A 121913-nucleotide genomic window follows, 5' to 3' on the forward strand; every position below is an offset into this window, starting at 1 on the left:
AAAATCCAAGGGTACAGAGCTGGAGACTGAGACAAGTCATGAGGAAACTTTCTGGGATTGTATTAGTCCGTTTTTTCACTGCTGATAAAGACATACCTGATACTGGGTACTTTATTCAAAAAAGGTTTAAGGGACTCACAGTTGCACCTGGCTGGGGAGGCCTCATCATCACGGCAGAAAGTCAAAGCGACATCTTACATGGTGGCAGACAAGAGAGAAATGAGAAACAAGCAAAAGGGCTTTCCTCTTATAGAAGCTTCAGCTATTGTGAGACTTTTCACTATCACAAGAACAGTATGGGGGAAACTGTCACCATGATTAAATTCTCACCCACCAGGTCCCTCCCACAACACGTGGGAATTCTGGGAGCTACAATTCAAGAAGAGATTTGGGTGAGGACACAGCCAAACCATATCAGGGATTATAGTAATGTTCTTTATTTGATAGAGTTTTGGGTTACACATATGTATACTTTTGTCAAAATTCGGTAAATACATACTTAAAATTTTTGCATTTCATCATTTGTAAACTTTACACCAAAAGGAAAAAAAAAGGTACCAAATTCTAGTTAATGCACGTTGAGTTACTGATGTCTGCAATTTACTTTAAAATGCCTAAAAACTATAATGGATTACTGGATGGATAGAAAGATGGATCTATGGATGAACATGAGATAAAACAAGACTCCAAGTTGCTGAAGATATAGTTAAAGTGTTCACTGTAAAGTTTTTTCAACTTTGCTATACTTTCATAAATGTTCATGATAAAATATCAACGAAAACAATTTTCATTTCTCCTCCTCTGTGACAGCCTCAGCCTGAGAAACCCACAGTGGGAAGGGAAAGGAGGGCAGTGTGTTTGCTTATGACCATCCACCCTCACTTCTTAGCAGTGCTTTCTGGCTCTTCTAGGGTTGGATAGGGGCAGGGAGAAAGGAGAGACAGAGGAACAGATAGGGCCTTATTGAATAGTTCAGCTGTATTATGGTGTCACATTTTAGCAGCAGGCATGCAGTTTTGGGCCCTTTCTCATGCGTTCCTGAGAAATTCTCCTTGTAGGGATCTCTGACAGCAGTTCACTACCTCAGGTAATACAGTTTCTAGGAAGCCACTAAGAGCCCTCCTACCACCTGCCTCTGGGGGTCCTGGGCAGCCTCTTCCTTACCCCTGGCAGGAAGCTTTTCAGGGCAGCGTCCTCCTTAAAATCAATGGTTTTCTCAATTATGGAATTCCTATTTGGCCCATATAAAACATGCAAATACCTTTGTTTGGCTTAACTTGAAGTACGGGCCACTCCCAGCTCCAGTCTTTATAGCTTCTATCTGCCCCATTATTTCAACTTGGCCACAGCCTTTTGCCTTTGGATTGTATTCAGATGGGATAGCAGTTCCCGTGTTCTCCAGCCTTCAGGGACGTGAGCTAATCGGTTTGAATGGTTAATTAAAAGTTCCTGTTCAGGCAGCTCATTAGCTTTAAAATGAAGCAGCAGCATTTTCCCATCCATGAGAATTGGGTGAGGAGGGAGTTCATACAACACACAACCCTTTCAAAAGCCTTCAGTGTAATTAAAAAAAAAAATGCCCAGCGTGGTGGCTCACATCTCTAATCCCAGTACTTTGGGCAGCTCAGGTAGGCAGATCATAATGTCAGGCTTTGGAGACTACCCTGGCAAACATGGGGAGACCCTGTCTCTACTAAAAATTCAAAAATTAGCTGAGTGTAGTGGTGGGCCCCTGTAATTCCAGCTACGCAGGAGGCTTAGGCAGGAAAATCACTTCAACCTGAGAGGCAGAAGTTGTAGTGAGCCGAGATCATGCCACTGCACTCCAGCCTCGGGAACAGAGCAAGACTCTGTCTTAAAAAAGAGAATTTTTAGTCCTGTCCTATAAAGATAAGAGGTAGATAATAACCTATTCTGGCAAAACGGGTTCTTGCCCACACCATTTGAAAAGTCTAGAACCTGATTGTAAATGAAAGGATTCTTGACAACTACTGTTTGGCGCTTGATCTTTGACTCCAATGCCAAACGTGGAGAAGACAGCATGTTTCCACTGTTCTGAAAACAGTAGCTAATCTGTGCTTCCCTTTGCTGTCTCGAGTATAGTAAAACATTTATGAGGTACAGAGGCTTGCAGAAAAGTATTTTAGAAGTGGAGTCAGAACTCCACTGTGGAAAGGGGGCTGAGAGAATCATGAATCCGATTCCTTCTCTTGCCAGAGGAGACTCAGAATTGTGATGTGGTTTCTCTGGGTAAACATGAGTCAGTAACAGAAGAGATCAGTAAAACTCTGGTCCACTGCTTAGAAATTAGTGTTTTATGACCTCCCCTCTGCCAGGGAAATAAGCATGAAGACAGCGCTTTTCCTCCCACTATTTTTAAAACTCAGATGAGCAGGTGTTCTATTGCTCCACGTGGTGCGCTTTTGAACTGAGAGGGACTGAGCGCGGAGAAGCCAGAGTAGCACTGCCCCCACCCCGGACCACCTGAAACTCATCATGTTGCTTTCTTTGGAGCGGCTACCAATTTAAAAGAAGACTTAAGGGGTTTCATTTGGCTCTGTGATTCTGCTGGAAGGAGGCCTGAGTAAGGTTGAGCTGAGGTTGCAGAGGAAAGGAGCCGTTTGTCCCACAACCTGAACAAAACAGAACTATGATGAAGCAGCATTGTCCATCTGAGGTAATAACCAAGGTACATTGCCTCATGTCAAGAAAATCAAGGACGTGAATACACATGGAGTGAGGTTAAGAATGGACGTTTTACAGGCAAAAGAAGAAAAGAGAACATCTCTCTCTTCTGCAGAGAGAGAGAGGGGCTTCTGAGTGTGTTTTCTGGTGAACTGCACAAGGTTTTATAGACTTGTTGAGGAGGTGGTGTTTGATTTACATAGGGTCCAAATATGGGTTGGACCAGGTGAGAGCTTTACATAGCTCGTGAAGAAGCTGGCTATCCACCCGAATCTTCTTATGCATATAGGTTTTCTATTTGGCCAGTGCATGTTTTCTGTCCCTTACTGCACTTGTGGTTGATAAAGAAAAAGGAAGATAAAGCCGTCAGGTTGAGCATGCCTGGCACCCAAGTAGCCTCCTATTGTTACAGCTGCTGGCATTCACCTGTGCAAGCTTCCAGCTCGCTTGTCTATATCTGCAGCTCGATTTTACAGGCCGCTCTTTGTTAGAAATGGTTTTGGGGCTGCTTTTTATTCAAAGGGAAACCTTACCAAAGACTTCCTTACTTTCAATCTCTGACTAAATAATTCCTTTAGAACTCCTGTATCAATGGGACTTCTGGATTACAGTTGAAGTAGTTTTGGCTGATCATCAACTCTGCCTCCACTTAATAGTGAATGCTTTTATTTTCTATGTTTCAAGGAGGGTCTCTTTGCTTCTTGCCCTTCTTCAGAATAACAGTGTGGAAATTGCATTTAAGAACACCTGTTGGGAACAGTGGCTCACACCTGTAATCCTAGAAATTTAGGAGGCTAATATGGGAAAATTGCTTCAGGCCAGGAATTTGAGAGCAGTCTGGGCAACATAGCGGTACCCCATCTCTCAAAAAAAAATTACTGGGTGTGGGGATGCATACCTGCTGCTCTGTTGGCCCAGCTTCTGTCAGGAGGCCATGGCAGAAAGGTCACTTGAGCTCAGGAGTTTGGGGCTGCAGTGAGCTATGGTCATGCCACTGTACTCCAGCCTGGGTGACTCCATCTCTTGAAAAACACAACAAAAACCAACAAAAGCCCACTTTCTATCTGGAATGGGAACTGGTAGAGCCTTATGACAGTGAGTGACTCAGAGGCAGAGCAAACGTTTGGCCACAGTTTTAATGGTGCTATTTGAACGTTGTGTGTTTGTCCTACTGACCAAGACTGTGGCTGTCTTAGGGTCCTCCATATGGTCTGGCCTTGGAGGAGAAGAAACTGTTCTTGTCCAACACTTTCTCTTTGTGGAGCCCAAGATAAGAACTTTATGTTTGTTTCACAGATGAGAGGGTGCTAAATAGCTTGCTTAGAATCACACAAGTCAGAGGTAGGAGGGCCACGTTCTTTAACCATTTTGTGAGTAGACGTCTTCCCAAGAACGTACAGCTGATGGCATAATGCTGACCTTAAGCCTAGGTTAATCCAATTGATGTTTAATGAAAAGCAATAGATTTCCTCCTGTAGCCCAAGAAAGAGCCACTTGACTACAGCTAATCGGTGAGAGAAATACCTCTATCAAAGGAATAGGTGATCAGAATTCATGGGCAGCAATGGGACATAGGAATGTGGAAATGAGAGGTGTGGGCTCCAGGGATGCTGGAGAAAACTCCTCCTCCAGTATTCCCTAACTCTCGACTGCTGCTGTCTTTTGAATACAAATACAAACCCACTCTGTTGTTTTGCACTGCCCCGTGCCCTGAATCTCTTGTTTGTGGACTGTATCCTCCAGTAACTTATTCAAGCAAGGATACACTGAAGCAAATTGTTCTGGAAATATGACTTTATTTCTTCTTACACTTACATGACTTGTGGGGCATAGAACTTTTGATTGAAAATAATTTCCTATTCAAGTTTTAAAGATACCACTCCGTTATTTCCCAGCTTCTGGTAGTGCTGTTGAGAAGCCTGAAATCATTCTGATTTTTGATTCTTTGTAAATACTGTTTTTTAAAAAACTTTTCTGAAAACTTAGGAGAGCTGTTTTCCTTTGTCATATATTGCAGATTTTCAAGACAATGTTCCTTGGTGTGAGTTTGTGTTCATGTGTTTAAACCTAGGAGGTTATGTTATTCAACTTGAGAAGTTGCCTTTTTTTTTAACTTTTATTTAAGTTCAAAGGTTCAAGCACAGGGTTGTTATTTAGGTAAAGTCTGTCATGAGGTTTGTTGTACAGATCATTTCATTACTCCGGTATTAAGCCTAGTCCCATTTAGTTGTTTTTCCTGATCTTCTTCCTTCTCTCATTCTCCACTCTCTGAAAGGCTCTAGTGTGTGTTGTTCTTCCGCCTGTTGTATGTTCCTGTGTTCTCATCATTTAGCTCCCACTTGCAAGTGAAAATATCTGGTATTTGGATTTTGTGTTCCTGCATTAGTTTGCTAAGAATAATAGTCTCCAGCTTCATCTATGTCCCTGAAGAGAACACGATCGCATTCTTTTGTGGCTGCCTAGTGTTTTTTGTTGTATATGTACCACATTTTCTTTATCCAGTCTACCATTGATGGGCATTTAGCTTGATTCCATATTTTTGCTATTGTGAACAGTGCTGCCATGGACATATGTGTGCACATGTCTCTATAACAGAAGGATTTATATTCCCTTGGGTACATACCTAGTAACCCATTACTAGGTTTGCTGAATCAAATGGTATTTCACTCTTTAGGTCTTTGAGGAATCATGACACTTTTTCACAATGGCAGAACTAATTTGCATTCCCGAATACAGTGTGTAACTGTTGTTTTTCTCTCTAACCTTGCCAGTATGTGGTTTTTTTTTTTTGCTTTAATAATTGCCATTATGACTGGTGTGAGATGGTATCTTATTATAATTTTCATTTGCATTTCTCTAATAATCAGTGACGTTGAGCTTTTTTAATATGATTGCTTGTTGCATATATGTCTTGTTTTAAAAGTGTCTGTTTATGTTCTTTGCCCACCTTTTTATGGGTTGTTTTCCTCTTGTAAATTTAATTTCCCTACCGATGTTTGATATTAGATTTTTGTGGAATGCATAGTTTACAAACATTTTCTCACATTCTGTAGGTTGTCAGTTTTCTCTGTTGATAGTTTATTTTGCTGTGTGAAAGTTTCTCATTTTAATTTGACACCAGTTTTCAATTTTGCTTTTGTTACCTTTTCTTTTGGCATGTTCATGATGAAATCTTTGCCTGTGCTTATGTTTTGAATGGCATTGTCTCGTGTCTTGCAGAGCTTTTATAGTTTTTGGTTTTACATATCAGTGTTTAATCTATCTTGAGCAAATTTTTGTATGTAATGTAAAGAAGGGGTCTAGTTTCAGTCTTTTGCATATGGCTATCCAGTTATCCTGGCATCGTTTATTGAATAGGGAGAATCTTTTCCCCCTTGCTTGTTTTTGTTAAGTTTGCCAAAGATCAGATAGTTGTAGAAGCTTGGTTTTGTTTCTGGATTCTCTATTCTGTTCCATTAGTCTATGTGTTTGTTTTTGTACTAGTACTATGCCGTTGTTTCCTGTAGTTCTGTAATGCAGTTTGAAGTCTGGTAGCATGTCGCTTCCAGCTTTGCTCTTCTTGCTTAGGATTGCCTTGGCTGTTTTTGGTTCCACATAAATTTTTCAAAAGCTGGTTTTCTGAAAAAAAATAATAAAACTCAACCTACTTCTTAACATTTTTCAAGAACCCAAATGAAATCATGACTGCTCTTGGAGATGGCACTCTGTATGTTTCAATTTACTACCCAGTAACTGGTCTATTAAAATCATACTGGTTAAAAAATAATAAACTTGAAGCTAGACCAATGAAGTAGAAAGGGAAGAGATTCAAATAACCACCATCAAAAACAATAAGGGCAATATTACCACTGACCCCACAGAAATACAAACCACCCTCAGAGTATATGATGTACAACTGTAGGCACTTTTTTTCTTTAATTTTGAGATGAAGTTTTGTGCTTGTTGCTCCGGCTGGAGGACAATGGTGAGATCTCGGCTTAGTGAAACCTCTGTCTCCTGAGTTCAAGCTATTCTCCTGCCTCAGCTTCCTGAGTAGCTAGGATTACATGCATGTGCCACCATGTCTGGTTAATTTTGTATTTTTAGTAGACATGGGGTTTCTCCATGTTGATCCAGCTGGTCTTGAACTCCCAATCTCAGGTGATCAACCCACCTTGACCTCCCAAAGTTCTGGGATTGCAGATGTGAGCCACTGAACCTGAAAAAATTGAGAAATCTAGAAGAAACTGATAAATTCCTGGTCACAACCACCCTCCCTGAGATGCAGGTTTGGTTTAACATATGCAAATTGATAAATGTCATCGTCACATAAACAGAACTAAAGAAAAAAATTACCCACGTGATTATCTCAATGGATGCAAAAACAGCTTTTGATAAAATTCAACTTTCATGTGTGTTAAAAACTCTCAATAAACCAGGTATTGAAGGAACATACCTCAAAATAATAAGAGCCACATGTGACAAAACCACAGCCAGCATCATACTGAATGGACAAAAGCTTAAAGCATTCCCCTTAAAAATTGGCAGAAGATAAAGATGCCCTCTCTCCCCACTCCCATTCAGCATAGCTTTGAGGGTGTTCTTTGCTCTTGGATTTCTAATTCTTTTAATTGTGATGTTGGGTAGTTAACTTGAGATCTCAATTTTGTTTTTGAGATGGAGTGTTGTTCTCTCAACCAGGCTGGAGTGCAGTGGTGTGATATGGGCTCACTGCAACATTTATCTCCTGGGTTCAAGCAGTTCTCCTGCCTCAGCCTCCTGAGTACCTGGGATTACAGGTATGTGCCACAACACCAGCTAATTTTTGTATTTTGAGTAGAATGGGGTTTCACCATGTTGGTCAGGCTGGTCTCAAACTCCTGACCTTGTAATCTGCCCACCTTGGCCTCCAAAAGTGCTGAGATTACAAGAGTGAGTCACCGCAGCTGTCCCGAGTTCTCACTTCTTGATGTGAGCATTTAGTACTATAAATTTCTCTCAACACTACATGACTACCTGCATCCCAGAAACTCTGGTAAGTTGTACCTTTGTTCTCATTACTTTCAAAGAACTTCTTAAACTTCTTGATTTCTGCCTTAATGTCATTATTTACCCAGGAGTCATTCAGGAGCAAGTTACTCAGTTTCCATGTAAGTGTATGGTTTTGAATGAATTTCTTAATCCTGATTTCAAATGTGATTGCATTTGCTTTGTGACCTAAGGTATCTTCTATACTTATGAATGATCTATGTGTTGAGTTGAAAAAATGTGTATTCTGCAGTCATTGGATGAAATGTTCCTTGAATATCAGTTCCATTTGGTCTGTAGTAAAGATTAAATTTCATGTTGATTGGTTGGTTTTCTGTCTGGAAGATCTGTCCAGTGCTGAAAGTTGGGTGTTGTAGTCTCCAGCAATTACTGTGTTAGGGTTTATCTCTCTCTTTCTTATTTGCTGCGTGTGTCTGTTCTTTTTTCTCTCTCTGTCTGTCTGTCTCTATTTCTATCTTTGGAATTCTGATCATTTTAGTGTTGAACCTGTTCAAATTTTCTTCCGGATTTCAACTTTTTTCTTATCGCTATTTCTGGAAGACATAAGGTTTATCTACTCAACTTTGTTTTCTTACTATTCTAACAAGAATTTTTCACAAGTTCTGCTGTCATATTTTTAATTTCTAAGCGTTTACTTTTTCTTTAAATTTGGTTCTTGTTTCATGAAAATGGTAACACTTTTATCTCTTCGAGAACATTCATATGGGTTTCAGAAGGTCTTATCTCCCAGCACAGTCCTCATTCAGGCTGCGTTTATGTGTCTTGTTGCTCTGGTCTCGGCCATTCATGTTAGAAGCTTTGCTCAGATGCCTGGTGACCCTTAGCTGTCTGTGTCTGTTAGAAAAAAATGGAGCACTGAAAAGCTAAAAGCTGATGGAAGTTCTGTGATTGTAACATTTTGTGGGCGGTGGTCTTGCTGGGTCAGACCTTTTCTTCTTGAGCAAGAGAGATTCTCTCTAGAGAAAAATCATCTTAACTTCTGACCAAGTGTATCTGCCACCCTCATTGGAACTCAGTGGTAGGAAAACCTGGAGGATCTCAGTGTTCAGTGTGTACATTTAAGCACTTGTGTCTAGAGAGCTCCTGCCTAGAGACACCAAATTTTACCCTATAGAGAGGAAACTTCCACCCTGCCACCACCATGGGATGCAGTCACCGATTCTAGGGAGAGGATCTGGGATCTACTTACTACTGAAACATAAATTCCCTAGGTAAATTTAGCTGCCAACTCTTGAACCCTTGGGGATCCTGGTTGCCTTCCTGCCACTGGCTTGGGATTTAGCATCTCTGGGTCTACTGTCAGGTGTCACTGACAGCTTCTGCTTGCCAGTTTTCTATATGCTGAAGGGATTGTGTTTATTTTCTTTTTATCTTTGTTGGTTTATTTATTTTTAATCATCTTATGTTAATGTGGTTTAATGATGGAGTGAAGGCATATGCAGGTATTCAACCAGACATCTTAGCTGAAGTCTGTGTATTTCTCTTGTAGTAAAATCTTGATCATTCTATGTTTCAGTTAATCAAATTTTTATATATGCATTCTGATTTGGGGATGATGTGAGGGAAGGGAGAGAGAAAGAGAGACTCAGACGGACAGAGACAGGGTGAGAGAGAGAGGCTACTGTGACAAATCTGTGGGTCTGTGTATTTGGAAGTCAATAGGAATTTAGCCCTGTTTTCTGTCTAAAAAGCAGGAGTGTCCAGACAATGGGTCTTGAACTAGGCTAAGAATCTTTGAGGCAATGGCGCAGATCCAGTTGTGTTCAATTTTTAGTCCTTAGGCTGAAAGGGAAAATAACGTAAAACACATTTTTAAAAATTTCTGGCTGGGCACGGTGGCTCAAGCCTGTAATCCCAGCACTTTGGGAGGCCGAGGTAGGTGGATCACAAGATCAAGAGATCGAGACCGTCCTGGTCAACATTGTGAAACCCTGTCTCTGCTAAAAATACAAAAAATTAGCTGGGCATGGTGGTGCGTGCCTGTAATCCCAGCTACTCGGGAGGCTGAGGAAGGAGAATTGCCTGAACCCAAAAGGCGGAGGCTTCGGTGAGCCGAGATTGTGCCATTGCACTCCAGCTTGGGCAACAAGAGCGAAACTTCATTTCTAAAAAAAAAAAAAAATTTCTGAAAGTGGTGTTTTCTGATTTGCCCTCAGATAATTAGATATAGAAGGTAGCCATACATTTTTGACTAACTCAGCATTCGTTGCTCCATTCAGCGAATTCATCTTTATATTTATGTTCTTTATCTCCAGCTTAATATCCAAAATTTAAAAGTGAGGAATGCAGAATAGTTGAACTAAAAGAAACAGATCAACCACAACCTGGTTCTTCTTCCTCTCACACAAAGAAAACCATTGTTAACATTTTGCTATATTCTCTTTATGTACTTTTCTCAGGTACTTTTATTCGAATATATTTTGGATCATAAAATTGTCTTAGACAATAAGTTGTCAGAGAAGAACACCCACTCTTTTTACACTCCAGGCTTCCAGCTTGAAGGTGACTGACTTGGGAATCCTGTATTTTAACAAGATATGATGTTGATATGGAATCTTTTATTGGACTGTTCTGAGGTGTTCTCTTTTTAGCATACTCTCCTTCATCCCCTTCTTCCCTGCTATACACACACATACACATTCACACATACACGCATTCTTTCTTTCTCTCTCACATGCACATTCTCATATGCAAATACAAGCATGCTCATACACATGTGCACACACACAGGCACGTGCATGCACACACTCACACTCATGTGAACCAACATGCACACACACACTCTCCTTCATCTCTTTCCTCCCTGCTACACACACATACTCTGACACTCATATGCACATGTGCACACACACATATGTACAACATGCAATGTGTCAGAAGGCCATGTAGAAAATGATTGTTACTCTCCAAAAGGAAGGACACCCACACTTTTGCAATGGAAAAAAACAGCTCTGTTTTTGTAAAAAAAAAAAAATAATAAAAGAATTTTCTATTAGGCCTAGAAAGAAACTTAAAAAGTGTTTCTTCTTTTATCTAATCGGAACTTGTGTATGTGCACACACCCGTGTGACAGAAAGAGCCAGGGAGAGAGGGAGGGAGAGGAGGTGAAGGCAAGAAGAGAGAGAGCAATTAAAAAGCAAGTGCACTGTGGCAAGCTCGTCTGGACTAAGTGAGAAGCAGTCGGTTGTGGTGATGAGATAGGAGCTTGGAATGCTTCCTGGTACCAAGACTGTCATAAGTGAAATTGGGGTCTGAAAAAGTGACAGCAAAATTCAGCGTTCCTTTGACAACCACTCAGAAAATAGAATGTGAGGAAGCAGGAGGAAGGGAAGGTGTGGGACCAGCCATGAGAATGCACCCCGCTGCTCCATGGATGCCTAGAAATGCTGGTCACTTATAGGGCACAGGTGAGGGGAAGTCTGGACTGGTGGCAGTAGTGCTGCCAAGCCATGTAGCCTGCTCTCTTAAGGGTGAATGTTCTTGCATAAGTAGTGGGGAAGATTATTCCCTAGTTTATATAGGCCCCATTTGTCCTAGACACAGATTTTAATGTTCTCAGGTGATCGCTTGCTTGATTGTCTGTGTAAAAGATCAGCAATCCTTTTTTTTTTTTCTGGAAAGGTCTAGGCAGTAAATATTTTAGGCTTGGCAGCCCATATGGTCTCTGTCACAGCTACTAATCTCTGTGGTTGTGGCATGAAAGCAGCCATAGAAATGGGTAATAAAGGAGTGGGGCTGAGTTCCAAAGTACTTTTATGAGAACTGAAAATTGCATTTTATATAATTGTTGACATGTCCCAAAATATTGTTACTTTTTTGAATTCTTTCAAATTCGTGGCTCATGAGCTGTCTGACAAGAGACGACAGGCAGGAATTGGTGGATGGGCCATGGTTGCCCAAACCCTGTGTCCAAATCATGGCATTGTACAAACAGGAGGGATCTCTGACCCTCTCTTTTTTTCCTCTTTCCTTCTTTTCAGTTTCTCATTGTGCTGATTTGGAAACCAGAAATCGAAAGCTCTGGGAAGTGAACTCTTTCTGACTTAACCTGTTAGTGGCAGTGTTAGGATAAAATTTCAGGTCTCAAGGAGCACTTCTTAGAGCCCAGATCAGACTGAATGCTGCTTTTGTGATTGCAGAAGGCATACCATCCTCTGGTACACTAGCTCCTTAGCGTCACCCTGAATCTGAAACTTAGTTCTTCATAAAGTCTTTTGTTCTATGATTCCTCAGTGCATCATTTGCTAATTTGCGCCAGTTATTCTGTTTAACACAACTGAGATATAGACATAAGCAAAGTTCCTACCCTTTAGGAACTCACTTCTTCAGGGCCTGGTTTTGATAATCCAGACAAAGCTACTTAAATGTAGTTTTATCCTTAAAAGCAAAATCGGCTGCACTTATGTAAGTTACAATAATAATTAGAATTTAGGAAAAATCCATTCTTAAAACAAGAAGGCAAAGAGAATAAAAAATAAACATCCAAGTCACCCTCTGACTGTGCGTTGGTTTTAAAACAAGACTATTATTTGAAGTGAACACAAGGAAAATTTTGCTACCAAGCGAGTACAATTTCTAAAAGGTGATACATCGACTCCTCTGATTCCAGACATTTCCGAAAGTGCCCTTACTACCTACATTACTTCCTTCTGTAAAGCTCTACTGATTAAGACTTTATCTTTTGTGGTTGGATATTTGCTTTTGGAATTACAACCTGCTTTTCAAGTCACATTTTGTAAATTAGTTGAGGTATCTTGCTGAGTGATAAAGTCTGAGTCAAAAACTTCCTGAAAAGTGCCTCGTGAACTCGTGAGGCATCATGGCAAAGATCCCAATTGTTGGACTGAGGCAGAGAGGTAGAAAGAAGAACACAGACTTTAAGGTCTGACAGATGTAAGTATAGGTCCCACCTCCACCACGTATTAGATGTGTAATGTTAAATGAGCTACTATACCTCTTTGAGCCTCAGCTTTCCTCTCTGTAAAAAGAAGATGTTAAACCTTCCCTTGCACTATTGTTGTAGGGATTAGAGATGATGTCAATAAAAATGTTTCCAGCATGCTCGGTATTCAACGTACCTTGGATAGACTTATTTGGCCAGTTCACTGCAAAGGGTAATATACACGAGTAAGATTTTTTTTTTCTTCAAAATAGACTTTTTGGGATTAAACTCTAAAAAAGTGTTAAATAAATTAATCAAGATATTTTTCATTTCTGTTGTTGAAGTATCTGCCTTCTTACGTTTGGTAATGTTAGGATTTTCCACAGAAGAAGTTGACACTTTCCTTCTTAATCATACTGGCAATACCATGTTTCAACACTAGTGACTATTTTCTTTTCGAAAAGTGTCATTTGTCTAGCTTCCCTTGAAAGATCAGCTAAATGTCACATTATCCCTGCTTCTGCTAATCTTTCAAAATGCTCACCACCATAGTCATAACATTTTCTTCATGCTCAAGTTGATTTAAAAAATGTTCTAAACACAGTGTTGCTGAATTTTTATTTGTTTAATAAAAATTAGGCTTTTAAATACAAAAATATAGATTTATTATAAAGCCTCTAGAAAGCAAAGAAAAATAGATTTGAAAAATACCTTGTTTAATCACATAAAGCTAGGCAGAGTTAAATCACTGTTTCCATTTTGGTACATTTTATTTTAATCTTTTCACTATTTTAATGTCCTTTTTTATATCCATAATGGTGATAACATGATGTATATATGAACATGTATATATTATATAAATATATAAAATACATAAATATATCTTTTAAAAATGGTATCTGTAGGCCGGGTGCGGTGGCTCAAGCCTGTAATCCCAGCACTTTGGGAGGCCAAGGCGGGTGGATCACGAGGTCAAGAGATGGAGACCATTCTGGTCAACATGGTGAAACCCCGTCTCTACTAAAAATACAAAAAATTAGCTGGGCTTGGTGGCGCGTGCCTGTAATCCCAGCTACTCAGGAGGCTGAGGCAGGAGAATTGCCTGAACCCAGGAGGTGGAGGTTGCGGTGAGCCAAGATCGCGCCATTGCGCTCCATCCTGGGAAACAAGAGCGAAACTCCGTCTCAAAAAATAAATAAATAAATAAATAATAAAAATGGTATTTGTTTATTTATTATATATAAATATATATCTAATGACTATATATCTACATATCTACTTCTATATTTATATATCTCCATGATAGAAGTTGGAAAATACTGAAAACTGTAGAGGAGTTCGGAGAAACAACCTATAATCTCATTATACAGAAATAATTTTCTTCCCTTTTGCTTCTCCACATTTTGGCTTAGATCAAATTTAGAAATGATTTTCTTAACGTTTTTGGTATTGTGTTTTTAGTGTATCAAGATGTTGCTGCATATTCTGATTTTTATGTATAGTTGTGACAGGAACACCCACAAAAATAATTGTTCTAGAAAAGAATTTGTTAACAAATATTTTCTTCCAGGAAGTGGTGTATTAGCGTTTTAAAAGAAACATTTCTGGACGTCAAAGTAGACATTGGGCTTATATCAACAGCTCAATCTTTTTTCAAATACGCTTTATTTTTAGAGCAGTGTAAAGTTAACAGTGAGGCATACTGGAAAGTACAGAGAGTTCCTACATTCCCACCTCCCCAAATGCACAGCCTCCTCCACTATCAGCCTTCCTCACTAGAGAGGTACATTTGTTACAATGGATGAACCAACATTGACTTATCACTGTCACCCATAGTTTATAATTGACATTAGGGACCATTCTTGCCGTCGTATATTCAGTGAGTTTTGACAAGGGTGTAATGGCATGTGTCTACCATTATAGTAACACACAGAGTAGTTTCATTGCCCTAAACATCCACTATGCTCTGCCCATTTATCCTTCCTTACTTTTCAACCCCCAGCAATCACTGAACGTTTTGATGTCTCTATAGTTTTGCCTTTTCCAGAATGTCATATAGTTGGATTCATATAGTCAGTGGTCATTTGAGATTGGTTTCTTTCACTTAGTAGTATGTATTTGAGTTTCCTCTATGTCTTTTAATGGCTTCATAGCTCACGTGCTTTTTTTCTGCAACAAAAGCCACATTCAAAGATTATTGCTTTCATTGCTGAATAATATTCCACTGTGTTGATGTAGAGGTTTGTTTATCCAGGCACTTACGAGTCTATAGTATCCAGTGTGGAGCCTGGGGAAGCCATAAATGGCATGGTTGTGGCGAAGGCCTGGAGCCTATGTCGATAGGAGCCATGGAGGTTGGAGGCATTAGATCTTAGAGCCATAGGGGAAGGCCTGGAGCTTGGGTTGACAGGGTCTGTCCCATAGCCTGTGGCTATAGAAACCTGCCTGGTGTTGAGTTCACTGAATTGTGCCTGGCATTGGAGTTGATGTTGAAGTCAGGTGTTACATTTACTCTCCTCTCTGCACATACATGGTATCTCTTTCCATGCTGCACTACCCAGGTTTAGGGGCAAGGTAATGCAGATAATAGAAAACTCTCTTTTATACTCTATTTTATGCAGTTTTTCTTACTTTTCTCTCCACAAACGTGCTATAACCTCTCACCTGGATTCCTTGTCTCTTTTGAAGACACTTTGATGCACGGATGGCTGTTCAAATTGATGTTTCTGTGAAGAAATAAGTGCTGAAAAGTTCTGTTTTGCCATTTTGTCCATGGCATTCTTCTCTGTTAACTGAAAAAATATTTTTACTGAATAACATATTGTTAACAATTGTCAGACCCTTGGTTTAGCTCTGGAAGTTTCTCCTTTAGAGCAAGTTCCTTTCATAGTTCTCTATAGAAAGACTATAGTTGTAAAATATTGGTAGAGATGATATTTTGTGTGTAGAATTAAGGACCGATTACACATAAATGTTTAGCGGACAGTAAATATTTGTGAGTAATCTGTTCTTACACACGAAAAGAAGGTCTATAGCTTTAGGAAAGGGAAAATTATCAAGGTTATTCAGACAATATAAAATGAGTTGAGAAAATTGAAGGGAATGTTTATACTTGAATGAGACCTCATGGAGAAAGACAAAATAAGGAAGCCATGGGAGAATATTTGCATTCTCGGAACCACAAAAGTGAGGAAAGCCAAGAGCACAGCTGGAGTTGCACCAGATCAAGTAGACATTCCATCAGAGCCTGAACTGAGAATGCACCATTCCTAGTCACCTTGATAACAGCCCCATTTTCTGTTAATAATACTCTATGAGAAAAATCTTGCAAAAATAGTCAGAAAAGGCAGAGTCACATGCGGTTCAGTGTGTTCCACCTTGGCAGACGGTCTTAGGAGGAGTTTTGGAAGGATTGTGCTGCAGGCAATGGATGAGATAATGGTGAGAAATTTTCCAGCTCTGTATAAAAAGGCAAGCGAAATATATGCTTGTGAATTTTTGGCTGCTTTTTATGCTGTATGTTTAGATCAATTTTATCCCAGTTAATGTGAATATAAACTCTGATTGTTATGGTTATCTCTCGCGGGGTGTCTATTATTTTGTCAGAAATTGTATCAGGAACTTTATATCAATCACTAAATTACACATTTCCAAGCTGCATATGAATTAGGTATTACTATGATCATTTTACAGATGAAGAAGATGAGACTCAGAGCAATACATAAGTTGCCCAAGGTCAGAGAGCAAGTAAGTACCAGAAAGAAAAGCCAGATAAATCTCATTCCCATATCCTTGCTCTTTCAATGATGTTTCAGAGTTCATTACAAAAAGAATTGTTCTGTGTGCTCAGGATAAATTACTACCTACTAAATTTAACCATAGGGCAGTCTTATAAACAGGGTAGAGTATGCAGTTAAGATAAAATTTGAGAGGAAAAAGTTAAATTAAAATAGTACATAACCAATGATCAGAATATTCTCAGTATTTTAGAAATTTATGTAAGAATAAACTAGATACTGATAAAAAAGGTCACATTCTTTATGCACAAATCTTGTAAGTAGCTACTGTTAAAGAGAGGATATTATTTACCTAGAAGAAAGTGGGGTTGTCAACCACTATATAACCATTCGTGGGGTGAATGTCTTTTTTATTATAGGCCTCTGGCTGATGGATCCAAGAGGTAGATACGTGATGTCAAAATATTCTCTTTTATAGGTAATTACAATTTACAATGGAAGATACAGAGGCCACAAGGTAGTAGAGTTTAGTTATATTAACAGAAAACCTTGTTAGAGAAAAGAACCACCTCTCACTATCATGTTCAATGGCAAAGATTAATAGAAGGTACAGCAAAATGGACACACATGCGAGTATACCCACATTGATATTGGAAGTAACTTTTTTCTTATATACTATAAATCATATCCCAGAATATACTCATAATGTGTACACTTATTGGGATATTACAATCCACGTACAAAATATGTACCATATGTACATTGACTGTGATGTACATATGTGTACACAATACAGATGTACAAAAAATGTACATAATCTGTACAATATGTACATTTACATGTACATAATGTGTACACAGTAGGTATGTACATAATGTGTACAATATGTAAATATATTGTAATATTACAATGATTTCATATAATCACAGCATATATAATCACAATACACATATAATACATAATATCAATATAAATGTACATATTGCACACATATACATTTATATTTATTGTGATATTACGATATGTACACATGTACATCATGCACACGCGCAGATTTGCGGTATATACACATGTACATAAGTGTGCACAGTATGTACATATGTACACTACACATGTTCATATAATGTAGATATGTACCTTCTTTACAGGAGTACACAGTATGTACAATATGTACACGTATATACTAGGCACAGATATAGGTGTATACCCACTTTGGTAACCGGAGAGTTTTCTATCTAATATACTAAATATAAAATCCCAGAATGTAGTCATAGTGTGTACATTTATTGTCGTATTGTGATAAATGTATTAAATAGGCACAATCTGTACATGTACTCTGCTGTACATAGGTGTACACAATGCACATGTACAAAAAATGTACATAATCTGTAAAATATGTACCTATATATTTCTATAATGTGTACACAATGCATAGGTACATAATGTGTACACTATGCACATTCCTTAAAATATCAGTTATAAAATATATATAGTCACAGTAAGATATATAATCACACTAATACATATATGTCGTGTAATATCACCAAAAAGTACGTATTGTACACATTAGGTATGTATTAGGTACATATGTATAGTGCACATATTATGAAAATATATGTATCATGATAACACCATATGTACACGTATACAAATATGTGCCTATTATTTAAACAATATACACATGCAGAAATAGGTGCAAACTACATACCTATGCACAGCAGGCTATTACTAAAGTTCTGCTCGTAGCAGCCTCAATGCCCACCCTGGCTGCTTAAAGACCCCCGGCTAGGGGGCTGTACCCACAGCCCCCACCAGAGAGCCCATAACAGCTACCAGGCCCACGCTGGCTGCTTAGGGACCCCCTGCCTAGGGCGCTGTGCCCACAGCTGCTGGGGCCCGGCTATTTTGAAAATGTGGTGTAATATGATACTGGCAACCTATCACACAGAAATGATAATGTTATTGTGGTTCTTTACCTATTAGGCAATAGTTCTAGTTTCACATTTGGCATATTGACAAAAATGTCATCCTCACCACAATGACATTAGAATTGAAAGCATAGGAGGGTTTCACCCCTTGCAATGTTTAATTCAATATAATTGTTTTCTTGTTTACATTAGTGACCATATCAGAGCATGGTGTACATCTCTTGCAGTATTCAGAATATTTCTCTATGGGCAACAACATTTTTCTCTCCTTATCTGGATATTAGGAAGAATATCACAGGACCGGCTTACAGCGCCAGTCCCATCGTGAGCAATGTCATCTGTAATCCCCTAGTTATTAAGAACAATGTAACGGGGGTCTTGTGTGCTTTTGGAGATATTTGGAGTAATATCCTTGCAGTTTATAGATATTAGAAACAATACTACAGTGGTGGTGTACACTTCCTGTGATATTAAGAGTATACTCATCCTCTGTCCCTGGGATAGTAGGAACTACATCACAGAAGCATTGCACTTTGCCTATAATATTGGAACAATCACAGAGTGTACACCTTCTTTCATTGTGAGAGAAATATCTACTTAGGATATGATGGATAATATCACAAAATGGACACACATGGGTATATACCCACTGTGATATTGGAAGTCATTTTTATCTAATATACTAAAAGTCATAACCCAGAAAAAACTCATAATGTGTAGACTTATTGCGATATTACACTCAATGTACAGAATATGTAACATATGTACATTGACTGTGATGTACATAAATGTACACAATACAGATGTACAATAAATGTACATAAACTATCATTTGTACGAATATATGTACAAAATGTGCACACAATAGGTATGCACATAATGTGTACAATATGTACATTTATTGTAATATCACAATGTTATATAATCACAACTGCATATAAAATCACAATACACATGTAATATGTAATATCAATATAAATGTACATATTGCAAACATGATGTACATTTACATTTATTGTGATATGATATGTAAACATGTACATCATGTACCCATTATGTACAGATGCACAATATATGGAAGTGTACATGTGTGGGTACATTATGTACATATGTACACTACACATGTGTACATATAATGTAGATATGTACCTTCTGTACCTGAGTACATTCTATGCACAATATGTACGCATATAAACTATGTACACACCTGGGTGTACAACCACTTTGGTAACAGGAGAAATTTCTATCTAATATACAAAATATAATAATTCAGAATGTAGTAATAGTGTGTACATTTATTGGCATATTGCAATAAATGTATAAAATAGGTACAATCTGTACATTTACCCTGCTGTACATATGTGTACACAATGCACATGTACAAAAAATGTACATACTCTGTAAAATATGTACCTACATATTTCTATAATGTGTAAACAATGTATAGGTACATAATGTGTACACTATGCACATTCCTTAAAATATCAGTGATAAAATATATATAGTCAAAATAATGCATATAATCACAGTAATATATATATATCATGTAATATCACAAAAAAGTACATATTGTACACAGTAGGTACGCATAAGGTCTATATGTATTGTGCACATATGTACATATATATTTATCATAACACCATGTGTACACTTATACAAATATGTGTTCATTATTAAAACTATGTACCTGTGCAGAACAGGCTATTACCACAGCCCCCCTCGTAGCAGCCCCAAGGCCCACCCTGGCTGCTTAAAGACGCCTGGCTAGGGAGCTGTAACCACATTCCCCGCCAGAGGGCCTGTAACAGCTCCCAGGCTGACGCTGGCTGCTTAGGGACCCCCCGGCTAGGGCGCTGTGCCCGGCTATTTTGAAAATGTGGTGTAATATGATGCTGGCGACCATATCATATGGAAATGATGTTATTCTGGTTTTTGATATACTAGGCAATAGTTCTAGTTACACCTCTGCCATATTGACAAAAATGTCATCCTCACACCCCTGGACATTAGAATTGAAATCATAAGCGGGTTTCACCCTTTGCAATGTTAAATTCAATATAATTGTTTTCTTGTTTACATTAGTGACCATATCAGAGCACAGTGTACTCCTCTTGCCGTATTCAGAGGATTTGCCTATGGGCAGCAACATTATTCTCTCGTTCTCTGGATATTAGGAACAATATCACAGGACCGGCGGACAGCCCCAGTCATATCGTGAGTAATGTCATCTGTAATCCCTTAGTTATTAGAAAAATTATCACGGGGGTCTTGTGTGCTTTATCAGATACTTAGAGTAATATCTTTACCGTTGTTGGATATTAGACACGATACTACAGTAGTGGTGTACACTTCCTGCGATATTCAGGGTATAATAATCTTTTGTCCCCAGGATATTAGGTAGTACATTAAAGAAGCCTTGTACTTTGCCTGTGATATTGGAACAATCACAGAGTGAACACTTGCTTTCAAAATGAGAGTAATACCTACTTAAAATATGATGGATAATATCAAAAAATGGACACACATGGGTGTATACCCACTTTGATATAGAAAGAAATTTTTATCTAATATACTAAAAATCATATATCACAATATACTCATAATGTGTACACTTATTGAGATGTTACAATCAATGTGCAGAATACATACCATATGTACATAGAGTGTTATGTACATATGTGTACACAATACAGATGTACCAAAAATGTACATAATCTGTACAATATGTGCAATTACAGGTACATAATGTGTACACAATAGGTATGTACGAAATGTGTGCAATATCTATTTATTGTAATATTACAATGATATCATATAATCACAACAGCATATAAAATCACAACACACAAGTAACACATAATATAAATGTACATGTTACACACATCGTGTACATTTACATTTATTGCGGTATCACGGTGTGTACACATGCACATCACGTACCCATTATGTACACATGTACAAAATATACACATGTACATATGTGTGCACAGTATGTACATTTGTACACTATGTACACATAAATACATATAATGTTGACATGTACATTTTGTACATGAGTACCTAATATGCACAATATGTACACGTATAAACTATGTACACACCTGGGTGTACACCCACTTTGGTCAATGGAGTAATTTCTAATATGGTAAAAATTATATTTTAGAATGTACTCATAATGTGTACATTTATTGGCATATCACAAGAAGTGTATAAAATAGGTACAGTCTGTACATTTACTCTGCTGTGCATAGGTGTACACAATACACATGTAGAAAAAGTGTACATAATCTGTAAAATATGTACCTATATATTTCTATATTGTGTACACAATACATAGGTATATAATGTGTACACTATGCACATTCCTTAAAATATTAGTGATAAAATATATTTAGTCACAATAAGATATATAATCACAGTAATATATATTGTCTAATATTACAAAAAAGTACATATTGTACACATTAGGTATGCATTAGGTACATATGTATTTTGCACATATTATGTAAATATAAATTTATCGTGATAACACCATATGTACGCATGTACATATATATGCCCGATATTAAAACTATTTACACATGTAGTAATAGGTGCAAACTATGTACCGATGCACAGCACGCTATTACCAAAGCCCCCCTTGTAGCAGCCCCCAGGCCCAGCCTGGCTGCTTAAAGACCCCGTGGCAATTGGGCTGTGCCCACAAACACTGCTCGAACGCCTGTAGCAACCTCCATGCCCACCCTGGCTTCTTAGGGACCCCCTGACTAGGTGTCTGTGCCCACAGCCCATGCCAGAGTGCCTGTAGCAGCCCCCAGGCCAACCATGGCTGCTCGGGGACCCCTGACTGGGTCGGTGCGCTCACAGACCCCACCAAAAAGCCCAGAGCAGCCCCCAGGCCCACCCTGGCTGCTTAGGGGTCCCCTCGCTTGTGGGCTCTGCCCACAGCTGCTGAGGCCCAGCTATTTTACAAATCAGGTGTAATATGATACTGGCAACCATATTATATAAAAATGATAATCTTATTCTGTTTTTTTGTATATTAGGTAATAGCTCCAGTGACACCTCTGCCATATTGACAAAAATGTCATCCTCACCCCCATTGACATTAGAATTAAAATCATAGGGGAGATTAATTCCTTGCAATGCTTGATTCAATATAATTGTTTTCTTGCTTACATTAGTGACCATATCAAAGCATGGTGTACACCTCTTGCCGTATTAAGAGTATTTCCCTATGGGCAGCAACATTTTCCTCTCCTTCTCTGGATATTAGGAACAATATTCCAGGAGCGGAGTACAGCCCCAGTCACGTCGTGGGTAATGTCATCTGTAATTCTCTAGTTATTAGAAACAATATCACGGGGGGCTTGTGTGCTTTCTGAGATATTTGGAGTAATATCCTTTCCGTTTTTGAACATTAGAAACAATACTACAGTGGTGGTGTACACTTCTTGCGATATTCAGGATATGGTCATCCTTTGTCCTCAGGATATTATTAACTACATCACAGACGAATTTTAGTTTGCCTTGATATCCGAGAGTGTAAACCTGCTTTCACAATGAGAGAAATACCTACTCAGGATATGATGGATAGTATCACAAAATGGACACACATAAGTGTATACCCACTTTGATATTGAAAGTAATTTTTATCTAATATACTAAAAATAATATCCCAGAATATACTTATAATGTGTACTCTTACTGAAATATTACAAACAATGCACAGAATATGTACCATATGTACGTTGACTGTGATGTACATATGTGTACACCATACAGATGTACAATAAGTATACATAATCTGTACAATATGTACATTTATGTGTACATAATATGTACACAATAGGTATGTCCATAATGTGTACAATATGTACATTTGTAATATCACAATGATATCAGAACAGCATATACAATCACAATACACATGTAATACATAATATAAATGTACATATTTCACACATTATGTACATTTACATTTATTGTGGTATGACGACATGTTTACATGTACAGCATAGACCCATTATGTACGGATGTACAATAAATGCACGTGTAGATATATGTACATAGTATGTACATATGTACGCTATGTACACATACGTACATATAATGTAGATATTTACCTTCTGTACACAAGTACATAATGTGCACAGTATGTACATGTACAAAGTATGTGCACACATAAATTTACACCCACTTTGGTAACCAGAGTAATTTCTATCTTATATTCTAAATGTAATATCACAGAATGTATTCATAATGTGTACATTTATTGGCATATCACAATAAATGTATAAAGTAGGTACAATCTGTACATTTACTCTGCTGTACATATGTGTACAAAATACACATGTAGAAAAAATGTACATAATCTGTAAAATATGTACCTATTTATTTCTATAATGTGTACACAATGCATAGATACATAAAGTGTACTCTATGCACATTTCTTAAAATTTCAGTGGTAACATACATATTAACACAATAAGATATATAATCAATAATATGTAGATATCACATAATATCACCAAAAAGTACATATTGTTTATATTAGGTACATATAAAGTACATATTTAGCACATATTATGTACATATATGTTTATTGTGATAATATGTACATGTGTACAAATATGTGCCCATTATGTAAACGATCTACACATGTAGAAATAGGTGCAAACTGTGTACCTGTGACGAGCAGGGTATCCCCACACCTCCCGCCAAAGGGCCTATAGCAGCTTCCAGCCCCACCCTGGCTATGTAGGGACCCCCTGGTTAGGTGGCTGTGCCCATAGCCCCTGCCAGAGTGTCAGTAGCAGCCGCCAGGCCCTCCCTGGATGCTGAGGGACCCTCTGGCTATGTGGCTGTTACCACAGCCACCACCAGAGGGCCCATAGCAGCCCCCAGACAAACCACAAAGGGCCCCTAGCAGCCCCAATACCCAACCTGGTTGCATAGGGACACCCTCGCTTGGCTGCTATGCCCACAGCTGCTGGGGCCCAGCTATTTTGAAAATGTGGTGTAATATGATACTGGCAACCATATCATATGTAAATAATAAATTTATTCTTTTTTATTATATAGTAGGCAATAGCTGTAGTTACACCTCCTCAATTTTGACAAAAATGTCCTTCTGAACCCCCTTCAAATTAGAATGAAAATCATAGGGGGGGTTAACACCTTGCAATATTTAATTCAATATAATTGTTTTCTTGTTTACATTAGTGACCATATCAGAGCACGGTGTACTCCTCTTGCCGTATTCAGAGGATTTGCCTATGGGCAGAAACATTCTCCTCTCCTTCTCTGGATATTAGAAACAATATCACAGGACCGGCAAACAACCGCAGTCATATCGTAAGTAGTGTCATCTGTAATACCCTAGTTATTAAAAACAACATCACGAGGGTCTTGGCGCTTTATGAGATACTTAGAGTAATATTAGAATTTCGGTATTTTACATGAGAGCATATTGAGTTGGTGTATATACTCCAAAACAGAGTAGAAAAGGGCATTGTATATTTTTTCTGACAGGTTATATTTAGAGAAAATTTGCTTTTAACAATTAGGGTACCTAATAATATTTAGATTTTTTTCTATTAGCGTAAAATTAGAATCTCGGTTTTTTTACATGAGAGAGCATATTCAGTTGGTGTATATACCCCAAAACAGAGTAGAAAAAAGCATTGTATATTTTTTCTGACAGATTATATTCAGAGCAACTTTGCTTATAACATTGGGGTACCTAGATAATATTTAGATTTTTTTTCTATTCGCGTAAAATTAGAATTTTGGTATTTTACATGAGAGAGCATATTGAGTTGGTGTATATACTCCAAAACAGAGTAGAAAAAGGCATTGTATATTTTTTATGACAGATTACATTCAGAGCAATTTTGCTTTTAACATTGGGGTACCTAGATAATATTTAGATCTTTTTCTATTCGCATAAAATTAGAATTTCGGTGTTTTACATGAGAGAGCATATTGAGTTGGTTTATATACTCCAAAACAGAGTAGAAAAAGGCATTGCATATTTTTTCTGACAGGTTATATTTAGAGCAATTTTGCTTTTAATATTAGGGTACCTAAATAATATTTAGATTTTTTTCTATTGGCGTCAAATTAAAATTTCGGTATTTTACATAAGAGAGCATATTGAGTTTTTCTATATACTCCAAAACAGAGTAGAAAAGGGCATTGTATATTTTTCATGACAGATTATATTCAGAGCAATTTTGCTTATATCATTGGGGTACCTAGATAATATTTAGATTTTTTTCTATTCGCGTAAAATTAGGATTTCGGTATTTTTCATGAGAGAACATATTGAGTTGTTGTATATACTCCAAAACAGAGTAGAAAAGGTCATTGTATATATTTTCTGACAGATTATATTCAGAATAATGTTGCTTTTAACATTGGGGTACCTATATAATATTTATATTTTTTTCTATTTGCGTAATTTTAGATTTTCGGTATTTTACATGAGAGAGAATATTGAGACGGTGTATATACTTTAAAACATAGTAGGAAAGGGCATTGTATATTTATTTTTACAGAGGATCTTCAGAGTTATTTTTTTCTAACATTCAAGTACAACAAGAGTACTTATATTTCTTCTAATTGCGTAAAATTAGAATTTTGGTATTTTACAAGAAAGAGAATATTGAGGCAGTTTATATACTTTAAAACAGAGTACAAAATGGCATTGTATTTTTTTTAACAGAGTATTTTAAGAGTAATTTTGTTTTAACAATTTGAGTTAGTATAGAGTATTTCTATTTTCTCTAACCACATAAAAATAGAATTTCGGTATTTTACAAGAGAGAGAATATTGAGACCATTTATATACTTTAAAACAGAGTAGAAAAAAGCATTTTATATTTTTTCTCACAGAGTTTTTTCAGAGAAATTTTTTTTCTATCACTGGGAGACAGAAAGAATATTTATATTTATTTCTAACCACGTAAGAATAGAATCTTGCCATTTTAAATGAGAGAGGATATTGAGATGGTGTATATTCTCTAAGACAGTGTAGAAAAGGGCATTGTATATTTTTTCTAACAGCGTATCTTCAGAGTAATTTTGTTTTTATCATTGGGGTATAAAGAGAACATTTATATTTTCTCTAACCTCATAAAAATAGAATTTTGGTATTTTACAAGAGAGAGAATATTGAGACGGTGTACGTACTTTTAAACAGAGTAGAAAAATGCAATTTATATTTTTTCTAACACAGTACCTTCAGAGTAATTTTGTTTTAAGTATTTGGTTTAGAATAGAGTATTTATATTTTCTCTAACCACGTAAAAATAGAATTTTGGTATTTTACAAGAGAGCATATTGAGATGATGTATATACTTTAAAACAAATTAGAAAAGGGCATTGTATATTTTTTCTAACAGAGTATCTTCAGAGTAATTTTGTTTTTACAGTGGAGTACCAAGAGAATATTTATATTTTCTCTAACCTTGTAAAAATAGAATTTCTGTATTTTACAGGAGAGACAATATTGAGATGGTGTATATACTTTAAAACAGAGTAGAAAAGGGCATTGTATATTTTTTCTCACAGAGTACCATTAGAGTTATTTTGTTTTAAACATTTTGGGTTAGAATATTTATATTTTCCCTAATGGCGTAAAAATAGAATTTTGGTATTTTATGAGAGAGTATTGAGACGGCGTTTATACTTTAAAAGAAAGTAGAAAAGGGCATTGTATATTTTTTCTAACAGAGTACCTTTAGAGTAATTTTGTTTTAAGTATTTGGTTTAGAATAGAGTATTTATATTTTCTCTAACCGCGTAAAAATAGTATTTCTGTATTTTACAAAGGACAGAATATTGAGATGGTGTCTATACTTTAAAACAGAGTAGAAAAGTGCATTGTATATTTTTACCAACAGAGTGTCGTCAGAGTAATTTCTTTCCTATCATTGTGGTACAAAAGAATATTTATATTATTTTCTAACCACGTAGAAATAGAATTTCGGTATTTTACCTGAGAGAGAATATGGAGATGGTGTATATACTCTGAAACAGAGTAGAAAAGGGCATTGTAAATTTTTTCTAACAGAGTATCTTCAGAGTAAATTTGTTTAAATATTGGGGTACAAAGAGGATATTTATATTTTCTCTAACCACGTAAAATAGAATTTCGGTATTTTACAAGAGAGAGAATATTGAGATGGTGTATATACTTTTAAACAGAGTAGAAAAGGGCATTTTATTATTTTCTAACATAGTATCTTCAGAGTAATTTTGTTTTTAACATTGGGGTATAAAGCGAATTTTTATAATTTCTATAACTGCGTAAAAATAGAATTTCGGTATTTTACAAAAGAGGGAATATTAAGACAGTGTATATACTTTAAAACAGAGTAGAAAAGGGCATTGTATATTTTATTTAGCAGAGTATCTTCAGAGTAGTTTTCTATGTAACATTGGGGTACAAAAAGATTATTTATGTTTTTTATAACTGCGTATAAATAGCATTTCGGTATTTTACAAGAGAGAGAATATTGAGACGGTGTATATACTTTATAACAAAGTAGAAAACGGCATTGTATATTTTTTCTAACAGTATCTTCAGAGTAATTATGTTTTTAACGGTTGGGTAAAATAGAGTATTTATATTGTTTCTAACACTGTAAAAATAGAATTTTCGTATTTTACAAGAGAGAGAATATCTAGACTTTGTATATATTTTAAAACAGTGTAGAAAAGGATATTGTATATTTTTTCTAACAGAGTATTTTCAAAATAATTTTGTTTTTTACATTGGGGTACAAATACAGTATTTATATTTTTTGTAACCGTGTAAAAATATTATAAATTTAATCAAAACTGAAGAAATAATAAGCATCATTGATATTTGTGCAGAAATATGATAAATGTGTAACCATTGTGCTGATTACGTTAAAAGCTCATTTTGCTTCTTCTTTCAAAATATTGGCCTTATGTGTTTGACACTTGAAATATAAATAACCCCAGCACTTTTTGGGGGCTGAGTCAGGCTGATCACCTGAGGTCAGTCGTTCGAGACTAGCCTTACCTTCATGAGGTAATCCTGCCTCTACTAAAAATATATAATTAGCCAGGCATGGTGGCACATACCTAAAATCCCAGCTACTTGGGGGGCTAAGGCAGGAGAATCGCTTAAACCTGGGAGGCAGAGGTTTTGGGGAGCCAAGTTTGCGCCATTGCCCTCTATTCTGGGCAAAAAGAGTGAAACACCATCTCAAAAGAAAATTAAAGAAAAGAAAAATAAAGAACTAAGATCTTAGAGATAATACAATGAAATTAGCTGATTGAATTTTACCTGTTTTAAAAATGTCAGCATTGCTTTGTAAATACATTGCTTGACATTGCAGCATTTTCAACAGGTTAACTATACTCTTGCAGTCTTAAAATGTTTTAAATTTTCTTTCTGAGATTTTCCACAGTTTATTAGAAATTAACCATAAATGGAAAACAATAGAAATGTTTTGTTGTGGCCGGGCGCGGTGGCTCATGCCTATAATTCCAGCACTTTGGGAGGCTGAGGTGGGTGGATCACGATGTCAAAAGATCGAGACTATCCTGGTCAACAACGTAAAACCCCATCTCTACTAAAAATACAAAAATTAGCTAGGCATGGCGGCGTGCTCCTGTAGTCCCAGCTACACGGGAGGCTGAGGCAGGAGAATTGCTTAAACCCAGGAGGCAGAGCGATTTTTAAAACAATGTCTAGTGCATTAGACACTCTTTAAGACAAAGCTATCAGAGCTCTGCTTCCAAGGACAGGCTGGCAACATATTTCAGGAAGGATGTGATGATTCTAATGTAGCCTTTGAGCTATGAGAGCAATACAGCAGTTAAGACTCATGAACATTGTTCCCTTCCTGTCTCCCCCCTAAGCCCCAGAAATGTTAGGGGACAAGAATAAAAGAAAAGCCTCTGCTGCATGTTTTCCAGGCACTAAACAGCATAAAAGGGCAGTATGATACTACAGACTTTGGCTAATAAAACAAACTGAAACAATTAAATGACTATTGAAAATAAACATTGTGGTTTCAAAGATTTGTTGATGATTTAGGGTGAAGATTTTATATTATGTACTGTGGTAATGTGGGATGATTCCCTTTCTTTTTGTTTATTTAATAAGTATTTGTTAAGTTCCTGCATCCACTAGGCACTATTTTCAGTGCTGGTGCTTCAGTGGTAGACAGAGCCCCTGCACTTATACCATTCTCACTTTGTGGGTCAGGATGCAGACAGCAAATCAGTAAACAGACACAAATACACGACACAATTTCAAATGTCAAGTGTTTAAAGCATTCCACCTGAGTTTTCTGAAGGAACGGGCAAATAACTTTCTGCTGGCTTAGATGTGTGCTGACCAGGACACAGATCTTACAAACTATAATTTGTAAGAAACTATGGTTACTCAGAAATATACAGGAATATTTATATTTTTTATACATACAATCAATAAGGGCCCTGGGCATTTGATTTTTATTTTATTTCAATGATAAAATGGGTCTAGTAATGTTAGTTGTCATAGTTAGTAGTGCTGATTTAATGTTAGTGAATTAACTTCAGATTTAGTATAGGAAAAGTATGGATTTATTGTTTGTAAATTAGAAGCACAGAATAAAACCTAATTAAATTACTTGTCCTGGTATAAGAATCAGCATATGCGAATTATTTTTGCATTTGCCAAATTATAACGAAGTTTTTAACAAAATGAGAGGTATTAAAGGCCCATGGCAATGGTTCTTAAACTTCACCATGTACTTAGAAATTACCCATGAACACTGATAAAAGGCAGATTGTAGGGCTCAGACATAGCACATTCTGATTCTTTTATGTGTTGACTATTGCCCAAGAATCTGGGTTTTCAAAAAGCATCCCGAGTGATTCTAATAAAGATGGTCCTGGAACCCCACGGAGACCCACTCTCCTGTTGGATTGTATCAGATATACATGAGTTAATTTTTTTCTTTTATTTTTCAGTGACACTCAAGCAACTTCAGGGAACAATTTTAAGTACTCTCCAACATAAGTATCTAGGAACAAGTAGTGGAATATATTTTACACAAAAGTAATAGAGTAGTTTTATGCCATAAGTCCAAAGGTCCTGGCTGCTGTCCTAGAATAATGTAGTATTGTTTAATTGATTAACAGGTGGATGCTAACCAAAAAAAGATAAATATGTATAGAATTAGAGAAATACTGTACAGAATGATGTAGTCTAACGGTGCCTGGAATTTTCAAAATCATCAATCAGAGTAATAATTTTAAATGTGTCACAAAGTAATACCATAATGCAAATAAGTTATGCATTCATTTGCTTAACTTTCATCCATAAAATCTTTATATAATTACTGCTTGCTCTTTTGAAATCTTTTCCTACTGTGTAGTTTGTAAAAGCTCAAAATAGATCAAAACTAGTTATTACCCTATTTACTTCTGTAAACACAAAACTCTGTTAAGGCTTTTAGGTGAAGTAAGCTTAAATATAGGCTATGTTCTGTCATGTATGACTAAAATAAAAATTCAGCCTAAGGAAACTCCTTTTGTAGACATTATTGAAACTACAAAAAGTACAAAAGTTAGCTGGGCATTGTGGTGCACAGAGACTTTCTCTCCATGCTGCCTACTCTAGGTTGCAGTATGTTCCCAACACACATCTTTAATGGTTTAAAATGGGATTTCAATTTTTCCTTCAGTTTGTATGCTCTGCCAGCTGTATGCTTCCTCTGCATGTTTCCAAAGTGAAGAGAATGAAAAAATTGTTTTTTCTAATACTGTATTAATAGAGAAATCTATATTTTTGGATTAATATTCTTTAATAAGAACCTAACTCAATAGGTTGCTCTCTAATTGATTACAATTCCCACTGGAACACTTCCCCAGGTTGACTGAAGGTCCAGGTTTTTTTCTTATTCTTCCTTCCATCCTCCATTCAGTTTTAGTTGAGAATCCACCAAACTAAGATTACATCGACCACTCAATTTTAGGCTGAAAGGGACTGCATTGATTAGTTCAACTGCCTCATTTTCAAAGAAACTAAAGCCCACTGACCGATTTACCAAAGTGGGTGTATTCTTCTTATCTGTGCTGTCCTATTGTTCAGGATCCCAGACTAGTCATAAAGCAAATGGTAGCTGATGGGAACTTCTGGAATGGGTTTAGGTGTAAGGAAGACAAAGGTCTAGTGGCAAGGTCAGCTCTGGAGGTAGGTTACTTGGATTCCAATCTACTTCGTTGTGTCTTCTTGGGCAAATTACATAACTTTTCTGTACCTCAATTTATTTGAACGATGGTGTATAATAGTATCTATCTCACAGCGTAATTGTGAGGATTATTGAGCTATTCTACCAAAAGTATTAAAACATGTAGTTAAACTCCCAGTAAACACTATTTTTACCCAAATCACAAACTGCCAAACCCTTAAGTCTTGAGCTCCCAAGGGGAATTAGGAACCCTCCTGTGGCATTCCTCTTCTAAACGTCTGCTGAACAAAAGTTGATGTTGCATTTTCAAAGAGCCCAAATGGATTACTTTTATGAAGTTTGGGGCAAATGAATTACACATATATATAACCCTCCCTCAACACCCAGAAGGTATGCGGACATGCAGAATTCAAAAGTCTGAGGGTGACTGTGCTCAGGGGGTGAAGGGATGCTTAGAAACCACCTCTTTGAGGAGGAAGGCAGGACGTTCAATAAGAGCGGGTGGCTACCAAAGAACTAAATTTTAACGCAACAAAGGTGAGTCCATCTCCCCGCAACCACAGGCATCCAACCCAGGAACACCTGGCTCCGCCTGGATGGCTGAGGTGCAGCTGGAGGGGGACTGAAAGGGTCAGACCACGGGGTTGTTTTCCACTTTGGGCTTTTACACAGCAGTTTTGAAGACAAAAGGGCTTTTCAGCTAGGTTTGGTTCACCGTTCCCCTCCTCCCAGGCCCAAGCTTGGTCCCCAATGTCTCCAGCAATGCTTTGGACGTCCCTCACTTTGCTGTTTTTTGGGGGGGCCACTGCCCACCCCTAGGTTGCGTGCTGTCCCTCCTAGAGAGAGGTGGATGGCCATGACATTCCAGGGAGGAAAAAGGGAGGGGCGAAGGGGCAAGACAGCCTTCTAAAGTTTCACCCCAGAAAGGCATCCCACTCGGCCCAGGAGGCGCCCTCAGGCTACAACCTTCCTGTGAGCCTCCTCCCTTTGCCCCGCCCCTCAGCACGGGGGAGGGGCGCTGTGCAGCCGGCGCTCTCTGATTGCCTGCCGCGTCAGGGTTCCACGCCGGGATTGTGCTGTGGGCAGCTGTCGGCGCCTGCGTGCACAACGTGGAGAACCAGCGTTGGGAGTTGCTGGAAGTTGGAGGCGAGGGAGCGGTCACTCGCAATGAGCGCGGGCGGCACTGGGCGCAAGGTGGAGAGCAGTCCCTAGTCTAAGACTTTCCGTCGCCCTCTGGCACCGCCAGTACCACGGACTCCACCCTGCTGCGGCCCCTCGGCGATGCAGTGCAGCTGCCACTCGACCAAGTGGGTTCAGGTACCACGAGGCACCGAGGCGTCGGGCACGCACCCTCGCTGCCCTTTGTGGCCATGGTGCCACCAGACCGGGGGCCTGGGAGAGGGGTGGGGACTGGGGCCCGCCACTGCTGGAAGGGAGGGGAAGACAAGCCTGTCCCAGTGACCTCTAACTTCCGCTGGCCTCCTCTCTGCCTCCATGCCTCTGGGGCATGCGCCCCAGACCCCCATCCGTCGCCCAGGGCCGGGGTGATCCAGGGGTCGGTGCTGGCGACAGTCTCGGGGAGGGTCTTCATGTAGACTTGAGGGTGTGCGTGCTGGTCCCTGCCCTCTGCCGCAGTGGGGCTGGGACTCAGCTGTTGGGTCCCTTTGGGTGCACAGGCTGGGATGTAGACGGAGCAGAAGTCTGTGCTCCGGAGAGGCCGGCGTGGTAGTGCCTGCCTGGCAGGTGGCTCTGAACGACCCCCGGAAAGGCTGTGGCGTGGGTCTAGGCGTGAACGGTGCATTAGAGATGGTGTCCATGAGTGCGAGGGGCACAGAGAAGCTTAAGTGCTACTGCACTTTGGGGACAGTTTTCATTGGAGTGTGGTTTAAGGGAGACAGAGGCAACAGTTTCGGGGAAGGCCGAGATTATGAAGAAAAGTGAGAGGGAGTTGCAACCTTGCAGATGGAAGCAGCGACACTTACCTCTTGGCCCAACCCTCAAAAAAGCACTTGGCAGTGTTCAGGAAAGGGTGGCATTTAAATGAGGCCAATTGAGTTTGATGGTTAAAGGGCCTAAGGATTACTGAGAAATCAACAATAATGTGACCAGAAAAGCAGCGCCATTTTTATTCAGCAAAGAAAGCTTGGAAGTATTTTGTTGGGAGAATTCAGCATAAGATTTTAAAAAGTTGTTGATGCTGGGTGTGGGAGGTAGAGTTAGGTGATTGCTCTAGCCCCAAGCTAAAGGTAGTTGACTTTGGAAATTTCGCTTACAATTGTTTGTAGCGTACTTAACCTAGAAGTAAGTGTTTGCACTTTACAAGGGATACTGCTTCACTGTACTTAGCTGGAATGTACACATGTTGTTTATTCTTAAGTGATTTCATTTATAATACAGATTCTCTCTTATCCAGACTGCTTTTCCTAGCAGCAAGCTGGAAACCTGACATTAGTGTACAGGCTGCCCTGTGCTTTACTCTTTTAAATAAACTTATGTGGAACAAGTGTCAAATACAAAATAATTAAATAGAAAAAAATAATTCTGCCTTCTGTTGAAATCTCTTATTGCAGTCATGCCCACCTATCTTTAACAGCAGTTATAATGTGTATCCTGGGAATAAAGTATTGGTAATAAAATTAATCATGTATTTGAAGAAAGTACTGTTTTCTGTTTATTAATAAATTGATCAGAATTTAGTGTTTTTCATCTTCTCAGCACTGTGGGAGATCATCTCTGTTTTCCACCCTGACATGCACTGTAACATGTCACACTCCTGATTTAAATGGGTTGCTGCCAGTTTATTAGAAAATGCAGAATAGGTGTCTGTAAAAAAAACATATTGATGATGAGGAGCAAGGGAGATAGCCATATACATTTACATTTCTTTTAGGGAGACTGGCCTGTGTTCACATTCTCTCTTTCTCTTCCCCCTTTCTTTCCTTTCTCCGAACCCAGTGTCTGCCATAGGCTTACCCCTCCCTCCCATGCCGAACTATTTTCTTTGTTATGCTAATAATACCTTTTTCATAGTAATGAACTCATTTAAACATCTCAGCAACCAGAGAAAGTTCTTTTCAGTACTGAAATAATCAGGAGAATCATGGGAAGGAGACAGGACTTAAAACTTTTTGACATGTCTTTGTTTAGCTGAAGGTCTTGAGTTTGTAGCTTGGGACTACTATCAATTTGTACAGTCATGTATAGCATGACTGTGTAGTACAGTTATGTGCTGCATTGTGCCAGTGAGGTCATCAGAGCTCATATATCATTTTGGTCCCATGGATTATAAGGGAGCTCAAAAATTCCCATATCCTAGTGAAGCTGTAGTATTCATAATTTCTTAGTTGCTCATGTTTTTTGTGGTGATGCTGGTGTAAACAAATTTACTGTGCAGCCAGTCCCTGTAGAAGTATAGCATATGCAATTATGTATAGTACATAATACTTGATAACATTATATACATTATCAGTTTGTGTATTTTCTACCCATTTTATCATTGTTTTAGTGTGTACTTCTGTTGATTTAAAAGAAAATTTAACTATAGAACAGCCTGAGGCAGGTCTTTCAGGAAATATTCCAGAAGAAGGCACTGTCATAATAGCAGGTGAGAGCTACATGCGTGTTGTTACCCCTGAAAACCTTTCAGTACAATGAGATTGGAGGTGGGAGACAGTGATGTGCATGATCTGGACCCTGTGTAGGCCTAGGCTAGTGGGTGTTTGTGTCTTAGTTTTTAAGAAAAAGTTTCAAAATTAAAAATAGAACAAAGCTTATAGAATTAGGATATAAGAAAAGAATATTTTATACAGATGTACAATGTGTGTTTTAAGCTAAGTGCAATTATAGAAGAGTTTAAAATTTGTAAAATAAAAAAAGTTACAGTAAGCCAAGGTTAACTGAAGAAAGAAGAACTTTTCAGTGTAGCCTAAGTGTAAAGTCTTTATAAAGTCAATAGTGGTGTAGAGCAATGTCTTAGACCTTAACATTCATTAACCACCCACTTCCCCACAACAACTTTTAGTCCCGCAGTCTCCATTCATGGGGAGTGCCCTATATAGGTATACCACTTTTTATCTTTTATGCTGTATTTTTACAGTAACTTTTCTATGTTTAGGTACATACATACTATAGTATTCATTAAAGTAAGCTGCTATATAGGTCTGTAACCTAGAAGTAATAGACTGTACCATCTATGTGCATGTGTAGTAGGCTAGACTCTCTAGGTTTGTGTAAGTCCACTGTGATGTCCACAGTGAATTGCCTAATGATGCATTTTTAAGAATGTACTTCCATTATTAAGCAACACGTGAGTATATTTACAGTTTCTATTTGAGCAAGTTTTGAGAATATTTGATTAATACCACATAAGCCTTAACTTTTCATACTGATACTTGTTTCTTTGAAGTAACTAAGAATTGACTTGCTTGTTGATGAAGTTCTTGAAATAACTAAAAACTCATATTGTAAAATTGGATGAATAAAATCATTTAGCTATCATTTTTAAATTGAGCATTTTAGAGAACATGGGACATTTTTATAATGTAAATAGTCCAGGTTGAGAAAAAGCTTAGGAATTTGTTGTAATCAAATAGTGTGAGTCTGCAGGAAAAAGGCAAATCAGGAAATGAAAAGTGCAAAAATACAACATAGAAGTATGTTGATTTGGTGTGTGCAAATTAACAGTGTTTTGAAAAATTAGAAATAGAAGTAGTTGTTTAATGTCAGATGAAGAAAAGGACTTTAGTGTAACAAAAGCAGTTAACTTTTTACTAGAGTAAGTATAGAATTTATGAGATGATAGAAATTATTGGTCCATATGGAATGTAAGAACATGCCTTGTGGGGCCAGGTAGCAGAAGGGAGGAAGTGTTTTGCAGTAAGGCTGAGGCCAGGGAAGGAAAAGGATCAAAAGATCTTGCAATTGACTCCTGCGTTGTTTAATCATTACTGAGAATTCGAGAGTGACCTTGAGGTAGCCATAGTATTTGTTCAGTAGGCCTTAAATCTTAGTAAAAGATCTATTATCAAGTGAGGTGACAACATGCTATAAGATATAAAGTATCTAGCATCTGATGTTTGCCTTTGTAGGCCTTGCTTTTCAGATGATTTTATTTCTAGGGTAATGTTTAGTAGGTGATTTTGATTAAAGGAAAATATGGAGAGAAGGTTTTGAGGAAGGAATTGAACTAAGGGAGAGCTGTGCCATGAAAAGGGCCAGATGTGTGATTTAGAAGACATCAGATATCATCAAGCATGTTTGTGTTCTTTGTTAGTTTCTGATGTGCTGATGTTCAGTTCATCTGAAACTTGAAAAGTAAGGTGAGCTGGCTGAGGTGTCTCAGGCCTGTAATCCCAGCACTTTGGGAGGCTGGGGGAGGCAAATCACCTGAGGTCAGGAGTTCAAGACGAGCCTGACAAAAATGGTGAAACCCCATCTTTACTAGAAATACAAAAATTAGCCGGGCATGGTGGTGCATGCCTGTAATCCCACCTACTCAGGAGGCTGAGGCAGGACAATCACATGAACCCAGGAGGTGGAGGTTGCAGTGAGCAAATTGCATTCCATCCTGGGCAACAGGAGTGAAAATCTGTCTCATGATGGGAGGGGGAAGTAAGGCAGAATGAATCAAGTATTTCATAACGTTTTTGCTGTTTGTGAGCAGATTCCTTTTCTTATAATGTAAATATGTTTGACATTTTTGCATTTTCAATTTCATTTGTGTTTACACTAGTGTATTATGTACGTTAACAGGGAACTGAATTTTTTTCATCTTATTTAGAAAGTAATACATGTTTATGGTATAAAATTTATAAAAGAAAGATGTATAACTATGAAAGTTTGAAAATCACTCATTTTTCTTCACTCCAGGGAAAACTTCTGTTAATTTTTTTTAGAATGTGTGTGTATATTGAAACAGAATTAGAGTCACACTGAATATAAAGTTATTCTAACACAGCCACCATATCATGAGGAATCTCGGGGCACATAAAGATGCCTTGTGTTGGTGCTTGAACCTACAGGCCCAGCTAAAGTCTCAGCCAGCATTTACCATCTGACATGTAAGTGAGTGAGCCTTTAGATAATACCAGTCACTGGCTACTGGCAAAGAGAGAAGTAATGAATTGTCCATGCTGATCCATGTCCAAATTGCAGATTCCAGAGCTAATGAAATGTTAGTGTTTTCAGCCACCAAATTCAAGGGTACTTTTTAAGTCATAAGAGTATTCATTTGGTAATCATATATTTTAAAACAGTTGTAATTGAAGTATAACATATATAGAGAAATGCATAGATCTTAAGTGTGCAGTTTAATCAATTTTGAGAAACATGTACATGTATGGAACTCATACTGTGTAACCCTTGTAAAGATGAACATGGTACACCAGAGTAAACAAGGTGTAAGTATTAGATAATGAGTAAAAGAGATTGGGAGGCCTTTGGTTTAAGAAAAATATCATAGGAAGCCATCGAATTTTTAGAAATACACTTTGTGTTTTAAAAGAGTTTTAAATTTACAGAAAGTTGTGAAAATAGTAGAGTTTTCAAAAAGTTACATTCAGTTTTTATCTTGTTAAACTGTTACATTAGTGTGGTCATTTGTCACATTTAGTGAAGTAATATTGATACATTATTATTGACTAAATTCTATACATGATTGATTTCTTTAGTTTTTACTTAAGGTCTCTATCAGTTAGCTGCCATAACAAAATTCCATAGACTGAGTGGATTAAACAAAAGAAATTTGTTTTCACAGATCTGTAGGTGAAAAGTCTGAGATTGGGTGCCAGGATGGTTGGGTTCCAGTGAGGAGTCTCTTCCTCACTTGCACACAGCACAGTCCCCTTTCCTAGGTGTGTTCTCACCAGAAGAGAGAAAGAACAAGCTCTCTGTGTCTCTTTATAAGAGCACTAATCCCATCAGACCAGGGCCCTGCCCTCATGACTTCATCTAATGCTGATTACCTCCCAAACACCCTAGCTCCAGATACTATTACATTCGAGGTTAAAGCTTCAGCATATGAGTATTCTGGGCAGGACACAAACATTCAGTTTATAATAAGGTCCTTTTTGTGTTCCTGGATCTTATACAGGTTACCATATTACATTTAGTTATTGTGTCTCCTTAGCTTTCTTTAGACTGTGGCGGTTTCTCAGACTTTTCTTTCTTTTTTGTTGACCTTGTCAAGTTTGATGACTACTGGTCATGTAGTTTGTAGAATATCCCTCAAGTGGGATTTATCAAATGTGTTGCTCATAATATGTCTGGGTTTATGGATGCCTGGGAGGAGGACCAAAAAGATGAAGTGTCCTTTTCATCACATCATACAAAGGAAAGGGTGTGTACTTTCAATGTGACTGCTCACTGTTGATGTTGATTTGATCACTTGACTGAGATAGTGAAGCAGAATAATTTCCCTGAACGCTTTGCTGGTGGGAACTGGGATGTGGGTGCTGTAAGTAGCACTTAGGCGCTGGCAGGGGCAGACTCCACTCACTAGAACTCCCTGTGCTCAACCCATCGTGGGAGGGAACATGCAGGTAAGCGTGTGCAGGAGCTGGGGTGAGTGCTTTTGGGTGCTGGGAGGAGCAAAACTCTGTGCAGGCCCTGAGGCCCCAGAAGGAGTGTTACAATCTATGCTCTTTTAGCTTCACTACCCATGGACAGTTTAAGTGTTAATAGCTCAGTGGAAGGTAAGTGTGACAGCCTTTGACAGCAACCTGGAAGAGAAATGGCTGTTGGAATATGAGAAGGGGTGGATATGAATGATACTCTTTTTGACTGTGTTAAGTTTCAGATGCTGGCTAGACTTTGAAGTAGAAATGTGAAGAACATTGAAGATGTCAATCTGAAGTTCAGGGAATAGGGCAGGACTCAAGATTCTATTTGGACATTACATATTTTATTTTTAAAGAATTCCATTGTATTTTTCAGAGTAAGAATCTCATCTGATAGAATAAAGTGCCTATGGTACTTTGAGTAGAATGATGAGAAAAATTTTAATCAGAAATTTTTTTTTTCTGAAAGCATTGTGAATAAAAATAAGAGTAAAATATAGGTGATTTTCAGTCAGCCTCAGTGACCTGTCTGTATCTGACCTGAGTCCCAGCTGATATAGCCAGTTGACAACAGAAAATTTAGAATTTGATTTGCATGTTTTAAAACTATTGAGAAGATGAATTAGACATTTTAATTTCTCCCCCCCCATAAGAAACCATGTGGGTATATTGTTGACCCTTACTTTTTATTTCTTCTTAGCGGGAAAGCAGTCAGAAGTGGGAGGCCTTGCAACAAACTGTATACTGTGTAGCCACCAGCTGCTTCTTTCTTGAGGCAGAACACTGGCCCTCAGTGCCTCTTTCTGCTTCTTCTTGTTCAGACAACTGAGGACTGCCCCTGTCCTGTCTGACTCCTCCTGTTGTGGTGAGAAATATAGAAAGGCTGAGGGATTGATATTATTTGGCTCCATATTTTAGAAAGATATTTGGTAGTTACATAAAGTACATCTAGTTTGACCAGTACCACTTATAACTTTAAATTGTGGTACAGAAATTGATCCTTTATTATTTAGAAAATATAAAGTAAAGTTAATAATACTGAGAGAATTCATGATTCTTTCCTTTTGCCTTCCCTGTCCTTTAGTTCTTTATTTATTTTCACAGCTTTTGTACTGGTTCATCTTCCCTTTCCTGGGGAGTTGATTATAAAAATTAGATTTGCAGGAGTTTATCCTTTTAGAGGATGATGAAAACCACTTGTACTTGAACTTAAGGAATTTTTTTTTAAGTTCCCTGTGTACCCTTTTCAGATCACATCCCAGAGAGGAGAGATTTCTGCAATATTGTGTCAACAATTTTCTTTCTTTCTTCAAGTGTTATCCACAAATGTATATATGTATGTGGTAAAAAGCATGAAATTTGCCATATTAACCATCTTTAAGTGGGTAGTTCAGTAGTGATGAGTGTATTCACAACATTGAATACTAGATCTCCACATTTTCATCTTACAGAAATGAAACTGTATATTAATTAATCAACTCTCTCTATTTCCCCCAGGCCCAGCAGCTGGCCTTTTGTTTCTATGGATTTGACTATTCTAGATACTTCCTATAAGTGGAAACTTACAGCATCTGTCTTTTTGTGAGTGGCATATCTGAGTTAGCATGTCTTCAGGGTTCATCCATGTTGTCACATATGTTATATGACTCATAAAAGCCAGAATTTCTTTTCTTTTGAAAAGCTGAATAATGTTCCATTTATAAAGTTCTTAATCTTCATGTGGCTGAATTTATAACATTTATATTTGCAGTGTTTTTATACCTAGTTTAGGAAATTCTTCTGTATCCTAAGATTATAAAGATAGCCTCCTATATTTTTAAGAAATAATTTTTCTTTGTTTTAAAACAAGATTAAATTTACAGGAAGGTTATCAGTACAATTCAGATAACATTTACTAATCCCTGAACCATTTGCTAATCAGTTGCTGACTTGATGACTCATTGCTTCCAAATATTTTAGTGGCATTTTCTAAAGACATTCTTCTGTGTGATATCAAAAAGACCATTAAAATTAGAGAATTAATACATTTCTATCATCACATCTTCAACTTTATTCAAGATTTACTGGTTAACTGATCAAATTCTGTTTAACAACAGGATCTAGTTGGAATTACAGGTTGCATTTGATTCTAAACTCTCCTTAGTCTCGTTACGTCTAGACCACTCCCTTTATTAAATTGAGATGTATTCCTTTCTCTTCTATTTTTCTGGGAGGGATTGTTTAAAACCAGTGTTAATTCTTTCTAAAAAATTTGATAGAATTCTTTAGTAAAGCCATCTAGGCCAAGTTTTTTTTTTTTTTTTTTTTTTGGTGGGGAGGTGGAGGATGGAGTTTTGCTCTTGTTTCCGAGGCTGGAGTGCAATGGTATGACCTTGGCTCATTGCAGCCTCCACCTCCTGGGTTCAAGGATTCTCCTGCCTCTGACTCCTGAGTAGCTGGGATTACAGGCACTCACTACCACGCCCAGCTAATATTTTGTATTTTGAGTAGAGAAGGGTTTCACCATGTTTGTCAGAGTGGTCTTGAATTCCTGACCTCAGGTGATCCACTTACCTCAGCCTCCCAAAGTGCTGGAATTACAGGTGTGAGCCACCGCACCTCACTGGCCTAGAGATGTTTATGGGATTTTAAATTACAAAGTCAGTTTTCTTAACAGTTACAGGGCTATTTAAATTCATGTCGGGTGAGTTGTAGTTTGTGTTTTTTCTGGAATTGGTGCATTTCATCTGAGAAATTCCATTTTAGCTAATCTATGTGCAGCTTTATTCTTCTTTACCTGGTATAGACATATTTTCAATGAAAAGATAATCTAATACATATATTTATAAAAATAAATGCATATTTTATATTTGTGTCATGTAATTTTATATCTGTATTATATATTTTGGATCAAGCTCTAGATGTAGCCAAGATCTCAGGGGCAGGCTATATTCAGCACTGATGGGAGACTCAGTGACCTGTAAAGTTTGTGTGTCTACACACTTCAGAGTTTGTTCTGCATGAGTCTCTGACCATGCAAATAGCTATGCTGATGCTATATTGTGCTGACACGTCATTCCATTTCAGTTTTTTTCCATGACTTATTCAAAATAATGTGACACAGTGCAAATCAGCTTTGCTTAGAGTCTCTGTAGGGGGTGCAGAGAAGTAATTAGGAAATCAGAAATCAGTGTGATCAGTGTTGTGATGAGGAGGCAACAGGTCCTCATAAGAACACAGGGAAGAGGTATCTCTCTTATTCTCTGCATCTCTGGTACCTAGTACAGTACCTTGCACATAGTAGGTTCTCATTAAGTCTTTGTTGAATGAATGAATAAACTCAGAACTGGGTGATCACAAGGTCACTTTTGGAGAGAACTTGTGTCTGAGCCAAGTTAGTGATATCTATGGGCAGTAGATGAGTGGAGGGAATTCTCTCATGTGGATGCAATAATATGCAGTGTTGTAGAAGGACAGAAAGCTTAGCTATCTAAATAGTTGTCTAAAGCTGTCTATTTGCAAGTGGGAAGTGGTTTCCTAAAGTGATTGCAGACTGAGGGCTAAGAAGAAATAACTCTGACCAAAGTATGTATTGGGCAAGGTTAGCTAAGAACCAGAATTGATTTTTATGAATTAGCATTTCTGGTTCTGGCTGTTGTGTTTACCATTACTAGGTTTAGTTTCTAACATGTCTTAAAATAATGCTCTCCAAATGAATAAGAAGTATTTTTTTGTGAAGCATGGTACAGTTTCCTCTGGCTCTTACCTACTAGTCTTATTCATACTATCTTTGCTTTAAAACAATACTTTTTTATGTTCTAAATATACGTGTGATAAATCATGAGTTTACCACTAATAATGGTGGCTCATATTGTTGTGTTCTCATATGCCAGGTATTGAGACACTGCCATGAGTTATTTCATTTAATATGGACAGTGGCCTGTCTGTAAGAAAATCAAACCTAGGGCTCCCATTATACAGAAGTGGCAACTAAGGTTTGGGGAAGTTAAATTTTGTGTTCCTCAGGTCACTCAAGTAAGCCTGGGACTCACATTTGAATCTAAGTCTGTCTGACTTCATTTAACTACTGAGCTATGTGTGCTCTTTCCAATGTTTCATATGTCTTTTTATTTAAAAATTCCCAGAATTTAGTTTTACTTGTGTATATATTCTTAGAAAGTTTATCAGTTAAGTAGGGAAAGAGTTTGTAGTGAAGTAACATATTAAGACCCTCCTAAAAGCAAATTACAGAAACCCACTTTAAACTAGCCAGCATGGCTGGACACAGATGCTCCAACAATAATTACTGTGTTCTTCCTCTCTGTGTCTCCTCCTTTCTCACCTTCCTCTTTCCCCCTCCTTTATCCCACTGCCCCATTCCCTCTCTCATTCTGCTTTTATTAGTGTTAGCCTATTCTCTCTTGTCACAGAAGGAGTCCCAGTTGAAACCAGCTTTACCCATTATCCGAGGAAGAGAAAGCATCTTCTCTGGGAGCTCTGGCAGAAATGCCCTGGGGAATACTCTTGGTCATGGGGACTGGGGGCTGTGAGAGGACTTTGTGAGCCATATGGAATGTAGCTGTTGGGGTGACAACATGTCCATACTTCATCTTGATAAGACATGTTATTTGATGGTTGAAAGCTATGATTATTTAAAGATAATGCACAATATAGTTTAATATCATTATCAAGATATAGTTCACATACCATAGGACTCACCCATTTAAAGTGTACAGTTCAATGGTTTTAATGTAGTCAGAGTTGTAGAGCTATCACCACTGTCTAATCTGAAACATTTCCATCAGAAAAAGAAATTTTGTACCCATTCACAGTCACTCCGTATTTTTCCCAAATTTTTCAGCCTTAAGCAACCACTCATATACTTTCTGTCTCTATAGATTTGCCTATTTTAGATGTTTTATTTAAGTGCAATCAGATGACTTGTGGTCTTTTGTGTCTGACTTCTTTCATTAGCATGTTTTCAAGGTTTATCTATCTTTGCATATCATCATACATTTTTTTATTAATTGTGAAATGTTATTCCATTATATGGGTATACCACATTTTATTTGTCTGTTGTTGATGGACATTTGGGTTGTTTTTATGTTTTTTGCAAGTATGAATAATGCTGCTGTGAACATTTGCGTAGAAGCTTTTGTGTAGATCTGTTTTTACTTCTTCTGTGTGTATACCTAGGAGTGGAATTACTGGTTCATATGATAACTGTAGCTGACATTTTGAGGAACTGTCTTCCAAAGTGACTGTATTATTTTACATTCTCACCAGCAATGTGTGAGGGTTCCAGTTTCTTTACATTCTTTTCAACCGTTACTATCTTTTTGATTATAGGCATCTTGGTGGCTGTGAAGTGGTATAATGCATATTTTATAAAAGACCATTTTGTTTGTTAAATAATGGTCTGTTTACTTGTCATCTTACCTTGTATAGTAGCTTTCCCAGAGGGTTCTGAACCTGCTCCTTCTCAGTCCATCCAGCCAACTAGGTAGGCAGACCATGCTGATCAAAGAATTAAAAGTATATGTTTACTTTTCTTTTTCTTTGTAAATTTTATTATTTACAAATCTAGACAGGGATTATTCTTATTTTTATATTAAGAAACAGGTTATAAATGCCAGAATTTACTTGGTTGAAGATAAAACAGGGATTCATATTTAGGATGTATTAGGTGGTAGAAAGCTGCTTGCTTCAGATCTGCAGTGTCAGCCTACTTTGACATGATAGGTGGCATTCAGATGACACACATTCCCACTCACGTTCACTGTGTTGTATGTAGTTCCTAGCAAACTAGTTGTATCTCTGCTGCTTTTTTCTTAGAAATGTGAGGGCAAGAGTAATGTCTTAGGAATAATCTTGATTATTCATGAATGATTATTCATGAACTTGACTATTGTAATTTTCATTAGTATAAATGACTTGCAGCACACCAAAAACTGAGCTGCTTTTTTATGATTCACAGTGGTTGCTTCTAACTACTTTATTATAGCAACATTCGTTATCAGCCCTGTAGTGCTATTTAACGTTCACCTTGGCATCAGTATAAAATTTGATACTCTCATGCACAGACAGATGGTCTTCCATTGGTGGCTTTCTCCCTAGCCCTAGAGCTGTCTGTGTATCCAGACTCCATATTGAGTCTTGCCTCCTCAGCACAATGTAAGAGAATCTATGTTGATCACACCTTATGGGAAAATCTATGTTGATTTCTTGCCACCCATTTGCCACATATCACTGCATAACTTGAAAGCCAAGAACTTGTGATTTAGAATTGCTGTTCAAATCATGCTTAATATTTTCATGGCATCAAGCAAAAGCAAGAAGAGATTACATATATTAGCAGTATGCTCTAAATGTGGAAGTAATACGGTGAGCTCCATAAGATAAAACAGGAGCTTGCAGCTATTTAACAATACATATTATTTTAAGCTGATAATATACCAGTAATAGGTGCTGGGGGATACAATGAACCAACTGGATAAATATCTCTGTCCTTATAAAATGTACATCCCAGTGATTAATGATTTATGAGATCATTTATAATGTGTAAAAACCAGGTAAAAAATCTTGTGATTTTATTGGTAGCAGTGTCTGAAAGCTTTGAAATTCTAAAAAAGAAAATAAAGAAATTAAAAATGTTTAAATTGGGCCAGGCGCGGTGGCTCACACCTATAATCCCAGCACTTTGGGAGGCCTAGGCTGGTGGATCATGAGGTCAAGAGATCGAGACCATCCTGGTCGTCATAGGTGAAACCCCGTTTCTACTAAAAATACAAAAATTAGCTGGACATGGTGGTGCGTGCCTGTGGTCCCAGCTACTCGGGAGGCCGAGGCAGGATAATTGCCTGAACCCAGAATGCAGAGGTTACCATGAGCCGCGATCATGCCATTGCACTCCAGTCTGGGTAACAACAGTGAAACTCTGTCTCAAAAAAAAAAAAAAGTTTAAATTGGTACATTTACATACTATATTATGTAAGTGACAATTTGCTAAGTATCCCGAAGGTAAGGTATTAGAGATCGCAATTTAATCATTAAAAGTAAATACTTTTTATATTTACCTTATCCTTATCAAAAAGTGTGCTATTGTAGTGACAGGCCATGCAATCTCAAAATCAACAATATTCATGTAAATTGATAAGTTGATATTATATCAAATAGAAATCTCATGATAATGAGGCAGGCCAGTCGTTGAATTTTTCAGTTTTTTTAGAAGCATAATTTGAAGACTTGTAAAATTAATAGGACAGCTGAAATTGAAATTTAGTTTTGAACATCAGACAGGTAATGTACTGATGTAAAAAGATTTAAGGAAGGAGATTTGGAATCTTGTAGAATTAATTGGACAGTTGAAATTGACCTTTTTTTTTTTTTTTGGAGACGAAGTTTCGCTGCTGTTACCCAGACTGGAGTGCAATGGCACTATCTCGGCTCACTGAAACCTCCGCCTCCTCGGTTGAAGCAATTCTCCTGCCTTAGCCTCCCGAGTAGCTGGGACTACAGGCACGCACCACCATGCCCAGCTAATTTTTTGTATTTTTAGTAGAGACGGGGTTTCACCTATGTCGACCAGGATGGTCTCGATCTCTTGACCTCCTGATCCACCCGCCTCGGCCTCCCAAAGGGCTGGGATTATAGGCGTGAGCCACCGCGCCCGGCCTGAAATTGACCTTTATTTTTAAACGTCAGACTGGTAATGTGCTGATGTTGTAAAAATGTTCACACTTAGGTTTGAGTGTGGAAACCCAATCGTCATACTTAGGAATTAAAAAAGAACTAAAATAGACGTAAAAAAAATGCACATGGGTACTTTTTAACCAGTAGTACCAGGCACCCAAAAATTAATGCTTTCAAGATCACAGTTCTTATTTGGGCTAGTGCTTCTGATAGGCATAGCAGGAATGAATGAATGAATTTTATTAACATATATAATAAATAAGTAAAGAACTTTACAAGATAATTTGAGATAGTGATAAGTACCATAACATCAGTAAAATGGGGTCTATGATAAGTGAATTAAATATTTACTTGAATACCTAATACATTTCCAAACTTATTGTGGTCAAAGGGCTCCTGATTCCCCTTACCACCAGCTTCTCACTAGGGGATGCTTCTGTAGATTGCGAGGTTTGGGAAGCTTTTGAAGACGTTATTTGAGTTGAGATATGAATGATGAAGTATCTGTATGCATTCCAGGTATGGAGGTGGCAAAGCATTGGTTTTGGGGTGGAAATGAGTTTAGGGTGTTTGAGACTGTCAGTAGGAAATGTTGGAATGTATCCAGAGAAGAAATAGTAGTAGATGAGGCTAGAGAGGTGGAAAGGGCCTTGATATTTTAGGGTAGAATAAGGAGTTAGGATGTCACTTTAATGATGGCAGCAAGTCTGTAGAGTGTTCTAGGTCTGGGGATTGATGGCCTCATGACTGTGGCTACTGTGTAGTGATGACTGGTAGAGGTAGAAGAGAAAATGGTGACCTTTCAGAGCTGTTGTCTGGGTAAGAAGCCATAGTAGCTGTGTAGATGGAGCCTGGGCCAGCTTTAGCAATGTACTTTGCAGACAGAGCTAAGAACTTAAGTGTGGATTCTATGTGGAAGGCAGGAGATGAGTAGTCAAGAGTTGATTCCTAGGTTTTAGTTGAGCAACTGAATGTATGATGGTTCAATTACTAAGATGGGGAAAATTCGAGAAGTTGGTGGTGAGGGGAATCAGAAGATACCTTTTGGCCACAATTCATTTTAGATACTTATTAGATAGTCAAGTGAGGTGGTTTAGTGGGCAGTGGAATAAATATCTGTAGTTCAGTGGGGAGGTCAAGATTAAAATGACAAAGGTAGGTGTCAGCAACATAGAGCTGACTTCAAAGCCATGAGACTGGATGAACTCCCTACAAGGGAAGGGACTAAGTTTATTTCCTTAAATTGACAAAGTTGGACAGGATGGTGTTTAAGGTCCCATCTTCTTCAAAAAGTTAACTGTTTATTAAATTTCAGAGAGTCTCTGTAAGAAACTTGAAGTGATGGAATTTTTTTTTGTAAAATGCTGTAGCTGCTTTAAAATAATGAAAAGGGTGAATGGGAAGAAATACAGACATTTAAGTATTTGAAATCTGTATTTATTCTGAAATTGCTTGTTTACAAAGCATAATATGTAACTGCGATCAGATATCCTTCTGAAAGTGAAAATAATCTTCATTTTGTAAGGTTTCAGTTAAACCCAACTGGTGGTCAATATGAACTTATTTTTATCAAAACATTTTAAACAGCTTTATTGAGGAGTCAAGTGACACCCAAGCTGCACATATTAGAAGTGTAAAGTTAGATGTTTTCACATAGGTATTCAGCCATAGAGCTGTCACCACTAGAGATAATAGACATACTTATCATCCCAACAGTTTCCATGTACCCTTCAGTACTGTCTCCCTCCTGCCTCTGATCCATAGGCAACCACTGATAAGCTTTTTTGTAACTGTAGATTACTTTTCATTTTCTAACTTATATAAATAGAATCATACAGTAGGTATTCTTTTTTTCTGGCTTTTTTCATTCAACGTGATTATTTTGAGATTCATCCATGGTGTTTTTTTGTGTCAGTAGTTCTTTTTCTTCCATTTGCTAAGTAATATCCTATTGTATGGATATACCAGATGCATTTTTGCAGTCATAATGAAGTTAGACTACCTTCTTTTTTCCCTTCAGTGGGTCTCAGGATTTGCTGGTATTATTTGTAATCCTGAAAATTTGAGACAAGTCTCAGTTAATTTAGAAAGTTTATTTTGCCAAGTTTGAGGATGCACCCTTCTTAGACAGTCTCTGGAAGTCCTGATAACATGTGCCCAGGGTGGTCGGGACACAGCTTAGTTTTATACAGTTTAGGGAGACGTGAGACATCAGCCAACATATGTAAGAAGTACAATGGTTGTGTCCAGAAAGGCAGGACAACGTGAAGCAAAGACAGAAAAAAGACTTGAAGTTGGAAGGAGCTTCTGGGTCACAGATAGGTGAAAGAGAGGAGTGCTTGCATTCTTTGAGTTTTTGATTAGCCTTTTTAAAGGAGGCAATCAGCTATGCATGTATCTCAGTGACAGGCAGGTTATCCCTAAGCAGTTCCCGGCTTGGCTTTTCCCTCTAGCTTAGTGATTTAGGGGCCCCAAGATTTATTTTCCTTTCACACACCAAAGAGACTAAACATGTGAGTACATATACACACAGAGACACATTCCAAACTCTCTTCATAGAAGGGCTTCCTTGTTCTTGTATTCATCCCCTTCATCCTGTTCAGGGATGAGCTTTCTGCTGGCTTTCATTTACCAGAGCAAGCTTGACAGTGCTGTGGATAGGAAGCAGGCCCACCCTTTCTGTGTGTTTGTGTTCTGTGTGATTTTTTTGGGAATGTGTGTATGTTGTTGAGCTTTTTTTTTTTAAATATAGATTGTGTTTATGTCAGGAGGTTGCCTAAAATAAAACTGAAGCTTCATAGTTTAGCCTTTAGTTGTGTTTCATAGTTTAGCAGTTATGGATTCAGTTAATCTAGTACCTCTGATTTCACAAGAGAGTATAATAACCCTTTGCTCAGTTCATAGGAATTTTGTATAGTTGGTTACGAAAGAGATCAAAATGAGACAAACACTCATTCACGTGGTAAGTAGATGCTTACCTTTAATCTCTGTGGTGTCTTGATTAAATCACTTGCTTTCTGCTTCTGTTTCTATGCATTTGGAAAAGTTGACTGCTTTCTTGTTCCCGTGGATGATCTGAGAACACACATGAGTTAATCACCCTCTGGCTGTTTTTAACATCATGAGCTTACATGCAGTTTAAGGATTTCTGGGCTCTCTGTGCTGTTATCTGGGGTTGTCTGAGGAGGAATAGAAGCAGATACGGTAGGATGATGACACAGGTTAGCATGCAAGTGCAGTAAAGAATTCCATTTTGGATGTTTTTAGAATTTTCTGCAGGATGTTCTGTTTTCTAGGTAATTTGTAGATTTTTACACTGCTTTATAAAAAGCTCTTTCCTCAATTGGTAGCTTTGAATTCTTCTTCAGTATTTATGGGAAGTCATATTCTTGATTTAGATGTTCTGCTTTACCTTACCAAAGATGACTCTACCAGTTGTGAAGCCAACAAGGAAGAAGATCTGCTGCTCTGGGTATCTAAGAGATCACTTCATCTTGGTACTTACGAGACTGCCTCATTCTTTGTGATGGCTGTAGAGTATTCACTCCATCAACTGAATGTAACATGTTTTAGTTGTCCCCGCCACTTTTCCTGTTATATCTATGCTGAAGTACATAATACTTACATGCAAATACATTATCTCTCACATTTCCAAATTGTTCTCCATTAACATTTTATCGTTATGTACTTACACCAACAAGGTTTTAGTGTGTCTCTTTCCTTATATACTCAACAATACAGAGTGCTACTAGAGTTTATCTGATTGGCGAAAATGTTATTTTCTTCTGATTTTTAACTTATATATCTCTTATTACAGAGTTTGGGCATCTTTTCATGTGAATGAGTCATTTGTAATTCTTTTTCTGAGGACTCACTGTTCGTATGTGCAACCTATTTCTCTATTATATGGTTATTGTTTTATTGATGATATGTAGGAGCTTTAGATATATTAAGCAAATTAGCTCTTGGCGATATGACTTATACTGTTGCTTTTAAGTCTGTTGTTTGTCCTTCGATGTTGCTTACCGTGTTTTGCCATGAGGGGATTTTTTATATTGATGTAAAGGAATTACATCTAATTTTAAAAATTTGTTTCAAATTTTGTGTTACACTCAAAACATTGCAGATATTACGTTTATCATATTTTGAATACCCGCCTCAGCCTCTCAAAGTGCTAGGATTACAGATCCAACAGTGGCTGGAGCCACTGCACCCAGCTACTCAAGGCAAATATTGAGCCAATGTACTTGGCCATCCAAGGTTTTACCCTGACTAGGGGAGCTCTGAGCACTGGCATCGGAGGGAGCAGTCTCTTGGATGAACTGTGGGATATACACATTTTCTAATGGGCACAGCATTCCAAGGCTTCTCATTCACATCTTCTACAACTCCAAGTCTTGGGATGCCTCAAACCCATACTCTACATGGGCTAGCCTTCATTGAGCAGCTAGTGTGGGGCAGACAGGCCAGGGTGGGCACGCAAGAGGAAGGAGACCCAGACTTTGCCTCAAGGAGATCACATTCAAGCAGGAACAGAATTACTCCAGAATGTCAGATCAAGGGACCAAAGCCTCTGATTTTTTTTCCTTTATTTCTTCTCTCTCTAACTCTCTTTCTCTCTCTCTCATTCTCTCTTCCTCTCTCCTTTCTCTTTCTTTCTGTTTTTCAAGATAGAGTTTTACTCTTGTTGTCCAAACTGCTGTGCAATGGCCTCAGGTGATCCACCCACCTAGGCCTCCCAAATGTTGGGATTATATGTGTGAGCCACTGGATCTTGCCACCTCCAATTTTCACAGAAAGAGGCACAGAAAAATTTGGCACCCAACAGAAATGAGTTCAAATATCAGTTTCCCTAGTTCTTGGCTCAAGCTTTCCAGTTCTCAGTGATTTCCTATGAAAGGGAATGAGAGGGGTCTGTGGTGACAAAATCATGGCAGGCAAGGTGACACTCACCTGCAATCTCAGCAACTCAGGAGGTTGAGGTGGGAGGATCGCTTGAGGGCCTACCTGGGAAACATAGGGAGACCCCAACTCAAAAAAAGTAAAAAGGGGGCATGGTGGCTCATTTCTGTAATCCTATCACTTTGGGAGCCCAAGGCAGGTGGATCACTGGAGGGGTCAGGAGTTTGAGACCATCCTGGCCAACATGGTGAAACCCCATCCCTACTAAAAATACAAAAATTAACCAGGCGTAGTAGTGCATGCCTGTAGCCCCAGCTACTTGGAAGGTTGAGACAGAAGAATCACTTAAACCCAGGAGGTGGAGGTTGCAGTGAGCTGAGATCACCCCACGGCACACCAGCCTAGGAGGCTTTACAGAGCCAGACTCCAACTCCAAAAAAAAAAAAAAGAGAGAGAGAGAGAGGAAGGGACATCAATCAACAAACATTGGTGATGAATAGGGTAGTGGTGCCACTGCCTGGCTAAAATATATATATATATATATATATATATATGTATGTATGTACATGTATATATCTATATATATGCATATATTTATATATGTATATATTTGTATTTTTAGTAGAAACTAGGTTTCTTCATGTTGATTAGGCTGGTCTCAAACTCCTGACCTCAGGTGATTCACCCACTTTGGCCTCCCAAAGTACTGAGATTACAGGTGTGACTCACCGCACATGGCTCTCCTTTTTTTCTTTTTTTTTTTCGAGAGGGAGTTTCACTGTGTCTCCCAGGCTGGAGTGCAGTGGTAAAATCTCAGCTCACTTCAACCTCCCCCTCTCAGGCTCAGGCATTTCTCCAGCTCAGCCTTTCGAGTAGCTGGAATTACAGGAGTGTGCCACCACAGCAGGCTATGTTTGTATTTTTGATAGAAATGGGGTTTTGCCCTGTTGACCAGGCTGGTCTCAGACCCCTGACCTGAGGTAATCCACCGGCATTGGCCTCCCAAAGTGCTGGAATTACACACAGGAGCCTACCCCACCCCCATCCAAGTAAGTTTCTTGATTGCACAGAATGTATGGTGATATTGGTGGACTTATGGACATCCTCTCCAGCATTGAGTGTTGTGTCTTGGGTGTGCTGTGCTTTTTGTTTGTTTTTTTTGAGACTGAATCTCACTCTGTTGCCAGGCTGGAGTGCAGTGGCATAATTTTTTCTCTCTGCAACCTCCACCTCCCAGGTTCAAGCAATTCTCCTGCCTCAACCTCCTGAGTAGCTGGGACTACAGGCACCTGCCACAATGCCCAGCTAATGTTTTTAAAAAGTGTTTTTAGTAGAGATGGGGTTTCACCATGTTGATCAGGATAGTGTCAATGTTTTGACCTCGTGATCCAACTGCCTCGGCCTCCCCAAGTGCTGGGATTATAGGCATGAGCCACTGTGCCCGGCATGTGCTCTGCTTTTAAACTCTTTTTTTTCTAATATGGGGTAGACTTGAAAGTGTGCCTTGTTTTCATAGCCCTCACGCAGCTTGTTTTGAACTGTTTTATGTTCACAGTTTGGGATATATTAGGCAATATTGCTGAGCTGTCCTGTCAACCTGAATTTGAGCCCTTTATCTGCCAGTAACCTTGCCATGTGATTATGAGCAAGGTATTCTAGCATCTCTGTTCTTCAATTTCTTTATCCTAAAATGCAGACTATGCCCAGCTCATAGCACTAGTGTGAGGAATAAATGAAGATATGTGTAGATCACTTTTACATGGTATGTGACACTTGGTAGGCACCAAATCATTATTGCTGGGAGTATAAGTACATTCTTGCTTGTCTACACACACACATACACACACACACATACAGAAAGAGAGAGAGAGAGAGAGACAGAGAAATTGCAGAGATTATACAAACAGTTCCCATGTACCTGTACCCAGCTTCCCTTATAATTAACATCTTACATTAGTAAGGTGCATTTGTTAAAATTAATGGACAAATATTGAGATGCTTTTATTAACCCAAGTCTCTACTTCATTCATATTTCTTGGGATTATTCCTAATGTCCTTTCCTGTTCCAGTGTCTCATCTGGGACATAACATTCCATCTCATCATCATTTCTCCTTAGGCACTCTTCCTGGCTGGGTCACTCGAGTTTCTTTTGATTACATTGAAATTAAATTTTGGTGAAGACAATGAGATCTCTGTTACAGAATTCTTAGGTTAAAATTTACTCACAATGGCTGGGTGCAGTGGCACATGTCTGTAATCCCAACACTTTGGGAGGTCGAGGCGGACTCATCACTGGAGGCCAGGAGTTTGAGATCAGCTTGGGCAACATAATGAGACCCTATCTCTACTAAAAATAGAAAAATGTTTGCCAGGCATGGTGGCACACATCTGTAATTTCAGCTACTCTGGAGGCTGCGGCGTGAGAATTTCTTGAACTCAGGAGGTGGAGGTTTCAGTGAGCTGAGACTGTGCGACTGTATCCCAGCCTGGAAGATGAAGCCAGATTCTGTCTCAAATAAACAAACAAACAAATAAATAAATAAATAAAAGGCAAACCTTATTTACAAAATTATTATAGGGCACCTGGTTGTAGCGCCTGAGCTGGATGTGTAGTAGCCTCCCAAGATCTTAACCTAAAGTCTTCCCTACTGTGGCTAAACCTGCTTGTATGCCAGAAAGCAGACCCAAGCTGCTGAAAACCACCTGTACCTTACCCTGACCCATTTGTCCTCCCCCATCTTTTGGTAAATAATATCCATTGAAAAATGCTGGTTGGGCCTACATGGTGACCTGAGTGATAACACATCTCAGGAATGTGTGGGGGCATGGGGTAGGAAAAGGAGGCCACTGTGTTTTTTCTAACAGTCACCTCAAAACTGCTGGTGCCTTGGTGATGGAAGGGTGTCACCCCAACATGTTAGCTGAGCTGTGTGGTTTCCCTGAATGTTAATAACTTTCACTGCTTTGGCTTGTGTTTCCTCCTTGATATCACCAACTAAAAAAATGTCAGAATTTTTTGGTTTCTGGTGCCAAATCCAAGCTGGTTTATCAGAAGACACCCCCTGCCAGACAATGGAGTCTGTGTGCTGGGGCAGAGCCGCTTTCCCTTTGACACTGGCTCTTTTCTAAGAACTGAAAATAAGCTGCAGAGGCTGTGACTTCACTTTTCTTGGAACTCCTTTACATTACTCCCAAAAATGCAGAAAATCCTCATTTAGCAGCTTTTGGATTGCTGAGTTCTCTATTTCTTTCTGTTGCATATTCTTGTAATGCTCAAATTTGACTGACAAATTCTTCTGCATCAGGTGAAGCAAGAGGGGGAAGGAATGACCGTGTGAAGGAACTGAGTGCTTTGTCACTTGGCCTTTTTGTGGTTTAATGGTTGATGAGAAAAAGGACCTAGAAGAGACACTGTGTGTAGAATGGCTTCCAATTCCAAGGGTCACAACCCTGTGATCTGTTGGCCAGCAGTTGGCTAGGGCTGAGGCAGATGAACATCAGGCCAAAGCCCAAACTTATAGAGCATATGCAAGGACAAGGAGAAAATGCATTTTCAGCCATAATGACCTACATTTAGTTGACACTTTGGAGCTTGTGCAAAAGGACATCTTCAAGGGGCCTCTGCCTCCTTGCATAAAGGGAGATAGTGATGTCAGAGAGACCTGGGGTCCGGTCCTGGTCCTGTTGGTTCCTTTTTGACTTTGGCCTTGAAAGTCAGTCTGTGAAATGGAGATCTCTTCCTTTGAAGGGTGGTACCTGGTAGGTTCTTGGGAACTGAATTAATGTTCCCCTCTTAAGAGTGGGTCTCTGTAGACAGGCACATATGCTGTTCTGAAATCATCTGTTGCTATCTCTGTCTCTGTTGGAGGTGCTTCCAGTGATATGTGAGTGTTTCTTCCTTATCTCAGTATCCCTGCCCAGCATGGGGTCTTACATAACATACATGGGCAGTCATTCAGTGTTAGGACTGGCTGGGTTTTAGGCTGGAAGACAGTGGAAATATACAAGCAAAGGCAGTGCCTTGCATTTACACGTGGCCTGCAGCAGTATTCAAATGAAAGGAGCTCCCTGCTTAGAAGGGCCTTTTGAATTGGGCCCCCTATATAGTTTATAGTTAACCTGAGGATGATGGCTAGACTGTTGGGGAGTGCTCTTTAAGTACAGAGGGAAGACTTGGTAAAGACATAAAAGCATGGAGGAAAAGGAGATAGTCAGCTGAGTCCAAAAAATGATTCATGTTGTTTGTTCACAATCTGAAATGAGAGGCCTTCAAGATTGACTCTTGATAAAGAATGCAAATTCAGCTGGGCTCAGTGGCTCACACCTGTAACCTCAGCACTTTGGGAGGCTGAGGTGGGCAGATCACCTGGAGTGAGGAGTTCAAGATCAGCCTGGCCAACGTGGCGATATCACGTCTCTACTAAAAATGCAAAAATTAGCCAGACATGGTGTGTGTGTGTGTGTGGGGGGGGGGTGTGCCAGTAATTCCAGCTACTCAGGAGGCTGACACAGAAGGATCAGTTGAACCCAGGAGGTGGAGGTTGCAATGAGCTGAGACTGCTACTGCACTCCAGCCTGTGCAACAGAGCAAAGCTTTGTCTCAAACAAAACAAAACAAAAAGAATGGAAGTTTAAAAAAGAATGAAGTGCCAGGGACTGTGAAAGAAGCCGTCTCATAAGTTGCTTCATTTTACTGTCCCTGTACCCCAAAGAGGTGCATTTCCCCTGTCCCCTTTCACAGCCATGAAAACTGCAGCCATGGAGATGAAGTCCTTTGTCCAGGGGCTCTCTCCAGTCACAGAGCCAGGTTATGAACCAGTAGGTGCCCCTCATCATTAAGGACACTTGTGGGTGGTCAGGAGCAGGCCCTTCCATACAGCAGCTCTTCCCCAGGGCAGCTCTGGGAGCTGAAGATCTCTGCACGAGCACTGGCACACTCTTCTGGTCTGTGCTCGGGAAATAGAATGACAACCAGTCACCAGAAAGCAAAGGCACAGAATGAAGCAAAGAAACAAAATGGGGCCATGAGAAGCTTCACTCCTGTTTACCCAGGAATTCTGCCCATTTTGGCCAGGCCGAGGTGGGGGTGGAGAGTTGTCAGATTTGTCAACCAGAAGGGTTCTGAGGAGCTTGCAGTGGGGCCAGCCCCACTGTTCATTCATTGGATAACGTTGGGTGGGTTATTTCACTGCCCTTACTTCTGGATGACGGGGGGTCAGAGAGGTTAAATAATTCACGGCTGCTAGCTGGAATCCAGTGCTTAAATGTTCAGTTTAGTGGCTAATGCCTGTAATCCCAGCACTTTGGGAGGCTGAGGCGGGTGTATCAGCTGAGGTTAGGAGTTAGAGACCAGCCTGGCTAACATGGTGAAACCCCATTTCTACGAAAAATACAAAAAATTATCTGCACGTGGTGGCACATGCTACTCGAGAGGCTGAGACAGGAGAATAGCCTGAACCCAGGAGGCAGAGGTTGCAGTGAGCCAAGACTGCACCATTGCACTACAACTTGGGCAACAAGAGCAAAACTCCATCTCAAAAACAAAAGGAAACCACAAAAGTTCACTTTATTTGCCTTTCTGTGGCCAAACGCCTGCTGGGTTCCAGGCTCTGGGGATACACGAGGTGAACGAGATGCATGGTTGCTCCCTGTGCGGCATAGTGACTTCTTGGACCTCCCATTCCTCTTTATTGTTCCTGTTTAAGCCCGAGAAAGTACTGTGCTTTTAAGAACGTGTGTGGTTAGATTGGGCTCACCTGGTTATTCAGGCCAATCTCCCTGTCTCAAACCCCTTACTAATCCCACCTGCAAAGTCCCTTTTGCTACATAAGGTGACATATTCAGAGGTTCTCAGGATTAGGACATGGATATTGTGTGGGGAGGAACAGTCTGCCTATCTAGTCAGCTCTTTAGACCCTGAAGATGTGTGCTCATCCCAAATACAAAATACATCCACCCTGCCCCAAGGCCTCATGCCATTATAACATCAACTCAGGAGTCCAAAATCTGCTCTAAACCTCGTCACCTAAATCACCTCAATCTGGCATCGGGGAGGCTCCTGGAACTTAGTAAACCAGTTACCTGGCCCTAAAGTGTAGTGAGCGGCCACCCAGAGGGGTATAATCTAGTTCTGTCCCTGATCCAAGGGACCTGATATGTGATATGGACAAGAAAAGGAAGAAACAAAGAAGCTGTACACCCAGAAATACCAGACCACTAAGCCTCCTTTCCTCTTGGTCACAGAGGATAGGGAAAGGAGTTTCTCCAAAGGGTCTGTCAGCACCTCATTCCATGTCCTGTGAACTTGGGAGAAGGCTGACCTAGACACTTTTCTTCAGTGGGTACTGCTCATTTTAGAAAGTGAATCAAGCTGGGTGCGGTGGCTCACATATGTCATCCCAACATTTTGGGTGGCCAAGGCGGGCAGATATGCTGAAGCCAGGAGTTCATGACCAGCCTGCCCAACATGGCAAAACCCTGTCACTACTAAAAATACAAAAATTAGCGAGGCGTGGTAGTACACGCCTGAGGTCCTAGCTTCTGTGTAGACTGCAGCAGGAGAATCGCTTGAATCCAGGAGTCAGAGGTTGCAGTGAGCCAAGATCATGACTGTGCACTCCAGCTTGGGCCACAGAGTGAGACTGTGTCTCGAGACAAAAAAGAGAGTTGGAGTCAGGGCCTGCCCTGGGGTCTTCCATCGGACAGCTGCGCATTACTTACAGGTGAAAATTTTCCCAGAGCACAGCTAAGCCTGGTTGTCCTGCTTGTAGGACTCTGGCATGTAGCTAATTATCAGCTCCACCTGAGCTGTTTTTACCTGGTCCCTACCCGTATCTTCAATTAGGAGCCACGTGCTTTGGGCTCAAGAAAGTCTAAGCTTTTAGAAAGCTCTCCAGTGACTCTTATCATCAACCAGGTTTGGCAGACACAGATCTACAGCTTTCTGGCCCAGAGACACCTGGGGCACAGGAGGGGTCAGAGCTGCCCATGACACTGGTTGTGAACTGGTGAAGGCTCCCTTGAGTGGGGACCCTGGAGTCCAGGGGACCAGGACCAAGGGGTCCCTGCCTGCCCCGGGCTTGTGAGGGGGAGAAGAAAGGAAGGCTGGAAAAGCCCATGTTTAGGAATAGAGCTTCTCTACCTCCTGGATGTCCAGGGCCATCCTTGATACTGGGCCGTTGCAAGGTAGTGATATCAAGTTTCCTTTTTAAAAAGCCCTGTGACTGGTTGCAGTGGCTCACACCTGTAATCTCAGCACTTTAGAAGGCCAAAGTGGGCGGATCACCTGAGGTCAGGTGTCCGAGACCAGCCTGGCCAACATGGTGAAACCCTGTCTCTACTAAAAATATAAAAATTAACCAGATGTGGTGCTGTACGCCTATATTCCCAGCTACTCAGGAGGCTGAGGCAGGAGAGTCACTTGAACCCAGAAGGCATAGGTTGTAGTGAGCTGAGATCACTCCATTGCACTCCAGCCTGGCTGTCAGAGTGAGATTTTATTTAAAAAAAAAGTGAGCCCTTTTACAGAAAACTATTAAGTAAACAATAATACAGTAGTACCTGAGAGACTGATGTGTGGGTACTTGGTTTTCCTTGATGTTCTAGAGTAGAGCTGCACTGTCTAATGTGATTGTCAGCAGCCTCATGGATCTATGGAGTACTTGGAATGTGCCGGTGTGGCAGGCAGGGTTGCCAAACTCAGTAAATAAAAGTTGAGGATGCCTCCTCCATCAGTGTGGGCTGTGCACAGTGACTTTCTTCCAGAATGGAAAGATAAATAAGAGTAACTTTACAGTGGCAAAACCTGACAGGCTGCCCCAGACAGCCAGCTGGGGTTAATGTCAAGTGATACACCACTTTAACAGCACACCTGGGTAAGACACATGAGGCCCTAGGGGGCCAGGACTTAGAATCTTCAAATTCTGCAGCCACTCGTCTTCTCACTGCCCTCACCTGGCTCCTGCAGAGAGTAGTGACAGTGCCCTAAGGGGCCTCTAGGAGCCTAATGGGACCACAGGAGGTCTCTTGGAGGCCTGGAGAGGCATGTGAGGACTTGGTATTTTCCAAATGTATGACAGCTGGGGTTGGTGCTTGAGATCTCTGGTCAGAGCTGGTAATGCTGTGTAATGAATTGCCACAAACTTAAGAGCTTAAAAAAACAAATGTATTGGTCGGATGCAGTGGCTCACACCTGTAATCCCAGCACTTTGGGAGGCCAAGGGAGGTGGATCACGTGAGGATGGGAGTTCCAGACCAGCCTGACCAACATGGAGAAATCCTGTATTTACTAAAAATACAAAAAATTAGCCAGGTGCAGTGGTGTATGCCTATAATCCCATTTACTTAGGAGGCTGAGAAAGGAGAATCGCTTGAACCTAGGAGGCAGAGGTTGCAGTGAGCCAATGTCACACCACTGCCCTTCAGCTTGGGTGACAAAGCAAGACTTCATCGCAGAAAAGAAACAGGCTTGTTAAATTCCTCCCATGTGTTGATGCCCTTGCTATAATATCTATTTATGTTATTATGAGTCACCCGTTCCCAGGGCTGCCCTGCCCATTGCGGGACCTCTTCTGTCTTCGTAAGTGTGAGACAGTGTTTTCCCTGCCTTTACCACATTGTCCGCCTCTCTCGCTGGTGTCACACCCATTTAAGGAGAGTGAGCACATTGGCTGTGGGATCTTGGTCTCCCCAGTTTGGCAGCAGCAGGTCCCTGACTTGGCATAAGAAATAAATGTCCGTGGAAAAATATTTTCTTTTTTTGAGATGGAGTCTAGCTCTGTTGCCAGGCTGGAGTGCAATGACACAATCCCCACTCACTGCAACTTCTGCCTTCCAGGTTGAAGCGATTCTTTTGCCTCAGCTTCCTGAGTAGCTGGGACTATAGGCATGTGCCACCACACCCAGCTAATTTTTGTATTTTTTAGTAGAGATGGGGTTTCACCATGTTGGCCAGGATGGCATTGATCTATTGACCTTGTGATCTGCCCGACTCAGCCTCTTAAAGTGCTGGGATTACAGGCATTTTACTATCTATGTGCGTGTCCCAACACAAATGTCGTTGCACCTGTTGATGTGTGTCTTAAGCCTGAGGTAGGGAAGTTTGGTAGGTGGAAGTTACTTTCCATCTCCTTTCTCATAGCATGGCACATGGAAGACAAGATTTTGGCTTTAGCATTTCACTGTGAGCATCCTGTTTATTCCATGGTCATGGGCCTTACTACCAAATTTACTTGAAAACCTTGTGAAATTATTTATGCAGAAAGAATGAGGAATCTCGGGTAATGGGAAAGCAACTAGTCAGTTTTGGAAAACCTCCAACATCGGTAGTTTACAACTAATTGGAAAAACATGTCTCATCTCAGTTGAGTTAATCCTTTCTGCAGTGCTGGGCACCTTAAGTGTTCCCAGAAGGTTTAAGGAGCAGACTGAGCTCCCAAGGAGGCCAGCATAGTGACAAAAAAGGACAAAGGGCTCTGCCTGCCCCTGAGGGTCCTTCAGTCATGGTCAGCTCTGTCTAGGGGAGCAAAGACCATGTCTGTCCTCAGCCTTCCTGGCTATGGCAGGAGCATGGGGTTGGGAGAGAAGAGCATGGGCATTTCTTCTGGCTGGAAACTTAGCCTTTGAAACAAGGCTCCACGGGCAGAGTTTCAGACCCAAACAGGAGAATGAGATGGCCAATGTTGATGCTCTCAGAGTGGAGGGTCCTGAACTGTCTGATTATAAGTGCAGTGTTGGGTCCTTATGTACTTTTACAAGGGTATTTTCAGAGACACGGAGGTCAGTGGACCCACTTTCACTTTGTCATTGAAGGTCTCTGGAAAAGAGTGTTCCCAGGGATAGATGATCTGATGGGGCCACGGCCCCACCAGTGTCCTTAAGAGGGAAAGCTCTGTCAGCAGAGAGAACCTCAGCCCTGGCTGATCACACAGGATACACTAGGGTGGGATCTGCAGACACCAGCAGCCTGCCCTAAGGCTCCCAAGTCAGAAAGCCCCAGTCATTTCCAGTCCTGGTTTTGCTAGCCAGTCTCAGTTTCTGGCTTTGTGTCTTGGGGGGGGCTGATGCAATGTTGTTTGTGAGATGGAGCAAATGGTATTGCTCCTACCCCCACCAGGCTGGCGTCAGGATGAAATTCAACATAGAAAGCATCCTCCCCCTACCCCCATGGACCAAGAGGTAATGCTATTAGAGTTACATGGGTTCGGGGTTTCCCCTTACTGTTTCCATTTCCTTCCTGAAACCGTGAAAGAGGCTTCGTGGGAAAGGAAGTTTCTCTCAGATGCCTGAGTCCAGCTGGGAGTAGCTGTTCCCAGTTAGCCAGGCTGATTGGAGTCCAGGGTGAGTTGGCTGAGTTGTGGGTTTGAACCGCCAGAGCCACTGAGGCACAGCTGGCCCACTGCCAAGTGCTGCCAACCATCCTGTAAATTCCACCATTGCTCATGCCTGGGAGACGCTTCAGCATTGACCGAAAGGGTTGCTAGGTCTTGTTTTGCTCAGGACAGGGCACTGAAGAGTGATCTGTTGTCATACTCTAAGGACAGATCTGGGTCCTGTGCCTCCCAGGGACTCCAAACACAGAATGCCCTTGACAGGACCCCAGCCCATGGGCACAGCCCCTTTTGTTAGTATTAATTATGCACTTATGTGAAATGCACCTGCTCTTGAAGAGGGGATAGCCAGTGATTAAAATAGTTGAGAGCAGGTCACCAGGCTCTTTCAGACTCCATTAGGAAATGGCTCTTAGAGGGTTACTTTAGAGCAAGGGAAAGGTCTCCCTGTTGCAGGGGCTCTGTGCCTGGCCAGCTTCTTTAAATCCTGGCCTGCTCCAGCAATCCAAGATGGCTCTGAAGTAGGAACTGCTACTTAATTTGCAGGGATCAGTACAAAATGAAAATCAATAATTTTCAGAAATTAAGATGAAGGTGGGCTGGGTGCAGTGGCCCACGCTTGTAATCCCAGCACTTTGGGAGGCCAAGGCAGGCAGATCACAAGGTCAGGAGTTCGAGACCAGCCTGGCCAACACGGTGAAACCCTGTCTCTACTAAAAATACAAAACTTAGCTGGGATGGTGGTGGGTGCCTGTAATCCCAGCTACTTGGGAGGCTGAGGCAGGAGAATTGCTTGAACCCGGGAGGTGGAGATTGGAGTGAGCTCAGATCACACCATTGCACTCCAGCCTAGGTGACAGTGCAAGACTATTCTCAGAAAAAAAGAAAAATGATTCAAGCAGCAGAGCCTTCAAGCAAGCATTAGGGACCCTTCTGAGCACGGGGCCCTGGTTGTGAAGTTTGTACACTGGGCCAGGTCTGGAAAGAGTGCAAGGCATGCAGCTGGCCTGAACCATGTGGGTGAACTGAGTCACCCTGCCCTTTGTGGGGGTTGATGGGGATTTTTTTCTAGGCTGCTGGCCTGGGCATGGCTGACGCATGAGTGGGGCTTGTCCTGGTCTGGGCTGAAAATAATACACTGGGATAAGTTGAAGGGAGGGGGATTGGAGCAGGGTGCTCCAGGGAGCATCATCTGTGTCCAACAGGAAGTCCTTGAGCTTGGACACATGACTTAATCATCTGTCACGAGGTTCAGAGCAAAACCCAGAAGGCCAGGCAATGATGCATTGAAACTCTCCCTACCCAAGTTAGCATTTTCCAGTATCATTTAAAAATGTTTTATAGATAAGAGGTCTCGCTGTGTTGGACAGGATGGTCTCAAACTTTTGGTCTCGAGTGATTCTCCTGCCTTGGCCTCCCAAGGTGTTTGGATTATATTCATGAGTCATTGCCCCTGGACTCCAACACTGTTTTAAAATTTTTGATATATCTGTGATTTTTGGATTATACCTGTTTTGTGACTTCCATTGGAGAAAATCAACCTGGCTGGGTGAGGTGGCTCACGCCTGCAATCCCAGCACTTTGGGAGGTTGAGGTGGGCAGATCACATGGCATTTCTCTTGTGAGAGTTTGAGACCAGTTTGGACAAATGGTGAAACCCCGCCTTAACTAAAAACACACAAATTAGCCAGGCATGGTGATGGGTGTCTCTAATCCTAGCTACTCAGGAGGCTGAAGCAGGAGAATCTCTTGAACCCACGAGATGGAGATTGCAGTGAGCTGAGATTGTGCCACTGCACTTCTGCCTGGGCTACAGAACAAGACTCTGTCTCCAAAAAAAAAAAAAAAGCCATCAAAAGCGGATGTTTGTCACTGCCAGGTGACCTTACTAATCACTGACCATGGGCGTACAAGGACAAATGAAATGAGGGCAAAATAACTTATGCCTTGTTTTCTTTGCCTTTGACCTTCAGCCCCATGCATTCCTGCAAATGTTTTGCCCACAGCAAACCTTTGAATACCTTAACTTTTCTTTTTTAAATGAGATTTCCAAGTGAATTGATGTCTGAAAAGATAATCCCTTTAGTGGAGAGCAATTGGTATTTGAAGAGAATGAGATCAGGTTGCTAAGGACACCCTTGTTTGTAATCTTTGGTTTATATAAATTATTGGTGAATAAGAGAAATAAGTTTATTCTTTCTTTTAGATGGTAAACCGGAAGGGAAGTGTGTTAAGGGGTAAAGTGAGTCATGGGGTGTGGGAGGCTCAGATGGAACAGGGCTCTGGGACACCTCTCTTTCTTGACATTGGACCTCTAATTTCCATCCCAGGCCTCAAATTAAAAGACAAAGGCTTCTAATCTGCTTGGGTGGGAACACATAAAAATTCCTCTGGGTGGATGGATAGGGGTGGGAAGGAGGAAGTTTGTAGAAACTGAAAGAGGACTTTTTTGGGGAGAGAGGAAGAAATCTCTTGTTTAATTACAAAACCAAAATATCATTGGCATAAAGTTTTCAGGGTTGATCCATATTGTTGCATGTGTCAGAACTTAATTTTTTTGATGGCTGAAAATACTTCATATATAGTGTATTTTGTTTATTGATTTACCTGTTGATGGACATGTGATATTTCTACTTTCGGCTATTGTGAATAATGCCATTAGGAACACTGGCATGCAAGTAACTACTTGAGTGCTTGTTTATAATTTTGTTGGGTATGTATCAAGGAGTGGATTATTGGCTTATGTAGTAATTCTATATTTAGCAATTTTAGAAACCGGCAAATTGTCTTCCACAGTGGCCACACTGTTTTGCATTCCTACCAGCAGTATCAAGTTCTCCATATCCTCATCAACACTAGTTATTTCTTTGTTTTTGATTAGAGCCATGCTAGTTGGTGTGAAGTGATACTTACTGTGGTTTGTATTTTCATTGCCCTAATGACTAAAGATTTTGAGGAGCCTTCAATGCACTCATTTGCCATTTGTATCAAGTTATTTGCCCTTTGCAACCTTTTATTTGTATTCGTTGTGTTATAGGTGTTCATATGTGTTTTGAATATTAACCCCTTATCAGATACATAATATGCAATTATTTTCTCGCATTGTGTAGATTGTACTTCACTATATTTAGAGTGTCTTTTCATAGACAAAAATTTTTAATTTTGATGAAATTTATCTTTTGTTGTTGCCCGTGATTATAATATCATATTTAAAAAATATTGCTAAATCGGTGGCCATGAAGATTTGCCGCAGTTTTGTTCTGAGTTTATAATGTGTGGTCTCAAATAAAGGTCTCTGGTCCATATTGAATTAATATCTGTGTATGGTATAAGGTAAGCGTCCAACTTTATTTTCTTGCATGTTAAAATCCAGTTGTCTCGGCACCATTTGTTGAAAAGACGGTTCTGTAGGACCTTAGCATCATTGTTATGAATCAATAGGCCATGGATTTGAGAATTTCTTTCTGGGGTCTCAATTCTATTCCATTGGTTTATAGGTCTATCCCTATGCCAATATCCCATTGCTTATTTAAATTATAGCTTTATATTTAGTTTTGAAATCAGAAATTTGAGACCTCCAAATTTGATCTATTACAAAATTGTTTTACCCATTCAGGATCCCTTGAAATTCTATATAAATTTTAGAATGGTTTTCTTTATTTCTGTGAAGGATGCTGTTGGAATTTAGATAAGGATTGCATTAAATCTGCCAATTATTTGAGTAATATTTTCATCTTCACATTATTAAGCTGTAAGATATTAACTTCTTTTCAGATATATGAACAAAATCAGATATATGATTCTGACTAATGAATCAGGTTTCCCAGTTATTTAGGCCTTTTTAAATACCTTTCAACAATGATTTATAGTTTTCAGTATACAAGTCTTGTGACTCCTTTGTTAAATTTATTCCTAAGTATTTTATTTTTATTATGTTACTGTAAACACAACTGTTCTCTTAATCTTCTTTCACTTGATTGTATGTAGGAATCCAAATAAACCAGTTATGCAATGATTTAATATCTTGAAATTTTATGAGCTCATTTATTGGTATTGACAGCTTTGTGTGTGTGTGTGTGTGTATATATATATATATATATTCTTTATAGTTTTTGACTTATAAGATTGACTTCTTTTCCAATCTGGATATTTTTATTTCTCTTTCCTGCATATTTGCTCTGACTACAACTTTAAGTATTACGTTAAATAGAATAGTGAAAATGGGCATCCTTGTCTTGCTCTTGATCTTAGGAGAAAAGTTTTCAGTCTTTCACCACTGAGTATGAAAGTTGTGAGTTTTTCACATGGCCACAGCATGTTGAGAAAGTTTTCTTATATTCCTAGTATATTGATTAATTTTATCATGAAGGAGTGTTAAAGTTTGTTAAGTGCTTTTTCTGTATCAATTGAGATGATCATGTAGGTTTTTCTTTTATTCTATTAGGTAGTTTATTAAACTGTTTCATATGTTGAACCCTTCTTTTGTTATTGGGAAAAATCTCAATTGGTTATAGTGTACAATGCTTTCAGTATTCTGAATTAAGTTTATAGATACTATTGTGAGGACTTTTGCATCTATATTGATAAGGAATAGTGGTCTATAGTTTTCCTTTTCTTGTTGGGTCTTTGTCTATATTAGGATAGTGCTATATTCACAGAAGGAGGTAGGACATGTTTCCTCCTCTTCTCTTTTTGAAAAAGTTTGAGGACTGGTGTTAATTTTTCTTTAATTGTTTGGCACCTTCACCAATGAATCCTTCTGATCTTGGGTTTTTCTTCATTAGGAGGTTTTAGGTCACTGATTAAACCTCTCTGTTTCTTTTAGTTCTATTCATATTTCCTACTTCTTCTAGAGTAGGCTTTGGTGGTTTATGGTTTGTTTTTACCTTAATTTATTTCTTGTTGCTATTGTGATTACTTTTTCTGATCTAATGTTGTTTAAGACCATAATTTTTAGAAAAATTTTTACATATTTGTGAGTTTTTCACAACTTTTTCTTCTGTTATTGATGGTAGTTACATTGCAGAGTAGTCAGAAAAGAATTATGATTTCAATATTTTTAAATTTATTAAGATATTTTGTTAACTTAACATATGATCTGTCTCAAAGAATGTTCCGAATGCATTTGAGAAAATTGTATACTCTGCTACTGTTGAGTGAAGTGCTTTCTGAGTATTAGATAAAATTGGTCTATTGTGTTAAGTATTAGATACAATTGGTCTATTAATCTTCTGTCTGGTTATTCTATTCACTATTGAAAATGGAGTAATTAAGTCTCCAGATATTATTGTTAAACTATGCCTTCAATTCTGTTAATTTTAGTTTCACATGTTTTGGGAGTGTTATCATTAGATGGGTATATAATTTGTATGTTTTCTTGATGGAGGGCAACTTTTATCAATATATAATGTCTTTGGCCAGGTGTGGTGGCTCAGGCCTATGATCCCAGCACTTTGGGACTCTGATTTGGGTGGATCACAAGGTCAGTTCAAGACCAGCCTGACCAATATGGTGAAACCCTGTCTGTACTAAAAATATAAAAATTAGCTCAGCGTGGTGGCATGTACCTGTAGTCCCAGCTACTTGGGAGGTTAGGCAGGAAAATTTCTTGAACCCGGAAGGCACAGGTTCCAGTGAGCCAAGATGGAACAACTGCACTGCAGCCTGGGTGTCAGAGCAAGACTCCATTCCGTGTGTGTGTGTGTGTGTTCATCTTTATTTCACTCGTAAAATTTTTGACTTGAAATCTATTTTGTATGATAGCAATATAGCCACCCAGCTCTGTTTTGGATGCCATTTGCATGAAATATATTTGTCCATTGTTTTTATGCAAACTTTTTGTGTTTTTGTATTTACAATGACTCTCTTGTGAACAGTATGTAGATGGATCTTTTTTTGTTTATTCTGCCAATTTCTGTCTTATGAGTAGCAGGGTTTGATCCAGTTACGTTGAAAATAATTACTGATAAGAAAAGACTTACTTCTGTCATTTAATTTTGTTTTCCGTAGGTTTGTTGTTGTTGTTGTTGTTGTTCTTCAATTTCTCTATTACCGCCACCATTTTTTGGTATTCTGTTGATTTTTTTATAGTTTGCCAGTTTTTCATTTTGTATTGTTTAAAGTTATTTTCTTAGTGGTTTTCTGGGAAATTACACTTAATGTCTTAAACTTGTAACTATCTAGCTTTAACAGTAACCCAATTTATAACCAACTTAGTTTCAATAGCATAGAAACATTCTGCTTCTATCCATCTCCTTTCCTACCCTTTATATTGTTATTGTCACATATTATGTCATTCTATATTGGGAACTCATTACCATAGATTTATAATGATTGTTTTACACACTTTCCCTTTAAATCATATAGGGAAAAAAGTACAAGTAAAAAGTACAATAAGAGTGGCTCGTATATAAAGTTACTTTTACCAGTCTTCTTTATTTCCTCTTATATCTTGAGTTCATGCTGGTATTCTTTCATTTCAGCCTGAAAAACTCCTTTTATCATCTCTTATGGGAAAAATTTACTGGCTTCTTTTGCCAACCTGACAAAGAAAGAAAGGGCTGTTCACCACACCATTTTCTCTTCCTCCATGTCACTCAGCTAGGCTCCTCTTGCCAGCCTCTTTTGCAGGTGTTAGATAAAATAGTAGAATGTTAAAGTGGTACATTCCTGGCCATTCAGACCTCCCACATATGATTATCTCAATACATGCAGTAAAAGCCTTTGATAAAATTTAACATCCCTTCATGTTAAAAATGCACAGTAAACTAGATATTGATGGAACATATCTCAAATTCTTCTTAAACTTTTCTAAAGTTTAGAACTAGAGAGAATACAGTCAAACCCATTTTGGGGCCAGCATCATTCCTGTGTCAAAGTCAGACACAATAAGAAAACTACAGACCACTATCTAAGATGAACATAGATGGAAAAATCATCACTAGAACACCAGCAAAATGTACTCAAGAAACATCAACAAAATTACACATAATGACCAAGTTGGATTTATCCCTGTCTCAGCACTGTTTTTATCATGAAACAATGGTAAAGAGGCTGAAAAGACAACTTAAATACTGAGAGAATAGATTTACCAAACATGGTCTCTCTTAAAAGTTTAATATCTAAAATATGTAAGAAATTCAAACAACACTAATAGCAAAATAAATAATAACCTGATTAAAAAATAGGTAAAGGACCTGAACAGACTTATCTCCAGAGAAGACATAAAAATGGCCAACAAGTACCTGAAAATGTGCTCAACATCACTAGTCAACAGGGAAATACAAATCAAAACCACAATGATTTATCCACTAACATCTGGTGAGATGCTTGTTGTGAAAAAGTCAAGAGATAAGTAGTGGTGAGGGTGTAGAGAAAAGGAAACCCTTGTAACCTGTTGATAGGAATGCAGATTTATGTAGCCACATTTTTATTTGTTTGTTAAGCAAAATATCCTTGTTGGCAAAGTCCCATGTGAAATATAGAATGCAGTATTATTCTAAGATGGAGTTTAATGATGGGTTGCTCGATACACCCAAATTTCATAGTTTTGGGGTATTTCTGGATTTACTTCCTCAGAGTTTCGTCTCGTAGTTGTGGGAGACTTTTCTATTTCTGTTGCTACCTGGCTGCCAAATATTACTTCTTTTTAGAATTCATTTAAATAGTATAATCCAGCAAAAATATAAAGATTTTTGTGAGTTTAAAAAAAAAATGTTGTATTACACAAGGAGTCAATGGAAATCTTCTTGGCCCGGTGTATTTTCCATCCTTCCTCTTGTGGACATTCTTCATCCAAAAGATTCCAGGCCTCTGGTGAAGTGTCTTTCCCCACTGAGTCTAGTCCCTAGGTCTTAGAAGGGAGTGACTCCCTGAAGCTGATGCTAATTTTTAGCTATGTTGAATTCTAATGAATAATATTCACATCACATTAAATTTTTATTTCTTATGAAATTGTTCTAAATTGCCATCTTGTCTCCCAGTCCTTGAAGAATAAATGGACCTTGATCTTGCAGATCCAGCAATCTTAATTCAGTTCAGCTGCCACATTTGACAGATGAGGAAACTAAAGCTCAGAGAAGGGAAGTGATTTATCACAAAATATTGGGGCTGTTTGGAAGCAGAGCTGAAGCCATAACTCTGGTCTTTTTTCTCTTAGGCCAATGCCCCTATCCACTTGTGACATTTTTTGCTTCCTTCCTGATTGGCAAGATTGTAATAATGAAAGGTGACAGCGTTGCTTATGCACCTTGTATTCTTGTCTATTATAACTATAAACCCAAATATGTTTCCCAGAATAGTTAATCATCCAGTAGAAGGTAGTGTGATTTCTCGTCCTGTAAATCATTAAAAAAACACCTCTGGTTCCTTCTATTATGTTCGCCATATTGTTTTTTAGGCTATAAGGAAGTGATCTCATGTAGTTGTGTATAAATACTGCCTGTTGGTCTCTCCTTATTAGTAGATGCTGACTAACATTACAAGGTAATAATTGGTTATATTGTACTAAGAGAATAACAGTTTATAACAATATTACCTGCAATAAACTACATAGTTTATTTTCTATTCAATGAAGCAATTGTTTGGCTTTTTGGCTACACATTTTTTGCATAGCTAAGTTTGTTTTGTCATAAGGCAATCAGGCAGCACAAAAGTATTAACAACTACAGGAAACCAGCATCTAGCAAAGAAATTTGAAGATCATGTTCACCCTGAATAAACAAGTGGCTTTAAAAATTCTTCCAACTTTTAACTTCAAACAGAAAAGTTGAAAAAGAAGTACGGTAAAGACACATGTGCCCTTTATTTAGATTCACAAATTAACATTTTCTGGGATTGGTTTTGTGTGTCTCTATGTCTCTTTTCACATACACACTCATTTCTCTCTCTTACACACACGTACATATACATGCATACGCTCACATTTTGTATAGCTCTGAACTGCCTGAAAGCAATATTCAGATATCAAGATTGTACAAGAATACTTAAGGCAGTTTTCCCAAAATTAGCACATTCTTTTATATTACTACAATAACAATCACAAGACATTTGCTACTGATAATTAATATCATGTAGTATGCAGTCTAAATTTAAATGTCTCCACTTGCTCTCAAATATTCTTTATATAAGTCAGGGATCTTATATTGGAATTTTTATCATGTTTCTTATTTTCATCAGTCTTGAATATTGCTTCCCCTCCACCATTTCCCTCATCTTTTGCAACCTTGACATTTTTGAAGAGTGCAGACTAATTGTCTCTTAGACTATTTCTCAAACTGGATTCATCTAACTGTTCTTCTGGATTAGACAAAATGTTTAGGCAAATATTATGTTTCCCATTGCATTCCATCGAGAAGTTTATAATGTCATTTTATCTCAATATTTGTGAAGCTAAGTTTCATCTCTTCATTTTAAATTCCTTACTTAATAAACATTAAATGGATAATAGAGATATATGAATGTCCTTTTCCTAACAATATGTTAGTGTATAGTGTTAGGAGTAATTTCATGCCAGAATCTCATATTAACTTGGTGGTATTTGTAAAACAGTGATTTTAAAATTCAGGCATTTTTCTAGCTCAGGGGCCAGTCAATTTTTCCAGTAAAGAGCCACATTCTAAGTATTTTAGGCTTTGTGGGCCACATACGGTCTCTGTTACTTATGCTAGTTCTTCTTTAGCTGTGTAAAAATTATTAGCTCATGGACTGCAGGAAAATGGTCTGCAGCAGCATTTGGGCCATGAGTAGTAGTTTGTCAAAGTCCTGTTCTGTGTTATAAAAAAGAGCTTTCCTTTTCCTCGTAACACATGTGTGTGTGTGTGTATGTGTTTGTGTGTGTGTGTGTGTTAGAGGGAGAGAATGAGATCCTTAATAACTTTTTTTTTTTATAGAGTTGATCTCTTTAAGCTTTTTTTTTTTTTAAATAAATACACTTTGGATTTAACTCTGGTAAATAACACTGTATTAAGAAAATTTCATCTTCTATGCTTTCTGATACAATAGCCACTAGCTTCATGAGACCATTCAAATTTAAACTAAGTATAATGAAATTATAATTCAAAATTAAATAAATTAATAATTCAAAAAAAATTAGTTTCTCTGTCACATGAGTCACATTTAAGTGTACAAGTATTCACTCAACACTCGTAGCTAGTGGCTACATATTGAACAGTGCAGATGTAGGACATTTTTATGATTTAGAAGTTGTATTGGATAGTAATATATGCAGATTTCAAATGTATTTGCACAGAGTTATGCAAAATAGTCCCTCATAATTAGAGTTAACTTATACTTTTTTTCTTGTCTTTTATTTGCTTTTATGCTTATTTCCCTTCTTAGTAATTTGTCTATTCCTTTTCTTTTAAGGTACCAAAGTATTTATTATATCTATTGTTTTTTTGTTTTTATCTCACATTTTTCTTTACTTATGCTTTCTTTTGATTTAGTTTATCAGTTTTTTTTTTAACTTTTATTTTAGGTTCAGAGGTACCTACGCAGGTTTACTATATAGGTGTCACTGGGGATTTGTGCACAGATTATTTAGTCACTTATGTGGTAGGCCATGTACCTGATAGGTAGTTTTTAAGTCCTGACTATCATCCTTCCCTCCATCCTCAAATAAGTCCCAGTGTCTGTTGTGTCCATGTGTACTCAATGCTGAGCTTTTACTTGTGAGAACATTTAGTATGTGGTTTTCTGTTCCTCTGTTAGTTTATATAAGATAATGGATTTTACCTTCATCCATGTTGCTGCAAAGGACATGACCTCATTTATAAATAAAACATAAAACAGGACATGACCTGTTTTATGGCTCCATCATATTTTGTGGCGTACATGTACCACATTTTCTTCATTAGTCTAGAATTGATGGGCATTTAAGTTGGTTTCATGTCTTTGTTATTGGGATTTATGCTGCAATGAGCATATGCGTGCATGTATCTTATTCTTTCCTCTATGATCTTCCTTCCCTCCTTCCCTTTCTCTCTTCTTGGCCTCCTCTTTCCTTCCTTCCTCTTTTTTCTCTCTCTTCCTTTCTTTCTCTTTCTCTCTTCCTTTCTTTTTCTCTCTCTTATCTTCCTTCCTTCCTGTCTTTCTTTCTCTTTCTGTTTCTTTTTCTTTTTTCTTTCTTCCTTCCTCCTTCCCCACCTCCTTCCTTCCTCTCCTCCTTCCTTCCCTCCCTCCCTCCCTCCTTCTCTCTGCTTCTGTCACCCTGGCTGGAGTGCAGTGTCACCATCTTGCCTCATTGCAAGCTCCACATACCAGGTTCAAATGATTCTCCTTCATTAGTCTCCCAAGTAGCTGGGACCACAAGCGCCTGCCACGAGATCTAGCTGATTTTTGTATTTTTTATTAGAGGCTGGGTTTCTCTGTGTTGCTCAGGTTATCAGGCTGGCCTCGAACTCCTGACCTAAGGTCATCTGCCCACCTCGACCTCCCAAAGTGCTGGGATTACAGGTGTTAGCCACCACACCTGGCCTCCATCGCTCCCTTTTGTATCCCCCAACTCACACCTTGCCCATGCCACTCATGCGTACCCCCTGCCTTTCCCCACAGTCACTTTTGAGTCCTGCACTAAATAGCCTTCAGTCCAGAGACCAGACATGAGACAGCAATCTGGACCTCTTCCTTGATCAAAGATGAGACCTCCACAAGAGGGAAATGCCTGCTATGGAGCCTGCAGGCTGAACACAGTCACTCTTCAGGCAAACAGCTAGAACAGAACTGAGTAAAATCTCCAGCCAAAAAAAAACTTCTCATTCAACTCATCCCTAACCCCATTTTACAGATTGAAACACTAAGGCTCAGAGGGGAGGAGACAGAGTAGGCACTGGACAATAGTCTTTTGGCTCCAAAGCCAAGTTCTGTCCACCCAGCCAGGCTCCATCCTTCCTTCTATAAATGTTTATAACAGTATGTGCTGGACACTCTTCTTAGGCTCTTTTACACATATCACTCAGTCTGCTTTTCCCATTCTTTTGACAAGTATTTATTGAGCTTCTACTGTGTGCATGAACTGGACTTGATACTATGGATATCTTGGTAAAAAACTCAGGCAAAGTCTACCCCCCTGGGTTTCTAACAACAGAAAGAGAGGGTTGGTGCTGTGGGCAAGGCTGTGAAGGCAATGAATGAAATGGTGGGGTCACACAGGAAGGGTGTTCAGGGATTCTCTCTGCATGGAAGGGGCATCTTCTTGGCTTTGAGATGCAAATGCTAAAATACCTGTGAGCAGCAGGCCATGCCCACTCAGTAACAGAGCTGAGCCGCAACCCTCCATAGATGCCAAACCAAACACCAGATCAGGCCACAAAACCACCTAAGGGCTGGCCGGTTGTGCATTTGGAAGAGGGAGTGCTGTTCTTCCTCCAGGTTGACAACATGATAGATTGAAATATACATGGGATGCTGGGAGCAGTGGCTCAGGCCTATAATTTTGGCACTTTGGGAGGCTGAGGCTGGTGGATAACCTAAGGTAGGATTTCAAAACCAGCCTGGCCAACATGGTGAAACCCATCTCTTAAACATACAAAAATTAGCTGGGTGTGGTGGCATTTGTGGGATTACATTGCCTATAATCCCAACTACTCAGGAGGCTGAGGTGGAAGAATCACTTGAATCCAGGAAGTAGAGGTTGCAGTAAGCTGAGATCTCACCACTGCACTGCAGCCTGGGTGGCAGAGTGAGACTTTGTCTCAAAAAAAAAAAAAAAAGGAAAGAAAAGTGCATGAGCTCTGGAGGTGGAGAGATGGAATTGAATCCCAGCTTTTACTTCTCAGTTGTGTGCCCTTGGACAAGTTGGCTTCTCAGAGCTTCAGTTTTCTCATCTGTGAAATGGGAACAACATCTGGCTTGCCGGCGGTCTTAGGATGACTGGGGAGTGTCTGGTACGTAGTAGGTGCTCAACATGTGTGCTTTCCCATGGCCATCTAAAAGTCCTCAGGGCTGCCCTCCTGCCCTTCCCCCACAACTCCTGTGACTGCCTCTTAAATGGGCACTCAAGGTGTTAAGGAGGCACAGGCGAGGGAGCCACGCTGGATCCACACCCACCCACGCCCATTGTTAGGAAAACAAGCTTTTAGTGCCTGGCCCTGCTGCTGCTGGTGGCTGAGAGTATAAAACGGGACCCAGAGCCAGCCTCTCCCTTCCTGTAAGGCACACCAAGGCAATGGTGTTTAAAATGAAAAGAGGCAGTGGCATGGAGGCTACGGAGACTGAGCCATTCCTGCGGCAAAAAGGGAGGCAGTGGGGCCCCCTGCTGAGGGTTATCTGGCAAGTGTTTCATTGTACCTTCCTCATGGGACCCACAGCCTCTTCATCAGTGATGTCTTCAGGTTCACTGTCCCCAAGCTGCTTAGGTGAGTCCAGACTTCAGGATCTCGCTAAGGCATGTGGTCTCTTAATGGCATCCATTCAGAGTCCGGGGGCTTCAGCTCTCATGCCTCTGCCTATAGATCTGGTGCTCCGGACACTGGAGGGTGGGTGGGAAGGATACTGAAAAAGGAAAATGATTAATGAGAAAGTGACTGTCCCCCACAGGGGCAAATAAGTAAGCTCTTACCTGACTGTATAAATTAGCTTTTGTTGTAAAATGCCCCCAAATGAGTGGCTTAAAGTTATAAGCATTCATTTATTTAGTTTATAGTAATGTGGGTCAGTAACGTGGACTGGGCTCAGCTTGGTGGGCCTTCTTTTCTTGGCTGGGTTTTCTCATGTGCGTGTAGTTGTGTCTGAAGCTAGCTCAGACATGTTCATGTGGCTAGTAGGGAGGGTTCTAAGCAATAGGCCAAAAGCTACATTTTCTCTTGAGGCTCACAGCTGGCATAGCTTTACCTCCACTCTACTCTTGGTCAAAGGTGGTTTTGTGGCCAGCCCAGGTCCAAGTTGCCATAACAGATTATCACAGACTGAGTAGCTTCAACAACAGAAATGTATTTTCCTCTTGTTTCTGGTGGCTGTGAGTTCCAGATCAGGTATCTGCAAGTTGGTTCCATCTGAGGCTTCTGCCTCTGGTGTGCAGTTGGTCACTTTCTCCCTGTGTCCTCATATGGTCTTTCCTCTGTAACCACCCAGGTGTTTCCCTGTGTGTCTACATTTTCTCCTCTTATCAGGAGTCCAGAATGGGTGAAGGCCCAGCCTAATGACCTCATTTGAACTTTATTGCCTTTTTAAAGGCCCTATTTCCAAACACAGTCACATTCAGAGGTACCGGGGGTTGGGGCTTCAACATACACATTTTGTGAGGACACAATTTACCTCATAACAAGGGGAGAGAAAAACACCATCTGTTGATCTTGAGGAGCTGCAGTAAGATTGAAAATAAGCATGGACAGTGGGGGAAATAACCGAGATCACGATTGCGAAAAAGTCAACCACGCCGACTGATCCTCCACACCTGGCCTGGTTTGGGCAAAGGCAACACACATGGGCACCTACTCTCACCAGCTGTATCTTCTCCCTCCTTCCCCTGCAAGCCTTTTTCTGGAGTTTATTGGTGATCCCAAGTCTCAGGCGTGGAAGGGCTACCTCCTCGCAATGCTGATGTTCCTCTCTACCTGCCTGCAGACGCTGTTTGAGCAGCAGAACACGTACCAGATTAAGGTGCTGCAGATAAGGCTGCAGTCTGCCATCACTGGCCTGGTGTAAAGAAAGGTGAGTCCCGGGGGACAAGTGCAGGTCTTCCCAGCCGGGAAAAGGAACAAAACTGAACTGGTTGGAAGTAATGCTATCAGCAGCTGAGAACGCTTTCAGTCCTCACTTATTAGAGTCACTCACGATATATTCTCACTTCCTTTGTTATTTCTCTTTATTTGGATGTATTTATTTTGTTGAGACAGAGTCTTCACCCACCGTGGCTTCCTAGAGTGCTGGGATGATAGGTTTGAGCTACCTCACCCGGCCTCCTTTCCTTCTTAAGTCTGAGTCATATTCTGCTTAGCAGATGGATCACACTGTGTTTTTTTTTCATCTGATGGTGGACCCGTTGGTTGATTTTGTCTTTTGGCTTTTGTGAATTGTGCTGCTGTGAGCACAGGTGTGGAAATCCCTCTCGAAGTTTCTGCTTTCTATTCTTTTGGCATGGATGGCAATGGCTTTGTTAGAGCCAATGGTAATGCTGTGTGGAAGTGTTTTGAGGGACCACCGTTCATAAAGTGTTTTGTTGTTGTTGTTGTTGAGATGGAGTCTCACTGTGTCACCCAGGCTGGAGTGCAGTGGCATGATCTGGCCTCACTGTAACCTCCTCCCAGGTTCAAGCCATTCTCATGTCTCAGCCTCCTGAGTAGCTGAGATTACAGACATCTGCCACCACACCTGGCTCATTTTTGTATTTTTAGTAGAGACAGGGTTTCACAATTTTGGCCAGACTGGTCTCGAACTCCTTGCCTCAGGTGACCCGCCCACCTCGGCCTCCCAGAGTGCTGGGATTGCAGGTGTGAGCTACCTCCCCTGGCTGTTGTGAAGTGTTTTAATCATCCTGTTTTACTGTTCTTCACCTGGGGTTATGATCTCAACCCTGCTTCTCTCTGTTCCTGCTAAGGGACTCCTCGTAGGCAGCCCAGTCCTTGCCTCTGTCCAGGAGACAGCATACCTGGAAGTGGAATTGGGTCAGTCCTGCCTCAGTGCTGCTTCTGTTTTAGGTAAATATCCTGTGGGTTTAGGAGAGGAAATACCAAGTGCACATATGAAACACCATGGGCATCCCCCAACTCAAGACTGTGGGAGAGATGGGGTGTTGGAGGAGAGGTAAACCTGGAAGCCACTTAGCCCGACTCTGTCCCCTGCCCCAACTTTTTTTTTGAGATGGTGTCTTGCTCTGTCACCCAGCGTGGAATGCAGTGATGCAATCTTGGCTCACTGCAACCTCCACCTCTCAGGTTCAAGAGATTCTACTGCCTCATCGGCCTGAGTAGCTGGGACTACAGGTGAGTGCTACCACACCTGGCTAATTTTTGCATTTTTAGTAGAGCTGGGGTTTTGCCCTGTTGGCCAGGCTGGTATCCAACTCCTGACCTTAGGCGATCCACCCACCTCGGCCGCCCAAAGTGCTGTGATTCCAGGCGTGAGCCACTGCGCTCAGCCAAGCCCCGCTCCGTTCTAATTGTACTGTCTGTGAAAGGCCTCTGGGAGCTTACAGAAACAATGGCCCCAGTATGATTTCTCCCACTCCCTTGCTCCTGGAGTTCTGGGGACCCACAGTGAGAAGTGATTGTTTTCCTCACTCATCTGGATGTGATCAGCCTGGTCAAAGAAGTTTACTGTTGCTGACTTGCAGCTGATCAGGTCCCTGCCCTGTGGAAATTGCCCCTACTAATTCCTTATGCCTCAGTTTACCCAGCTAACTCAGATCTATAGCTCTGCCCCAGGCTGGGTTAGGCTCCTCGCTGTCACTCCATGTGGGAATCTCCCGTTATTTATTTATTTATTTATTTATTTATTGAGACAGGATCTTACTCTATCACCCAGGCTGGAGTGTAGTGGTACAATCTCAGCTCACTGCAACCTCTGCCTCCAGGGTCCAAGTGATTCTCCTTCCTCAGCCTACTGAGTAGGAGGCCACCACGGTCTGCTAATTTTTGTATTTTTAGTAGAGACGGGTTTCCTCATGTTGGTCAGGTGGGTCTCAAACTCTTGACCTTGTGATCCACCCGCCTCAGCCTCCCAAAGTGCTGAGATTACCAGCTCACACCGCGCTGTTCCCGTGTGACACTTCAGTGAAGTCTGGTGTGTAGGTGATGGCTGCCTGAATATCTTCTCACCACAGGGCAGGGCTGGGGGCTGTGTTGTCTATAAATTCCTCAGCTTTTTATGCTGGTAAGGAAAGAAGGAAGAGGGGGCCCTCAGGGGACATGCAGCAAGGTTTGGTGTGGACATAGCTCACCAGATTGTACTTGGTGTTCCCATGTAACTTGTAACCGCTCTCATAGAAAGTGGCCTAGAACCCCAGAGAGTGGGGGTTGCTCTCTATCAGCTAGGTGTCGGGGGAAGAGAAGCTGAGGCTGTACAGAGCCAGGAGACGGGACAGGGCAACCAGGGCCAAGTGCGGTGGCTAACGCCTGTAATTCCAGCAGTTTGGGAGGCTAAGGCCGGTGGACCATTTGAGGTCAGGAGTTTGAGACCAGCTGGCCAACATGGTGAAACCCCATCTCTACTAAAAATACAAAATTAGCCAGGCATGCTAGTGCATGCCTGTAATCCTGGATACTCAGGAGGGTGATGCAGGAGAATCTCTTGAATATGGGACGCTGAGGTTGCAGTGAGCCGAGATCATGCCATTGCACTCCAACCTGGCCAACAAGAGCAAAACTCTGTTTCAAAAAGAAAAAAGAAAAGGAATTTGCTCTGCAAATATGGCTGCAGGTGCAACCCCTGATGTGTCCTCCCTTCCCTGCTCCTGCTCCTGCTCCAACATCACCCCCAACCCCCAGCCGTGGATTCAAAGTCCTGCAGTGCAGACAGCATGGATTTGCAGAGCTGTGAGCCTGGGGTCTGTCCTGCAGCAGGAGACACAAAGGAGGGAGCCCTGGGTTTGAGCCAGAGGCAGCCTGTGGTGTCCCCCTGGAGGCCCTGGTCCCGTTATGTTTTGTGACACTCCCCCATATCCTCACACAAGCCACCCTCATTTTCAGCATAATTACAGATGCTCCTTAACTCATGATGGTGTCATGTCCCCATAAATCTGTCATAAATTTGTAATAGCAGCCAAGTCCAGTAGCTCACATCTGCAATCCCAGCACTTTGGGAGGTCAATGTGGGAAGATTGCTTGATCCCAGGAGTTCAATACTAGCCTGGGCAACATAGAGAGATTCTGTCTCTATGTGGGGGGAAAAAAAAGTAAAAATATACTAAGTTGAAAATGCATTTATTTGTTTTTTGAGACAGTCTCACACTGTTATCCAGGCTTGAGTGCAGTGATGCAATCTTGGCTCACTGCAACCTCTGCCTATCAGGTTCCAGTGCTGGGATTACAGGCATGAACCACCGTACCTGGCCTATTTATTTTTATTTTTGAAGGTGGAGTCTGGCTCTCTTTCCCGGGCTGCAGTACAGTGATCCCATCTTGGCTCACTGCCTGCAACCTCTGCCTCCCGGGATCAAGTGATTCTCCTGCCTCAGCCTACTAGGTAGCTGGGACTACAAGCACGCTACCACACTCGGCTACTTTTTGTATTTTCAGTAGAGACAGGATTTCACCATGTTGCCCAGCCTGGTCTTGAACTCCTGAGCTTAGGCAATCTGCCCACCTCAGCCTCCCAAAGTGCAGGGATTACATGTGTGAGCCACCATACCCGGCCCGCAAATGCATGTAATACACCTACCCTACCAAGTATTGGAGGTTAGCCCAGCCGACTTTGGGTAGAGAACAAACACGCAGTAGTAAAAGGAGAACAAAACCCTCTCACCCTTCCCCACCTTGGATCATGACTTTGACGTTTCAGGGGTCCACCCTTCATGAATGTTTGTAGAAATAGATAATAAACTTGGATTAATGTACCCACACTTAAGTGTACAATTCAGTGGCATTTGGTAGATTCACAATATTGTGGAACCAGTGCCACCATCTGTTTCTAAACTTTCTCAACATCCCAAACAGAATGCTGTCCTCATGAAGCAATAGTTTACCTACTTTTTAATTTTTACGTATGTATGTATGTATTTATTTATTTATTTTGAGACCGAGTCTTGTTCTGTCTCCCAGAATAGAGTACAATAGCGCAATCTCGGCTCACTGCTACTTCTGCCTCCCAGGTTCTAAGCAATTTTCCTGCCTCAGCCTCCGGAGTTGGGATTATAGGCGCATGCCACCACACCCAGCTAATTTTTGTATTTTTAGTAGAGACGGGGTTTCACCGTGTTTCTCATGCTGGTCTCGAATTCCTGACCTCGTCGTGATTCACCCACCTCAGCCTCCCGAAGTGTTGGGATTACAGGTGTAAGCCACCATGCCCGGCCTACATTTTTTGTTTTGTCAGAGACGAGGTTCTGCTCTGTTACCCAGGCTGCAGTGGCTTGATTAGAGCTCACTGCAGCCTCAATCTCTTGGGCTCAAGTGACCCCTCCTGCCTCAGCCTCCCAAGTAGATGGGACTACAAGTGTAAACAATTGCACGTGGCTAATTTTTATCTTTTTTATAAAGAGAGGATGTCACTATGTTCCCAGGCTGGCCTCAAACTCCTGGGTTTTAGCCATCCTCCCACCTCAGCCTTCCTGGGGGGAGGGCAGCCGTATAGTCTTGCTAGATTGGTAGATAGTTGTTCGATGGTAGAAACTTTTCGCTTTGAGGAGAATGCTTCTCAAATTATGAAAATTATAAGAATAACTGCTGTTAGTGAGATGAAAGATCCCACAGATGAGACAATGTTTCATGTGGTATATGCATCTGGATAGTCTGAGTATCGTCGAGGTATTCCGGATAGGCCAAGGAAGTGCTGCGGAAAAAAGGTTAGATTTACTCCTACAAACATAATAGTAAAATGAACTTTAGCATAGGTTTGCTCAAGTGTGTAGCCTGAAAACAGTGGAAATCAGTGAATAAAGCCTCCCATAATAGCAAATACTGCTCCCATAGATAATACGTAATGAAAGTGTGCTACTACATAGTATGTGTCGTGTAATACAATGTCTAATGATGAGTTGGCTAATACAATTCCTGTCAATCCGCCCACGGTGAAAAGAAAAATAAAGCCCAAGGCCCATAGTATTGCGGGGGATCATTTAATATTACCGCCGTGTAGTGTAGCTAGTCAGCTAAATACTTTTACTCCGGTGGGGATTGCGATGATTATAGTAGCTGATGTGAAATATGCGCGAGTGTCTACATCTATTCCTACTGTGAACATATGGTGGGCCCATACAATAAATCCCAGGAAGCCAATGAATATTATAGCTCAGACCATACCCATGTAGCCAAATGGTTCTTTTTTATTGGAATAATATGTTACAATGTGTGAAATTATTCCGAAACCTGGTAGAATGAGAATATACACTTCAGGGTGACCAAAAAATCAGAATAGATGTTGATATAGAATGGGATCTCCGCCACCAGCAGGGTGGAAGAAAGTAGTATTGAGATTACGATCAGTTAGTAATATAGTAATTCCGGCAGCTAGGACTAGGAGGGAAAGTAGAAGAAGGACCGCTGTAATTAGGACAGATCATACGAATAGGGGGGTTTGATATAGGGTCATGGCTGGGTTTTATGTTAATAATTGTTGTAATAAAGTTAATAGCCCCTAGAATGGAGGAGACACCTGCTAAATGCAACGAAAAAATAGTTAGGTCTACAGAAGCTCCTGGGTGTGATATGTTACCTGCTAAGGGTGGGTAAACTGTTCAGCCAGTTCCGGCACCAGCTTCTAGGGTAGAGGATGCGAGTAGGAGAAGGAGTGAAGGGGGTAGAAGTCAGAAGCTCATGTTGTTTATTTGGGGAAATGCTATGTTGGGAGCACCAATTATTAAAGGGACAAGACAGTTCCCAAAGCCTCCAATTATGATTGGTATTACTATGAAGAAAATTATAATAAATGCATGAGACATTACAATAACATTGTAGACGTGATCATCTTCTATTAGGCTTCCCGGTTGGCCTAATTCTGCTCGGATTAGGAGGCTTAGGGCTGTTTCTACTGCTCCTGCTCATGCACCAAATAATAAGTATAGAGTTCCGATGTCTTTGTGATTGTTTGAAAATAATCAGCGATTTATGAACATAGGGGTAAAATGGCTGAGTAAGCATTAGACTGTAAATCTAAAGACAGAGGAATAACCCCTCTTTTTACCAGCCCCGAGGTGATATATCATATTGAATTGCAAATTCAAAGAAGCAGCTTCAACTCTGTTGGGGCTTCTCCCGCCTTTTTTTCCCTGACGGTGGGAGAAGTAGATTGAAGCCAGTTGATTAGGTTATTTAGCTGTTAACTAAATTTTTGTGGGTTAGAGTCCCATCAATCTAGGAAGGGCTTAGCTTAATTAAAGTAATTGATTTGCGTTCAGTTGATGCAGAATAAAGTTTTGCAGTCCTTATAATGGTTCAGAAATTAAGTAAAGTTTACTTACTAAGGGCTTTGAAGGCTCTTGGTCTTATTAACTTAAATTTCTAGTTTATAAGTATTAGTGAAGTTAAAGGTAGTAGTAATGTGGAAAAAGTTATGAGTGGGGGTAGGAGTGGCATTGGTTTTATGTGTTTTAGTTGTCAGTTAATGTTTGTGTTGTTGGATGTGGGGAATATTGTTATTGAGATGGAGTATGTTAGGCGTATATAGAAGTAGAGGTTTATTAGTGTTAATATGGCTATTGTGAGTGGGATAATTAGATTATTGTTTTTTGTAAGTTCTTGTATAATAGCTCATTTAGGGGCGAAGCCTGTTAGTGGGGGTAAGCCTCCTAAGGATATTATTATTAGTGGAATTATGGGTATTATTCATGTTAGTTTATTTCAAGTGTGTGATAGTGATAGGGTTGTTACGTTTGAGTTTAGGTAAAAAATTATGAATGTGGAGATTGTTAGGAAGATATAAATAATAAGGGTTAGAATGATGATGCTTGGGTTGTAGTATAGCACTGCTATTATTCATCCCATGTGGGTGATTGAGGAGTAGGCTAGAATTTTTCATAGTTGTGTTTGTTAAGTCCCCCTCAGCTGCCAACCATAATTGATAGGATTGAGATCATTAGGATAATGTTCATATTTATTGATGGGAAGATTTGAAATATGATTGACAAGGGGGCAAGTTTTTGTCATGTGAGAACAATTATGGCTGGAATTAGGGGGATTCCTTGGGTTACTTCTGGAAGTCAGAAGTGGAGGGGGGCTATTCCTATTTTTATTACTAGGGCAATTAGTATTATTGTGGATAAAATTTGGTTATGGGGTGGGTTGATTTTTCATTGTCCAGAGGTTAAGTTATTAAGGAAAATGGCTATTAGGAGAATTATTGATGCTGTTGCTTGGATTAGGAAGTATTTAGTAGAAGCTTCTGTGGATCGGGGGTTTGTGTTTCTGGCTAAAATTGGTACGATGGCTAATATATTCAGTTCTAGGCCTATTCAGGCTAGAAATCAGTGTGAGCTTAGAATTGTAATTGTGGTTCCTGTTAGGATGGTTAAGGAAATAATGAGGTGGGCTAGGGGGTTGATATTAGTACGGGAAGGATTTAACCAACATTTTCGGGGTATGGGCCCGATAGCTTATTTAGCTGACCTTACTGTTTAGGATATGGTGTAATAGGTAGCACACAGAGTTTTGAGTTCTCAGGTATGGGTTCAATTCCTAAAATCCTAGAAATAAGAGGGTTTAAACCTCTATAATTTACTCTACCAAAGTAACTCTTTTGTCAGACATATTTCTTATGTTTGTGGTGGGATGCCGGATATTAAGATGGGCATTGAAATCTATCATATGCATAGTGCTAGTGTAAGAGGTAAGAAATTTTTTCATAGGAGGTATATTAGTTGATCATAGTGGAATCGAGGATATGCTGTTCGAATTCATAGGAATAGGGTGGTTAGTAGGAGGGTTTTAGTTATAAAGTTGATTGTGTATGTTTCTGATATGGTTATGTTGAATGATGTTGCTAGGAAGATGGTGGTGGTTAGGGCATTTATTATGATAATATTTATGTATTCTGCTATAAAGAATAGGGCGAATGAGCCTGCGGCATATGCAATATTAAAGCCTGAAACTAGCTCTGATTCACCTTCTGTTAGGTCAAAGGGGGCTCGGTTGGTTTCTGAGATTAAGGGCATGAGCCACTGCACTTGGCCCTCATGCAGTTTATTGAATACTATACTAACAGTAAAAACCAGAAAGGTTGTATCAGTACTGGAAGAACAGTTTCTACTTAATGTGATCGTTTTTGTGCCACTGTAAAATCAAAAAATTGTGTGACCATCTGCACTTGCAACTACTGGTAGGCTTAGACACTTGGCTTTTAGATCCAGAAACATCCAAACACTTCCTGCTGGGTAGGAGAAGGCTTTAAGGGTCAGAGCTCTTAGCTGCTAGCAAGAGAAGCCCATTTAGGCTGAGTTTAAAAACTGAGGCCAGGCACTGTGGCTTATGCCTGTAATCCCAGCACTTAGGGAAGTCGAGGTGGGTGGATCATCTGAGGTCAGGAGTTTGAGACCAGCCTGACCAACATGAGGAAACCCTATCTTACTAAAAATATAAAAATTAGCCATGCATGGTTGCACATGTCTGTAGTCCGAGCTACTTGGGAGTCGGAGGCAAAAAAATTTCTCAAACATGGAAGGCAGAGGTTGCAATGAGCTGAGATTATGCCACTTCACTCCAGCCTGGTGGCAGAGCAAAACTCCATCTCAAGAAAAAAACAAAAGAAAGAAAAGAAAATAAATTCATGGGCAGGTGAGACGTATCGAGGAGACACGAAACTAAAGATGACAGGCAGCCAGCTGGACAGCCACAGCCTCATCAAACCCAAACATGCAGAGGCTGGCCTGGGGGGTGACACAGAAATTGCCAGGCATGATGGCTCATGCCTGTAATTCCAGCATTTTAGGAGGCCTAGGTGAGCGGATCACTTGAGACCAGGAATTCAAGACCAGCCTGACCAATATGGTGAAACCCAAACTCCGTTCAAAACACAAAATTAGCCAGGCACGGTTGCAGGTGCCGGTAACTCCAGTTACTTGGGAGGCTGAGGCAGGAGAACTGCTTGAGCCTGGGAGACGGAGGTTGCAGTGAGCTGAGATCACACCGTTGGACTGACGTCTGATCAACAGAGTGACTCTGTCTCAAAAAAAAAAAAAAAAGGACACATAGAGACGATTTATACGCAGAATTGTGAGTGAGTGTCCCTCCTTTTGGGGGTAATGCCAGGAAATTTCCAGAATCTGGGAGTGGGCACCAAGCATGTGGCTGAGAATCCTGGACAGTAGCAACATCCAGATGTACTTAGCAGAGGAATCAGGGATGTGCCTGACTGGGGTATCAACAAAGACGTCAATTCCAGCTGGCTATTCATGTTGATGCTATATATCCGGTATATAAATTCTCCTGTCAGAAACTCTAGTTAGAAAGGCAAAGAAGAAAGAAAATCGTGCTCCCGTTCCCCGAAGGAAAGGGCAAGAAGGCAGGAAAGTGGAAGGGAACTTCCTGGTGCTGCAGCCTGAATCTCCACTCGTGTTGTTGTCTTCCCCACTAGACTCTGTACTTCCAGAAAGGGCTGGAGATGGGCACAATGCCAGCCCCTCCCTTCTCTCCAGAAGTATTCCCCAACGCTGACATTCACAGTAATTGCTGATTTCTGTTCCTCTCTTTTTTTTTTTTTGAGGCAGGTTCTTGCTCAGTTACCCAGGCTGTAGTGCAGTGGTATAAACATGGCTCACTGCAGCCTTGACCTCTTGGGCTCAAGTGATCATCTCCCCTCAGCCTCCTGAGTAGCCAGGACTATAGGCGTGCATCACCATTCCTGGCTAATAAAAAAAAAAAAACTTTTTTTCCTGTAGAGACAGGGTCTTACTACGTTGCCAGTCTGGTCCAAAACTCCTGGGCACAAGCGATCCTCCCTTCTTGGCCTCCCAAAGTGTTTGGTGTTACAGGTGTGAGACACCACACCTGGCCTCTTTCTGTTTCGTTAGTGTAGAGCAGCCCTAGTATGCAGCTCCAACCCATAACTGTTCCCCAGCATTGTTATGTCTTTTAAGCCTCTTTCAATTTCCAAGTTTGTTGACTGGGTGAGTGTTCACACCTGTAATCCTGATGTGATAGGATCATTTAAATTCAGAGGTTTGAGATCGACCTGGACAACACAGGGAGACTCCTGTCTCTACAAAACCTAATTTTTTTTTTAACTCCAGCCAGGCTGCAGTGCAGTGGTGTGATCTCAGCTCATGGCAACCTTCACCTCCTGGGTTCAAGCCATTCTTCTGCCTTATCCTCTTGAGTAGCTGAGATTACAGGCACATGGGACCATGCCCAGCTAATTTTTATACTTTTAATAGAGCCAGTGTTTCACCATGTTAGCCTGGCTGTCCTCAAACTCCTAACCTCAGGTGATCTGCCCACTTCAGTCTCTCAAAGTGCAATGATTGTGATCACAGGTGTGAACAGTGCCCAGCAAAAACTAAAATTTAAAAAAATATGCAATCTACAAGTTTTTTCTCTATCCCTTTTCCCTTTTTTTCTTTTCTTTTTTTGAAAGAGAGTCTTGCTCTGTCACCCAGGCCAGAGTGCAATGGCACAATCTCAGCCCACTGCAACCTCCGACTCCCGGGTTCAAGTGATTCTCTTGCTTCAGCCTCCTGAATAGCTGGAATCACAGGCATGTGCTACCACACCTGGCTAATTTTTGTATTTTTGGTAGAGATGGGGTTTCTCCATGTTGGTCAGGCTGGTCTCAAACTCCTGACCTTGTGATGTGCCCAGCTTGGCCTCCCAATGTGCTGGAATTACAGGCCTGAGCCAGCTTGCCTGGCCTATCCCTTTGCCTTTCTATGAATTTTGGAAGATTCCACATTGTTGGGTCTTTCTCAAAGTCTAAATTTCCCTGGTGAAGGTGAACCCATTCTCTGTCTTTTGTATTTGTGGCACATTTGCAGCTGGATTCATGGTCACCCCATTAGATTAGAGTTTGATTATGTTGGCAAGATTCAGTGGGTGATATGATTGATCTCTTATTGGTGATGAATACTATCTTATTGTCTCTATTATTTTGTTCATTTTTAAAATTATTTTAAATTTTTAAAATAGGGGTCTCATTTAGTCACCCAGGCTGGAGTGCAGTGACTCCACCATAGCTCACTGAAGCCTCAAATTCCTGGGCTCAAGCGATCCGCACACCTCAGTCTCTTGAGTAGCTGAGACCACACACCTCCACACCCAACTTTTTTTCTTTTTTGAGATGAAGTCCCGCTCTGTCGCCCTGGCTGGAGTACAGTGGTGGGATCTCAGCTCATTGCAGGCTGCGCCTTTTAGGTTAATGCAATTCTGCCTCAGCATTCTGAGTAGGTGGAATTGTAGGCACCTGTCACCACACCCAGCTAATTTTCATATTTTTAGTAGGGATGGGCTTTCACCATGTCGGTCAGGCTGGTCTGGAACTCCTGACCTCAAGCGATCTGCCTGCCACAGCCTCTCCAAGTGCTGGGATTACAGATGTGTTCCACCGCACCGCACCTGGCCAATGCCCAGCATTTTCTTTTTTTAGACTGAGTGTTGTTTTGTTACCCAGACTGGTGTTTAGTGGCGCAATCTCAGCTCACTGCAATCTCCACCTCCTGGGTTCAAGCGATTCTGCCGCCTCAGCCTCCTGAGTAGCTGGAATTACAGACACCCACCACCACGGCCAGCTAATTTTTTTATTTATAGTAAAGATGGTGTTTCATCATACTGGCCAGGCTGTTCTTGAACTGACCTAGTAATCCACCCACCTCAGCCTCCCAAAGTCCTGGGATTCCAGGTGTGAGCCACCATGCCTGGTACCTAATTCTTATTCACTGGTCATGGATGGGAGCTATGGAACGTTTTTCCAGAATACATGCTGGCCCCATCAGAACATCAGGGTTCAGTCTCCTAAGAGATGTTCCTCTGTTTGTGCTACACACCCAAATAATCCATCACAGTCCACTGTTAGAATATTTCCAGGAATTACAGTGGCTACAGTCTAGATGAAAAAACACTGAAGTAGGAGTCAGCAGACCCCGGGATTCTTTTGACTCAGCCACTAACAAATTCATGTGGACTTGGGGGAACAAAAGCTGGAGCGACCACACCTGTCATCCCAGCATTTTGGGAGGTTGATGTGGGAGGATTGCTTGAGCCCAGGAGTTTGAGAGCAGCCTGGGCAACATAGCAAGACCCCATCTCTACAAAAAAACTTCAAAAAATTTTCCAGGTGTGGCTGTGTCCCCCTGTAGTCCCAGCTACTCAGGGGGATAAAGCGGGAGGATCACTGGAGTCCCGGAGGTCAAGACTGTAGTGAGCCAAGATCATGCCATTGCACTCAAGCTTGGGTTTCAAAGTGAAACAAAGCTGGAGCTTTTGTTTTCACATTTGTAAAAGGTAAATGATACTATCTCCTTCATGGAGTTACTGTGAGGATAGAAATACAATTATTTCTTTTCCCTCTTTTTTTAGAAATACAATGAGATAGGCATAGTGGCCAGGTGAGGTGGCTCATGCCTGTGATCCCAGCACTTTGGGAGGCTGAGGTGGGTGAATCACCTGAGGTCAGAAGTTCAAGACCAGCCTGGCCAACATGGTGAAACCCTGACTCCACTAAAACTACAAAAATCAGCCCAGCGTGGTGGCACGTGCCTACAATCTCAGCTACTCAGGAAGCTGAGGCAGGAGAATTGCTTGAACCCAGGAGGTGGAGGTTGTAGTGTGCTGAGATCATCCCACTGCACTCCAGCCTGGAAGACAGAGCAAGACTCCATCTCAAAAACAAAACCCGGTGTGGTGGCTCATGCCTGTAATCTCAGCACTTTGGGAGGCCAAGGTGAATGGATCACCTGAGGTCAGGAGTTCAAGAGCAGCCTGACCAACATGCAGAAACCCTATTTCTACTAAAAATACAAAATTAGGCAAACATGGTGGCGCGTGCCTGTAATCCCAGCTACTTGGGAGGCTGAGTCAGGGGAACTGCTTCAACCTGGGAAGCAGAAGTTGCAGTGAGCTGAGATTGCACGCCAGCATGGACAACAAGAAGGAAACTCTGTCTCAAAAATAAGAATAATAGATAGGCATAGTGCACAAGACAATGTCAGGTGACACCTGCGTTACAACTTAATACTACTTTGAGTCCGGACAGACAACGTAGGTCTCTGTGCCTCAGTTTTCCCACCTGTCAGATAGGAATCATATGAGGATGCTCTCCTAAGATGATGCTCGAGGCTAAATAATGTTACCCACAAATGAGCCTAGACAAGCACCTCCTGCATTTTAAATACTCTTCCCTTTTGGGTGTTGTCATTACTGTTATTATTTTACTAACTAGAGTGCTTTCTAGCCTGCAAAATAAGGATCTGAAGTTTGTGAACAAGACCATTACTCCTTACCAACTGATTAATAACCCCAATTTTTCTTTTTCTTTTCTTTCTGGTTTTTTTTTTTTTGGTCTGGGAGAAAGAGGTGGAAAGGCAACTTTCCATATACATTTATATATATATATGTACATATATATGTTTGTATGTGCATATATATATAATTGCATTTTAGGTTTTGGGGTACATGTGAAGAACATGCAATATTGTTGCATAGGTACATACGTGGCAATGTGGTTTGCTGCCTTCCTCCCCATCACCTATATCTGGCATTTCTCCCTATGTTATCCCTCCCCAACTCCCCACCCCATGCTGTCCCTCCACTAGTTTCCCACCACATACCCCAGGGTATCATGTTTCCCTCCCTGTGCCCATGTGTTCTCATTGTTCAACACCCACCTATAAGTAAGAACATGAAGCGTTTGATTTTCTGTTCTTGTGTCAGTTTGGTAAGAATGATGATTTCCAGGTTCATCCATGTCCCTACAAACATCTTTTTTATGCCTGCATAGTATTCCATGTTGTATATGTGCCACAATTTCCCTGTCCAGTCTACCATAGATGGGCATTTGGGTTGTTTCCAAGACTTCATTATTGTAAAGAGTGCAATAATTAACATTCGTGTGCATGTGTCCTTATAGTAGAACGACTTACAATCCTTTGGATATATACCCAGTAATGGAATTGCTGGGTCAAATGGAATTTCTATTTCTACGTCCTTGAGGTATCGCCAGTCTTCCACAATGGTTGAACTAATTTACACTCCCACCTACAGTGTAAAAGTGTTTCTATTTCTCCACATTTTCTCCAGCATCTGTTGTCTCCAGGTTTTTTAATGATTGCCATTCTAATTGACATGAGATGGTGTCTCAATGTAGTTTTGATTTGCATTTCTCTAATGACCAATGATGATGAAGATTTTTCATATGTTTGTTGGCCTCATGTATGTCTTCTTTTGTAAAGTGTCTGTTCATATCTTTCACTCACTTTTGAATGGACTTGTTTGTTTCTTTCTTGTAAATCTGTTTTAGTTCTTTGTAGATTCTGGTTATTAGCCATTTATCAGATGGGTAGATAACAAAAATTTTTTCCCATTCTGTTGGTTGCCAGTTCACCCTAATGATGGTTTCTTTTGCTGTGCAGAAGCTGTGGAGTTTGATTAGGTCCCATTTATCTATTTTGTCCTTTGTTGCCAATGCTTTTGGTGTTTTAGTCATGAAGTCCTTGCCTATGCCTATATCCTGAATGGTTTTGCGTAGGATTTCTTCTAGGATTTTTATGGTGTTAGGTCTTATGTTTAAGTCTTTAATCCATCTGGTGTTAATTTCAGTGTAAGGTGTCATGAAGAGGTCTAGTTTCTGCTTTCTGCACGGGACTAGCCAGTTTTCTCAACACCATTCATTAAACAGGGAATCCATTTCCCATTGCTTATTTTTGTGAGGTTTGTCAAAGATCAGATGATTGTAGATGTGCGGCCTTGCCTCTTAGGCCTCTGTTCTGTTCCATTGGTCTATATCTCTGTTATGGTACCAGTACCATGCTCTTTTGATTACTGTAGGCTTGTAGTATAGTTTGAAGTCAGGTAGTGTGATGCCTCCAGCTTTGTTCTTTTTTCCTAGATTTGACTTGGCTATGTGGGCTTTCTTTTGGTTCCATATGAAGTTTAAGGTGGTTTTTTTCCTCTTCTGTGAAGAAGGCCCTTTGTGGCTTGATAGGGATAGTGTTGAATCTGTAGATTACTTTGGGCAGTATGGCCATTTTCATGATACTGAATCTTCCTAATGAATACCATGGAATGTTTCTTCATCTGTTTGGGTCCTCTCTTATTTTGTTGAGCAGTGGTTTGTAGGTCTCCTTGAAGAGGTCTTTAAATTCCTTGTTACTTTTATTCCTAGGCATTTTATTCTCTTGGTAGCAATTGTGAATGGCAGTTCCTTCTTGATTTGGCTCTCTTTAAGTCTGTTATTGGCGTATAGGAATGCTTGTGATTTTTGTGCATTAATTTTTTATCCTGAGACTTTGCTGAATTTGCTTATCAGTTTCAGGAGATTGTGGGCTGAGACGATGGGGTCTTCTAGATATACAATCATGTCGTCCGCAAAGAGAGAAAATTTGACTTCCTCCTTTCCTATTTGAATACGATTTATTTTTTTTTCTTGCCTAATTGCTCTGGGTAGAACTTCCAGTACTATATTGAATAGGAGTGATGAGAGAGGACATCCTTGTCTAGTGCCAGATTTCAAAGGGAATGCTTCCAGTTTTTGCCTATTCATTGTGATACTGGCTGTGGGTTTGTCATAAATAGCTTTTACTATTTTTAGATAAGTTCTGTCACTACCTAGTTTATTGAGAGTTTTGCCTTCTCTGCATCTATGGAGATAATCCTGTGGTTTTTGTGTTTGGTTCTGTTTATGTGGAGAATTATGTTTATAGACTTGTGTATGGTGAACCAGCCTTACATTCCAGGATGAATTTTCTTTTCTTTTCTTTTCTTTTTTTTTTTTTGAGACAGAGTCTCACTCCCCCTCCAAGGCTCAAGTTATTCTCCTGCTCAGTCTCACGAGTAACTGAGATTACAGGCACCCACAACTAGGCCTGACTAATTTTTGTATTTTTTTTTTTCATAGAGACGGGGTTTCACCATGTTAGCCAGGCTGGTTTCAAACTCCTGATCTCAGGTGATCCACCCACGTCAGTCCCCCAAAGTGCTGGGATTATGGGTGTGTGCCACCACCCCATCGCATAACCCCAGTTTTTTTTTTACCAACTTTGATTACAGAAATTGGCATGACTCCCAGATTCCCATAATGCAAATTGTCCTCCCAATTATAACTGCTAGTTTGTTTTCATTTAAGAAAAACAAGACAAATAAAAATTGAAATGCTGGTCATTTCTGTGGACAAAAAGATAAGAATGGCCGGATGCAGTGGCTGATGCCTGCAATTCCAGCAATTTGAGAGGCTGAGGTGGGCAGATCACTTGAAGCCAGGAGTTTGAGACCAGCCTGACCAACACGGTGAATTCTCCTCTGTACTAAAAATACAAAAATGAGCAAGGCAGGGTGGCATGTGCCTGTAGTTCCATCTACTCAGGAGGCTGAGGCAGGAGAATCGCCCAACCCAGGAGGCGGAGGTTGCAATGAACAAAGATCATGCCACTGCACTCCAGCCTGGGAAACAAGATCAGAGCGCCATCTCAAAAAACAAAAAAATGTAATGTGACTGCTATTTTCTTGTTATAATCACAGAGTTCATGTGGAAAACTAAGCAATATGAAAAAATACCGAGTTAAAGTTATAAAAAATTACCCCACATTGGATCAGCAAACTTTTTTATTTTCTCTTGAGACAGACTAAGTCTTGCTATTGCCCAGCCGGTGGGCAGTGGCACAATCACAGATGCCTGCATCCTCAACCTCCTGGGCTCACTCTGTGCTCTTGCCTCCCAAGGAGCTGAGACTACAGGTACACACCCCTACACCAAGCTATTTTTTTTTATTTTTTTGTAGAGGTGAAGTTTCACTGTGTTGCCCGGTCTGGTCTTGAATTCTTGGCCTCAAGTGATCCTCCCACCTCAGCCTTCCAAAGTGCTGGGATTACAGGCATGACCTTATCTGGAGACTGGGTCTTTACAGAGGTTATCAAGTTAAAATGGGTCATGATGGTGGGGCCCTGATCCCATATAACTGGTGTCCTTACTAAAAGGGAAATTTGTTGCCAGTAAAAGAAAAAGAAAGAGTAAAATATTTTTTTTGAGACAGTCTTGTTCTATTACCCAGGCTTGAGTGTAGTGATGTGATCATAGCTCAATGCAGCATCAATCTCCTGGGTTCAAATGATCCTTCCACCTCAGCTTCCTGAGTAGCTGGGACTACAGGTGTGTTCCACCATGCCGAGCTAATTTTCTGTATTTTATGTAGAGATGGTATCTCACTATGTTTCCCAGGCTAAACTTGAATTTCTAGGCTCAAGCAATCCTGTCTCGGCCTCCCAAAGTGCTGGGATTATAGGTGTGAGCCACTGTGCCTGCCCAAAAATAAATTTTCACACAGACACAGACATGCATAGAAGGACAATGGCCACTATAAGTCAAGGGATGCCTGCTGTCCCAGAGCCTCCAGAGAGAGCCTTGCCTGCAGACACCCAACTACACTTCCGGCCTCCCAATTGGGAGACAATAAATTTTTATCTTATTTATTGATTTATTGAAACAGGGTCTCGCTCTATCACCCAGGCTGGAGTGCAGTGGCATGACCTCAGCTCACTGCAGCCTCATTCTCCCTGGTTCAAGAAATCCTCCCACCTCAGCCTCCAGAGTAGCTTGAGATCACAGGAACATGCAACCATGCCTGGTTAATTTTTTTTTCTGAGATAGATTCTTGCTCTGTCCCTCAGTCTGGAATAAATTGGTGTGATCTCAGCTTACTGCAACCTCCACCTTCTGGGATCAAGCATTTCTCCTGCCTCAGCCTCCTGAGTACCTAGGATTACAGAGGCGCACCACCACACCCAGCTAATTTTTGTATTTTTCATAGAGAGGGTTTCACCATGTTGGCCACGCTGGTCTCGAACTCCTGACGTCATGATTTGCCTACCTCAGCCTCCCAAAGTCATATGATTACAGGTGTTAGCCACCACTCACGGCCTTGTATTCTTTCAGTAGAGATGGGGTTTCATCCTATTGGCCTGGCCAGTCTCGAACTCCTTACCTCAAGATATCCTCTCATCCTCCCAAAGTAAAGGGATTACAGACATGAGCCATCATGCCCTTGGTCATTCATGAATGTGTAATTAGGTTTTGTCCAGGATCAGAGGCTCATGTCTGTAATTCCAGCACTTTGGAAGGCTGAGAAGGGAGGGTCCCTTGATGCCCAAAGTTTGAGGACAGCCTGGCCAACAGGGTGAGGTCCCATCTCCACACACACACAAATATTTGTTGAGCATGGTGGCATGCACCTGTAATCCCAACTACTCAGGAGGCTTAGGTGATAGGATTGCTTAAGTATGGGAATAAGAGGCTGCAGTGAGCTATGATTGTACCACTGCACTGTAGCCTGGACAACACAGGAAGTCCCTCTCTGTCTCTAAAAAAAAAGGCATTGTTTGATTTTGTGTTTCTGTTGTTGTTACTGTTGTTTTTTGAGATGGAGTCTCACGCTCTGCCCAGGCTGGAATGCAATGGTTCAATCTCGGCTCACTACAACCTCCACCTCCTGTATTGAAGTGATTCTCCAACCTGAGCCTCCCGAGTAGCTGCGATTACAGGTGTGCACCACTACCCTAGGCTCATTTTTATATTTTTAGTTGAGATGGGGTTTCACCACGTTGGCCAGGCTGGTCTGAAACTCCTGACCTCAGGACATCCACCCGCCTTGGCCTCCCCAAGTGCTAGAATTACAGATGTGGGTCACTGAGCCCAGTCGATTTCATGTTTTGGCTGGGTCGGGTCTGGTAGGTGTATGGTTAATAAACCAGGTCTTAATTTTTCTATGCTACCGGGGGCTTGGGCACGCACTGACAGCAATGTCGTGGGTGGTGACATTGGCTTCAAACGTGGATGAAAACAAGATCTGATCTCCCTTTTTTACCCAGACGGTGTTGACCAGCTGACCTAGGAGATAAAAGAACTGGTGTATGAGGCCATGTGTACATCCTGGGAAAGGGGATGCCAACTGCTGGGACCCCAGGCCCCTTGCCACCAACCACCCCACCCTGCCAGTGGCTCTTCCATGTTTGTTACAGATTTGAGATGTTTAATATTCAAAGGAGGATGAATTGAGGGAAGTCCAGGGCTGGGGCACAATTCTGTTAAACATGATAAGGAATCATGTGGGTTTTCAAGAAAACCCACAGCCAGACATGGTGGTTCACGCCTGTAATCCCAGCACTTTAGGAAACCTAGGTGAAAGGATCACTGGAGGTCAGGAGTTCGAGGCCATCATGACCGACATAGTGAAATCCCATCTCTACTAAAAATACATAAATTAGCCAGGTGTGGTGGCATATGCCTGTAGTCCAGCTACTTGAGGGACTGAGGGCTGAGAATCCCGGGAGGTGGAGGTTGCAGTGAGTAGAGACCACACCATCGTACTCCATCCTGGGTGACAGAGTGAGACTCCATCTAAAAAATAAAGAAATAAATAAAGTGAGAAAACCAGGCATGGGGGTGCATGTCTGTAATCCCAGCACTTTGGGAGGCTGAGCTGGACAGATTACTTGAGGTCAGGAGTTCAAGATCAGCCTGGCTAACACGGCAAAATCTTGTCTCTGCTAAAAATACAAAAATGAACCAGGCATGGTTGCGTGTGCCTGTGATCCAAGCTACTAAGGAGGCTGAGGCAGGAGAATTGCTTGAACCCGGAGGTGTAAATTGCAGTTAGACGAGGTTTCACCACTGCACTCCAGCCTGAGAGACAGAGCAAGACTCCTCTTTAAAAAAAAAAATCAGAGAAGACCGAGATATCCGCAGATAATGCACCGTTTCACTTTCCCTGCCTCTTGGTAGACAGTTCCTAACATCACCATGAGATCCTGGTGAAGTAGGGGTGGATACTGAGGTTGCTACAGTTTTATGAACCATTTTTCCCCAGAGAGAGGTGGTCATCTTCTGTCAGATTCCTTTGAGTGTTTTGCCAACCCCTGCTGTGGGAGGTTTACCCTCAGGGCACTCCTCCATGAAGCCACCAGGTGATGCCATTGCCGTATAAATGAAACAAACTGACCCGACATTAGAAAATGGTGTTCTACTTTCTTTGAGCTGAGTGGGGTGGGTCAAACCTGTAATTCCAGCCCTTAGGGAGGCTGAGGTGAATAGATCATTTGAGTCCAGGAGTTCGAGTCCAGCCTGAAAACATGGTGAAACCCTGTCTGTTTTAAAAATACAAAAATTAGCCAGGCATAGTGATGCACACCTGTCATCCTAGCTACTCAGGAGGCTGAGACAGCAGAATCGGTTGGGAAGCAGAGGTTGCAGGGAGCCAAGTTAGTGACTCTGCACTCCAGCCTGGGTAACAGAGTGAGACTCCATCTCCAAAAAAAAAAGTGTTCCTAAGGACCGAGAGGGGAAATTGAGGCATGCAGAATGGAGTTGGGGTGGGGCTTGGTGAGAGAATGGGTTCAAGTAACTTGTGAAGGGCTCTCAGAAAGTCAGAGCAACATAAAAATCATTTATTCTACCTCCCACTGCCACATTTTCCAGATATAGAAATCAAAGCTGAGAGGCAGGGGGATATGTATCCCAAAAGCACCACGTTGGTAGGGAGCAGGGTTGCCAGAGAAAACACAGGACATCCAGTTAAGTGAGAGTTTCAAACTCTCAGTGTATGTCTCAAATAATGCACAAGACTTAAACTAAAACCTTATTTACTTTTTGTCTTCAAAGGTAACTGGGCATCTGTATGATGATTTGCTAAGTCTTACAACCCTCATGAAGGTAAAATGAAGATTAGAAAGATACTTAAATGTAATAAGCAAACATGCAAAATGAGGGCAACTCTTTCCCATTTTGCAGACAAGGGAACTGCACGTTAGGGAGGGGACTTGCCCCAAAGCCACCCTCACAATCCTCAGAGTCAGGATTTGAACCCAGTCCTGATTCCAGAGGTCTCAACTTCACTGTTGTGGCCAGGAACAGCTCCCAGTCCCACTCGTGTGTGTGCATGTTCTTTCTTGAATATGACTCTCTCCCCATCGTGTAAGTGGGTGGTTCCCCTCCCTGACATTGACGGACTCCATCTTCAGCATGCGCCTCCTGACCCAGCAGACCCCCATGAGCCCAGATCCCTGGGACCCGGTGGCTGTCCTTATCACATTCCTTGACTCCACATCTTAGGATCCCAGTCTGACCCTCTTCAGGATCTGCAGCTGTGTTATAGAAAAGGGGACCCTATCCAGACCACAAGGGAGGGTCCTCGGATCTCGTGTAAGAAGCAATTCAGCATGAGTTTGTAAAGTGAAAGCACAATTGTGTGTTTGTTTGCTTTTTTTGTTGTTTTGGTTTGGTTTGGTTTTGAGATGGAGTCTTTGTTGCCCAGGCTAGATAGAGAGTAGCGGTGTGATCTTGGCTCAGTACGACCTACGCCTCCCAGGTTAGAGAGATTCTCTTGCTTCAGCCTCCTGAGTAACTGGGATCACAGGTGCATGTCACCACACCTGGCTAATTTTTATATTTCTAGTAGAGATAGCATTTCACCATGTTGGCCAGGCTGATCTAGAACTCTTGACCCCAGGTGATCCACCTGCCTCAGCCTCCCAAAGTGCTGGGATTACAAATGTGAGCCACAGTGTAAGTTTATTCTTTCCTTAAAAAGGAAGTTTTTTAAGAAGATGAAGATGAAATAGCTACTCCATAGAGCAGCCCAGAGGGCGCTGGTGCCCATCTTTAGGGTCATTTCTTCCTGACATGCTAAATGAGGGCTAGACTATTCATGACTCCCCTTTCATAGATCTTATAGGGAACTTTCTGATGTTGCCATGGCATTTTTAAACTGTCATTGCGCTGGTGGCAAATGTAGGAGTGAGGATGAGCAGAGGTCACTCTGGTCATCATCTTGATTTTGGTGGGTCTTGGACTGGCTTCTTTACTGCAGCCTGTTTTACTGACAAGGTCTCTGTGACCTGTATCCTGTGCTGCCCTCCTGTCTCATCCTGTGACTCAGAATGCCTTCACTGCCTGGAAATGAAACCCAGTAAGTCTCAGCCTCCTTTTATGCATCTCCTATTCAAGATGGAGCTGCTGTGGTTCACACGCCTCTGGCAGCTGGGCTCCCCGGGATCTCCTGAGGTTCTGTCCCCTCCGTGCCTAGCTCCTGGGTCCCTCCACCATCGCCGTCTTCCTGAGCCACCTGCCTCTGAGTTTCTTCATCAGCAAGAAGAGGAATCACTTTCAGTTTCGGCTTTTGGGGGAAAAGACGGACCAGGCAGGAAGTAGGGAGGAAGACACAGGCCCTGGTGTGGGCGATGGGGAGGGCAGAGCTGAGTGGGATCCGGCGGGTCTGGCTCTGTTCTTGTCTCTGCGAGTTGCCCATTCTGCAGACATGCCCCTCTCCTTCCCCATCGCATCGAACGGCGGCTCTTCCCTCCAGTGTTCAGACCCCAGGCCCTGGGTCAGATCAATGCCTTTTTCTCCTGCACCCCATCAGTCAGCAGATTTGCTTGGCGTCATCTGAAAAATGCATCCAGCAGCAAGGCCCTGGCTTACTGCTTACTTCTGCCCCAGCCTCTCTCCACTTCCAGCCACAGGAGACCTGCGTGAGCTGAATTCATCACACCCTCCTCTGCTCAGACCTACAGCAGCCCCATTTTCCTCATTCTGAGCCAAAGGCCCCACAGTGGCCCACCTGGCCCTCCCTGAGCTGCCTCATTGACTCCAGCCTCACCTTCCACCCATCTCCCTCCCTTTCCCACCTACCCCATCCTCACACCTGCCTGATGTTCACACATCTCTCCAGGCATCTGCTTTAGCTGCTCTCTGCCTGGACCACCCTCACTCCAGAAGACCCTTGTCCCCTCCAGCACCCCCTGCAGTCAGGTCCACCTTCCTCACCATCGTTCAGCAAGGACACACCCCACCCATCCCTCTCCTTTCAGCATCTCTCTTCCTTGGCCTGTTTTGGGTTCATTTTTGCTGTTCCCCAGCACTTCCCACTTCCTAAAGGACCCTTCAAGAAGCACCCGGCAGGGGCCGATGGCCTTGCTCTCCTTAGACTAGAAGCTCCACGGCAGCACAGCACACTCTTTGTGGCAGATTCAGTATCTAGTTAGTGCTCGGCATGCAGAAGGTGCTGGACCAGTGTTTGAGAACTACGGAAGAAGGGAGGGAGGGGAGAAGGGTAGGAAAGAGGAAGGGAAGAAGGGAGGGATGGGGAGAAAGGAGGGAGGGGAGGAGTGAAAAGGAGGGAGGGAAGGAAAGATAGGAAAGGGGAGGACAGATGGAGGGAAGGAAAGAGTTGAAAGAGGAAGAGAAGGAATGATGGAGGCAAGGAAGAAAGGGAGGAGGGAGGTGAAAAAAGAGGGCAGAAAGCAAGGAAGGAGAGCAGAAGAAAGGAGTAGGGAAGAAAAGAAAGGTGGGAGGGAGGGAGGGAGGGAGGGAGGGAGGGAAGGGGGATAAAGGGAAGGAACTTATTTTCTCTCTAGGCCCAGCTGTCTCAATTATCTGTCATTTGGCCAGCCTCCTGCATGGCCTCCTCCGAGCACAGTGACTCATGCCTCTAATCCCAGCACTTTGGGAGTTTGAAAGAGGTGGATCACCTGAGTTCAGGAGTTCTAAACCAGACTGGTCAACATGGCAAAATGCCATCCCTCTTAAAAAATACAAAGATTAGCTGAGCATCGTGGCAGGCACCTATAATCTTAGCTACTCCAGAATGTCAGGCAGGAGAATCACTCGAACCCAGGAGGCAGAGATTACAGTGAGCCAAGATCACGCCACTGCACTCCAGGCTGGTAACAAAGCAAGACTCCATCTCAAGAAATAACAAAATACCTTCTCCAGGCAGCTGCCTTCTGATGACGCCCCTCCCCGGTTAAGCACAGACCCCGAACTCCTGCCTGACCCTAAAGTGCCAAGTGACGCCGCGCATGTACTCCTCTGGCCACACTGAGTGTCCTCTCAGTCATGCTGCTCCCTCTGCCTAGGTGTTTGTTGTCCCCTGTCTCAGAGCCTTCAATCCCTCTTCCCGGCTCCATCCCCTCATCCTCTGCCTGCCCAGCACCCACCTCCTGGCCATTTAACATGTAGCTCAGGTTGTAATCCCAGTACTTTAGGAGGCCAGGGGCAGAGGGTCACTTGAGCCCAAGAGCTTGAGGCCAGCCTGGGCAACAGAGTGAGACCCCACAACTCCACCAAAAATGTAAAAGGAAGAAAGATGTAGCTCAGGCATTACCCACCTCCAGGTAGCCTTCCTGATGGTGCCATACCCAGGTGGGCTCAGGGGCAGCCTCTGTTCTCTGGGCACCAGAAGCCTCCTTTCTGTGGCAGTGGTCCTGGGTCAGCTCCTGCAGGAATCCAGGCACAGGATGATGGTGGATGGATCAGGACTGAGGGTCAGAGATGCGGAGAGGCAGACAGCTTTGGGAAGCAGTAGGAAGGATCAGCAGGATTTGCTGCACGGTGACTGTCAGGGTGCAGGGGAGAATTCCGGACCAGCTGTGTCTTCATCTCTCTCTCCCCTCCAATCCCAGGAGAGCAAACGAGGCAGAAGGACTTGTGGGCCCGACTCACCAGCTCTATCCTCAGGAACTCGAGGACCATCAAGTTCCATGGCTGGGAGGGAGCCTTTCTGGACAGAGTCCTGGGCATCCGAGGCCAGGATCTGGGTACCTTGTGGACCTCTGGCCTCCTCTTCTTTATGTCGCTGGTGTCTTTCCAAGCGTCTACATTTCTGGTCATGTCACTCTAGTCTCTATGGTGATCAGGACTGGGGAAGGAGTGTGGGGCTCAGGAGGTGAGGTAGGTGGAGCCTCCCTGATCCTACCACCCTGTCCATCAAAACCCACACATTCTGGATCCTGTTCTCACCGGGTTTCTGCTATCTTCTGCGTGAATGAATTCATTCCATCATTCTGGTGAAGGTGACAGCGGCTGTTGAGGTCTGCTCTTCTGAGAGTTCCAGGCTTCCACTGATGTGGGGAGGAGAGTTCAGGTGCAGACAGGCTGCAGAGATAGAATCCACGGTATGAGTGGCTTTTTTGCTGCTGGCCAACAAATGTCCATAGCCACCCTGTCACTGACGTGATTCTTGTTCTGCCGTTGTCATTTATTTCTGATTGCTGTCAGAACACTCTTCCTAAAGCACAGCTTTCTGAAGAATTTAAACATGTTGATGCATAGGCAAGGCACAGTGACTCACGCCTGACATCCGAGCTCTTTGGGAGGCTGAGGTGCCTTGAACCCAGTTGGTGGAGGTTGCAGTGGCCCCAGATCGTGCCACTTCACTCCAGCCTGGGTGACGGAGCAAGACTTTGTGTCAAAAACCAAACAAAACAAAACAAAAGGATCACAAATGGGACCAATACCTAGGGCCCTCCCATGCTTCTCTCTTCAGGAGTCCCCAGGCTCAGCCCTCATGTCTATCACCTTCACAGAGAGGCCTTTCCTGACCACCTTCATCACCACCTGAGCACCCCTGCTTGTGCTAGTGCACTCTAACCTGCACCCGATTTCTCTTTACTTTTTTATTTTTGAAGACAGAGTCTTGCTCTGTTCCCCAGGCTGGAGTGCAGTGACGCAATGTCGGCTCACTGCAACCTCCACCTCCCAAGTTCAAACAATCCTCCCACCTCACCCTCCTGAGTAGCTAGGATTACAGGCAGCTGCCACCACGCCTAGGTAATTTTCTTTTTTGTACCTTTAGTAGAGATGGCATTTCACCATGTCGGCCAGGCTGGTCTTGAACTCCTAACCTCAAGGGATCCATCCTCCTCAGCCTCCCAAAGTGCTGGGATTACAGATGGGAGCCACCGTACCTGGCCATACCTGCTTTAGTTTTTATTCTTCATAGCACTCTCCACCTGATGTGCTGTTTGTCTGTGTTAATGGTTTGTTTATGGATCGCCTGTCTCTTTCCCCCTCATTAGAATGATGGATCCATTAAGAGAGCAGCAACTTTGTTTTGCTCATTGCTGTTTCCCCAGAGCCCGTAACCCTGTCAGGTATATGATAACCAGGCAGTAGTGATTCACAGAATGAATGAATGTAAGAATGAATAAATGGCCGGGTGCTGTGGCTCACGCCTGTAATCCTAGCACTTTGGGAGGCCGAGGTGGGTGGATTGCTTGAGGTCAGGGATTTGAGACCTGCATGGACAACATGGTGAAACCCCATCTCTACTAAAAATAAAAAAAGTTAGCTAGGAATACTGATGCACGCCTGTAATCCCAGTTACTCAGGAGGCTGAGACAGGAGAATTGCCTGTACCCAGGAGGTGAAGGTTACATTGAGTCGAGACCATGTCACTGCACTGTAGCCTGGCAGAAAGAGAGAGACTGTCTCAGAAATAAATGAAAATAATTTTAAAAAAGAATGAATGAAAGACCAGAAGGCCTAGACAGAAGGAATATGTTACAGTAATCAATAGTGCACAAGGGAAATCATAGTGAATGAGAATTTATTTGAATATTTCAAGATAGCTAGAAGAGAAGATAAATATTTGAGGTGATGACTGTCTCAGTTACCCCGATTTGATCATTACATATTGTCTACAGCTTGGGTCCCCAACCCTCCTGGCCACGGATCTGTACCAGTAGCCTGTTTTTGTTTTTCTTTTTTTTTTCTCTCTCTCTCTTTTTGAGACAGAGTCTCAGTCTGTGCAGCGGTGCTATCTCAGGTAAATGTAACCTCCATCTCCGAGGCTCAAGTAATTCTTCCACCTCAGCCTCCTGAGTAGCTGGGATTACAGGCATATACCACCACACCTGGCTAATTTTTGTATTTTTAGTAGAGACAGGGTTTCACCATGTTGGCCAAGCTGGTCCCAAACGCCTTACTTCAGGTGATTCGCCCTCCTCATTCTCCCAAAGTGCTGGGATTGCAAGTGTGAGCCATTGAACCCGGGATTTTTTTTTTTTTCATTTGACAGGGAGTTTTGCTCTTGTTGCCCAGGCTGGAATGCAATGGCATGATCTTGACTCTCTGCAACCTCTGTCTCCCAGATTCAAGCCAGTTTCCTGCCTCAGACTCCCAAGTAGCTGTGATTACAGGTATGAGCCACCATGCCAGGCTAATTTTTGTATTTCTAGTAGAGACAGGGTGTCTCTATGTTGGTCAGGTTGGTCTCGAACTCCCAACCTCAGGTGATCCACCTGCCTCAGTCTCCCAATGTGCTGGGATTACAGGCACGAGCCACCGTGCCCATCTCACCTGTTAGAAACTGGGCAGGCAGCACAGCAGGTGAGCAGCGAACGGGCTAGGGAGGCTTTATCTGTGTTCACAGCCGCTCCTTATTTCTGGCATCACCACCTGAGCTCCACCTTCTGTCAGATCGGTGGCGTTGTTAGAGTCTCATAGGAATGCAAACCCTACCGTAAGCAGCACATGCGAGGGAGCTGGACTGCGTGCCCCTTATGAGAATCCAATGCCTGTTTATCTGTCAATGTCTCCCGTCACCTTCAGAAGGGATGCTCTAGTTTCAGGAAAACAAGCTCAGGGCTCCCACTAATTTTACGTTACGGTGAGTTGTGTAAATATTTCATTATATATTACACTGTAATAATAACAGAAGTGGGCCGGGCACAGTGGCACATGCCTGTTATCCTATCCTTTTGGGGGGCTGAAGCAGTCGGATCACCTGATGTCGGGGGTTCAAGACCAGCCTGGCCAACATGGTGAAACACCGTCTCTGCTAAAGGTACAAAAACTGGCATGGTGGCAGGAACCTGTCATCCCAGCTACTTGGGAGGCTGAGGCAGGAGCATTGCTTGAACCCAGGAGCGGAGGTTGCAGTGAGCCACAATCATAGCATTTTTGGAGGCTGAAGTGGGTGGATCACCTGAAGTCAGCAGTTCGAGACCAGCCTGGCCCACAGGTGAAACCTCGCCTGTAATAAAAATACATGAATTAGCTAGGTGTGGTGGTAGGAGACTATAAGCTGACTTACTCGGGAGGCTGAGGCAAAAGAATTGGTTGAACCGAGGAGGTGGAGGTTGCAGTGAGCCAAGATCATGTCCCTGGACTCCAGCCTGGGCAATATATGAAGATTCTGGTTTTGTTTTTGTTTTTGTTTTTGTTTTTTAAAAGGCAAGCCAGTTACAATGGCTTATACCTATAATCCCAGAATTTTGGAGGCCAAGATGGAAAGATCACTTGAGGCTAGGAGTTCCAGGTAAACCTGGGCAACATAGAATGACCCCATCTCTACAAAACATTTTTTAAAAATTGGGCACAGTGGCATGTGCCCATAGTCTCAGCTACTCAGGAGGCTGAGGCAAGAGGATTGCTGCAGCCCAGGAACTGGAGGCTGCAGTGAGCCATGCTTGTGCCACTGCACTCCAGCCTGGGTGACAGAGTGAGACCCTGCCTCTCAAAAAAAAAAGAATTCAGAGTAGAGAAAAGTATGAATTGTAAGTTCAAGCATTGCACGTCCCACATTTCCTTCAGAAGTGTGGATGCGTGCCCCAAGAACTCTGCATTCATTTCCCAGCGCTGCCTTAACAAAGTACCCTAAACTGTGTGGCTTCAACCACAGAGATTTATTCTCACAGTTCTGGATACCAGGAGTCTGAAATCAAGGGATTTTTTACTGCTTGTTTGTTTTTCTCTGAAGGCTGTGAGGGAGATCTGTCCCAGGTCTCGCTCATGGATTCTCAGAGCCTCTAGAGTTCCTTGGCTTGCAGGTGGTCTTCTGTCTCTGTCTTGAAACCGTCTTCCCTTTGTACGTGTCTTTGTCCACACATCCCCTTTTTATAAGGACACCAGGCACACTGGATTAGGATTCACCTTCATTACCTCAGCTTAGCTCGATCACATGGGAAGAGGCTATTTCCAAATAAGGTCGCATCCACAGACCCTGCGGCGCAGGGCTTCAGCGTCTTTCGGGGAGACAGAGCACAACGCATAACACTATAGATTTGCAACTATTTTTAGTTTGAGTTTCTGGGTTTTATTTTTTATTTTTTCGTGTCGGATGAGTGATGTGATGATACCGTAACAAGTTTTGAGAATGGCACATATCATAAAATAGCCTGATAACCCAATTGTCATGCTTAGGTTTTGGTTTTTTAAAATTTTAGTTTTTCTTGAGGCAGGGTCTTGCTGCAATACTCATGCTGGAGGGCAGTGGTGCAATCATGGGTCACCGCAGCCTTAACCTCCTGGACTCCAGCGATCTTCCCACCTCAGCCTCCCAAAGAGCTAGGATTATAGGAATGAGCCACCAGCCCCAGCTGTTCCCTATTTTTTGTTGGTACGTTGTTCATTTTTCTCAAAAAACACACCTTTTTATCTGTGCATACTGGCTCATGCCTGTAATCCTCAGTACTTTGGGAGGCCGAGGCAGGTGGATCTCTTGAGATCAGGAGTTCAAGACCAGCCCGGCCCACATGGTGTAACGCCTTCTCTACTAAAAATACAAAAATGAGCTGGATGTGGTGGTGGGTACCTGTAATCCCAGTTACTCGGGAAGCTTAGGCAGGAGAACCGCTTGAACCCTAGAGGCAGAGGTTGCAGCGGGCCAGGTTCATACTCCCGCACTCCAGACTTGGTGGCAGAGCGAGACTAACTCAAAAAAAGTGAAATATACATACATATAAACGTGCACATGAACACACACACACACACCTTGGCAATTTTTTTATATATCAGCATTCACTGGTATAATGTAAATTCTATGGTAGATTTTATTTAGATTAATACAATCTAAATACTATTCTATTAAGTGCTACAACTAAAAAAAATAGGCCATGCATTTAAATGATTCAAAGTTCAAAAACTATGAAAGAGTATAGAACCGATTCTCCCATATGGCAGCTCGTGGCATATGTGTTTATGAAATCTACGTGAGGCTGGATACGGTGGCTCATGCCTGTAATCCCAGCATTTTAGGAGGCCGAGTCGGGTGGCTCACCTGAGGTCAGGAGTTTGAGAGCAGCCTGACCAACATGGTGAAACCACATGTATACTAAAAACACAAAAAGCAACCGGATGCGGCGGTGAGCTCATATAACCCTATCTACTTTGGAAGCTGAGGCAAAAGAAGTGCTTGAACCTGGGGGACAGAGGTTGCGGTTAGCCAAGATCATGCAACTTCACTTCAGCCTGGGCAATGGAGCGAGACTCCATCTCAAAAAAAAAAAAAAATCTAAATAAATTAACATTTAAGAAAATGAAAGATTTTGTTCTTTGGCTGCGTGGGCCACATTTCAAGTGCTCCACAGCTGCAGATGGCCCGGAAATATGGTCTTTATTGCAAAAAGTTCTATCGGTTGGTGTTGGTGCAGCCTTAAAGCCGCTATTCCACCCCTCCTCGAAGCGAACCACTGTTACGGTTCCTTTGGTGATTCTTTTCCGAGATGATCTATGCACACAATCAGCACGTGGAGTTAATATATGTACCTAATAAAATCAGCATCTCCCGTGTAGTGCAAATGACCATGTAATAGTCCATGGAATGGAATGTCTTCAGCTAGTTTCATAATGAAGTGCTCTTGAGTTTTTCCCAGGTTTCCTGTTAAAATTATTCTGTCGAGAACACCATTCTCTCACAGAGTACATTTTTAACGGTGGAATTCCCTGGCCAGAATGTTTATATGTTTTTCTCATTTCTTTTCTATTTTCTTTCTTTTTTTTTTCTTTTCTTTTCTTTCTTTCCCTCTCACTATTCCCTCTTCCTACTTTTTTTCTTCCCTTTCCCCCTCTCATCCTCCTCTTTTTTCTCTCCCCCACTTTTCTCTTTCTTTTACAAGGTCTTCTATTTAATGACATAATCCTAATTCACTGCAGCCTTGAACCCCTGGGCCCAAGCGATCCTCTTTCCTCAGCGTCCCAAGTAGCAGAGACTAAAACCTGTGCCCCCATGCCTTTCTATATTTTTATTTTCTTTTTAGTGGAGATGGGTCTTACTATATTGTTCAGGCTCGTTTTCATCTCTGTAGGTGCTTTTCAAGAGATCTTACTAAAAGGTACCTGGATAGAACTTAGTCACTTGAAGCTCTTGTCCTTGAGTTGAAATTTTGTGTCTGCCTCCTCCATCCCGGGGATATTTAAAACTTCTATCCCCTTTTCAGGCAGATCCGTGACTTCAAAAAGTGTACGAATGTTGTGAGGCAAGGCGGAAGGATCACATGAAGTCAGGAATTTGGGCCCAGGCTGGCCAGGAAGGTGAAACCCTGCCTCTACCAAAAATACAAAACTTACATGAGCGTGGCGGTGCACGCCTGTAGGCCCAGCTTCTCAGGAGGCCGAGGCATGCGAATTGTTTAAATCTGGAAAGCGGATGTTGCAGTGAGTCGAGATCGTGCCGCCGCACTCCAGCCAGGTACAAATAGCAGCTTTAGACTTGATCTCGCCAGGCATGACCACTGGGCACGTTCAGCATAGGATCACCGATTCTGCCTCAGTTTTCAGTGTCTTCTCTGGGGCCTGGAGTATAGCATCTGAAGCCGAGCTGGATGTCTTGCTGCATAAATACTCTCTCCACTTCCACCTGTGCCATCAGTCTGGGTGAAGACTCATGTCAGGGGAGAGCCGTCGTCCTCCTACAGCCTCACCTGTCTGATGGCTGAGACTTCTGCCTCATTTCCAGAACTCCCAGGGGCCCTTGAACGTCTTGTTATTTGATACATATGCAAGCACAGATTGCCCGTACCTCCCCTGAGACCTTCCTGCCACTCTCTATAGAGCTACCTGAAGCCTCGAAATGTTTATTTGCCTTTGGAGAAATTCTACTTTCATCTGCCCCAGACTCATCAAAATTACAGTAACAGCCAGCACTCCAACTTTCTGGATCCTGTTCCAGCAGAGAGTAAGTCTGTTCTTCAAGTCCTCTTTGTAACCCCATTTAAGATGAGGAAACTGAGGCAGATGAGCTCATGAATACAAAGTGCCAGAGCTTGGGTTCAACCTCGAATCCCTGGGCCCAGGGGTTCGAGGCTCGTGTTCAACCTTAGAGTTTGTGGGATTTAAGGTTGATGTTGGAAGCGTTCTGTTTGGCACCCCCTACCCTGGTGTGTGGGGGTTGTGTCCTGGGTTGCCTGCAGAGCCCCAGTTTATGCCTGCTGACCTGACGCATTTGTGACTAGCGTTGTCTTTAACGGCAAAACGTCGTGGTTTGGGAGAGAAATTCTGTGCTCACCCAGTTCACCCGCACCCTGAGGAAGCTCTGACACCACCGCACAGCTTCTGATACATACTGGAGAAAGCCAGCGCTAGGAGGTGCCCGTCAGCAGGAAGAGCTGCAAGCATCTACATCCACATGTAGACATATCTGTACACATACATTCATATACACACATCCATATATATACATGTCTTTACATCCACACACACGTCTGTACACCCACACATTCATACACATGTCTACATATAGACACCTTCATGTACACATCACTGTACACACAATCCATATCCACACATTCATGCACACCTATCTGTGTATTTTGGTATAGCTGTATACATACACATCTACACACATCCATGTACAGATAAATCTGTACACAGACGCATATACATTCGTCCAAACACATCTGCACATACGTCGGTGGGGATCAGGGAAATACAGCATTAAGTAGTGACGGTCTGATAATAGCTAGTATTGTTTTGACATCTTTTGGGTGAACTGACTAGCTAGTGGCTATCAGAGGGGTGTGCGAGGTGTGTCTGCAGGTTGGCAGGGCCATCAAACGCGGTATTTGTAGTTGCTCGTGGCTTTCCTAGAGGATCTCTCATGTGGAGCCTTGGAGTGTAGTGAGCTGTTCCTGTGGCCCGCCTGCCAATGTCTGCACCAGTGACCAACAAAATTCTGGCTTCACGGGCCTCAAGGACTTTGGATTGTACAGTAAAAAACGCTATATGCCATCATCGGACGTGTCTGGTCTGCAAGTGGAGATCCGTTGCCAGTGGCGGGATGGGAGCTGGAAGAGCCAGGAGGATGTTGCAGTCAGACAGATTCAATAACCAGGGCTGGAGCTGGTGTGCAGCGTAGGTGGCAGATGAGGTTGACTCTAGTCACATTCCATAGCGACGGTCGACTGAGTTCCTGATGGATCCAATGAGGGGGTTGTCAAGGAGAGAAGAGGAGTCCTCTGTGTTTATAACACAGGTTTCTAATTTTGAGAAATCCGGAGTTTAAAAAATTGGGGAAGGCCTGGGCATAGTGGTTCACACCTGTAATCTCAGCACTTTGGGTGGCCAATGTGGGCGGATCACTTGGGCTCAGGAGTTTGAGATCAGCCTCGCCAACATGGTAAAATCCAGTCTCTACTAAAAATACAAAAATTAGCTGGGCACTGTGGTGTGCGTCTGTCATCCCAGCTACTTGAAAGGCTGATGCAGGAGAATCATTTGAACCCGGGAGGCGAAAATTGCAATGTACCTGGATCCTGCCACTGCATTCCAGCCTGGGTGACAGAGTGAGACTCTGTCTCAAGAAAAATTAAAAATTGCGGAAGAATCGGCATAGAAAGCCATTAGCTTGGCTATCTCCTGCCCTCTCTCTGGTCTCAGCTTGTGTAATCATGGCTGGGCTTGCTGTCCAAGCCTGTCATTTCAGATGACACCAAGGCCTTTTCAGGGCTAGAGAGACCTGCTGCCACCCATGGTCGGCAAGGCTGAGTGGTTTTAGGCACAGCTGGAGATGAAACTGGTGATGGGGGCAGCCCCGTCATCTTTACAGGGAACCTCACACAGCAGGTGGGCAGCAAGCTGGCCTCTCCACATCGCTGAGCCATCTGCTGAGTGAGCAGGCCCATGTGACAGGTAGGAGATGCAACTCCCTGTGTCCTGTCTCCTCCGTGACCAGGCTAGGGTGTGGGCCAAATGCCTCCTGATGATCTTCATCACTTCAGTTTCTCAATATCAACATCCCATCTAAGGACAGACTCAGGCTCAGTGTGAGCCCCCAGAACTTCCCACAACCTCCAGCTGTCCCCACAAACCATAAAATAGCAGATTTTGGGTTGTTCTTATTCTCACCCACAATAAGAAACATATGTAAAACATTGGCCTAAAATACACGGGGCATTTAAAACACACACACAGGCTTAGCAGATGCTGGCACTGTGCCAGAGCCAGGGCGGTGACACCAGGGTGTGCCGCTTATGTTTTCTGAAAGATTCTAAGGTAAGGACAGGAGCTGGGGCTGGGGGCACTCGGAGCGGTGGCTGTTGACCACCTCACGTGGGTGTTTGGGAGTCATAACAGCTGGCCCATTTCCACCTGTCTGTTCTGGATGACCTTCAGTGTTGCAGACGCAGAAGCTTCAGAAGGTGAAATTTATTTAACGACCCATGATGTGTAGTTAATTCTTTTGTCATCTGTCCTATTTGATTTTGTTTCATTCTACTTCTTTTTTTTTTTTTTTTTTTGGAGACAGAATCTCACACTGTTGCTTGGACTGGATGCAATGGTGCAATCTTGGCTCACCGCAGCCTCTGCCTCCTTGGTTCAAGCGGTTCTCCTGCCTCAGCCTCCCAAGTAGCTGGGATTACAGGTGCCTCCTGCCATACTTGGTTATTTATTTATTTATTTGTATTTCTGTAGAGGCGGTGTTTTACTATGTCGGCCTGGCTAGTCTGAAACTCCTGACCTCAGGAAATCTGCCTGCCTTGGCCTTCCAAAGTGCTGGAATTACAGGAATGACTCACTCTGGCCGGCCTCATTCTACTTTATCCTTGGTCCAAGCACAGTGCCCCACACCTATAATGCCAGAACTTTGGGAAGCCAAGGCAAGAGAATTGCTTGAGCCCCGGAGTTCAAGACCAGCCTTGGAAACATACTGAGACCCCTGTTTCTACAGAAAAAAAAAGTGGTGTGTATATATATATGCACATGCACACACACACAAGTTAGCCAAGGTGGTGGCACATGTCTGTAGTACCAGCTACTTGGGAGGGTGAGGTGAAAGGATCGATTGAGTCTTGGAGGTCAAGGCTGCAGCGAGCCACGATCAGGCCTGTCTGTGGGCTGTTGTGCAGGGCACAGGTGTTGACTCTTCAAGGATCCCCCATTCCCAAGGACCCTGGGGTATTCCTGAGTCCTTTTTTTGCCCGGGGCTGGGGGTGTCGGTACCTGGGGGCTGATCCTTTCATTTGCCTGCTCTCTATCCCTGCAGCACCGATGGAAAGGAAGGAGGCTGGATGATGAGTGGCTGCCCTGGATGCCAAGCTGTTCGTGTCAGGACTGTCAGGGCTGCATGCCCTTGGCCTGCTGCAGCAGCGGGGCTGGCTGTGGACCGAATCCCTGAGTATCCCATATGGCCTCCCGGGTAAGGCACTGCATGCCTGGCTGCGGGGAAGGTGGAGGTGGCAGGGCCTTCCCCGGTTCCTGTGGCTGTGGCTCTGTGAGCTAAAATACGCTGTCACCACAGGATTTTCCAACAGTCATTCTGTGGGCTCTGAGTAGGACTTAGTAGCTTCTCATTAGGAAAAAAGAAAAAAAAGTGTGTCTGTTTAGGGGACATTCATTCATCTCTTAAGACCTCCCCACCGACAGGTTTTAATGGAGTGATGGGCGAAGCAGACCACAGGGCTGGGAGAACACGGCAGAGGCCAGGCTGGGCTTGGGCCTCCTCCTCTTGGAGCCCTGGTGGAGGGCTGCCTGGCAGAGGAGGGTAGGGGTTCTTTGATCGATCCTCACAGCTCAGGCAAAGCAGCCAGCGCACCAGTGCAGCACTGGCCAGAGGCTGCAGACAGAGAGCGGCTCAGACGGCGCCTACAGGCTTGGGCCGGGCCGCACACTCCACTGCACACAGATCCTGGCTTTCAGTCACAAGGCGGGTGCCCCGGCCAGGTGGGATGTCCAGAGAGAGTACCTGAGTCTGGCAAGTGGCGATGTGAGTACCCTGAGCTCATCCCCAGAGATGAACTTGCTTCCAATAGCATAGCCATATAGAAATGAATCCAGGGCTGGCACTTCAGCTTCAGTCTTATGTCTATTCATCTAGGATTGCTTCAGCCCTGGAGGCAGAGGTTGCAATGAGTCAAGAATGTGCCACCGTACTCCAGCCTGGGCAACAGAGTGAGATCTTATCTCTAAAATAAACAAATAATAAGTTTACAAAAAAGCCAGTCACAGTGGCTCACGCTTGTAATTCCAGCACTGTGTGAGGCTGAGGCAGGCGGATCACGAGGTCAGGAATTCAAGACCAGACTGGCCAACATGGTGAAAGCCTATCTCTAATAAAATACCAAAATTAGGCAGTCATAGTGGCGGCTGCCTGGTTCCAACTGCCCTCCTGGCAGGACTAGGAACTTCTGACCTCTCCACCATCCGGGGCTAAGACCTTGCCCAATGTCAGGGTTGGCGTCTCTCTGACTGGCTGTTGAATGTCACCTCCATAGCCTCTCTGCTGTGCCAGAGTCCCATGGCCACCCACAGGGCAGTGAATTTGAAAAAGTGCTCAGGACTCTGCACACTATGCTGTTCACAGCTGTCATTGACTACAGTGAGAGGAGGCAGGAGTGTTGGCACAGGGAAGGGGGCCGGGGTGGAGTCTAGTGTGCACCACGGCCAACACCTAGTATCGTTTGCCAGTCCCTGTGCCTTCACATGGGACGCACTTGTCTGTCCCAGCACTATGTCACCCAGGGTGTTTGGTGTGGCTGCCTAATTGGCAGGTGCTGCTCGGCTCAGAGCACAGTGTCAGACTCCTAGGAGGCAAGCAGGGGTCTCGAATAAGCCACGTTTGTACAAACAGTTCAGATGCAGAGCACCTCGTATTACTCCTAGGATTGGTGGGAACCCTCCCCCAGTCCAAGTTCCCAGACAAGCTATGAGCAGGTCATGCAGAGGCAGCTCGGGTCTGCTGTGACAACTCACTCGCAATCTCCAGTGCCTGCTGCTCTATTCCTTTTCCTCCACTCCCGCCATCATCTTAATCCCAGGAAGAGGCCCTATCTCTTTGAGGCCTGGGCTGGGCCTCTGAGCTGCCCAGAGGCCTCATGGTGGGTGTTGGCTGCCAGTTGCAAGGCCCCTGGCCACACTGAAGGACTCCTACCTGGAAGTGATGCTTCGGCCCCTGGAGGAGGTGTGGAGGGAACGGGCAGAGGAGACCATGTGGTGGCTACAGGCCTGGGTGCCCGGGATGCCAGGCAACCAGGGTCCCAGGCCTATCAGGTTGACCCTGGGGGTCATGAAAGGCACCCTGGAGCTGGTGAGTGAGAGCAAGGATGAGATGTGGCTGGCAGTTGAGGATGACCGAGACAGTTCTCACTGTCCCCTCCCTTTCCAGGTGGCCCACCAGATGCTGTCCTGCGCTGAGGCCACGTTCTCATGGGCACTGAAGAGGCTCTGCAAAGCCCTGCTGGACCTGTATGGCCTCACAGCCAGGAAACGCTGGGTTTGGGGTGTCGCATCCAGCGTTCCTGCCACGTATCAGTTGCAGTGCTGAACCCTTCAACATGCTCTGACTCACTGACTACTTTGACTGCCCTACACAGAGGCTTCTTCACCCCTTATTGCACAGGAGAGGAAACTGGGGTTTCTTCCTCACTCCAGAGAGACCTCGTGAGCACAGTCCCAGTGCAGGCAGGATTTTAGGAGCTGCTGCGGAAGAGTGCAGTGGGCAAAGATGACCCCTGCCTTCAGGAAGCTCAGTTTTACTCAGAGACAGAAACGAAGCCCAAGAAATCATCTACAGCAGAGTATGCACAGCTCCCTGCAGAAAGCCCGAGAATCACCTCTTAAGCAGGCCATTCTGCTCTGTCACATTTCCTTGCTTTTGCTTTGTAATCATCTTTTTTTTTTAAATGGAGTCTTGCTTTGTCTCAGTTGTGTGATCTCAGTTCATTGCAATCTCTGCCTCCTATGTTCAAGTGATTCTCCTGCCTCAGCCCTCCAGGTTGCTGGGACTACAGGTGTGTGCACTACTGCACCTGGCTAATTTTTTGCGTTTTTAGTAGACAGGGTTTTGCCACTCCAGGCTGGTCTCAAACTCCTGACCTTCAGTAATGTAACCCATTTGGCCTTCTAAAGTGTTGGAATTACAGGCATGAGCCACTACTCCCGACCTGTTATGTAATCTTTGAAACACATAAAAGCCCTTCTTTCTTGCAGGCTGTGCAGAAGCCGGCTACAGGCTGGGTGTGGCCCACCGCTCATCGTTTACCACCACTGAGCCATACCTTAGGTGGCAAATGCTTGAGATGGAACATTGGTGAGACGGTGAGCTGGGGATCCTATGGTGTGGCCATGGCCAGCTTTGAGGAGAAAGTACAGTTCAAGCAAGAGCCACGGGGCCAGTGTGGAAAGAGAGCTCCAGGTGGGGGCTCCACTGCACAGAGGACTGGGAGAGGGATGTGCTTGGCCTGTTTGTTTTTGAGATGGAGTCTCATTGTCCGTCACCCAGGCTGGAGTGCCGTGGTGTGATCTCAGCTCACTGCAACGTCTCTCAAATTCAAGTGATTGTCCTGCCTCAGCCTGCCAAGTTGCTGGGATTACAAGCATTCACCACCATATCCGGCTAATTTTTGTATCTTTAGTAGAGGTGGGATTTCACTGTATTACCCAGGCTGGTCTCAGAATCCTGGGCTCCAGAGACTCGGTGCTGGGATTACGGGCATGAGCCACCGTGCCTGTCCTGTTTGAATAGCAAGGTGGTGGGGCTGATGTGACTGGGAGGTTCCAAGGCTAGGGGATGAGAGGAGGACTCTGGCTTCTGCTCTGACCTAGGAAGGCTGTGGTCACCCTTTCACTTCAAAAGGCCCCTTTTGTCCCTGTGTTGAGAACACGGGGGTGGTGGATAGAAATGGGGAACCCAGTCTAGAGCAGGGGCCTGGGGACCAAATATCCTTTTCCCTCACAGCCGTGATGCCCACCAGGAACCGGGCTACAGGCAAGGGGGCCGCCCCTTCTTCCATGCCGGTGGCCTTGCAGAGCATCTGGATTCTGGGTCTGCCTCTTCCTGGGATATCTCTGCATCGGCTCTGTGTGCCTCAGTTTCCCCAGCTGTAGAATAGGGACTGGACCCACATCATGGGGAAAAGGCTCCACGTAATACAAGTTCCCGCTCCTGCCACCTTGCGGTCAGAATGTAGGCTGAGGAAGGGAAGAGCTCCCAGGGCGGGGCTTTGGCTTGGTTGAACAATCACCTGCCTGGTTATTCGCCTACCCGGTGAGTGGAATCTCGTTGGGATACCAAAAAATGGATTTAAATTGCAGTGAGGGTGTCGAAGCTGCTTCCCGCTCCCAGCTGCAGGGCCTCTGGGCTCCCTAAAAGGTAAGCGAGTCCACCTGCCCGTCCCCCTCAGTGGCCCATCAACAATAGAGCGTGCAATATTTCTCTTCCCACTCCACCCCCACATGAGCCGAGATCTCCCCGATCATTCAGATCTCACAGGCTTGACCCTACTCTACATATTGAGAAAGTTCCAGTCCTCCCCTCAACTGTAGAAATTGCCTAGACCTGTCGGTCAGGCACACCAGCTTATGCCTGTAATCTCAGCACTTTGGGCAGATCACTTGAGGTCGGGAGTTCGAGACCAGCGTAGCCAACATGGGGAAACACTGACTCTACTAAAAATGTAAAAATCAGCCAGGCATGGCAGTGAGCGCATGTAGTTTCAGCTACTCTGGAGGCTGAGAAAGGAGAATCACTTAAACCCAGGAGGCAGAGGTAGCTGGGAATCGAGATCGTACCACTATACTCGAGCTTGGGAAACAGAATGAGATTCTGTCTCAAAAAAACAAAACAATTTCCTACACCTTCCAGCTCCTATTGTTTGCATCCACACACAGAGTCCCCATGCTGCCCAAGACCCAGGGGGCAGATCAGACATGACATAAGATATCTGTGTCATCAAAATAGGGCAGCTTGTTTCTGTCCCGGCGTCACCCACCACCTCCGCTGTCATGCCAGCCTCTGTGATCCTCCAGCTCATTATGGGATTTTCTAGAACAAGGACAGCCCTCCCCAAGATGCACCCCAATGCTGTCCATGGCAGAGCTCTTCCTGCAGACCTGTGAGCTCCCCCTCTGCAGCCAAAGAAAGCACGGCTCAGCAGCTTGTCCTGCGGGTTCCCTCTAGGAACTACTCAGTGGTGGTGACGCCGCTGCTTCCTGGGGGCGATGCGGTGTGGGGGACTGGCTACCTGATGGAGGAGAAGCTGCCGTGGCCACTCCGACACCTGTCCAGGGCCAACATGCCATCCGAGTTCTACCGGCTCAGATGCCGCCTGCTGCAGGGTCTCTGGAGGCATGAGTCCTGCCCCGGGCTGTGCCACCCTACTCCCTGGGAGCCCCCCACCCCGTGGGCACAACAGCAGGGGCAGGGACTGTGGGGGCACCGGGAAGCCTGCAGAGGCCTGTGGCATTACCGTGCTAGGCCCAGAGCTTACTGGACTTCCCAAGGTCCTATGGGACTAGGGCTTAGGCTGCACATCCTGCTTTTCTCCAGATTATATGACCTTGCCCAGCAGTGCAGCTAAGGGCGGTGCTGGGATGACGAGCTCTGGGCTCCCGAGAAGCTTGCCTGTGGCTCAGGTGAGTCTGCTAACATCCGTGGACTCAGCTTCCTTTACTGTGAAATGCAGGTAACCACGTGGCTCACTCACGTGGGTAAGGAGCATGTATGGTTTTTAATGCACGAGGGAGCCCCTCATGTCCGTGTGGGAGCCACCGTACCCAGGCTTGGCAAGTAGCGGTTTATCGGTGTGCGACTCACATGGAAGTCTACGGCTCCATAGAAGCGTGGGTGTAGTCAGGTCTAAGCAGCACGCTGATCTTGTAAAAAAAAAAAACAAAAACAAAAACAAAAAAACAGCCTGGTCTTGAAGTCCCGTGTGTGTGACCATGGGCTTCTCTGTGCCCCTCAGTTCTGACAGCTGACCACGGGGCTGGTAGCGCCTCCTTTGGGATGCTGGCCCTGGCCAACAGGTGTCTGGCTGTGCACTATGGATGGTGCTTTCCCACCATGGGCACGAACACCCCCAAGGCACAGCTCAGGGGCTACACTGGCTGGACTGGTCAGACCTGTTCCTTCACAGGCCATCTCTTCCCTACCGTGAACAGGGCTGGTCTGCAGGACACCAGTGTCATGTTTGAGGTAGCCGTTGGCCATCCACTTAAACGGTCAATGTTTTTTCCCCACTTGAGCAGCTTCCTTGAGATTAAATGGATGACTTGTATAATTTTTTTTTTTTGAGACTAGGTCTCACTCTGTTGTCATGGTTGGAGTGCAGCGGTGCGCTTTCGGCTCCCCGCACCCTTGACCTCCTGGGTTCAAGCGATCCTCCTTACTCAGCCTCGCAAAGTGCTGGGATGGCTTAGCACCACCGTGCCCGGCCGATGTGTGAATTTTAAGTGCACGATTCAGTGGCTTCCAGTTTATTCAGAGTTGTGCATGCCTTACCACAATTGTTTTTAAAAGCTACCAGTCTGCCTGCTGTGTCCATGGCTGTGCCTGCTCTGGACATCCGATGTAAACAGAAGGATGACTATGTGGCCTCTGAGCCAGGCTTTGTTACTTAGCACAGCAGTTTTGTAGCGGGTCTGGGGACTCCATTCCTCGTTAGGGCTGAATCGGGCCATAGCCATTCAGCTCACGTCATCCTGAAGCTGGTGGGGGATCACTGGGCCTCTGGCCGCCGCACCAGGGGAGGGGGACTCCTGGCCTCAGGGCAGGTTAAGCCAAGGCTCTAGGCATCGGGGTACCCAGCAGGCATCGTGCTCCCACTGTGGTGGATGGAGCTGGCTCCACTCAGCGTGCCTTTGTGGCTGCTTCTCCCCAGACCACGCCCTGGTTGCCGGGGCCCAGCACGTGGTGACTTTTGACGGCCGGGTGTGGGACCTCAGCGTCCAGTGCAGCAGCATCCTCCTGGCCCAAGACTTTGCTCACAGCACATTCTCACGGATGCTGAGTCAGACAGGCTTGGGGCTCATGGCTCTGACCTTGGAGCTGAACCATGTGACCCTCATCTACTCCAGCCTTTAGGTGAGGAGGAGAGACCCGAGCTTCCCCTGGAGACCTATGCCTGTGGCAGGTTGCCTGGGGGACGGCACTTTGAAGCTCGTCCCCTGGCTGTCGGTCATCCCTCCTGCCCACTTCCTCCGGTCCACAGGCCTACAGGCTGTACAACTCCTCCATGCCACGGGATAGCCGTCCAGACCTCCGGCTGCCTTTTGCCATGAAAAGGAGGGAGGTCCCCAGGATTGAGCCGGCCAGTGAGGACGGGGTCTCCATGTCCTGTGACGTGGTCACCGGCCTCTGCAGCCTGACTGTGCACCTGTGGCACCACGGTTAATCTGGGCCCTGGCAGAGTTGGCCCACCATCAAAATCCTGTTCGGGATGCACCATTCTCAGCTTCCAGTGCAACAGGTCCCCGAGCTGTAGGCAGCCACTGTGGTTGAGAGGCTGGCACCAAGGCCCAGGCTTTCTTCCCGCATCCCTTGGATATATGGCTCCAAGGTGGAGTTGGCCTTTCTGTGGTCCCTCTGCCAAAGAACACAAAGGGCAGGCCTGGATTCTGGCCACTCGTGCTGACGATGTGGAGAGGGGATGGGGGGACACACGCTGTCCTCAGTCTCTGTGCTTTCTCTCCTTCTTGTGATGAGGGTTTGGGGCCAGAGCTCTGGGAGTCTGGGGTGGAGGGATTTTACCAATCCTTCGTGTGCCTGAGGCTCATCTCTCATCCAGGACCCCTGGGGGAGGATCAGGGGCTCTCAGGATCACCTCATCTTTCCTCCTCCCCACAGGCATATCCGCTGGCCTTCTGGACACCAGCGACAACGAAGCAGGCACCGATCTGATGTTGCCGGACGGCTCTGTGGCTCACAGCCTGGAGGAGCTCAGCCCGGCCTGGCAGGTGAGCAGGTGCACCTGCTTTTCTTCCCTCCGGCTGAGTGTCTCGAGGGCCGCTCACTGCAGAGTCCCAGGAGCGGCAGATGGCCTGCCGGCTCTGTAGTGGTCCTTGCAGACCCAGGGTCGGGTGGAGTCTCCCGCTAAGGCCAATGTATGTGGGGGAGCCACATGGTTCAGCTGCATGCATGAGTCTTGCGTCTGTCCCACCAGGTGGATGGTGACTGCAGGGCCACCGAGAAGCCTGAGCCGACCTGCCCAGGACAGAGCCCCGCCCACCGGGACTTCTTCCAGGACCCCTCATCCAGCTTGGGGAACTGCTTCCGGGTGGTGAGTGTGAGCCTGTGCCCTGGAGCACAGCAAGCTCTTTCCCCAATCTACCCTGGGGATTGGCATGGAGCAGAGGCCTAGGCTAGAGACAGTGACTGGGGGGCTCTGATTTCAGATGGAGCCTGCACCATTCCTTAGCCTTTGTGTGCAGGACTCCTGTGGCACCTGGGAGCTCCAGCCTGCCTGCACTCTGGCAGCCACCTATATCCACCTCTGTGCCTGCAGCTTCGTGTCCCTGACCCTCCTCCACAGTGCGGTAAAGTGTCCCATCTGGCAGGCTAAGAGTCAAAACAAATCATTTAATGCCTGATACAGCCTGGATGTGTGTCTCCTCCAAATCTCACTATTGTTAGAGGGTGTACATCCCTCATGGATGGTTTAGCATCCTGCGTTTGGTGAAGTGTGAGTTCTTGCTCTATTTGTTCAACTGAGAGCAGTTTGTTTATAAAGAGCCTTGCCTCTCCTCTCTCTCTTTGCACACACTCCCATTTCTGCCACGATCGTAAGCTTCCCAAGGCCTCACCAGAAGGCAAGCAGATGCTGGAGCTGTGCTTGTACAGCCTGTAGAACTGTGAGTCAATTGTATGTCTTATTTATGATCTACCCAGGCTGGAGCGCAGTGGCACAATCTCACCTCACTGCAACTTTCACCTCCCAGATTCAAGCAATACTCCTCCCTCAGCCTCCCAAAAATACCGGCAGGTATTTTTGTAGAGATGATGTTTTTCTAAGTTGTCCAGGCCGGTCATGAATTTCTGACCTCTGGTGATCCACCTCCCTCGGCCTCCCAAAGTGCTGGATGACAGGCGTGAGCCACCATGCACAGCCTCACGAGGGATTTGAATGTCCACTATCGTTTAGGGAAAATGCTCAGCCCCCGTTTTTCCTCTGCTCTCCTACTTCAAAAATCATCATCCACACAGAAGATGACTTGTATGAGCAAACGTGTGGGGATTCGTCTCCACTACCAGGGCGGACCTCTAATTCAGTTCTGACACTAGCTACCTTGAGATCCTTCAGCCAGCGCCGCATACAATCGCCACAGCCAAAGCCCCACTAAAAGCGCATAAATGTCAGTATCAACAAGAGGAGTGGACTTCCAAGGGCTACAGATGCCAGAATTCGTGGCTGCCGTTCATAGACATTTAAAACTTAATTGGAAAATATAACAAAGGGAGGATGAAATGAGATGATCCAACTCGTCTCAAAGAAATGATAGGCCAGGTGTGGCGGCTCATCCGTGTAATCCCAGCACTTGGGAGGCTAAGATGAGCGGACCACCTAAGGTCAGGAGTTTGAGACCAATCTGGCCAACATGGTGAAAACCCATCTCTACTAAAAATACAAAAATCAGCCATGAGTGGTTGTGTGTGCTTTTAATCCCAGCTACTCAGAAGGCTGAGGCAGGAGAAACGCTTGAACCCAGAAGGTGGAGGTGGCAGTGAGCCAAGATCTTGCCACGGCACTCCAGCCTGGTGACAGAGTGAGAGTCTGTTTTAAAAAAATTCCAGAATAAAAACAGAGAGGACCCAGGATCCTTTGAGTCAGGAGGCACAATCCCCAAGACAATAAATCCATCCGTACCTAGACCCATTCAACACAATTGCAGAAACGACAACGGAAAGGTCCTAAAAGCTACCGAGGAGGGTGGAAAGAAGCAAGAACATGTTGACAATTGCTTTCCCACCGGCAGTAACAGAAGACAGTGGAGTAACAGAAAGTAAGCATGAGATTAGAGATGATCCCCAGGTCAACTATTGCTGAATGAAATAACCTCTCAGCACTGATCTGTCTAGGATCTCTTTACCACAAACGGACACTTACTCAATGGACACATCCACATGTTTGTTTATGTACTATCTGTGTCTGCTTTCCCGCTATAGGGACCGAGTATCTGCAAGGGAGACCACATTTTTGCTCTGTGAAAGACTCAATTCAGAGGATGAAAAGATAAGCTACAAATTGGGAGAAATATTTACAAACCACCTATCAGACCAAGAACTCATCTCCAGAGACTCATCTCCACAATACATAAATAACTCAAAGCTCAAAAGTAGGCCACAGTTGTATTCCCAGCACTTTGTGAGGCTGAGGCGAGACGGCTCGAACCCGGGAGCTGAAGGCTGCAGTGAGCCACGACTTCACTCACGGCTGCATGACAGAGCGAGAGCTCGTCTCACAAAACAAAACCTCCAAAGTAAA

At 42.6% G+C, this 121913-nt stretch overlaps 1 long non-coding RNA gene and 2 pseudogenes across 3 annotated transcripts; 1 reads left to right on the forward strand and 2 right to left on the reverse strand.

The window, feature by feature from the left end:
* Window positions 1-32521: 32521 nt before the first annotated feature.
* Window positions 32522-119973, forward strand: LOC144578522 (uncharacterized). 3 transcript variants are annotated; one of them, XR_013524463.1, is made up of 4 exons: window positions 116475-117066; window positions 118314-118516; window positions 119279-119388; window positions 119595-119973. It is a non-coding gene; the product is annotated as an uncharacterized LOC144578522 (long non-coding RNA). The 3 variants fall into 3 exon arrangements; XR_013524462.1 differs by lacking the exons at window positions 116475-117066; window positions 118314-118516; window positions 119279-119388; window positions 119595-119973 and adding exons at window positions 32522-32790; window positions 111701-111853; window positions 114643-115779; XR_013524464.1 differs by lacking the exon at window positions 118314-118516 and having other exon boundaries at window positions 116975-117066.
* LOC144578829 (small nucleolar RNA U13) lies at window positions 46717-46810 on the reverse strand (annotated as a pseudogene).
* LOC144578827 (small nucleolar RNA U13) lies at window positions 105554-105651 on the reverse strand (annotated as a pseudogene).
* Window positions 119974-121913: the final 1940 nt, after the last annotated feature.

This window comes from Callithrix jacchus, chromosome 12 (assembly GCF_049354715.1).
Source record: "Callithrix jacchus isolate 240 chromosome 12, calJac240_pri, whole genome shotgun sequence".
Lineage (NCBI taxonomy): Eukaryota > Metazoa > Chordata > Mammalia > Primates > Cebidae > Callithrix > Callithrix jacchus.